At 42.0% G+C, this 144179-nt stretch overlaps 1 protein-coding gene across 1 annotated transcript; it reads left to right on the top strand.

Annotated features, from left to right (window-relative positions):
- The first annotated feature begins 54136 nt into the window (after positions 1-54136).
- Positions 54137-107467, top strand: LOC134607953 (inosine-uridine preferring nucleoside hydrolase-like). Its single transcript, XM_063450553.1, has 6 exons — positions 54137-54243; positions 64886-65076; positions 85568-85747; positions 102934-103045; positions 104900-105036; positions 106913-107467. The coding sequence occupies exons 2-6, from the start codon at positions 64888-64890 to the stop codon at positions 107258-107260; spliced, it is 966 nt and encodes a 321-aa protein (XP_063306623.1). The 5' UTR covers positions 54137-54243; positions 64886-64887; the 3' UTR covers positions 107261-107467.
- The last annotated feature ends 36712 nt before the right edge of the window (positions 107468-144179 follow it).

The following is a 144179-nucleotide window of genomic DNA, read 5'->3' as shown; positions in this document are numbered from 1 at the left end:
CTTAGCCAGTATTGTTCACTTGTGTAATAAAAAAAATAAACGTGCAGCATTGTAGCAGATTGTATTAAGCCTGTCCTGTAATATTTATATAAGACTGCATTCGTTTTATTGTATCCGTGTATATATGTGTAATTTTGTATGTGTGTTCGGTAGTCTCATAGGAATGAAACTACCGAACCATCAGACCACCCCAGTGAGAAGTGTGCGCCTCGTTAAGCGTTCACACTTCTCACAAACCGCAGCTTAATGTGTAACTGTTAATGCCTGGGTGGCCGCTGTTCGGTATACGAACCATGCGCGGCGGCCATCTTACGCATAAAAATCTCAGCGGTGTTTGGTCGTCGAGTGTCTGGAACTCAAATCGGACACTCAAACAACCGAACACCGCTGAGACCTTCAGAGTTCTGTAACTACTGAACAGATGGACCAAACTACCTCCCGTTCGGTAGAAACAGAGTACCGAACAAGGGAACTCTAATACATGTAATATTAAGTATGGATGGCAAGGATTGCTATATGTTTTTACTGCCGAACGGAGACCGACCGCAGGGCCCAAACACATGGAACCCTTATCGGATACTACCTCGTGTGCGGTCTTTCAAACTTCACCCTCCACCTAACTCCCGAACCCCTGGTCCGATCTGGGTGAATTTTGGATATATTCTTCACCCAGATCAGGGCTACCTGGCGGTACCCTAAGAATTATGCTATCTACTGGTTTTGGGGTACATCCAGGTTTTGGGGAATTGTATGGTACAAGTAATAGGATTATGAGTCACATTGAGGGGAGGAGATGTGTGGGAGTTAACTATTACTGTATTGGTTGATGTCCTAATGTTTGTAAATCCCTCCCTTGCATGGGAGAAACTCTTAAAAGGAGACTGTGGGAATAAAAGTTCAGTTCTGCTCCTGATGCTGTGTGTCGTCCAGTTATTGGGAGTGCTGTTGGGATATTGTTGGATTATTTTGCCTGCTGGAATTACTACTCTATGGATCTATAATACTTGTTCCTGAGCCTCACTGGGATTTTAAGTGGAGAATAGCTGTGGAATATCAGCTCTCCGCTACAAGCATTTCTTCTAAGACATGGTAGGAAAAGCTTTATGGTTACTATTATTTTTGTTTACTCTGTATACTGTGTTTCAATAAGCATAAACTTTACCAATGCACATCAAAATAAAGAATTACAAAAATAAATAAAATAAACCAGATGCTGGTTCTGTGATTATTGTTTCATTGTATTGCCATCCATCCTGTGAAATTACCTGCTGAATGTAAAACCTGCTTTGATGTTCAACAGAAATAAACCCATAATCTGAATGGAAGAAGCAAGCCTGGTCTATTATTTCCATAAAATTAGGCTGAAATACTCTCCCCATGACAACAAATGAGTGTAGGCACCTAATTACCCTATTATTACCTATTTTGTACAATCCCTGTTCTGTCAGAAGTCCTTTGTTTGGTAGTACATTTTAAAATCAGGCAGTGCTAAGCAACCCTTCAACTTTGGAAACAAAAGCACTGCTCTGCTTTCCTCCAGATATAATAGATCACAGCGATCTGAGCAAGCTGAAAAAACATTTGGGTGGTTAAATGGGTACAATAAACATGGTAGCAAGTTAATTTTGATGACTATCCTACCCAGCCATGAGATATGTGGCAGATCTCATACCTCCACATTCTGGCAAAATCTAGAAAGTGTAGGCTGTAAAGTCTTGTGAAACAGGAGGACCATGTCAGCGGTCAGTCAGATACCCAAATACTTACTAGAGGAAATAGACAAATTCAAACAGGAAGGATTGGTGGATCGTATTTGCAACAGCAGATCAGCAGGTGGTATGGAAACATACAGAAGATTGGATTTAGAACCATTTATATGCTATTTAGAGGGGGTGCCATAAAGTAAAAATTATTTCATAATATGGGGAAGGGAATAAGCAGGGTCAGTAAGGAATAATAGTAAATCATCTGCCAATACAGATAGGTTATGATGTCATCGTCCCCCACCTCCAGCCTCTTAATATAAGAGTGAGCCCGCACTGCGTTTAATACCAGCTTGATGGCAAGGACAAAAAGCAAAGTTGAAAGAGGGCACTTTCTTGCATGTTGATTATTGACATAGACACGGGCAGACAGGGAGGTATAAAGTGCCTGATTCCACTGTGTCAGGATCGAGCACAATCCTACATGGCTAAGCGTTGCAACAGTAAAAAAATCACAACTGACTCTGTCTCCTCCGTCAGTAGACAGTAGGTACACACCTGATAAACCATAGTAAGTGACCTAATAATGGTGTCTCTCACTCTCCAGTGGGGAATAAAGCCCATTTGGCACTCCAGCTGTTGTGGACTACATCTCCCCTAATGATGTTGCCTACTCGTGATCTACACTGACCAGAGTTGGGAGATGTGGTTCAGCCTGGTGGCAAGAATTTTAGCAAACAATTTAAGGGGGAAAGTGGGTGACAATTCACACAGCACTCCACACCCTTGTTTTCTTTAGGGAGCAAGATGATATGAGCAGACAATGTCTGCTACAGAATAACTAAGTCATCATGCATGGTGTTGGATGCTGTAATTAAGCATGGGTATAGTGTATTGGGAACAGCGTATAGTATCTCAAGGGTAGACCATCAGGTAGTGTTTATTTGGTTTTGTGAACTTTACAGCTGGGGCCAGTTCTTCTTCCACGATAGGGTCTTCAACGATTTGAGCATCTCTTGGAGGCAGAGACGTAAAATAAATAAATAAGCTCTACTACACATAAAATAAATAAATTCACTACTAAAAACAGTTCCTGTCCAAGACGTTGCGACTGTTGGCTTGGTCTAGGTATACATGTAAAAAACAGTCCATATACATTGGGGTGCTCCATCTCACTTTTGCTTAACAGGTGGCGAGTACTGTCAGTTGGCTATGAAATGGCAATGAGATTAGTTTTGCATGAAAACATTAAAACAAGTAGTATATATGTAAAATATATTAATGAAAATGATCTAAAACAAACAGTCCCTAGTGTCAGGGCTCCGCTAACATCTCTCTTTTTATATTCTGACCCAACGAATAGTATTTGGACTTTTACTGTTTTACTACTCCCAGGACTTAGAGTATTTAGTAATCATTTGCTTTGCATCATACTTCCTAACATTTGAAATGGACAAGGGGTGTGCATGGTGGAATGCCCTGAGAAAGTTTAGGTGACTTGCTAAAAAAGAATTATGCAACTAAACTACTATAATCTTTAAAAAAATCATTCTGAAACTATACCCATATTAAAATAATTTATTGTTGAATATTGTACTTGATCAGTATGTAGTTTTCTTTGGTTTGTTCACTTTTCTTTAATTATACTTATTTATGATTTAAATAAAGTGAACTTTATTATTGCCATATATAAGTGAATGTAACACTAGTGGGAATTTCTTTAAAACCTATGCCTTATATAGGTCTTGCCTTTATAAGTGCTCATTCAAGTTTCCAATAGGATGTTTCCCTTGAATTGCAGTTTCAACCAAATCCAGGCATAGGAGCAAAGTTTTTCTTTCATCTGATGCTTTTATTTGCAAATCGCTAATTTTTAGGTTTCAGTACCCAGGTTGAACATCAGAGTGTTTAGGCAATATAGCAGGCTTCCTATCAAGAAAACCAGACATCAGTGTGGTGCAAGGATGCCGAGAATGTTTTCTCAGGTGAACAACTAAACCCTCTCTAAACCCTACCGCATATCACTCATTCCTTCAATAATCTCAATAAGCTCTATAGACAGGAGATCAGGATCAGCTGGAACGTGTCTTCCCTGCAAATTTATATGAAGAGAGATATGGTGCCAAGAGGCCTTAGGGTTTGAAATATCCCTTCCTCATATAGAGAGAATAGTGAGTTTGTAAAGGAGAGCGGGAGTCTGTGCCTGGTTCTTGTTCAAAACAGTTTATGGAAATGATCTGTAAATTTGAAAATGGAAAATGATTGAGTGTCAGCTCAACGCTAGATGAAGAGATCGATAAAGTAAATACATTTCAATCTGATCTTTCCTTAAGCCAGCTTGAGTTAAAACTCAAACAAAATCTGGATAAGTACTCACAGCCAATTAAATACAGAAAACATAAAAAAAAAGTCTATGCAATTTAAATGATTACAAGACAGCTAGTTTCTATAGAAACTTTACATGTAGAGTTAAAACTTAATTTGACAATAGGTTAGGATTTATTTGATAGTAATGGAGAGAACCTTGGAGCCTAGCCCCAGCCCTAGCCCCAGTCCCAGCCCCAGACTCCTATTCCATCTGCTCAGAACAGCAATCCTATGAGCATTCTGAAGAAGGGGGCAATTTTTTTAACTTTAGGCCTCCAGGAGTAGAACCCAGGCCACAGAAAAAAATATCCAGCACGCAAGATGAGAAGGGGAGGAGAAAGAGAGCATAGATAATAGGGCATGCCATAGGCATTGCACAGTTGAGAGTGGTGAACCTGTAAAAGAGTAATCTTGACAAACATCAATTGAAAGTTCTGGAAAAAGGTATTTCGTTTGTACCGGATCCAGCCTTTAAAGGGACACTATAGTCACCCAGACCACTTCAGCTCAATGAAGTGGTCTGGGTGCCAGGTCCCCCAGGTTTTAACCCTGCAGCTGTAAACATAGCAGTTTCAGGGAAACTGCTATGTTTACATTACAGGGTTAATCCAGCCTCTAGTGGCTGTCTTCCTTACAGCCACTAGAGGCACTTCCCCAACGCTCAATGCGAAAATCGCATTGAGCACGCAGAACGTCCATAGGAAAGCATTGAGAAATGCTTTCCTATGAGCGTTTTTAATGTGCGCGCAGCTCTGGACGCACATGCGCATTCGGCTCTACTCGGGAGCTGACGTCAGAGGGGGAGGAGAGGTCACCAGTGCAGAGGGAGCCCGGCGCTGGATAAAGGTACGTGGCTGAAGGGGTTTTAACCCCTTCAGCCCAGCGGGATGGGGGCTCTGAGGGAGAAGGGGACCTATGAATTATATAGTGTCAGGAAAATGAGTTTGTTTTCCTGACACTATAGTGATCCCTTAATAAATTCATGTGATTTTCCTCGCAGAGTCGCACTACACACATTTTTATCAACTTCAGACTGAGAGGAAGGCCAGGGCCTTAGAAATCTCACATAAGGATTATGAGTGCCTAAAGACTTTTAGATCCAGGAGCCGCTTTACCACCAATAGCAGCATTTATCGCAATAATGAACTATTCCCAGAAGCTGTAAAAAGTGAAATTGAAAAAGTTAATATCAAAGATTTGGATGTTCGACTCAACAATAATTTGTCTAAGAAATAACAACTGACATTATTGCTACTTTAGAAGGATGACAGAATAGTCGTGAAGCCTGCTGATAAACGGGGAAATGTAGTCATTATGGTGAAAAGAGTATTTGAGGACAAGGAGGCGTAGAGGGTTTAGAAATCTGACCCCATGAACGAGTTTCTTTCGCGATATAAGTAAATTCTGGATCAAAACCGCTATGAGAGGTTGCTATGGGGGGATGCGTATGAATTCATTCTTACTCGTCACCCCAGAGTAGAAATGTTTTCTGCCAAAAATCCACAAAAACCTGACTAATCTATTGGGTCATCCCATTGTGTCTGTAGTGGACAACTTTACAAAAGCCAAAACCCCATAGAGAGATAAAATTATATATTAACCTAAGCCAGGTGCAAACCATATGAACACTCCCTTAAGTGTTTAAATATCAAAATCCATATATAATATAGAATTTACACAATAAAAGCTTCAATCATTAAGTAAAATAAGACTTTAATCAATAGAAAAAAAATCACAATAACGAACAAAAAATAAATAAAGTAACAGAAATAGAGGCAAACAGTAATACAATAGTACTATACCAAAAAAAATTTTTAAAGCCCCAAGGCAGAAGCACAAGTCACCAACTCCCCCAATGTTTCGGCACCAACTGGTTGCTTTTATCAAGGTTGGTGGGAAGAGAAAATTGTAGAAACATACCTGATGGCTCTTATGACATGGACATATCGATGATGTTATAGTTCTGTGGCAGGCTACTGATGGAACAAAATTTTACCAGGATTTAAACCTGACAGTTACACATAGGGAGTTTACCATGATGAACAAGAACAATCAAAACAAGGCTTAATTCAGACAACCTTTTCAGAAAACCATCAGCCTCCAATAGCACATTAGGACCCCTAAAAGCAGAATTGAGACTCCCATCTCCAGGCACTTGAGGGAACACTAGGCAAGTCGTTGAAAAGGACTATATTTTTGTGGGCTGGAGCTGGTCAAGTGGGACAAGAAAAAGCAAGTTTATAGAGAGCGCAAATTGCCTATAGTATAGTGGATTTTCTCAGCCAGTGCTCCAAATATAATTTATCCACAAGAAAAAATAATACATAAAGCTGCTTAATACTTTAAAAACCTTCCCAAATTTTAAAACATCATATATGACACAAATAAAATAAAAAACAGTATCAGCGCTTAGTTAATATACCCCTATATTGCATATAGGGATCAACTGTAAAGATATGTAAAACAGAAGAGTTCCAATTCCAGTCTTAATGTTGGAGTTTTCAAATGTCCGTAGGGATTTGATAGTTGTAACAGTAAACTTTGTCTTTATATGTATCCAACCTTCAATAAAGAAGATACTAACAGAGCGTAATATAGTTACAATATTTTATTTCCCATACGAAAAAAAACCCCATAAGAAGAACTCTTACAGTGTAAAGTGGTGAAACGTATTTCTAAGGTTCACAATAAAGCTTAGATGATACAGAGTATTAGTTGGTGAATAGATGGTTACCGCTCCGTTGATGTTCAATTCTGGACCGGTCCTGTGCACACGGATCAGTCCTCACGGAAACGCTCAGGTGTGCAGCTCTATTCTCCCCTGTGATCAGTACTGTAGAGCTGTTCCTCCCCCTTTTTTTTTTTTTGGCATGAATGACTGTAACAAAATCAATTCTTTTTTAGTTAAAATTCCCATATAGCTTCCCTTTTCTAATAACTTGAGCAGGGATTTTCTAAATTCCATAGTTGGATCTCTGTTAAGTTTTTTATAAGTGCTCTGATCATTCAAGATCCTAGTACATTCAATGTCATAGTCCTTAGTATTGATTACTACTATCCCTCCTCCTTTATCAGCTGGTTTTATTGCAATTGTATTATTCTCTTCTATTATTTCAGGAATAGATTCGCTAACAGCAAACCTCTCACAATATATAGATGTGTTGTTACAACCAGTTGTCAAACTTTCGAAATCCTATCTTAAAGATAGTAGTGATCTCTTGAGAATAGTTCAAGAGATCACTTGGAAAAAAGGCTTGTGGCTAGTTACTTGCGATGTAACCTCATTATATACCATAATCCAACACGATTTAAGAATACAAGCTATGAGACACACTCTATATGAAAATCAAAGTTTCAATATGGAACAAGTAGAATTTTTATTAGAATGTATGGACTTTATACTGAAACACAATTTCTTTTGGTATAAGGAAGATATTTTCCTACAGATAAATGGAATTACGATGGGGACTAGGTTTGCACCCAGCTATGCCAATATCTTTATGTCATATTGGGAAGAGCTCTTTATTTGGAAAGGGCATCGCTGGGTAGCAAACCTAGTCCTATATAAGCGATACATAGATGACTGCTTTTTTTTTGGGATGGTACAGAAGTGGAGTTATTTTTAGCGTATTTGAACCACAATAATTTTAATTTATCTTTTACATACTCTTATAGTGAAGAATACGTGGAATTTTTAGACTTAGTTTTATACGTGGAACAGGAGATTTTAAAATCCAAAACTTTTTTTAAACCTGTAGATGTAAACAGTTTCATCTGGACATCTAGCTTCCACTTCCCTTCTTGGCTACAAAGTGTTCCTTACAGCCAATTTTTAAGAATTACAAAGAACTTCACAGAGGAAGAAGTGTGCAGAGAACAAATAAAGAAAGTGAAAAGTCAGTTTTTAGAAAAAGAGTATGATCTGGATTTACTTGATAGGGCATCAGAGAAAGTCTCCAAAGTGACTAGAATGGAGATTATGGCTCAAAAAGAAAAAAAGATGGACGAAAATAAAGAAAAGTTTTTTTGCCCTTTAATTTTTAATTTTAATGCACAGACTAATTATATCAAAAAGGCAGTATTTAAAAATTGGGATTTGTTAAAACAAGACCAAGTACTGGCATCGATATTACCACCAAAATCCAAAATTATATTTAGGGGTGCACCAACTCTAAAAGACACATTAGTGCATAGCCACATTAGACCGTCTCCTGAGAAACATTTTTTGAATTCGCATACAGGATTTTTCAAATGTGGGTCATGCAGAATATGTAAGTTGGTAGGTCCACCTTTTGGGACCATTTCAGAATTTTCATCAACAATTACCAAGAAGAAATACAAAATTAAGGAATGCATGACGTGTAATTCCAAACAGATCATTTATTTATTAGGTTGCACTTGTGGTCTACAGTATGTGGGACAAACGAAACGCATGCTTAAGACCAGATTGGGAGAACATATCTATAATATTAATAGAAAATTTGAAAAACATTCACTGTCAGCACATTTTAATATATGCCATAATAGTAATCCAGCATCATTATCTTATTGTGGAATCCAAAGTATTAAAGTACCTTGGAAGGGGGAGATTTAGTTAAAAGTTTGATCCATAGAGAAACTTATTGGATTCATACACTAAACCTTGGCTCCATTTGGACTTAATGCTGAAGTGGAAATAGCACACATTTTATAATTTAATACAAGAAATAGAGATAAGGTTTTTTTAATAGGATTCACAGCTTGTTTTTTTCAATAAGAATCAAAATCTATATTTCTAATAGGATTCATAACTTATTTATAAAGAATTATTTTTATTGATCTTTATTGTTTTATGTACATTTTTCTAATATGTGAGACACCCCTGTTTGGAGATTTAGGACTAATAGGTAGATCCAATTATACAGAATTAAGGTATGTACCTTTAAGCATTAATATAAGGATGTCTGCACATATTTTTAGTTAGAAATTTACATAGATAAAAGGAGTTTTTTGGTATTAATGTTTTATTTAACCTGTTATTTTGGTTCCCAATAACATATAGAAATAAAGATAATGATACTAAATAATGACGAGAAAACAGAGAAATACAAACAGTATATTTTCCCACTGCACGTAAGATCAGGACTTGACTGTATCGTCAGGTACATGAGACTGTGTTGATCTAAACTATATGTCATCATGAACCTTTTATCATGTCTAGAAACAAATTTATAACTTATCAATTCAAGATTCAGATTGATTATTCTGTAACTGTGGATAACTAAATGAATGTAGACTGTTTATTATACTACACTTTTATTTTCTATATTTTAATTAATTTTTATTGTATAAAAAATTGGAATCTAATTGATCCGTTTGTCATTGATTGAAACTATTTGCTAAAACTATTTGCTATAATCTATTACCGATTGTATGAAGGAATTGATATATGTTGTACCGATTAATGTTTTAATTGTGTAATTTTAACCGGTTAATTACAAGCTGCTACAAACTTCATTAACAATTGCAGAGCATGGAGAGGTATAGAAGATTCATATGTATTAGACAAACCTCTTGACTTTTAATTGAATGATTTTTAATTGAATGACATTTATAAGAAACCACAATCCCCCAGAACACTGTATCTTGAGAAAGCTCGTTGGAACGAGTGAAACGCGTAGATCGTGTTTCTGGCGGGATTTTTGAATTTGGAGTGCTTACAGCAGTACCGGTTGTTTAGCGTTTCCGTGAGGACTGATCCGTGTGCACAGGACCGGTCCAGAATTAAACATCAACGGAGCGGTAACCATCTATTCACCAACTAATACTCTGTATCACCTAAGCTTTATTGTGAACCTTAGAAATAAGTCTCACCACTTTACACTGTAAGAGTTCTTCTTATGGGGGTTTGTTTCGTATGGGAAATAAAATAACTATATTACGCTCTGTTAGTATCTTCTTTATTGAAGGTTGGATACATATAAAGACAAAGTTTACTGTTACAACTATCAAATCCCTACGGACATTTGAAAACTCCAACATTAAGACTGGAATTGGAACTCTCCTGTTTTACATATCTTTACAGTTGATCTCTATATGCAATATAGGGGTATATTAACTAAGCGCTGATACTGTTTTTTATTTCAAGTGGGACAAGAGATAAGGAGACTTCGACAGGTTGTTGAGACAACGAGAGTGCTTATGGATAAACAGTTTTAAAACTTTGCATTCAAAAGGTTTAAAGGAGAGTTTTTTGAGTCAAGGGGGAGGTATATGTCTGAAATGTGGCATTTTCTCATGGGAAATCAGATACAATCTGTTTTAAAGGGTATAAGAGGGGCCGAACCGCCTTGTTGGAACATTGGGGTGGATGCAAAGCTTTGAAGTTGCAAAAGTGGTCGAAAGTGGTGAGGGTGGCTTGGTCTGGAAGATCGGGGAAGGTTAAAAGTTTCCCGTTCGGGAATAGGTGTCCCAGTCGTGTGATGTCCCTATCTTCGTAGTGTGCGAAGTGTTTTGGGGTGAAGCCGGGGGGGGGGGGGGGGGGGGGACATCCTATTGCGCTTGATGGGAGTGAGTGGGGAGAGAAAGGAGGATAGGTCATATTTTAAGGTCACTTATTTTTGATTAATGTAATTTTATCTTATTTCTACTCCCAAGATGATATTTGGGCTGTTAAATAGCATTATTTTAGATTTTGTCAAACCTAGTCAAGTGCAATTTATGAATAACTTGCTATCATGGATTAGTATTATTAGTTAGCTGATGAGTGTTGATATTTCTACCTGACACACAGAAGAATTAAAATATATATATGTATATTAACATCACAGCAAGCCACCAAACAAGAAAAAAAAATCTACAATAAGAAGTGATTGCTCTACAAATCCTTTACAGTTTTGTCTGAGAGTCCATTTAATTCACTTACAGTGGATTTAAAAATGCTAATAACCCTGTTGATGAAGATTTACCCTCTTTTTCACCTCCCTTGTAAATACATAATACGAACATATTTATCTTCTCTACTGCAAAACAACTCTATGGCTCATTCTCTACATATGTAAGGGTTAATTTAAAACATATTAAAATAGTTTTAAGAAACAGACAACTGTAAACGTTGCCTGCTGGCAATTTTATGGTTGATGGGATGCAGATATGTGCAGCAAAGTGAAAATTAAAGGGACACTATAGTCACCTGAACAACGTTAGCTTAATGAAGCAGTTTTGGTGTATAGAACATGCCCCTGCAGCCTCACTGCTCAATCCTCTGCCATTTAGGAGTTAAATCCCTTTGTCTATGAACCCTAGTCACACCTCCCTGCATGTGACTTGCACAGCCTTCCATAAACACTTCCTGTAAAGAGAGCCCTATTTAGGCTTTCTTTTTTGCAAGTTCTGTTTAATTAAGATTTTCTTATCCCCTGCTAGGTTAATAGCTTGCTAGACCATGCAAGAGCCTCCTGTATGTGATTAAAGTTCAAGTTAGAGATTGAGATACAATTATTTAAGGTAAATTACATCTGTTTGAAAGTGAAACCAGTTTTTTTTTCATGCAGGCTCTGTCACTCATAGCCAGGGGAGGTGTGGCTAGGGCTGCATAGACAGAAACAAAGTGATTTAACTCCTAAATTACAGTGAATTGAGCAGTGAAATTGCATTGGAATGATCTATACACTAAAACTGCTCTATTTAGCTAAAGTAATTTAGGTGACTATAGTGTTCCTTTAAATATAAACTGATGTTAATTTGAGTGACAGAAGGAGTGGCTATGAGCCCAGTTATTACATAGGGTTCAGAGCCATAAAACAAGTGTGAGTTAGATAGGAACAGCATTAAAATATAATTTATTGGCTAGACCAGTAAACAGCTGGCAATATTTTTATTTATTTTTTATCTTTTACATATTTCTATTTTATAGTATATCTATTAAAAGTTATGTTTTAACGTTCATTTCAACTGGGACAATATTGATCATGATGTTGAGACACCTACTGGTAGTTTTTTTTCTTTACATCAGTTAGCAATTTAGGGGTTATCCCCCATTTTTTCCTACTACTACTTTGTCTCATATCCTTATCTAGGCTCTGTTTTTTCTTTTTGAGTTACTTATTAGCTGGCAATATTGAGACAAGGTAAAGTTATAGTATATAAAAATCAGAAAAATGGATCCAACACAGGATATAGGTTTTATTTCTAAGCTAAGATAAGAATTGTACTTCATACACAGGACATACCAAAGATATTGAGTTGTCTGGGTGCCATGACAAAGTGCTGCCACTTCCCAAAACCCCCCTCAGAACGTCACGACTACACAAAACAATACCCATATGTTAACAATTAAATCAAACCTTCCTTTGTGCCTAAATCACACATTTTAGTTTCTCTGGTTCCCCATAGTTGAAATGCCCATGTAAGTCCTTCCCCAGTTAATTTCAATGTCCACATGGCCACTTGGCCCGTGGTTTTGGTTGACCCACTCGATCCAGGGTGTTGAAGCCTTTTGCCATTCTATCAATATGGACAATTTCCCTTCGGTAGAGTGGCACAATTTGGCAAAATATATTTAAAATATATTTTACCATGGAGGATACAATTTCTCTCGTTCAGGGGTGGGCTTGGACAGGGAGCAGGGAGGCAACTGCCCCCCAGGCCGCCTAAATAATTTTTAAAATGGCCGCAGGCAACTCTCTAATTAAGCAGTTTAGGTGGCTGCCTAAACCGCCTTCAGGTAGACTGTATCGGGTAATTCAAGGAAGGGGTCCAGGAAGTGGTCCAGCGGCTTGCTCAGTATGCCGCCGGGTGCAAGGCCCCTCCAGGCTGCCCAGCCTGGCCGGAGAGTGCCTGTGGTCGCTGGTCTACAGCTCCGCAGTGTGCAGAGCTGCAGGCCATGTGTCTTGCGAAATCTGGCCAATCAAAGCGCTCTGACCAGGTCTCGCAATATATAGTCTGCAGCTCTGCACACTGTGGAGCTGAAGACCAGATATATCTCCACTGGACCACCAGGGAGCCCACACTGGACCACCAGGGAATGACAAAAAATATCTAGTCCACCATCCCCCACACCACCTCCCACAAATTATTACCCCCCCCCCCTCCCTCTCACCAACAATCCCCTCTTTCACACCATCACACCAACAACAGAAAAAAATTACAAGGATCTTCATTACATGTTCTGGTAAGATATATGCACTATTGGTTAAAAATGTGAACGTACGCACACTTCTCTGATGTTGATAATATTAGCATAGTTATTTACCATTAATTAGAAAAAAGCAAAAAACAAAAACTATATTAAAAATAAACTGTATATCAATGTATACAGAGAGTTGCCCGTACATCAAAACTCCCTAAAGGAAGCATACAATATCAATATCAGCGTTAAGACCTCCTGGTTCTAAAGTACCCAATTGATGAATCCAGAATGTCTCACATTGTGCTAATCTCTCCTCTCTATTCCCACCCCTCCAATGGGGTTTAATGTGTTCAACTCCAAAAAAAATAACTTTGTTTAACCCCTTAAGGACACATGACATGTGTGACATGTCATGATTCCCTTTTATTCCAGAAGTTTGGTCCTTAAGGGGTTAAATTAAAATATGGACAGGAGTTGCAATGGACAGGAACTGTATGTTTTTTTAACATCTTTTTAATATTATTTAGATGTTCTAAAATTCTGACCTTTAACTTTCTCTTTGTTCTACCATTATATTGTTTGCCACACGGGCACTGCAATAGATATACTACATGGTCCGTGTGACAATCTATAGTACTTTTAATATCATATTTGAGGACTAATTGTAAAGCCGAAATGCGTAGGACCTCGCATATATTTTAAGTTTATTTTTCATTGGCATTATAAAGCTTAGCATTTTTTACCTATAACCTGAGTTCAATCATCTATTCTGTGGTGATGATAATACCAGAGGAGAAGGATCCTTGGATATACCCCCCATACATCCAAGGGGAGGCACCCTGAGTCGACATTATACTCCTAAATCTCATGAGTGCATTCTTATCTGGTGCACATTAATATGTGCTATAACTGTATTACACTATTGTATTACCGTATATACTCGAGTATAAGCCGAGTTTTTCAGCACATTTTTTGTGCTGAAAAACCCCAACTTGGCTTATACTCGAGCCAATAGTCTGTATTATGGCAATTTGCATTGCCATAATACAGACAGGGGCTGTGGGGGCTGTCAGAGAGTTTACTTACCTCTCCTGCAGCTCCTGTCAGCTTCCTCCTCCTCCGCGCCGTCCGTTCAGCATCTCGATCAGCTCCCACTGTAAGTCTCGCGAGAGCCGCGGCTCTCGCGAGACTTACAGTGTGAGCTGATAGAGGAGCTGACCGGACCGGCACAGAGGAGGAGAGAGCTGACAGGAGCTGCAGGAGAGGTAAGTAAACTCTCTGACAGCCCTCCTCTCCCCCCCACTGAACTGCCAATGCCACTAGACCACCAGGGAAGGAGCCCCCTCCCTGCTATGTATAAAGCAGGGAGGGGGGAGGAAAAAAAAAATATTACAAATAAAATAAAAAATAAATATTAAAATAAAAAAATAATAATGAAATAAAATAATACAAATTAATCATAAAAAAATATTAAAATAATTTTAAAAAAATGCCCACTCCCCACCAAGGCTCTGCAACACACACACACACTGCACACATACTCATACACACATACATACCCACACTGCACTCATACATACACACACACACTGCACTCATACACACACTGCACTCATACACACACTGCACTCATACACACATGCTGCATTCATACACACACTGCATTCATACACACACGCTGCATTCATACACACACGCTGCACTCATACACACGCTGCACTCATACACACGCTGCACTCATACACACACGCTGCACTCATACATACACGCTGCACTCATACACACACGCTGCACTCATACACACACGGTAAATAAATATTCAATTAATATAATTTTTTTAGGATCTAATTTTATTTAGAAATTTACCAGTAGCTGCTGCATTTCCCACCCTAGTCTTATACTCGAGTCAATAAGTTTTCCCAGTTTTTTGGGGTAAAATTAGGGGCCTCGGCTTATATTCGGGTCGGCTTATACTCGAGTATATACGGTACTTTGTTTTTAATCTGTAGGTAGTCAGTCAGCTACATCCTCTGTATCTCTGTTTGCCCAAATTGTATGTGCACGATACAGTCTGGAAAATCCTGATTGAAAGCAGTCCTATATTTATTAACGATAAGTGAATTTTATCTATACACCACTTTCTATTGGTGTTGATCTATTCTGTTTTTACCATAGAATTGTCATTGTATGTGTCTGTATGTATTTGCCTTTTAGTGTTATTATTTCAAATGGTGGCAAATATGCTCTCCAACACTATGCTCTCCAACACTATACCAACAGCATGTCCTCTGATGCATGAGTGGGGTTGCTTACACACTACATTTCCTCCCTACCTAATGAGTCAATTCTCAAAATCATGTGAGACAGGGGAAATAAAAAAAATCCATAACAATGTTTATGGAAACAGGAAACAGAATTGCCTTGGAGAATTTGTCAAATTTGGCTAGTAAATTCAACTCTTACTTTAGTGAATAACAACTGAATGAGTTTTATAAACAAAATACGTTATTTATATAGATTACATCTCCATGACAAAATAATACACAAAAAGCTATTTGCAGAGTTTGCATCACCATGACAAAATAACAGATCAAAAGGTAAATTACAGTGCTTGCATCTCTGTGATGAAATAAGGTGAGGCAGCAGGTAGAATCAGTGACTTACAAAGATTATGTCTCATTAAGATTAGTACAACAAAGGCAATACCTATGGATCTGTGAAGAGATATGAGCGGCTAGAATTGTGCAATGCTTTATAGGTATGGGTTAGCACTATGAATTGACTCCTACAGCATACAGGAAGCCAATGTAAGGACTGACAGAGGGGTGAGGTGTGAGAGAACCGACTAGAGAGTAAAATCAGTCTGGCGGCAGAATCCATTACAGACTGTAGCGGGGCAATACGGCTTTTGGGAAGACCAATTAGGAGAGGGTTACAATAATCCATGCTGGAAATTACTAGAGCGTGGACAAGCTCCTTGTCAGCATCTTGCGTAAGAAAGGGGCGGATGCGGGCTATTTTTTTAAGATGGAATCTACAGGACTTGGTAACATACTGGATATGAGGCTCAAAGGTGAGGCCAGAATCAAGTATGACGCCAAGACAGCGTGCTTCCAAGGATGGACTTATGTGGATACTACTAATTTGAAGGGAGAGCGAAAGAGGAGGATCAGTATTAGGAGGAGGAAAGACAAGGAGCTCAGTTTTAGAGAGATTGAGTTTCAGAAAGCAGGAAGTCATCCAGTCAGAGATGGAAGAAAGGCAAGCAGTGACACGTTGCAGGACGGCAGAGAGATCCGGGGAGGAGAGATATATCTGGGTGTGATCAGCGTACAGGTGGTAGTGGAATCCAAAGGAGGTAATACGTTTGCCAAGAGAGGCAGTATAAAGAGAAAATAGAAGGGGACCAAGGACGGAGCCTTGGGGTATATGTTTAACATGTTTGTCAGAAGTTGTTGATGACTTGTGGCTAAGATGACACACAACAAATGCCCTTTTATTTTAAAATGTTTATTTTGTCTATTTCAATTAATCATCAGTGCTTATGATCCCACTACAGTGGACACCAGGGAACGGTCTCTATAAAGCACAGCAGAACCGCAACATTTGACACTTTAGTGCTGTGTGGATTGTAAGCCCATTTAGACAGGGCCCTCTTCACGTACTGTCCCTGTATGTCAAATGTGTTTTGTTAGCATGACATGTGTTCACATACATTGGGCCATGCCAGTGACGCAATTTGTATTAATAGGCCTTGTGGCGAAAGTAACCTCGCCACTTGTACTTGGAGAGGCCTGCTTGCCAGCCTCCTGCCCACAGACGATAGGCCCTGCAAGGAAACCTGTAAAAGACTACCAAACTTGACTGACTGTTAGCACTGATTTCCCTGGAACTGTTTTGGGTATATGTGCACAGTCGGTCAAAACTATGACTTCCAGGAAATTCCTGAACCCCTGAACCAATCTGGGTGATTTTTGGATTTGTTGTTCACCCAGATTGGGGCTATCAAGGGATGTAACTTTTATGGGGTTTTATGTTTTTTAAGGTACTTTTTGGGGTTTCATAAAATGTTATGTTTTTCTGAGCTTGGAGATAATTGAGTTAGATTAGTACAGTTCCTGATTCAATTATCTCCCAAGCACAGAGGAGGGATTATATTGTTTGTGTATGGGAGTGTCTCACTGTATGACTCTGTTTTTATTGGTTTACTCACTTTGTGTCCCTGTGCCCAACAAGGTCCACTTGGGTGTCACCCTTGTTGGAAAACTTGCATAAAAGGCCAGTGTGTCTTCATTGAAATTCTGTTCCTGCTTACCCTCAACATAGAGTCTCATCTCATGTGTGGGGGAAATGGCTGTTTCTATCCTGGGGATTGCTATATCACTATACTCCCCAGGAATTATAATCACTAGCTCTTATAAGAGCTGTTCCTGCTACGCTCTTTGGGAGTAGGATAGGTCTGCCCACTGGAAGCTGGATCCTGGTCTTGGGTCCAGGGTGGGTGAAGGATGGCGAGACCCCGGCGCAGCTGCATTGCTGGAAGTGGGGTCTGCAGTGCTTATGGTGTCTGGTGGAGTGCTGGAATTCCTTGGTGAGCACTAGGAGCATCAATTGGCGGAGGCACTCGGTATGAGTGCCAGGAGTTCTGTCACATGCTTTCTTTAGATCCACTCTGATTTACATACCTTTCTACGTTGAAATGCATGCAACTGCAAGCTTATTATTAGAAGCATTGAAAACTATACCAAAATACATCTTTACTATGTGTCCTATGAAGACTACAGTGTAATCTTTAAAATGACATGGCTGGCTGTGTCATTAGAACGGTAGTCCCCAACAACTGTAGTGCAAAGCTTATCTGCCACAGATAAATATTATGTTAAATCAATTCAGTTCATCCAAATGTGTTACATAATTTTGATACACATAATATATTTTAAGTCCTTCATCTATTCCTGACAGATAAGTTGTTAAAAATAAAATACCTAGGTTACATGGCACCTGGGGCACAAATGTATTTCGCCCCTTAAAGAATTGTAAAAACTATTTTTAGGGGTCTGTCTCTGCACCATGCCGAACCCACTTTTGTCAAAGAAATTACACCAACATACACTAAATCCTCTCCCAAGGTTAAAACCACCAGGTCCTTCAAAAAATGTAATCTTGAATCCTTTCTAAATGACATCAAGAACCTCCCATGGCTCAGATTAAACCTAAGTCCAGATCTAGACTGTGCAGTTGAATTCTTTCAGTCGGAACTCCTACAAGTGGGACACATATGAATTGGATCACAGCTGACCTCATTCAAATGTACCAGTTTCGGGATCCTTTGTGGTCAAAGTTCAAGCGTACTGGCTCTATGAACGATCACTGTGCATATAGACAATGGCGAAATATATGCATAAAACAAACAAAATTGCCCAAGGCCCAATATTTATGTGGAAATCTGAACAATAACATTTCAAACCCTAGAAACTTTTGGAAAGTCATAAAAAACTTACAAACTCTCCCAATCCACTTCCAAACCTTCACTGTCAAAGTGGACAACTAAACCCTGCAACTTCCCTTAGATGTAGCAAATGCCTTTAATAATTATTTTGTCGGATGCTCCACAACCCTGATTGCCAAGCTAATAAATTAAACCAATCCTGAAACGAAAAATGTGGATCAAGCCCCACTAAATTTGCAAAGACCCAATATTGACAAGTTCAGTTTTAGACTTGTACATATTAGTGTCATTAAGAAACACCTTAATAATCTAAAAAATGAAAAACCAGTCTGGACCTGATCAAATCCCAGCAATGCTGTTGAAGCTCAGTGCGCTGGCAATTGCTAAACCTGTCACAACCCTAATTAACGAATCCTTGGGGTCTGGATACATACCCAAACTTTGGAGGACTGCGAGAGTAGGGCCTATCCAAACAAGTGGTGGCACTGCTTTGGTTTCTTTTTTTTTATTTATTTTTTATTAATTTTTTTTAATTTTTTTTATTTTTCAAAAAAATGTATCACAATAGACAATACAGGACAGTACAGGACTTAATAAAAAAAAAATAAAAAAAAAAAAAATATAGACAATAAAACAATAAATACGTTTCGACAGTACTAGCCCTCTAGGATACTGAATCTTTTAGTTTATTACCCTTACTTATCCTCTTAATTATAAGTTGGACGACATACCAAATTTAGTATCTTTACTTCAACTTGAGAGAACCTTAAATAACTATTTACTGTCTATGATAAATGATAAACCATGTAAGCATAAAAACAAAACGAACATAAAGTCACACTGTGCCGATATCTATATATGTCCTGATAAATAATACCTTACTATAGGGCTTGATATTTTCCCCTTTACTTTTTCCCTTTCTTCTACTTTCTCTTTTTTTTTTCTTTTAAAAAAAAAAAAAAATGTACATTATTAATAGCCAAGAAAACGGCTTTATATAGAGATGCAAAATATATAAACATTAGAGCCCCAAGACGTATCAACAATGTTAGCTCTGTAAGATGAGAAATTATTAAAAAAAAAAAAAAAAATTCTGATCTGTCTATATTCATAAGTCACAGAAAGTTTATCATCTTTTATTCTTCTCAAAAAATTTCTTTTTTTTTTCTCTTTTTTTTTTTTTTTTTTTTTATTGTTCGCTACGTAGTTTTTTAACAGTAGTGTCCAATACTCATACTGTACTAAAATCAAATAATGGATACCACTATTTTCCTTATGTAGGGCTTAACTTTTTTACCCATTCCTCCCATTGTTCTATTCTAGGATTAGTATAGTTATCTTGTCTCAGGATTCCAATCTCCATTTTGCAATGGTTCAGGACCTGAAATTTTATCATTTCCCAAATGGGGGAATCAGATAATTTCCAATATCTCGCCAATGTTGCTTTGGTTTCCGTTAGAATGTGGATCACTATATCTTTTTTGCTTCTTGAAATTCTAGGCCAGCCTAGATGTAATACAAAGGACTTACAGGTAAAGTCAAGATCTACTTTTATCACCTCTTGACAAAATGTTGCTACTTTGTTCCATAGTTGCCTTAGGTTTGGGCATGACCACCAGATGTGGACATAGTCTGCTCTAGATGAGCCACATCTCCAACACTTATATTGAGAGGATGGGTACATTTTTGCCAGTTTAGTGGGGACATAATGCCATCTATTAATGATCTTATAATGACTTTCAGATGAATTTAAACAATGAATAGCCTTAGTTACGGCATTATTTGCATTTATCCACTCATTTCTTGTAATAGTAACCTGTAGGTCTTTTTCCCAAGATACAAGGGCTGGAAATGTTGGGCTCGATTTATATAATTTATATAGTTTAGCACAATGTGATACTAAATTTTTATTACTTTTAGAGTTAATTAAATTCATGAATGTATGTAATCCTTCAGATGACTCTATGGCCCTATGTTTATGTAGAAAATGTTTTATCCTTAAATATGTAAATTTCTCTCTATAGGGAAGGGGAAATAACTGCCTAATGTCCTCAAAGGACATAATTTGATTCTGTTGTATTATTTGATCTATATTATTAATACCATTAGCCGTCCAGTTTTTTATATTTAAATCTTCTATATTGACTGTCAAAATACTGAAGGGTATATCCGTGATAATTTTATCCAATATCTTAAGTCTCTTTTTCCAGTTTTTCCACTGCCATAATAAATTATCCGTAATTAGGCCTATGTTTGTATTATTTCTCTTTTGTAGACTCCAAAATATAGCTAATAAGTCTGGAGATCCCAGTCTTGTGGCTTCTATTTTTGCCCAAGCTTCCTCTGCGGAGCTCTCTTTTAGTGATATAATTAAATGAGCCAACGCGCATGTCTCATATATCTCTAAAATATCTGGGACCCCCAACCCACCTTTTTTGGAACTCATATTTAGTATTTTTTTATTCACCCTCGGTTTTTTTTTCAGCCATATAAACTTCTCAAAAGCTGTCTGTATCATTGTAAGCCATGGTTTTGGGATTTTAAGAGGTATCATGCGGAATATATAGCTCCATTTGGGCATTAAATATGATTTTACAACATTTATTCTCCCAATCCATGATATCTCTGCAGTTCTTAAGTCTTTAAGTTGTTTATTTATTTGTTTCATCATAGGGAGAATATTGTTCTCTATGATTTTACTTGGGTTACTTGTAATTTTGATACCTAAATATTGCAAATGTTTCTTAGCCCAAGCGAAGTCATATTTATCCCCAATCTTCCCTCTATCTTCCTTACTTAGATTTTTTGCTAATATAGTTGTTTTATCTACATTCAGCTTGAGATTGGAATAATTTCCAAATTCAGTTATAACTTTCATCAGTTCATCCAATGATGATACAGGATCTGTAATGGAGATTAGGACATCGTCCGCATATAGTGATAATTTATAATCTTCCTGACCGATTCTAACACCTTTAATCTTTAAGTTTTCCCTAATTTCACAGGCTAGAGGTTCGATATATAACAAGTAGAGCAGCGGCGAGAGAGGGCACCCCTGTCTCGTCCCGTTGCTTATTTTAAACCAGTCGGATGTTATACCTCTCCCTATAGTTCTAGCCTTTGGGAAAGAATATAAAGCCCTTACAGCGTCCATTAGCCATCCACCAAAACCAAAAGCCCTCATAGCTGCTATCAGGAAGTCCCACCTGACCCTATCAAAGGCCTTCTCTGCATCCAATGATAGGGCCAGAAATGGGACTCCCGAATCATTAGTGCTATCTAGGATATCAATTATTTTTCTCACACTATTACTGGATAGTCTACCTTTTATGAAACCGACCTGATCTTTATGAATCATAAAAGGTAAGACGGTTTGCAACCTGTTCGCTAGAATGCTAGCATATATCTTTATATCCGAATTTAGCAGGGAAATAGGCCTATAGCTTCTTACTTGATCTGGTGGTTTTTCTGGCTTATGTATAGGGATAATGTTTGCGTATAACATTTCCTCCGGGATGACCTTTTCCTCCACAATTTTATTAAATACATTTTTCAAATGGAGCGCCAATTCTTCCTTAAATTGCTTATAAAATATGTTAGGGTAGCCATCCGGGCCTGGAGTTTTATTCTTTTTTAACGTATCTATTGCCTCCTTAATCTCTAATTCAGTGAAAGGTTTATTGATACTATTAACCTGTTCTGCTGATAGCTGTTTCATCTTTTTATTTTTGAAATATGTTTCTGGATTGTTGGGTTGGTTAGGCAAGTTATATAGCTCTTGATAAAAAGAGTTAAATGCTTTACCAACTTTTTCAGGGGTTAGTTGTGGCCCTTCCTCAGTTGTAATTTTCTGTATCCTCGTGGCCATTCTAAATCCTTTAACTTTATTTGTAAGCATTTTATTTGCCCGGTTGCCTCTGTAATACCATTTTATTCTTAAGCGTTCCAATTTTTTGGCGGTTTGCTGCCATAGAATTTCATTAATATTTTCTTTAATTTTATCTATATTCTCACTCATTTGTTTGGAGGGGTTATCTTTATTAAGCCTTGTTAGAGCATTTAGCGAAATATATAGGTCTGTCAAGGAGGAACTTCTACTCTTATTTCTTATTGAACCCATTTTAATAAAGTGCCCTCTCAGGACTGCCTTATAGGTGCACCAAACTACTACATCTGATGTACCTTTGTTTTGGTTATCTTCAAAGAAACATTTAGTTAATTCTTTCACTTTCTCTATTTCTTGAGAATTTTTTAATAAAAGATCATTTAGTCTCCAACTGTTCCTTATTTTATTATCTGGGCTTATATTAAGGTCTAATATAACCGGGTTATGGTCTGACCAAGTAACTTCCTGAATTATGACCTTCTTTATCTTAAGTGATGTCTCTACTGTACCCAAGAATAGATCTAACCTTGAATATGTATAATGAACTATTGAGAAACACGTAAAGTCCCTTTCTTGGGGGTGGTAGATTCTCCATATATCTAACAAACCATGTCTACCTACTGAAAGTTTAAGCTGGTTTGATGTTTTTTTGTTTTGGATAACCCCTTTAAGTGAGTTTCTATCTAGCGTTTCATCCATAATGCAATTAAAGTCTCCCCCTATAAGGACTTTTCCCTTTTTAATATTATCTATTTTATTTAGTACCGTTTGTATAAAGCCAATAGGTTTAACATTAGGTGCATATAAATTCGCTATTGTATATATTTCATTTTGTATTTTACATATTACTATAGTGTATCTTCCGTTTTTATCTATTTCCTGGTACATAATCTGTATATCTATGTCACTGGTTACAAGGAAGGCAACCCCACATTTTCTTTTATCCTCTAGTGAAGAACATATTTTGATATTAAAAGTATTAGGAATAAATCTTTTTGTATCTTTCCTTAACCAATGAGTTTCTTGCAACAAAACTATTTTTGCACCTTCTTTTTTAATATATTCAAATACCATGGATCTTTTATGCGGATTATTTAGACCCTGTACATTAAGTGTCAGAATTTTAACCATTCGGAGAAAGTAGAAGAATAGGACATAGTCTCGGCACAGTCAACACAACAACAAAAGAGAAAAGAAAAAAAAAAAGAACAACAACAGATAAAACATGGTAAAAACCATGGTCCCTCATGTAAAAAATACATGACGCATCCCGTCTCCAACCCCCTTTGTTGGGGACAGGAATCCACACCCTATTCCCTATGGTGTGGCATCCAAACTCCATCTAATATTGGAGTAATATGGGGATTAAGCCTCGCCTCAGACTAGCGAGATGCAGTGTATCAGAGTTCAAAAGAGGGTATCACAATGTAACGAATAGGGATACTAAAGGGGATATGGAGAGGGTAGGGGAAAAATAAGTTCTTTATACGTTATATATTATTCGGCTTTATTGACTTATCTATTTATATGCTATGGATCTTTTCCTAACTTCAGAGTGAACTATTTTATGATACTTGCTGTGTATTATCATTAACGATAACTTTTATTGTGACTATTTTCTTCTCCCTTTACACTACCTCTAATTCCCTTTTATATCTAATTCCTTAATTTGGTGTCAAACAATTTATTATTTCAAAAGTTAAGCACGCATATTTGAATGGAAAAAGAAAAAAAAATATTATGAATAAAAATATTCACCCCTTTCACAATCTTCCTTAGTAGGTAAGTGTTGTGCAAGTTTATTAAACGTATTATAGTGTCTAAGTGTTAATTATTGTTTCCTTTATTTCAAAGGATATTATTATATTAAAAGTGTTATATCTTTTCTTTTGTACATTTATATAGTGTTAAATTTCCTCCCCTTTCTCCCCCATTTCTCAAATTTTTACAAATGTTCTCTTATGTTCTTATTCTACTAAGATAGTTAAACCACCAATTTGTGATATTTTAAACTAGAATAGGAAAAAAAAAAAAAAAAAAAAGGGGTAAGTAGAAAAATAAATAAATAAAGAGACAGCGTCCAAATCACCTCAAAAAATAAGCTCTGTAAGTCTATTAGAATCAAATAATTTAAACTAAAAATAAATAAATAGATAGATAAATATATATATATAAAAAAAATTCCTAAATCATCTAAGTGCCTTTAATCTATTTATTCCTTCTGTATCTCTTTCTGTATCTATTAACTATTTCATTCTCTATTGATTATCAAAACCAAGCATATAATGTTCTCATCAATTTTCCCTCTGTTCTCTTTACTTTTCCCCCTTTAAAGGTTTGACATTTCTAATTGGTAGATTATTCCATTATCTATCATCAATCATCCATTTAGACTCTCTCTCCCTTTACCTTAACTTTTTACCCCTATACCAGCATTATCAGTATTATAATCGAGTGAATCATCTGCACACGTACTCCTTTGTGTAATTCTTATAAAAATATTAGTCAATGTACATTCCCTCACTCTCTTAGTTAATATATATTACATTTTCCTCTAATCTCATTTCAAAGCCCTCTCTTGCAGCCAGATATTAGCGGAGGTCACATTATCAAAAAATACAGATTTTGCTTCATGTACCACTATAAGTCTCGATGGGAAACCCCAGTAATATTTGACATTATTTTTCCTTAGAGACTCAGTCACTGGCGCATAGGAACGTCTTTTTTTCCTTGTTTCATATGATAGGTCTGGGAACACCTTGATATCTTTAAATTCTTCTTTCTTACTGTTTTGCCTTGATGCTTTTCTAATTTCCTCCTTAAAAATATAGGAGTTACAACACACCATTACATCTCTTGGGATTTCTTTTGGTAGATTACTTGGTTTCTGGATTCTGTGATGTCTTTCCAGGAATTTGTATTTCTCATCCATCTGGATTCCTAATTCCACAAAGTAAGATTTTAGGAAATCTTCCAATTTGTCTTGACTTATATCTTCTGATATGTTTCTTATCCTCAGATTCTTTCGTCTGGAGCGATCTTCCATATTTATGATCTTTATCTCTAATTCTTGAATTTTCTTTTGGAGTTTCTCCTGTATTTCTTGTTGTTCTACAATAGAACATTCTGTATGTTCCAATTTATCTTCAACCAGTCTGATCTTTTGTCCAATTTCTTTTATCTCCTTTTTTAATTCAGAGTTATTGTTCGTAATCTCTTGTTTTATATCAGATAATTGTTGCTCAAAACAGTTTTTGAGGAAGTCTGGGGTTATCTGAGAGGTATCTATCACTTTTACAGTCTCCATCTGAGTTGTATCTCTCTCTTTACTGTTAGGACTAACTTCTTTTGAGGGTGTTTCTGATATTGATTTTTCAGTTTGAGATGTGAAAAAGTTAGATAATCTTTTCTCTTTAATTTCCTTTTTCTCTCCCTTGTCCCTCTCCTTCTCTTTATCTTTACTGGAAGAGAGCTTTAGATCTTGATTTCTTCTAGTTGACATCTTTTTTCTTTCTTTTATCCTTCTCTCCTTACTTTTATCCCCCTTTTTTTTTTTTCTCTTTTTCACTCCAGGAGGTCAACACCTTTCTTTTTCTTTCTCTCCTCTCTTTATCTTCTCTTTCAGGCTTATATTTTGTTCAGGCGCCTGATACTTATTTAAAGAAAAATTTCTCTGTTTTAGTCCATAAATGTCAAGGAGTATAGTCCCTTTTTTAAAGTGAGATTAAAGATTAAATAAGACTTTGGTTGAAATGGAAGGGGCTGTTTAAAGACAATTCAAGCGGCAGCGGACCGTGCTAGGTAATAAAGATGTTTCCACTTTTTTTTTTTTTCTTTTTTCCCTTTCCTTTTCCCTTTTTTTTTTTTCCCTCCTTTTTATTATTTCTTCTTTCTTCCAGTAAATCGGTATACCCCGTTAAGGTCTCTCTTCACAGTATAGATTGAGATATTTTGTCTTCTATATCTCACCCAGATTTACTCAAATTTACTAGGATTGTTCGCAGATTTTAAATGATTGCCTATGCTGGACACTTTCTTTTTCAAAGCCTGTGTATTAATTAGGGCTTTTGGTTTTTGGTTTGTTCAAATAAGTCCTCTATAATATAACTCCAATTTTTAAATTCCAAAATATTTTTTCCTAGATAGTTGAAAAGAAAGTATTGAACTGCAAAAAAAAAAAAAAAAAAAAAAAAAGATACAAAAGAATGGTGTACTGTTTCTTTAAAGCACAAAAAAAAAAAAATGTTCATATGCAGAGTGAAACAGATATCTGGTGAATATAAGTAATTGGTAGCATTTACTAACAGCCTTTTGTGTTCCTTTTTCTTTCTTTCCTTCCCTCCTTCCCTTTCTCTTCCCTCTCAGTAGGAGAACAATATAGTTCCAAATCTACTTGGTTCCCTTCAGAGCAGACACATATTAGATTAGTATATTAGATCTCACCCAGCTTCACTGCATCTCCAGACCTCACATGTCTGTGTAGAGTTAATGCTTCTGCTGAGCTTTATCTTTCTCTTTTTTTCACTCGGCTTCTTTGACCTCTGTAATCTTTTATCTCCTCCGTCTATGTCAACGCTTTAAATTCAATCAGCATAAACAATACGACGAAGTCTCTCTCCTGCTTTCAGTCCTCAGCAGCTCCGGTTTTACCAGCAAGCATTTTCCTCTCAAATGTGATTTATGAAGGGCTCACGGCGTTTGCTGCTCTGCTGCTCTGCATTCCTCGCTGTTCATTTCGGCGGGCTTCTCCCCCATCGACAACAGGACGTAACGTACGTGACTACTGTAACGGATCGCCTGGCACCCCGACTGAGTACCTCCGTTAATGGATGCTCCTAGTGCTTCCTGAGGGCTCCAAGCACTCTGGCAGACACCATAATCACCGAATCCAAGAAACCTTTAAATTCTCCCAAGCGTATGAATGCTGTAGACCATTGAATAGGAACCATACGAATAGGCTTGTACCCCTAGCAGTCAACTGGAACAGCATACAATAAATCCTTCCCCCAATAATGAGACGACACATCACTTTGAGGTTAAAAACAGGAACTCTGGACTGGCTCATCCAGCCTGGCTTTTATTACACTAATCCACATACAGGCCACACCCAGGGGGAGGCATAAAATAACCAATCACATACATGGTTCAGCCCACACATCCCCTCCCCTCAGATAACATTAAACTCAATTATCCGGTACACTTTTTCAGCCAAGTTCTGGATGTACCCCAAAACCCGGGGGTACACCTTTAAATCCAGCATCGCTGGATAGCCCTTATTCAGGGGGACAACATATTCAAAATTCAAGTAATTCGGATGAATGGTTCGTGAGATATGGGGTTCCAAAGATTTGACCGACCGCATGGGTAAAGTATCCGAAAACAGTTCCATGCATTTTGGCCCTGCGGTCGGTCACAAACAAGGGAATGAAAACAGGCGAATTGCCTGTGTTATAGAGCCTGGAGAGGGTTTGAATGAATTCCCTTGTTTATGGGGCTCTTTCTACCGAACGGCGGGTCATTCGGTAGTTTCCATACGAATTTCTGGAAGTATGGAGGTCTCAGCGGTGTTTGCCTAGTCAAGTGTCCGATTTTAGTTCCAGACACTCGACGGCAAAACACCGCTGTTCGGTAGTTTAAGATGGCCGCCGCCACGTGTTTGTTTCCCGAATGGCGGCCACCCAGAGGACAAAGACCACACTGCACTGATTGCCAATTACCTGTTTGCAACATTGTTGCAAACGGTAATTGGAGGCACACTCATTCCTGGGTGGTCTGGTTGTTCGGTAGTTTCACTCAATATACTGAATGGAGTGATTCTACCGAACAATCAGAATGCTGCATACAAATCACCCAGGATAAACTTAACACATCTATAAATACATATATAATATTACAGGCAGTACACTTGAATATGCTTCACAATCTTAAAGAGACAGTAGTCCCAAAAGTCCCAATATGTCCATAGATGCTGTTAAAAGGGCCAGTAGCAGCAATATACAGTACAATATGCCCCAAATAACCCAGGGGCCATAGTCAGTAGGTAGGAGGCTAGCAAACAGGCTTCTCCAGGGCCCAGTGGCGAGGTTGGTTTCGCCACATTTCTCCCCTTTTCCAAACAGACTAACAGGGTACCTGACCTCTTGCCGGTCAGTGCCCTTGTTAGTCCAGCAGCCCACCCACAAAACAGGAACAGCAGTACAGCCCACCCACAATAAATGGTTACTACACCTGAGTAATGGAAAAACTTGTCCAGGTCCAGGTGCCTCACCCCGGCTGTGTGGGGGACTGGTAGGCTGTTTTGGTGGGTTGCTGAGTGGGCAGAGACCAGCGGTACTCTGCCCTGGTGCCAGCACTACTACAGGAGTAGTCTGGTTGGAGCCTGGTTGCTGGAGACCGACTGTCTCCCCTTTGGCTAAACAGCCCTGTTGTGGGGGGGCAGGACCGACCGTCCCTACCCCCTGTGCTGGAAGTGCAGAGACCACGGTCCCATCTGCACAGGTGTGGGGCTTACAGTCTCCCCCTGGTACATTAAGCTGCCGCTGGGGAGAGGTGGTAACCAGCTCCTCTCCCATTAGAACACTCTGCCCATTGATGATCTGCCGCTGGGGAGAGGTGGTAACAATCTCCTCTCCCATTAGAACACTCTGCCCATTGATGATCTGCCGCTGGGGAGAGGAGGTAACAATCTCCTCTCCCATGCCTACTTTCAGTCTTTGTGGAGGGAGACCGACTGTCTCTCCTCCCAATTCAGTGTCCTGCTGCTGGGGAATAGAGACTGGGCTCTCTATTCCCAAAAAATCACGCTGCTGCTGGGGGGTAGGACCAACTACCTCTGCCCCCTGTAACTCAGCCTTCCGCTGGGGAGGGAGGACGCTGCTCTCCTCTCCCTGCACTTCACACTGCCTTCCCGGCATATCACTCTGCTGCTGGGGGGTAGGACCAACTACCTCTGCCCCCTGTAACTCAGCCTGCCGCTGGGGAATGGAGACTGGGCTCCCAATTCCCAACAAATCACACTGCCGCTGGGGAGGGAGGACGGCCCCTTCAGCTCCCTGTAGCTTGGGCGCAGAGACCACGGTCCCATCTGCGCTGGTGTGGGGCTTACTGTCTCCCCTTGGTGTGCTAAGCTGCTGCTGGGGAGAGGGGGTAACAAACTCCTCTCCCTTACACACTTTCAGCCGCTGGGGAGCAGGGCTGACCCTCTGTACTCCCTGTAGGCAGGGCGCAGAGACCACGGTCCCATCTGCGCTGGTGAGGGGCTTACTGTCTCCCCTTGGTGAGCTGTGCTGCCGCTGGGGAGAGGGAATAACAAACTCCTCTCCCTTACACACCTTCAACCGCTGGGGAGAGGGGATAACAGGCTCCTCTCCCTGCACCGTAGACTGCCGCTGGGGAGCCAGAACGGCACCTTCAGCTCCCTGTAACGCACACTGCCGCTGGGGATCTGGGCCGACTGCCCAGCATCCCTGTAGGGCCGGTAGAGAGACCGCAGTCCCATCTCCACCTGCCATTGGTGGGTCTTCCCAGGACCAATCCGTGAGGCCCCTCAACATTTGTGAGTAAGGGCCACTTGCTTCCCCACCTGGCAACTCTGGTTGCTGCTGGGGATCTGGGCCGGCTGCCCAGCCTCCCGGTGGAGTGACCTTGGTCCCATCTCTACCTGCCTGTTGTGGTTCCTCACAGGACCAGTCTATGAGGACCCCCACTTCGGGTTCCTCCCGCCGCCTCAGGGAAAGACGGCTAACCTCCTCGGATGCAGCCTCTACCCGGCTGCTGTAACGCTCCTGCTGCTGAGCATACTTCCTCTCTTTTGCCAACCGGAATTCTCGGTCCAGCCTTGTGTTTCGCTCGGCCATGACCTGGTTCCAGATCACCCGGCGTGTCTCCATGGGTATATCATCCCCATACTCAGCCACTCGCTGCCTCACCTCGGCCAGCCAATCATCTCCAGAGCCAGAACCTTCCATACTTGTCTGCTCCCAGGGGCGCTGCACGACTGCTAGCGTTGCCCTCAATTGTAAATCCAAACGCACTGTGTCTCCGAGCTGCTTTACCTCGCACTAGGACGCCATCCCACCGCTGCCACCAATGTAACGGATCGCCTGGCACCCCGACTGAGTACCTCCGTTAATGGATGCTCCTAGTGCTTCCTGAGGGCTCCAAGCACTCTGGCAGACACCATAATCACCGAATCCAAGAAACCTTTAAATTCTCCCAAGCGTATGAATGCTGTAGACCATTGAATAGGAACCATACGAATAGGCTTGTACCCCTAGCAGTCAACTGGAACAGCATACAATAAATCCTTCCCCCAATAATGAGACGACACATCACTTTGAGGTTAAAAACAGGAACTCTGGACTGGCTCATCCAGCCTGGCTTTTATTACACTAATCCACATACAGGCCACACCCAGGGGGAGGCATAAAATAACCAATCACATACATGGTTCAGCCCACACATCCCCTCCCCTCAGATAACATTAAACTCAATTATCCGGTACACTTTTTCAGCCAAGTTCTGGATGTACCCCAAAACCCGGGGGTACACCTTTAAATCCAGCATCGCTGGATAGCCCTTATTCAGGGGGACAACATATTCAAAATTCAAGTAATTCGGATGAATGGTTCGTGAGATATGGGGTTCCAAAGATTTGACCGACCGCATGGGTAAAGTATCCGAAAACAGTTCCATGCATTTTGGCCCTGCGGTCGGTCACAAACAAGGGAATGAAAACAGGCGAATTGCCTGTGTTATAGAGCCTGGAGAGGGTTTGAATGAATTCCCTTGTTTATGGGGCTCTTTCTACCGAACGGCGGGTCATTCGGTAGTTTCCATACGAATTTCTGGAAGTATGGAGGTCTCAGCGGTGTTTGCCTAGTCAAGTGTCCGATTTTAGTTCCAGACACTCGACGGCAAAACACCGCTGTTCGGTAGTTTAAGATGGCCGCCGCCACGTGTTTGTTTCCCGAATGGCGGCCACCCAGAGGACAAAGACCACACTGCACTGATTGCCAATTACCTGTTTGCAACATTGTTGCAAACGGTAATTGGAGGCACACTCATTCCTGGGTGGTCTGGTTGTTCGGTAGTTTCACTCAATATACTGAATGGAGTGATTCTACCGAACAATCAGAATGCTGCATACAAATCACCCAGGATAAACTTAACACATCTATAAATACATATATAATATTACAGGCAGTACACTTGAATATGCTTCACAATCTTAAAGAGACAGTAGTCCCAAAAGTCCCAATATGTCCATAGATGCTGTTAAAAGGGCCAGTAGCAGCAATATACAGTACAATATGCCCCAAATAACCCAGGGGCCATAGTCAGTAGGTAGGAGGCTAGCAAACAGGCTTCTCCAGGGCCCAGTGGCGAGGTTGGTTTCGCCACAACTACGTCATCCCTCCCCCCGAGAGCCGGCACTGCTTTGGTTTCTATCGCCCAATATCATTGCTCCCAGTATTGTCAAAAATCTTAGAAAAATTAGTCCATACGCAACTATGTGAGTATTATCAACAATCTAACTATCTGACCCCTGATTAATCAGGTTTTCGCCCGAATCACTCAACTACAACTGCCCTCTTAAAAGTTTGCAATGACAACCTGGAGCTATTTTCCTTGATTTTGCAAAGGCCTTTGACACAGTAGACCACAACATTCTACTGCACAAACTGAAAAAGTAGTGGATGGTTGGTGGACGGCCACCCTGTTCACACAAGGCTGCGACGTCAGCAAGGCGGTGGTGGAGTCATGTTTTGGGCCGGAATCATGGGAAGAGAGCTGGTCGCCCCTTTAGGGTCCCCGAAGGTGTAAGGATGACCTCTGCAAAGTATGTGGAGTTTCTGACTGACCATTTTCTTCCCTGGTACAGAAGGAAGAACTATGCTTTCCGTAATAAAATCATCTTAGTGCATTGTCATGCATGATCTCATGCTGCAAAGAATACCTCTGCATCAATGGCTGCTATGGGGATAAAAAGGAGAGAAAGTCACGGTGTGGCCTCCATCCTCCCCTGACCTCAATCCTATTGAGAATCTTTGGAGCATCCTCAAGCAAAAGATCTATAAGGGTGGGAGGCAGCTTACATCCAAACAGCAGCTCTGGGAGGCTATTCTGACATCCTGCAAACAAATTCAAGCAGAAACTGTCCAAAAACTCACAAGTTTGAATGCAAGACTTGTGAAGCTGCTATCAAATAAGGGGTCCTATGTTAAAATGTAACGTGACCTGTTAAAATGTTTAAAAAGTAAAAATGTTGTTACAAGTTTGATTGAAATAGCTTTTGATTTCAGTTAATATGCTGCAAACACAACAAATGACAATTTTCAGTTCTTTACAACCTATAAAGGGTTTTGAAACTTACTGTGCATAATAATTTGGAACAGTGCATTGTAAGTTTTTTATGTTTTAAAAAAATACTGTTATCATTAGGAGGTTTGTTTAATACAAATTGAATTGTACTCTTAATAGTTGATAACATGAGAATTATGCTGACTGTTATTACATCAATTATTTAGGTAAATGTGAAAAATATAATTTGCATAATAATTTGGAACAGGGTGTAATTTGAAATTCACTTTGAATTCTCTGCAATTCTCACTTAAGTGAATGACCCTGTTAGTAATCATTTTTAGTATACTGTGAATAATCTTGAATTGGTTTTAAGTTGTTACCCAACATTCCATATAGTAATCTACAAAGCAAGTAGGGAGACCCATTGTCAGCATCACCTATTGTATCAAGGACATGACAGAGTCTAAGACTGTAAAACAAATACCAAGAAAGGGAGGTAATGGACCCCTCCCATTTTGAAACTAGTACACTCTCAAAACATTCCCCCTATAAAGGCTCTAAACATTTTTAAAATACAGGCAGATAGGAACTGTGAAAAACTGCAAGAAGAGAACTTTAAACAGAACTACTTAGATCTCAGCTGTAGAAGAAACGTCCAGCATTCTGACTGTCAAGTTAGGTCATTTTTTGTGGAAATTGCAAGACATTAAAACAAGGTAAGTGAAGAACTATTTGCATTTATTTCATGGCAGAACAAAAATATATATTTTTTTTACTTTATTTGAATGCATAATTAATATATTTCTTTGTGAGTTTTCCTTTGCACTTTTGACATTATTAAAAAGCAAAATGTAAACTGTGATTTCAAAATTTTAGAACCAGTATGAGAACCAGTTTCAAACTACTTATAATTACTGCAATGAAAGGTCACGGTAAAGGTTCATAGTGGTGGTTTTACTCCAAAACATTTCAGAGCAATTTCATTAACAGTGACCTAATACATACATTCATTTATCACATCCACCCTCTTAATTCCCTCCTTTGAGAGAATTAAAACACAAACATGTCTGTTTTAGATAAAAAAAAAAAGTGTTTTAAAATGCCACTCATTTAATACTGTAATATAAAAAAACAACATGTATTTTAAAAAGTACAGGAAATCCTAAACTAGCTCATTTTAGAGAATCTGGAGCTACTAATTATTTATTTTATTCATACAATAATAATAACTATTGAAAACAGCAAGAATCAGCCATAAAGTGCCCCATGCTACCTGCTGTGCACTTATCTTGCATCCCCTCTACACACCAAGGAATTGAGGTATCTTATCTTATCCACAAACACAGACCTCCTCAACACCCTCTCCCCCCCCCTCCCCCCTCCTGTCAGAAAATGGTGGACAGAAATAATAGTGTGAGTTTGTGAGTGTCTAAATAGGTCTGCATATGTTTAAGAATGTATATATTTGTGTTTGGCTAATTAATTTGTACCAAAATATCACTTTATCATCGATATTTTCTATGAGACACTTCTTGAGTGAAAATGAACATCATTCAAAAAAAAATTATGATTATGTTAATAAAAAAAAAAAAAAACAATTCCAATACTTTGTATCACATGTCCAGGGTAAGCAGTGAAACAAGTAAAGCCCTTAAGGGTGTAAAGTTATCATCATATGGCTGTTTTGCAAACAATTGGTGATCTGTTAATGCTAAAGCCAGCAGGCTCTTTTCAACTTATGTGACCTTTACTCACTTTGCAGTCATGGGTTAACATGGGTTAATAAGAGCAGAGCAGTTTCAGTCTACTCTCCAAGTGAGTCTATGTGTGCATGGGTTAAACACGCTTAAGCTCTAGGGCATCATACAATGAGGTGGCATAAGACTTTACAATGGCAGCCTGGCATACAAATAGAGATATTAGAATGGTTTATAAAACAAGACTGAATAATTGCATAAACATTCTCCTTCGTCTACTTGGGGACCTGGTAAAGAGAGGGAGAGGTTTTTAAAGATTATTGATTTTGATAGTTTGTATTCTATAAGCGTAGTGTGGCAAATAAAATGACATTATGCACATGGGATGACGTGGAAAATCGGGTAAAATTGTTTATGAAATTTAAGTGGCAAATAATGTCAAATTGTATGGCATTAACCACTTAAGGACCAAACTTCTGGAATAAAAGGGAATCATGACATGTCACAAATGTCATGTGTCCTTAAGGGGTTAAGCAGATAACATGGTGAAATGGCATATAGGGCAAGAAATATGGCAATTATGGTGAATGCCATAAACGGAGTGAAAATGCAAATAGGGTGAAATTAAACACAGTGATGGCATTAAAGCATATGAGATGAAATGGCAGATGTGGGATTGAATGGTAGATGCGGTAAAATGTATATTATAATAAGGTTGTTGCTAGATTCTGAAATTATCCGGGCTTGAGCCCAAAGCAAAACGTCATGTTTATCAAACATTATTCTTGACACCTTATACTACTTTATTCTCTACTCCTTAAATAAATAAATAAAACTGTCCTACATGCAATTATGTATCAAACAGTGGTTATTTCATGTTATTTAATTTTTTTATAACTACCAGTTCCAGTCTTAATATTCACAGCAGTCCGCTACCCCACTTCATATGTCCACCAGTAGTCCTACTACTATAATGGCCATTACTCTCTTCTACTTTTGCTATGCCCATTGTTCCATGACCCTCTATTCTATATAAATTACTCACTGATCTCAATTTCTGTGCCTATTCTTCTTTGCCCCATTCGTATCTAGCTCCTAGAATTACTCATTTTCCCTTTGTTTCCTCTTTTAAGGTGATCATTACCTGTACCCACATAACTGCCAATACCTAGTACCCCATCCTAAGCAACCATCCACTCTTAACCCCTTCTATGACCACATTTTACTAGTTCCCCTTTCAATCATATCAGAAATCTATATTCATATTATATACCTACTATTCCTTGTCCCTTAATAGTCAATACCATCTACTCCCCCTTGTATAATAAGAATCATTTGTCAAATTCCCCCATCTTCACCTAATTCTAGATAGACTAATTCAAGATTCACATTCCTGCTTTTATAGACTATTACCCCAAATCTCTACCATTCTCATGCAACTTTATTGAAGGGAGGGAAAGAGCAGTAAGTTTAAGGACCTAGGAGGTCCAGCCTGTAGGTTTTTTGAGGGGCCCAAACAGTCTGATGGCAGCCCTGGCAAGGGCACACCACTGCCCCTATGATCAAAAAGTTGATCTCAACTGCAGTATGTTATCTATATGCAGGGCTTAAATAACATTTTCAGTCTTAGCCAGGCCTTAGCAGATGTGAATTTCTACCCTCCATGGCTAAATTTTGAGCCCTGATCAATTGTATAGAAACAGAAATATGTTGAATCATATATCATAATTAAAGAGACTAAAATAAGAAACAAATACATTTAGTGTAAAGAGATACAACACACTGCATTTTCCTAGCATTTACTGCAATTCAATAGGGCCATTTGATCTCTGTTATCTGTTTCTAATGCTTTTATCTGTCTCCTGTGATTGCACTACTTTTTTTTCTTCCTGGGAGTAGAAGACAGATTGGGGCAGATAAAAATGTCAATGTGCACAGACTAACACACAACAGCATAAACCTGTTGTGTGTTATATTATTTATTTATTTATAAAATATTTTACCAGGAAGGATACATTGAGATTTCTTTCATTTTCAAGTATGCCATGGGTTCACAAAACATTGCATTGATACAATAGGGTACAATAAAATACAAAAACAATATTAATACACAATATATACAAAATTTAACATAGAACAGATGGAAAATATATAATCAACCATGGCAGGTGCATTCTGTTTTGAGATATGTAGAGAGGGATTTCTTAAAGGACTTTAGGCTTAGGGAAAATTTGAAAGTGTGCGGGAGGTCGTTTCCATAATTGTGTTGCTCTGCGGGAAAAGGAGGATCGAGCCGCTTTCATTTTGTATTGCGTTATGCTAAATATTGTGCTAGTACTGGATCGGATGTTTTAGGAGGTGGGAACAGCTGGGGAGAGCATTCTGCTCTGGAAGGGTGGGAGCTTCCAAGAAAAGTTCTTAAGCACAAGGCTGGAAAGATGAAGGGTGCGTCTGGCAACAGCCAATTTAGTTATTTTAGAATGTCACAATGGTGGGTCATGTAATTACATCGTAGCACAAAGCAGCAGAACTAGTTATACAATGTATTAAAGGGACACTATAGTCACCTGAACAGCTTTAGCTTAATGAAGCAGTTTTGGTGTATATAACATGCCCCTGCAGCCTCACTGCTCAATCCTCTGCCATTTAGGCGTTAAATCCCTTTGTTTATGAACCCTAGTCACACCTCCCTGCATGTGACTTGCACAGACATCCATAAACACTTCCTGTAAATAGAGCCCTATTTAGGCTTTCTTTATTGCAAGTTCTGTTTAATTAAGATTTTCTTATCCCCTGCTATGTTAATAGCTTGCTAGACCCTGCAAGAGCCTCCTGTATGTGATTAAAGTTCAATTTAGAGATTGAGATACAATTATTTAAGGTAAATTACATCTGTTTGAAAGTGAAACTAGTTATTTTTTTTCATGCAGGCTCTGTCAATCATAGCCAGGGGAGGTGTGGCTACGGCTGCATAAACAGAAACAAAGTGATTTAACTCCTAAATGACAGTGAATTGAGCAGTGAAATTGCAGGGGAATGATCTATACACTAAAACTGCTTTATTTAGCTAAAGTAATTTAGGTGACTATAGTGTTCCTTTAAGCTTTTTATTAAGTTTGCGGTGCAGGTGCATATAGTACATCCCCATAATCAATAATTGGCATAAGCATTTGCTGTACAATCTTTTCCTTTACTGTAGGGTGAAGGCAGGGTTTGTTTCTGTACAGGACACCTAGTTTTGGTCAAAGTTTAGATGCAAGTTTTTCTATGTGGAGGCCAAAAGATATATTGGGGGTCTAACAATGTACCCAAGTATTTGAAAGAGTGGACTGCGGTCAGTTTGCTATTTGATTTTGTTTTGATGCATAAATGGGAATTTTGTAATTCGTGTAATTTACGTAATGTTCCAAAGAGCATTGTGACAGTTTTGCCAGTGTTTAGGAAGAGTTTTTTTTTTGTGACCCACTTTTCTACCTCTGTGAACTGGTCTTGGAGCACAGCCTCAAGCTGCGATAGATCTGATTTGCTTGCATAGATTACTGTGTCGTCTGCGTACCCGGGTACATTTGAGGATTTGCAGACATTAGGCAGATCATTTTTAAATAAAGTGAATAGTAGGGGGCCGAGAATAGAACCATGTGACTGGGAGAGGAAGGGACTGGGAGAGGAAGGGAGTCGCTGTCAGAAATGGACACATATTGTGATCAATTCGATACATATGATCGAAACCAGGTTAGCGGACGATCACCAATACCTGATTTTTCTAGTTTGTACGGTAGAATGTCGTGGTCTACTGTATCAAATGCCTTTGCAAAATCAAGTAAAATAGCTCCAGTTAGGTATCCTTGTCCCATGCCAGTTTGGATGTCATTGCAAACTTTTAAGAGGGTAGTTGTAGTTGAGCGATTCGGGCGAAAGCCTGATTGATCAGGGGTCAGATAGTTTGATTGTTGGTAATACTGGGAGCAATGATATTGGGCGATAGTTAGAAACCAAAGCAGTGTCACCACTTTTATGGATAGGCACCAGGAAAATTCGGCCTGGGCATTTTTTTTATTACAGCGGCCCACTAAAAAGGAGGCGGTGCCAGATAGGGTGTGTTTTGTCATCACCAATAATAAGCACGGCCCATTACAAAGTGAGCACGTTGGTTCAATGCTCTTCCAGGGCAGACCATGTGCAGAGCTCTGGTGAAGAGATCTATTATGAGAAAAAGACCCTGTATTTGTTCTGCACAGCGCAAGCAAATGTAATAATATGCTTGCACTGTGTTTGCTTGAAATTTGTCTCTGGTGTCTCCATAGATGGGATACCAGGAGACAAAAATGCCAGGAAAGAGTATTGTGCAGTGTTTGTGTGTCAGGGGTGTAGTGTGTGTGAGGGTGCTGTGTGTGTGAGGGGTACAGTGTGTGTGTGCTGTGTGTGTGTGAGTGATGGGTGCTATGTGCATCTGAGGAAGCTATGAGTGAGGGTGCTGTGAGTGTCAGGGGTGCAGTGTGTGTGAGTGAGGGTGCTGTGTGTGACTGAGTGTGCTGTGAGTGTCAGGGATGCATTGTGTGTGTGTGAGTGAGGGTGCTGTGAGTATCAGGGGTGCAGTGTATGTGTGTGTGTGAGTGTGGGTGCTGTGAGTGTCAGGGGTACAGTGTATGAGTGGGGGTGCTGTGAGTGTCAGGGGTGCAGTGTGTGTGTGTGAGGGTGCTGTGAGTGTCAAGGTTGCAGTGTGTGTGTGTGAGGGTGCTGTGTGTGTTAGGGTTATGGGTGTAGTGTGTGTGAGGATGCTGTGTGTGAGGGGTGCAAAGTGTGTGCGCTGTGTGTGAGTGATAGGTGCTGTTTGAGTGAGGGTGCTATGTGCGTGTGAAGGTGCAGTGTGTATGTGTGAGTGTGCTGTGCGTGTCAGGGGTGCACTCTGTTTGTGTGTGAGTGTGCTGTGTGTGTTAGGCTGATGTGTGCGTGCAAGAGGAGTGCAGTGTGTGTTTGTGTGTGTGTGAGTGTGCTGTTGCTGTGTGTGAGGGGTGCAGTGTGTGAGTGAAGGGTGCTGTGTTTGAGTGAGGGTGTTATGTGCATGTGAGGGTGCTGTGAGTGTCAGGGGTGCAGTGTGTGTGTGTGAGTGAGTGTGCTCTGAGTGTCAGGGGTGCAGTGTGTGTGTGTGTGAGTGTGCTGTGTCAGGGGTGCAGTGTGTGTGTGTGAGTGAGGGTGCTGTGATTGTCGGGGTGCAGTGTGGTGTGAGGGTGCTGTGAGTGTCAGGGGTGCAGTGTGATTGAGGGTGCTGTGAGTGTCAGGGGCAGTGGGTGTGTGAGTGAGTGCGGGTGCAGTGAGTGTGTGTGTGAGTGAGGGTGATGTGAGTGTCAGGGGTGCAGTGTGTGTGTGTGTGTGAGGGAGGTTGTAGTGAGTGTCAGGGGTGTAGTGTGTGTGAGTGAGGGTGCTCCGAGTGTCTGGGGTGCAGTGTGTGTGTGTGAGTGAGGGTGCTGTGAGTGTCAGAGGTGCAGTGTGTGTGTGTGTGTGTGTGTGTGTGAGGGTGCTGTGAGTGTCAGGTGTGCAGCCTGTGTGTGTGTGAGTAAGGGTGCTTTGAGTGTCAGGGGTGCAGTGTGTGTGTGTGAGTAAGGGTGCTGTGAGTGTCAGGGGTGCAGGGTGTGTGTGTAAGTGAGGGTGCTGTGAGTGATGATATCCCCCCTTCCTTCTTACCGTTAGTGGAGCGATGTTTAGGTGAAAAACCCCATACCTCTTGCACAGAAAAAAATCAAACAGCAATAATACTTATACCCCCAAAGGATGGCAATCACAAAATCAGGGTTGTATATTACACGTAAAAGAAAAATGAGAAATAGCAATAATAGTGCAGATCTGTATGAAATATTTGCTGCACTTACAATAATTATGATGTGATCAAATCTAATATGCTGGCTAATAGGCTAGTGATAAAAATAACAATTTATTTAAACCCATTATATTATACGACCCTGATTTTGTGATTGCCATCCATTGGGAGTCTAAGTATTATTGCTATTTGATTTTTTTCTGTGCATGAGGTATGGGGTTTTTCACCTAAACATCACTCCACTTCTTGAAATTTTTTTAATATGTTCTGAGATTTGGTGAAGTGTGCCCATCGAAGTGTGTAGCTAAATTATTATCATAATTATTATCATAGTTTTTCATTATTATTATTCTTATAAGATAGACACCAGGCTCTTTTTCCCCCATTTAAAACCTAGTTGTCATTTAGCGCTCCAATATATCTCAATTTTGTACTATATGCACAGTGATCGTTCATAGAGCCAGTACTCTTGAACTTTGACTACAATGAATCCTGAAACTGGTACATTTGAATGAGGTCAGCTGTGATCCAATTCATATGTGCCCCTTTTACTCTCACCTTACGCAGCGGGACATGCAGATTCCAAACTTGTAGGACTTCTTCAACCTGAAAGAATTCAATTGCACAGTCTAGATCTGGGATAAGTTAAAGATACAAAAATATAATAATTGGATAGCTCCCCTAGAGAAAAGTGGGGCTCCCAATAAATCTGGTAATGATGGTAGAAAAAAACGCCAACTGATATCACAGTTATAAGCCAAAAGACTGTCAAAAGTTATAAGAAGGTAATTCCTACAGGGAAAGCATATAATGATATTATAGGCACGGTGTAACCATATATCCAAGCATAAACAGTGATACACTGCAACTTTATTAACTGAACTGTAGAGAGGATACAATGTTACAGTGTCTCTAAAATGCTTATAACCCTGAAATCCTATGTGGATCTGTCTTAGTGTCCAGATCTCTATTGAGGTATACTGGAGGCTACTACAGTGAGGTATATCACATAAAAATGATCCACAGAGGAGACAAAAAAAGAATATAGTACCTTAGTATCTTATTATGGATAGATAGGTAGGGCAATAGAGGAGACAGTATAGCATAGTTGTAAAATGAAATAGCTGTTATTGAATAGCTTTTAGATAGCTAGCTAGTATATTCAGAGCAGTCGGTGTAATAGAATATACATGGTGGTTAGGGTAATACATAGGGGAAAACCCCTGAAAATCCCCACTATTCTAATCTCCTATGATCTCCTCTTAACACCTTTGTGGGTGTTCTATAGTAGATAAGCTAACTAGCCACTGTTCCCTTGAAATACTGCCACTACCCTAGTATTGCTCCATAGAAGATAAACATTTAAGCTAACGAAAAAAGCAAAAGTGAAGGTGTCAGAAGGATTCCCTCGTGCATAGTGAAGTGCTCGAGTGAATGGAGGGAATCCCAGAAGAAAACCCGACGCGCGTTTCGGAGTACGAGACTCCTTCGTCAGGGGATGAAAATTGCCGCCCAAACCCCCTGGTATTTAAATGTGAATTGGCCAATCCAGGATGTTAAAGTAATTTTCGTCATTGATGACGTATCGCTATGCGACCACGTGGGATTGCAATCGGCGGGATATGAAACCCGCTTGGATACATGCTTGGATACATGGTTACACAGGGCCTATAATATCATGATATGCTTTCCCTGTAGGAATTACCTTCTTATAACTTTTGACAGTCTTTTGGCTTATAACTGTGATATCAGTTGGCGTTTTTTTCTACCATCATTACCAGATTTATTGGGAGCCCCACTTTTCTCTAGGGGAGCTATCCAATTATATTTTTGTATCTTTAACTTAAACATTCGGGTTCAAGCCCATATTCAGGTGGAACTGGTACCACCATCCTGACCTCCTTTCCATAGTCTCTGACTCAACAGTTGCTGATCAGGGACTAAGGGAATCAATATATATATGTCTAGATCTGGGATAAGGTTTAATCTGTGCCAATGAGGTTCTTGATGTCATTTAGAAAGGATTTAAGATAAAAAAAAATGTAACCCCTTAAGGACCAAACTTCTGGAATGAAAGGGAATCATGACATGTCACACTTGTCATGTGTCCTTAAGGGGTTGGAACTGTTTTTTTTTTTTTAACCTTGGGAGAGGATTTAGTAGCCTTTATTTTGTGCATGCAGTACACTAAGCAGTTATCACTGAAACTGTTAGGGAGAACACCGGCCTCCTGCATTCTATCAGGAGAAGTGGAGACAATCCAGTCGAGCAGGGTATGGTTATGGCTTTTAATGTTAATGTGAGTTGGGGAGTAGTGATGCACCGAACTGTTCGCTGGCGAATAGTTCCTGGCGAACATAGCGTGTTCGCGTTCAACACGGCGGGCGAACACATGCGCAGTTCGATCTGCCCCCTATGCATCATCATTGACTAAACTGACTAAATCAGCAGCAGACGCTGCCTTCCAGACCCTCCCACCTCCTGTACAGCATCCATTTTAGATTCATTCTGAAGCTGCATTCTTAGATAGAGGAGGGAAGTGTAGCTGCTGCTCATTTGATAGGGAAATGTATAGCTAGGCTAATGTATTCAGTGTCCACTACAGTCCTGAAGGACTCATCTGATCTCTGCTGTAAGGACAGCACCCCAAAAAGCCCTTTTTAGGGCTAGAACATCAGTCCGTTTTTTTTATTGTGTAATCTAATTGCAGTTGCCTGCCTGCCTGCCTGCCAGCTTCTGTGTCAGGCTCACAGTGGATACTGTGCCCACTTGCCCAGTGCACCATTCATATCTGGTGTCACAATAGCTTGCATTTAAAAACAAAACAATTTTTTTCACTGTAATAGATTAATTAGCAGTTAGTTGTCTGCAAGCGTCTGTGTGTCAGGTCAACAGCGTGTACTCTGCCAGTGTGCACAGTCGCACTCATATCTGGTGGCACAATAGCGTGCATTTAAAAAGCCACAAACATTTTTTTCACTGTAATAGATTGAATAGTAGTTAGTTGTCTGCAAGTGTCTGTGTGTCAGGCCAACAGCGTGTACTCTGCCAGTGTGCACAGTGCCACTCATATCTGGTGGCACAATAGCATGCATTTAAAAACAAAAAACTTTTTTCACTGTTATAGATTGAATAGCAGTTAGTTGTCTGCAAGCGTCTGTGTGTCAGGCTCACAATGGATACTGTGCCCACTTGCCCAGTGCCACCACTCATATCTGGTGTCACAATAGCTTGCATTTAACAACAAAAAATGTTTTTTCACTGTAATAGATTAATTAGCAGTTAGTTGTCTGCAAGCGTCTGTGTGTCAGGCCAACAGCGTGTACTCTGCCAGTGTGCACAGTGCCACTCATATCTGGTGGCACAATGGTGTGCATTTAAAAACCCACAAACTTTTTTTTCACTGTAATAGATTGAATAGCAGTTAGTTGTCTGCAAGCGTCTGTGTGTCAGGCTCACAGTGGATACTGTGCCCACTTGCCCAGTGCCACCACTCATATCTGGTGTCACAATAGCTTGCATTTAACAACAAAAACATTTTTTTCACTGTAATAGATTAATTAGCAGTTAGTTGTCTGCAAGCGTCCCGTTCGTCGTTCGCGAACTGAAAATTTTGTGTTCGCGACATCCCTAGTGCTCACTATGTACTTTAAAAATGGATGAAAGCTGCAGTTAATCACAATATTCCCCAACCTTGTGAAAACACAAAAACAAACAATAGATAACCTGCGCCTTAAAACCTTCGAACCTTTGGGTGAAATCACACACAAGGGGTATACATATATTAACAAGGTTTTGTCTGTTGTAGATATCTAAAAAAAAAGGGAGAACAAACAACAATAGTGCAATATGTTTTTTAAAAAATAACTGAATAACGTTTTCTAACTAAGGCACACTCACACGTTTGAGAGTTACTGAGATCTCTGCTGTTATTAGTGTTGATGGTACAATCCCATCTTAGGATGTATGTTCAACAGGCTATTTATTGAGCACTTTTTATCCTGGCTTCCCCACTTCCTCTCATCTAGCACTCCTTCCCTTATACTTGGGGATTTCAATACACCAATCAACAACCCCAACTGCACTGATGCCTCTCGTCTGCTCTCTGTACCCTCATCCTTTGGCCTTACACAATGTTCCAACTTAGCAACCCATACAGCAGGAAACACTCTTGATCTCGCCTTCACCAATCTCTATCCCACCAATAATATCTCCAATATTCCTTTTCCTCTATCTGACCACCATCTGCTGACTTTTTACATCGGCATACCTAAGACCCATTGACACCACCGTCTGAACATCAATCTCACAGAAACCTCCAATGTCTTGACCTAGCGCATTTCTCCACTAATCTCTAAACTCTCCTTTTACCTATCTCAAACCTCACCTGTCCTAGCTCTGCAACCTCCCTCTACAATTCCACCCTCTCCTCTCAACTAGACATCATGGCACTTCCTACTTTTAAACGCAGCAAGCGTCCCCAACAACAACCTTGGCACACCAAGCTGACTCGATATCTCCAAAAATGCTCCAGAACTGCTGAACGCTGTTGGAGAAAGTCTCACTGTGCGTCTGACTTTCTCCTCTATAAGTTTATGCTGTGCTCATACAGGTTGGCTCTTTCTTCTGCAAAAGTAAATTACTTCAATTCCCTCATAACCACAGTCTCCCGCGAACACAAACGACTATTTCACACATTTAACTCTCTTCTTCTTTCTGTTGTTCCTCCTCCACCTACTAACTTGACCGCCTCAGAATTTGCGACTCACTTCACTGACAAGATCTCTACAATCAGGGAAGAGAAAACTGAAATTCTGGTCTTTCCTCCCTCAAGTGTTGCTACTCCTGTGTCTCCCTCCCTCCCTCCCTCCAAGTCAACAGGTGCTACCATCAGCTCCACCATGCAGGCTCGCTGCCTAGGTGTTCTTTTTGACTCCGACCTCTCCTTCATGCCTCATGTTCAGTCTATCGCCAAATCCTACCGCTTCCATCTCAAAAACATTGCGCATATCCATCCCTACTTAACGCCAGATGCGACTAAGGTGCTGGTCCATTCCACTGTCCTTTCTAGCCTTGACTACTGTAATCTGCTTCTCAGTGGTCTTACGTCCTCCCAACTTGTGCTGTTACAGTCGATAATGAATGCGGCGGCGAGGCTTGGCGCTATATAAATAACATAACAGTAGTGATGGTATTTATTCAGTAGAGCATTAACCTGCTCTGGTATGATGGAATGATGATGGTATAATCCCCACCTGGGATATGCAGGACCAAAGGGTTGGAAAAACCAGGAAGCCAGAAGCTACATTTACAGGGATAAACTTTATTCCAACAACAAAATAATAAACAAACAGAAAATCTTATATAAAGCCAAAATTGGCTAAAAAACACATTTAACGTGTTTCACTGTGGGGCTCCTTCAAAATGTTAATGTTCTTAGTAGCAGCAGGTGTTGGTAAAAGGTTATCATTGGCTTCCTAGAATTCTTCCGGCTTTCGGACATAAACCGAAAGTGACATTGTTAGATTTAAAGTCTATAATTGGTACATCCAGCAATCTTATGTAAATGAGTGGATTTCAGTAAAAGGTGCCCATCCATCTACCTTGCTTGAAGATCACATGATCGGTACAGCCGTCATTCGAAAATGGTGCTTTACCTAGAGGTTCATATGCGCATGCGCGTCAACAGCAGATCACCGTGCATGTTCAAAGAGGGGACTAGAAGTTGAGCCACATGTGGATATCCACATCTCCTATGAGGAGATGCTGACTGGTGCTGCGCAGTGCAGCGTTTTGCCACACAATAGCCTCCCAATGCTTTTCTGTGGGAGATTGCATTGAATTGGCTGAGATCATAAAGAGATCATAAAGTTTGATGATCTCAGCCAAAGTGAAGAGCACACTCATAGGACTTCAAAATCAACAAGATTATGTCATTTTTTACAGCTATGCAACATCATACATTCACCATTCCAGTCCCATTACCAAACGTTTCTTAAGAAACATTTATAGTTTTAATTTATCTTTTCCATTTCCCTTTTTTATGGCTTTTGGTTCCCAGCCTGGCCCTGGTTGAGCCAATGTCTTGAATACACCACGCAGTTTTTATTATTATTTTCTGAAAGTGTCATATTTTCTGCTCCAGTCTTCAAGAAACCAAGACTACTGTTCTACTTTACATTTATTTTGACATCAGGTTATATAAACTTGCATAAAATAGTATCTTTATATAACCACATTATTACTTTACTTTTTATTATTAATTATAGTATCCTTACATGGAAGTATATACTTAGCTTGTTATGGATTGCATAACATAAAAGATCTATCTTTTTTGTCAATCTTTCTTTTATTAAAGGCATTTAAGATGGGGTACAGAAGAGAAATGAGTGGGTTACATTTCCAGAATTACGATGCCTCGTTTTTTTAAAGGGAAATAAAATAAATGTTGTCGTTAAACCTTAGTTGAAAATACAAGCTATGGATCTGAGAATCAGATTAGTAACATATTGAATTATTAACACAGCAAGAAGTAACGTGTTAGCTAGTTGCGACTAGGGGTTCATCTCGTCGTCTATTGAGCATGCAGACAAAGATACTTGCGTAATTTTACCAGCTGGTACCAGCTATTCACAAGCATGCGCTCATTGCACAGTGCACGTAAGCTATTATAATGACAGGCTAAGAACAAGCATTATACACAAAAGACAGATTCATGCTAGGCCGTGCTGTAGCCCGTTATGTATCGGGCTGTGGCATATGGAAACTAGGTCGAGTCAAGATATAAAGGCTCCACTATAATTTACGTGGTATTAGTGGCGAATGCCGATCAGTTATACATTTGTGGCCAGTATTGTGTAGACAATATACCTCCAATGCATGCCTATCTAGTAAATTCCGGTGGCTGCCACCCAGTCTGTTATGCATTTACATGGTGAGTGTATCGTATGGATAATAAGAGTGGCTTAAATATAACCGGCGTGTGAGAGTCGTAGTCAGTCACTTGCAGTTTATGGTGTGGGAATGTGTCTCTCTGTCATGTAATACGTCTATTGGAGTAAGTAAGTTAGATACAAGTACGGCGGTCTGACACTAGAAAATGCCGCATGGTCTAAATACACATCTTGAAATGACATGGCTGGCTCAGCTAATGCCTCTACAAAATACAAATATAACTGGTAAAACTTAGGTGCAGTAATTGGTAACACAAAACATGAGGTTATTCATATCTCTTAGGCAGGTTGCTTGGGTAATATTGCGCCAGGTTGTGAGTGTCCGTCAGCTTGTGGTCTGGCCTTTTATGCCTGGGGTCTTGGTTTCATTCAGCCGATCCCAGTCAGCATTATGGTTGGTGTTGAACGAAGGGATAATCGGTTGTTCAGCAGCGGAGGTGTCAGTTGGGCCAACATGGAGGTGATTTGAGTACGGCGCAAAGCTTCTCCCCAGCTCCAGGCTTGATGTTGGGCCCGCACCTTGTGTCCACAGACTCGGGTACCTCTCGGGGCCGGGTCTTTCCTGTTGTGGGCGCTGTGGAGGGCCCTGATGTTTCTCCGCCGCCGGCGGAGAGTCTCCTGTTGGGCCCCTGCCTAGAAGGGCACTCCGCCTGTCATATGGCGGTTTTGCCCGGGGTCTGCCCTCTCTGTCTTGTGGCCTCCAGCTGCTCCATCACCTCATGTCGGTTGGGGGTTCATTGTGCCTTCCGCTGCTCCAGTTTCTCCCAAAAACTTTGCAACAGAGCATCCAGGCGTTCGTGAAGGGGTTGAGGGGATGCAGGCTCGGCGTTTAGGTTTGTGGTCGCCATTTTGTGATACTCAGCTTGCTGGTTCAGAACATGCTGTGAAGAATCTGCAGTGTTTGTGGGCCGATAATACATGCTAGTGGGGACCGGGATAACCCCCACCGGTCCTTGGGGGGGGAGGGAGGTCCAATACTGCGGGTGCTTCATGGTGTGGTGAGCTGGGAGAGCGGCCGTCTCTCGCGAGCCCAGTGAGGTGTAGGCCTTGGTCCTCCGGTTCAGCAGTACAGCGGACATACAGACTTGCAAGGTGTCCCCCGGTACCTCTGCCCCCGTGTGACAAGGCAGGGTGAACTGGGGTGCAGGATTTGTGGATTTCCCGCAGATTTCTGCCGAAAAAGTGTTCAGGATCTGGAGCTCACAGTAAACACGTCTGTTCAGCTCCCCGGTCAGACTCCGCCCCATAAAAGATTGTTCTTAACATGAATAGTTCATATTGCATTCCATTAGACTTGTGTGCAGCCAAAAAAAAAAAGAAAAAAACTTAAAGGGACTCTATAGTCAACATATAAAAGCAAGAAAGACAGGTCCCCCAGCCTTCCTTCTTGCTTTTATATGAACTTTCATGGATTAAAAATTATTTTTGAGGTTTTTTTATATTAAAAACTTACCTCCGTTCCAGCGCCGAGCTCCCAGCCATGCCGCGCCCCCTTTTTCGTCAAAACGACGAAATCGCGGGGCCCAATAGGACGCTTCTCAGAGAGATGTGGTGCGCATGCGCGGCTTCGCGCTGCACCAGGACAGCCTCTGGGGAGCTGGGAATTTTTTTGCCACATTACTGAACCCTCATGCGCAATGCCTACAGCGGCTTCGCGCTGCACCTACTGTCCCCCCCCGGCCCCCACCCCTGAGCGGCGGGTGGGGGCCCTAAAATTCACACTAAGGGGGGGGACCTACTGTCCCCCCCTGGCCCCCACCCCTGAGCGGCAGGTGGGGGCCCTAAAATTCACAATAAGGGGGGGGACCTACTGTCCCCCCCCGGCCCCCACCCCTGAGTAGGTCTCCCCCCCCCCTTCAAGCACTATTGTGGCCAGATAGCATACCTGTGGGTTCGGGCTTTCAGCACACAAAGTGCGTTCACAGTGCTTTGTGTGCTGATAGCCCGTCTGATGTATTCACCCAGAATGCATCGGACGAGAGGCCTTTTTAGGGCCTCTGAACTCGGAAGTCCCTCTGGTGGCCGTCTGATTGACTGCAACAAGAGGTGTTCCAAGCTTCCAATGTAAACACTACATTTTCTCAGAAAATACAGTGCTTACAAGAAAAAGGTTCCGGGTAGCTGTAGCACTCACCTAAACAACCTCATTAAGCTGAAGTTGTTCAGGTGACTATAGTGTCCCTTTAATCTTAAATTATTTTCCATGTAAAAATGTTGTTCATTTCATAGTGCTTTGGTGCAGTAGAATTTCACACATGAAAGGACCACTATAGGCACCCAGACCACTTCACCTCAATGAAGTGGTCTGGGACTCTGGGTGCCAGGTCTCTCTAGTTTTAACCCTGCAGCTGAAAACATAGCAAAACATAGTTTGGAGAAACTGCTATGTTTCACTGAGGGTTAATCCAGCCTCTAGTGGCTGTCTTACTGACAGCCGCTAGAGGTGCTTCCGCGATTCTCACTGTGAAAATCACAGCATTGAGTAATGCTTTCCTATGGGCGGTTTGAATGCGCACGCGGCTCTTGCAGCGCATGCGCATTGGGATCTGACGTCGGCAGGGAGAAAGGTAAGTGGCTGAAGGGGTTTTAACCCCTTCAGCCTAGCGGGAAGGGGGCCCTGAGGGTAGGGGGGACCTAATGACCCTATAGTGCCAGAAAAACAAGTTTGTTTTCCTGGCACTATAGTGCTCCTTTAAATTGTTTCAGGAAAAACAATTTAGGAGAACCAAAATAATGTAAAAATTGTCCAGTCAGTGTACTGCAAAATATAAATATTTGGTTCACAGTTCAAGTGAGAAGAAGTAACCAAGAGGAGTATAAGAGGAATAGTAATAAACCAAACATGTATTGTATAGTTATTAAATACATAATATTGTTTTGTGTTTTTACTGCTTTTCCTTATTTTCCTAATATCGGTCACTTCTCACTTGATCTTTGAATAAAATCAACATTTAATGGCTGTGCCTAGATCAATCCATATTTTGTGTGCTGCAGATGGAACTCTGAATCACAAAACAAACGAAACTGTTTTGTCCATTGTCCTTTTCATGAATCGTCCATATAGCATTTCAGAGTTTGGTATTTCAGACTAATCGCTGATCGCCCAAAATTTGCATAAATTACAATTTGTTTGAAACTGAAATGCCATGTCTAATGACTATTTAATGATAGTCTAATTCACTAAATGCATGGATTAAGAACATACAAATAACCCTTTGTTTTCAATAGTGAACAATGGTGACTGAATACTATAGTCAATATAGCCGCCTATAAGAACAGGTTGGACTGGTTCAACCTACTGCTAGTCTATATTTTGTTTAACTATATCCATATTCTCTTTCAACTGTAAGCTTGAATAACCAATACATAGTTTTACTCTTTGTCACCTGAACCTGTAACTAAGTCACAAATTAGTTCTTCTGAGTTTTTTACCCATTTAAGGAAGGCGGGCGTTCTATGCCATCCTGGCTGGGGCGGTCCTAAATGACGCAGGGCAGTATAGAATGTCCCAGATGTCCTTTATACTTACTGGGTCTGGGCCGATCACATTCCGGTTGTCGTGATCCTGGGGATTGCCTGGAAGCCCAGACAGTCCCCCTCCGGCAGGTTCAGACATGGGGTCCTCGCGGTCACATGGCCTGGAATGGCTGTCTGCAGCTCTGCCTGAGCTCTCAGATTGGTTATGTTGTATTTGAGACCGTATGGTAGCCCAGAAATTAGAATTACCACCATTATGGAATACCATTTGCAAAAGTAGACAACCAAAAGGTATTACAAATGGGGTATGTCCAATCTTTTTCAGTAGCCACTTAGTTACAAACACTGCCCAAAATTAAAATTAGTTTTTTTCATTTTTCTCACACAATCAAATAAGAATGATAACTTTGGCCAGTGTTTATGACTAAGTGGCTACTAAAAAAGACTGGACATACCCCATTTGCAATACCTTTGGTCTACATTTGTCTACATAGAGAATAAACAAAAAAATAAAAAAAAATGCCATTCTACCTGTGTATGATTTACTGAGAAGATTATAGGCTTAAAAAGTAACTTTTAATAAATAAATCTAAAATAAAAATATATTAAAGAAAAATCATATGAACAACAGGAGTGGGTAGAGACTATACAGTGAGTAAAACTCTGACTACTTATACAAGCTGTAAAAGTGTATACATAACACTAATGCTGAAGCAATACTGTTTTGCTACAATATAACAGCAGTGTATTCCCAAGTAATAGAAGTGATACTATATTATATATCACTAATAGCTGTAACAAGAGGGGGGGGAGATAAGACGACTGCTAAACCAGTGCTGTCAATAGTTAAAAGATTTATGAATAAGTAAATCCTTACATGATAGTACAACTAACGACATGGGTTAGCTCCACATACAATAATTGATAATGTTCTATGGTGCTTAACCTCTGAAAGATCCAAGATAATGGTTCAGCTCAGACAGATTTCTGACAGACGGCGATTAGCCAGTTAAATATCACAAAAGCTGCCTAGATCATAGCAGCGTATTGATAATAAATTAAGGTTGCTGTCAAGCAGTAAAGTGTAAAATAAGGGGTTGCTGACCTGGCTCCGGTTTTACTCCAAGATACCTAGCAGTATATTCTAGTGTAATAACGGCTGCCTGCACTGAGTTATCTTATGCTTTACCACAGTGGAGCACAAAGTAGTAGCTCACCTGTGAAGGACTGTTGGCAGGCAACAGTTAATCGGTTAAAAGTCACACAAGTTGCCTAAGTGCTAGCTGCATCTAAATAGTAGGTCAAAGTATAAAGAGAGGGTTTGCAAACAGTTTTGAACAGGTTGCATAGGTAGTAGAAAATATACAGACAGTGACAGAGGAAGGCATATAGAATAAAGATTCCTGAGTCTTGTGCCTTCGAGGGCACCCCTTAATAAAATGCCTGGTCTTATCAATCTCCCCCCATAAACATAATAAAGGAAAGAGAAATAAAGTATGTACAGAGCACTTAAATTAGTGTTAAGAGTCTCCAATATGCACTCCTGAGATGCTGGACATGAAAGAACTTGATGTTGGTAATTTAGCAATTGATAAGCAGAGAGTTAGGTGCCGACATCAATAATGTGTCAGTATGTGTCCAGAGCCCCTAACTCAGTGCAGGCAGCCGTTGTTACACTAGAATATACTGCTAGGTATCTTGGAGTAAAAACGGAGCCAGGTCAGCAACCCCTTATTTTACACTTTACTGCTTGACAGCAACCTTAATTTATTATCAATACGCTGCTATGATCTAGGCAGCTTTTGTGATATTTAACTGGCTAATCGCCGTCTGTCAGAAATCTGTCTGAGCTGAACCATTATCTTGGATCTTTCAGAGGTTAAGCACCATAGAACATTATCAATTATTGTATGTTGAGCTTACCCATGTCGTTAGTTGTACTATCATGTAGGGATTTACTTATTCATAAATCTTTTAACTTTTGACAGCACTGGTTTAGCAGTCGTCCTATCTCCCCCCTCTTGTTACAGCTATTAGTGATATATAATATAGTATCACTTCTATTACTTGGGAATACACTGCTCTTATATTGTAGCAAAACAGTATTGCTTCAGCATTAGTGTTATGTATACACTTTTACAGCTTGTATAAGTAGTCAGAGTTTTACTCACTGTATAGTCTCTACCCACTCCTGTTGTTCATATGATTTTTCTTTAATATATTTTTATTTTAGATTTCTTTATTAAAAGTTACTTTTTAAGCCTATAATCTTCTCGGTAAATCATACACAGGTAGAATGGCATTTTTTTCTTTTTTTGTTTATTCTCTATGATATTCACTATTTAGGGGTTACCCCCCTTTTTGTGCCCTCTGCCTTGTGATATCTAAATTTTGGCCCTAGGTTAATTCTTTTCATTTTCTTCGTATAATACATTTGTCTACATTTCCAAATGGTATGCTGTCATGGGGGTAATTCTCATTCCTGGGCTACCATACGCTCTCAAGGTCAACATAACCAGTCTGGCAAATTTCAAGGTGTATAAACTAACACATATAACTATGTGAAATGTAAAAATGTGCTATATTTTTAACTTTCCGAAACACCATAAAACTTGTACATGGAGGGTACAGTTTTACTTTACTGAGACATCACTGAATACAAATGTGTTTTTTGTTTTTTTTTTAGTAAAAGCGAACAGTATTATGACATTCACAGTTAAAATGCCACGCAGAACTAAAAAAAAAATAACATTTCCTGATTTCTCATTTTTTTTTTACATTTTATTCATGTTAAATTATGTTTTATATATAAATATTTGATGCAAAATAAAAGCCCTGTTTCTCATGACCAAATTGTACATAATATGCGTGCACTTAATATGAAATAGGTGCATTATGGTTGTACAGACAGTCAAATTCCAGGTTTTGTTTACATTTTGTTTTGATCAGAACTTGTACAATTGCTTCCGTCCTTAAGGGGTTCTAAATTAATTATAGCAAATATTGATGCAATAGACTATGCATATGTTACAGCTCCCCCGAGTGAAACCACAAAACTTGTCCTGCTCCAATTTAGGCTGCCTATTATTCTACAAATTCGGATTACATTTTGTTGCTCTGTATATAGTTTATTTGATAAGAAGCTTACCTCTTGACATCCTTATGTTAACATTATCCAACAACGATTTTTGGTGTGGTGTGTATTTTTTTTCATATAATGCACATTACATGTCTCGGTTGTCAATTTATCGGGGTCAAAAAAAACAAAGCAAAGGAAAAAAAAAACACTTATCAACTGTATTGAGGATATGACACAATTTGGGACTGTATAGCAAGTGAGTCTTGTTGGTAACTCCTCCCTTTCTGAATCCTTTCCACACTCAAAACATCCCCCAACAAAGTTTTGAAATACTTTCAAATATACAGAGAAATACAGGAGAACCGAAATACACTCTGATACAAAGAGTTTTAACTAAACTAAAGTAAGTGCAAAATACAGTTAAATCTCAGCTGTGCAAAAAACATTCTTTTGCTCAAGTCCAGTCGCTATAGATACATATAAGTTGCTTTTTCTTGGGGACTTCAAATTCAGAACCATTAAACAAGGTACGTGGAAAAGAAATGTAAATGTTACTTTTAGACAGTGTGAATACACAATATATTTTCTGATGTATTTTGTAGTTTTGGTACTAAAATTTGCATAATATTCAAATGTATGTATTCATCATAGTGTAGCTCACTCACTGGTATGCTTTATTGAAACATATTTATAGTATTTTTACCATAAACAAAGAAATAATTGAGTTAAAAAAAACAGGCAAAAACTTCAGTCTCTGACTTATAATTTATCGCTCAAGCTAATTGATTAATGCTTTGTCATAAAGAAATAAATATTTCCTTTTGTGAAAATAGTTCTTAGTATTATTTTCTAAATCTATTCTTTACATTTAAAGACCCATGCCTGGGAAAGTTCATCAACCCCTCCACATTCCTTCATAGTCAAATACTGCTTACATGATGCTGATGCCTCGATGTCCCTTCTGTATTCGCATAGCAGGGTATAATTTTAATCATGGACAAAAGTCATTTTTAGGAAAAACATGAGAACCAGTAGTACTCAATCCATTTTGTTATTACAACTGGAGAAGGAATCTTTGAGATAATTACTAAAGAATAAATACCCTGAAGCATTCCAGAGCAAGTTCATTGAAAGTGACCAGATGTAAAAATATATTTATAGTATCACTCCTCTTTAAACTCTCCCATGAAAAAAATCTAAATCTGCTACTTGTGCTTTTTGATTTAAAAAAATTGTATAGCCTTGTATGCAGTAAAGGTTTTATAGCTTTGTATACAGTAACACTTAACTAAGTTAAGTAAGTACTAGCATTCAGTGCTCATTTCACTATAGCGATATACAATACCTGTGACACAACCTCCCGATTTCTTGCTTAACAAGAGAATTGAAGCCTCTGGCTGTCTGAACTTTTCACCGCCTTAAATCATTTTGTGTGTATGTGTAAGCAGTCAGTAAATCTAGAGATTGAAAGATATACCTCCACAAATGTCATCCTTGCCTAAGTCAAGGTGGCAAACAGAACTGACTTGGGCAGCATTATGTTAAATGGATACTATATTGTCAGGAATACAAAGCTGTATCCCTAACTCTACAGCTCCCTCTGCCTCCCACCTCCCTTGCAGGCCCCGGCCAAAAAAGGGTTAAAACAACTTTATTTACTTAAGCGATCCCTGCGCTGATGGCCCTTGGGGCTGGGTCCGCTTTCCGGCTTCTCTGATGTCAGCACTCCGGCATCTCTGATACGCGGGGATCGCCTCAGGCCCTCCCCATAGGAATGAATAGGGGATTCCTATGGGGATTTAACTGATGCTTGGCTGTCCTTATGATTTGAGTGCCTATAGTGTCTCTTTAGGATTCACTTTGAGAATATAAACATGAAAAAGTGGTTAATCGGGGGGCGGGGCCGGGCCGCCGAGCTGAGCGGTCGCAGGACAGCTCAGCTCCTGCAAACTGGGTCATAAATAGCCTGTAAAATAATCTTTTGGGACGAAACATCGGCAACTTACCGCGACCCTCAACGGAACCGGGCTGCCTGAGCTGAGGAGAGGCTTGCTATTGAAGTTTTAGTCCCTCGGAGGATGGGGCCCGTTGCAACAGATGGGACCTATGTTGGCGGTGAGTGCAGCGGACGGCCGCCGCAGCGCTATCCCGCCCGAAGGAGCCCGACAAGCATGAAAAGCCCGCGGACCCGGTCCCGTACCCCCCCCCCACCGGACCGGGGGGGTGATCCCGGTCCAAGCTGAGTCAAGCAAGGCCTCACAGCTCTCTAAGAAACCGCTGACATGCGACCTGAGACCCACTCACAAGATGGCGGGGACCACGCGCGCAGTACATGCAACCTTGAGTACAGGCCTACTAGCAGACATCACTAACTCCGGCACACAGGGTAACACCAAGCAGAGGCCCTCATACCCGGTGATACCCCTGGCATCTGACGCACTCCAAGCACCACACCAGTGGATACCGATGCCGAGAGACCCGCTCACTCTTCTTCTGAGCTGGGCACTCAAAGGGAGGGAATCCCCCCCCACAGCCTGCCATACACCCAGGGAGAAGCTTGGGATCCAGCGGAACCCTGGGCCCACGGACCTGATGATGGGCCCAATGGCATTAGGCGCGAGCACCTACACAGGCCTCAGGCCGAAGATAAGCAGCCCTCGGACGCAGAGGAGCCACCACTGGGAACATGATGCTGGAACACCCGCCCACAGCGACAGCCAGAGGAACCGGGGCACAACAATAATCCCAGACTCCAGCGACACATGAAACTGTGGCAAGAAACCGCAGGCCAGCATACCAGCCTAGGCCTAGGGAGGCACGCTCACCATCACCTGCAATGCGGCGAGCTACAGAGGCCCAGCAACGGACACGCACCGCACACACACCTGCGAGCTGACACCGAAATCCTGCAAGTCGGGAACCGGCATGGGCCGCAGGGGACTGGATTGTGGACATATAATACCTTCTTTCACTGCCAGGACTCTTGCCAGTTCACGCACTGGTTAGACATAATTTGCCATCCCTCATTGGTAATGAAAGAGACAATATAAAGAAGCCTGCTATCACTTACATCTCCCTATTTACTGCATGGCTAGACTAACGTGGTCACATTTATTTGCATGTCTCTAAATTGAATGTAACCCCAGCGTTTTCGTTTTCATTTTACCCTGCCTTCCGCTACCAAGCATGTACAGCTCAGACCTAGCGGCAGTACAGAGAGCATATTAGCTGCAGATCGCATCCTGTCATACAGGCTAAACGAACAAGCATGATTAGATAGGTCATAGTTGGGCTAGCATAGTTAACGTAATCAGCCCAGTAACATATTGCTAAGTCTTTAGGTGGGACAATTAGTAGCATTGTCATTTTATCACGATAATATTATATATGTCCAACCCTGAGAGCCAAGACTGACCAGAAGCCGCGAACATGGGCGCATTCAAACAGATGGTTACTGATTGTACAAATATGCCTACTATACTAGCACTGTTATCCATCCAGTATCCTCCTTGTATTAACATGACTCACTACTGTTATCACTCCTGTATTCCTATGTTACTCATATGACGCTTTAAAACAAAAAATTGGCAATCTTTCTTTGGAGCGCACTACGTGTCTTCCTGTTGTAATTACCTTATGCTACCCCACAATGCCTCCTCTTTCTATTCTGTGCCCCATAAAGCATGTGCCATAATAAAAGAAAGATTTAAAAAAAAAAAAGAAAAAGTGGTTAATCTAGTGCTAGCATACGGCATTAAAGTCGTTTTTTTTTTTTTAGGAGGAGTTTGGCTGGTTGGCTGCTGTTACATGTTTAATACAATTGTGTGCAACTCAGTTGCCTTTTTTTCTGTCTTTCTTAACACATTGTATCATAGGTGTGAACCCCTCATTCTGTCCTGGAACTAAAATGTAATTTAGAATAAGAACAATGTATCTTATTTACAGTCTGATTTCTAAATATTTTTATTGTAGTTTAAAGACATTACTGTGGAGCTCTGTTATACACGCATATACACTAACATAGAGCTCATAGAGAATAGGGACAGAGGGATTTGGGACTGTTTGAGCTATAATTTAGGCTGGCTCAGCTTATAGTCTGCACTGATGTTCCAGTACATAGTCCCAGCAACAAAACAAATAAATATATATACACTCACATCTCTTATTCATCCACTTTTTTGTCCTTTTTATATAAGCACTGTCACAGCATTTCTAAATGCTAAAACTACCAGAGCAGCTTTACGTATGCAGTCTAAACATATAATAGGGGATAGTAATTGCATGTTATCTTACCATTTCACATGTTACTCTAAAGAATATGTCAGTCTTGAAAATTGAAATTCTCTAGTGGGTGGGAAAAGAGTTAATAGCCTCAACAAAAACAATATATTGTATACACTTTACATTCACTTTCCCATTCAGTCCATACTACATTACCATGTGTATTTTTCCAGGCTAGTTAACCTTGAAAGCATTGGCAGATCCCTCAGGGCAAATGCCCCCCAAAAGCCAGGGCAAGTTATGTCTGGCAACAGAAGCTAAGTGAGGATCAACCACTCTCTGTCACCAAAGGCCTGCATCCAAATTAATAACACAAAGTTCCAGTGCCACCACTTGTTAAGCCTGCCACAAATACATGGGTAACAGAGCATTTAATTGGTCTGGTAGGAATCAGGGCATTGGTGTTGGTGTCATATTCAGAACTGGACCTGGCAGAAAAGCCCAATAAAAGGTGGTGCACAACCCCCCTTTTCTCCATAGTGGACATATCACTTAGATGCTCTTCCAGGGCAGGCCATTTGCAGGACCCTGCTGAAGGACTCTCATGTGGGATATAATGCCCTGTGTTTAATGCGGAAAAAGCAGTGATTCTAGTGCTATCATGCTGGTTTTACAGTACTTTTTCTTAGGGGATTTGTTTGACTGGTTGGCTACAAAAGAGGAATAGTGTTAAAATAGGGTATACACAAATAAGTCACAACATTAAAACCCCTGACAGGAACAGTGAATAACATTGATTATATCGTTACAATGACACCTGTTAAGGGATGGGATATATTAGGCAAAAAGCAAACAGTCAGTTCTTGATTTTCAAGTGTTGTAAGCAGGAAAACGTTGATAGTGATGGCTTGACGACTGGGGCAGAGCCTCACCAAAACAACAAATCTTGTGGGGTGTAGAGATTTTACCTTTTAGCTGAAAGCATCAAGGTGAATTGTTAGTGTAGGACTCACCCAAGAGGTTTTGCTATGATGTGGAAGGTAAGCTTACACATGATCATTAGAGTGATACAAAACAACTTCAGTTATTTAAATGTGCATAGGGATTTGGTATAGTGTGCAAGCTATTTTTCTTTGGTTTTTATGAAGTGGTTCTACCTAACAAAAGTGGAGCAAGGAAGGACACTGGCATAAGGATCATGGGCCCCCAAAGCTCATTGATGCATATGGGGACTGAAGACTAGCCTGTCTGGTACGATCACACAGAAGAGCTACTGTAACTTAAATTGCTGAAAATATAAGTGCTGGTCATGATGGAAAGATGTCAGAATACAAAGTGCATCGCTGTGTGCTGTGTATGGAGCTGCATAGCTGCACACTGGTCAGAGTGCCCAAGATGATCCTGTCCACCCCCGAGAGCCCTTTCAATGGGGAAGTTAGCATCAGAACTTAACCATAGAGCAATGGAAGAAGGTTGTCTGGTCTGAGGAATCACACTTTTTTTTATATCAGGTCGATGGCCAGGTGCATGTTTCATTTACCTGGGGAAGAGATGGCAGCAGGATCCACTATGGGAAGAAGGCAGGCAGACAGAGGCAGTGGTATGCCCCTGGCTATGTTCTGTTGGGAAACCTAGGTAGGTGGTATGTATGAAAGTAACATCCATATGAATTCCTTGGGCACCACCTACCTAGAGATTGTTGCAGACCACGTACATCCCTTCACGGCAATGGTGTCCCCTAATGGAAGTGGCCTCTTACAGCTGTATAATGCTCCCTTCCACACTGCAAAAATTGTTCAGGAATGGTTTGAAGAATATGACAAAGAGATCAAGGTGTTGCTGTGCCCTCTAAATTCAATCTGATTGAGCATTTGTGGGATGTGCTGGAACAACAAATCCGATCCATGGAGGCCTTACCTAGCAACGTGCAGGACTTAAAGGATCTGTTGCTAATGTGTTGTTGCCAGATATCACAGGACACATTTAGAGGTCTTGTGGTGTCCATGCCTCGATGCATCAGAGCTATTTTGACAGCACAAGGGGGACCTACATGATTTTAGGCTGTGGTTTTAATGTTGTGGCTGATCAGTGTAGTGTGTGTTTTAGTTTGTGTGTGTGTGTGTGTGAGAGAGAGAGACTGCATTTAGGGCTATACTGTAAGGGGAGGATACATGTGGATAGGTGTGGATGGAGGGTTGGCTCTGTTCTGCAGAATCAGTAGAGTTGTACTGTGTAAGGGAGAATGGGCTGTGCTGCATGTGAGGATAGGGGTTGAAGATTAAAATAAAGGAATTAATAAACTAATTTATAAACTCCTCCCTTTGCCTTACCTTGGGCCAGGGAAGGAGGAATCCTGATATTGGTGGTCCTGTGGTTTAGACACCTGCTCTGTACCTAGAGCAGTACAGATTGCTCTATTCTGTATGCTCTATGGAAAGTATCATATTGCTCTGATGCACTTCCAGGAGCAGTTCACCCATCTCCCTGGGTCCTCCGGTATTACAGAGGGCTGGACGGTAAAAGTGATCTCTAATTTCAACACAGGCCATGAAGCTCCCTCTGTGGGCCAGCACTCAGACACATCCTTTGATCTCTGTGTTTGGCCTGGGACCATGGCCATCATGGAACAGCAAGAATTTAGTCATAGCTGAAGTTGCATGTCAAAATGTGCTGTTTTTTTCACTATATGCATATTTATTAATTTGTGTGGATGTATGTGCCCACCTTTTAGAATCTATCACAAACTTCAGTTGTGCCCCTTCTGAGTTTGGACTCCTCTGACCTTGCTTGATAGTGACACTTTGAGAGCGACAAGACTGGTCGGTTGAAATGTATGGATACCTACCTTTACAATGTGTTTTTTTTTACAATAAGCACACATGCTGAAGGTTATGTTGAGTTGTATTAGAGCTCAGTGTTTAGGATTTCAGATTACTATCCAGACCATGTAAATGAACTGAAGATTAGTGTTGGTGAATGCAGGGGTGTGTATGATGTACTAGGCTTATATTTAGCAACACTTTTTCAAATAGCACACTCCTAGTGTTATCTCTTCCAGTTACATATCCAGAAATATTTTTTGTTGTTGTTTCTAATTTGACAGTAGTTTTCATTGGTGTTTAGATGTGGTTGTAGCACTGTAGTATATAGTGTATTTTGTGTATTAAGTTTTTCTGGTGAATGGTGTTATCTTTGTATGTCACACTTCATTCTAAAGAGTTTATCAGTGTCGAAAATGCAAAGCTGTATTTGTGCAAGTGAGGGGAGATATGACTCCAGTGGGTACAGTACATTGTGTACACTTTTCAGTAGACTTTGGAATTCAGAGTCAAATAAATACAATTTGTACCTACATTTTAGACCATTTAGTGATTTGTTTGAAATATGAATACACATGACTGTGTGCAAATGCACCATTATGACCTCCCATAAGGTTAAGATGACCCCATCATATCGGAAATACAGTGGGTCCCTGCATCGAGCCTGTGTGTTGATCTTGTAAAGCAATGCAAACATTCAGCTAAACTTGAGACAATGGACAATTATTATTTTCTACCTGAAGCCAAGCCCTTCTATCAATTGGTCATCGAATCTGTATCCTGCATCCTGCTTTCCTTTTGTTCTCGTTTACTTCTTTAACAAATCCTGGAACACTGGCTTCCGAACTTTCCACCAAATTATTATTATTATTTTATTATTTATATAGCGCCATCAGATTCTGTAACGCTGTACAAAGGGTGAAAGTTTAGTGGCACTGAACAATAAAGCCTGCCGATCGAGGAAATCAGAATTATAACCTATTAACCTTATAGATGTAATTTATACAGAATATGTGCTCACACAAAAATATAAACAACTTCCAGCACAGAGAGTCCCAGAAATGAACAGTCCAAATCTCAAAAGATAACCACTTTTTTCCAGCACTCCAGGGGTTAAGCTGTTATCTAGGGAAATACAAGGCTTAAATGGTGTGATAACATTAGGTAAGGAGCCTCCACCATATGGGCAAAATTAGTAAGTTACGTGGTTCCGATTTATATGTATCCAGCGTTCAGGGGAGAGGAGAAACAAGCGGTGGGTGGGGGCCCTAAATCAGAATAGGGGGGGGGGGGACCAAATGTCCTCCCCCCTGGCGGACACCCCCTGAGCGGTGGGTGGGGCCCTACAGTAAAAAAAGGGGGTGGGGGACCTACTGAGCGGTGGGTGGGGGCCCTAAATACTAATAGGGGGGGGGGCCTAATGTCCTCCCCCCTGGCCCCCACCCCTGAGCGGTGTAGTGGGGGCCCTACAGTAAAATAAGGGGGGGGGGGCTAATGTCCTCCCCCCTGAGCAGCGGGTGAGGACCCTAAATTGGAAAAGGGGGGGACCTAATGTCCTCCTCCCTGGCCCCCACCCCTGAGCGGCGGGTGGGGGCCCTAAATACTAATAAGGGGGGGACCTTATTATGGCTTTTAATTTGGCCTTTTTTGGGGCTGAAAAAAGAAGATTTTAGAAGAAAGAAAACATCATGTGGTAAGTTTTTTTTTTTTTTTTTTTTTTTACAGGTACTTAGTTAAAGGTCTCCCCCTCATTATTTTTAGGGTGAGGGGGGTAGGTAGGAGATATTTTTTGGGGGGGAGGGGTGACTAGGGGTTTGGGGACCCCTAGTCATCTGGGGGGGGGGAAATCTTTTTAGGGCCCCCACCCGCCGCTCAGGGGTGGGGGCCAGGGAGGAGGACACTAGGACCCCCCTTATTAGTATTTAGGGCCCCCACCCACCTCTCAGGGGTGGGGGCCAGGGGGGAGGATATTAGGTCCCCCCTTATTCCAATTTAGGGCCCCATCCGCAGCTCAGGGGTGGGGTCAATAGGTCCCCCCCCCCAATCATTTTACTTTAGGGCCCCCACCCGCCGCTCAGGGGTGGGGGCTCGGGAGGGGGGACCCTATTTTTTTTTTTTTTTTAAAACAGTGAGCAGCCGCACCTCGGGACTTCTATTGCAGCCGCTTAGTAGATAACTCCCTAATTCCCACGGTATTAGGGAGTTATCTACCAAAAGGCTGAAAGACCTAAATTGGTCTTTCAGCCTAATTTACTAATACTAAGTAAAAATTACTTAGTATTAGTACATTTTGCCCCTATTCGCTATACTGCGAGTAGGGGCATGTCTATTAAACAGTGCCACTGTTTAATAGACAGGGGCAAAATTTACTAATACTAAGTAATTTTTACTTAGTATTAGTAAATTAGGCTGAAAGACCAATTTAGGTCTTTCAGCCTTTTGGTAGATAACTCCCTAATACCGTGGGAATTAGGGAGTTATCTACTAAGCGGCTGCAATAGAAGTCCCGAGGTGCCGAAGTCCCGAAATGCCGAAGTTGCCGAATTTCCGAAATGCCGAAGTTGCCGAAGTGTCGAAGTTGCCGAAGTGTCGAAGTTGCCGAAGTGTCGAAGTTGCCGAAGTCCCAAATTGGAAAAATCCCGAATTTAAAATGTTCCCCATGCATATGCCTAGTTATCACACCATTTAAGCCTTGTTTTTCCCTAGATAACAGCTTATCCCCTGGAGTGCTGGAAAAGAAAAAAAGTGGTTATCTTTTGAGATTTGGACTGCTCATTTCTGGGACTCTCTGTGCTTGAAGTTTATATTTAATGAAAAAGTATTTTTGAGTGAGCACACATTCTGTATAAATTACATCTATAAGGTTAATAGGTTAAAATTATGTCTTATTTTTCTGTACTAGAGGAGGAGTTAACCCTGCAAGGTAAATATTGCAGTTTATGAAAAATGCAATATTTACAGTTGCAGGGTTAAGGGTAGTGGGAGTTGGCACCCAGACAGCCACTAGAGGGCACTTCCGGGATTCTTGCACAGGTTTTCTATGCCATAGAGTCGCTGGACGTCCTCATGCTATGTGAGGACCTCCAGCGTCGCTAAAATCCCCATAGAAAAGCATTGAAAGCATTGACGTCGGCGGGGGAGGAGCGTGGGCGGACCCTGAACCAGCGCCGAGCGACAGGGGGGTGGGAGGGAGAGGGGACCTGCAGTGCCAGGAAAACGGATTGTTTTCCTGGCACTGGAGAGTCCCTTTAAGAGAGTGGAAGCATGTTACAAATGCTATTGTATAACTACCGCAACAGCTGTTATTTATTACAAAGCAGCACTATTTTTTTTTCTTTTGGTCTGCACAATTGCTGTTATTATAGTTTCTGAGAGTAAAGATACATGTGTACACTATCAGTTGGGGAAAGAGACACATTTATGCAACTCTCCATTTGATACACAATATAAAGTAGCACCGTTTTAAAAATAACCACCCATTTAACTGATTCTAACTGAATGTGTATATACTTTTATTTTTAGTAATAAAGCTCACGTTTTAAAGATATTCATATATGTGAATATCTTCCAATTTTAATTAATATACATTTTTTACAATTACTTACATTGGATGCCTATATTTTCAACTCATACTTTGATTACATCTCCCTTGTTTGCTTGCTTTATTTAGACTTAGTACATGACTTGAGACATTTTGTCATCCTTTTTTGATACATTACAGACCACATTTGTTCCTAAAGATAGGTTTTATGCTGACATTTCCAACTATTATGAAGCTAGAATGCAATGACTCATTATTTAAATATAATAGCTTATCATTTAAATTTGTAACACCTAAACTATATGATAACATGTCAAGTGGAATTTCCTGATTTTGTCTGAGCAAAGTATCCGTGTCATTACTAAAACATGTTCTGTGTATGGTAATGTATTCTAGGTACCGTGAATAGGAAATTGTACTTCTTGGTGTAGCTCTTATAATAAAGAATTTGTTTTCTATTTTAGCAATGTCATCCCCAAAGAAGTTGCTTCTTATAGATGTGGATTGTGGCACAGATGATGCTCAGGCAATTATGATGGCAATTGCTTCACCCAATGTGAAGATACTTGGGATTACCTGTGTGGGAGGCAACACTGTGCTAGATAACGTCTGCAAAAATGTCCTCCGTGTTCTCAAATTGTGCAACCGTTGTGACGTAAGTAGTATATTTAAATTTGTATGAGAAAACAGAAATGTTTATTTTTTTTCGTAATATGGTGGCAGTACGTATGGGTTGTGCTTCCTAATTGGAACAAGCATCTGCAAGATAGGTGATTAAGAAAAGACCCTCCCCTTTACCCTATAAAGGGCTTCCCCGGCAAACCCACCTCAGTCGTAGCAAGAATACACATCTAAGCCAAAAGCAAAATAATTGTAATTTAGAGGAAGGGAGATTTGTACTGCCACCATATTAAGGAAAAAAGAATTTACAGTGAGTAAAAGTTTCTGTTTTTTCTGACATATGGTGGCAGTACGTATGGGATATAGCAAGATTCCCAATCGGGTGGGCCTTATGCCTAAACAGCTTGAAGTACCTACACCCTAACGCAATTTTAGAGGGTGGGAGTACATCTAGCCTGAAAATGGCTGACGTTTTGTAAGGTGCTAAAAGCTGACCAAGAAGCAGCCATACTGATTTCTTCGGGTGAAGCAAGAGCTTTTCTCTGCCCACGAAGTGGCCATTGCCTTTGTGGAATGTGCTGTGAAAGATGCTGGTGAATCAAAACTATTGGAAGCATAGGCCATATGATTGACGAAACAACGAGAAATAGAATTACAAGAGGTTTAATTCCCCTTAAACCTTTCCTAGAAGTTGACAACAGGTGATCTGATCTTCTGAATTCGGCCGATATTGATAGGTACATTTGAACTGCCCCTTTTTAACTCTAGAATATGCCATCTAGTTCCAGCGGGGAGGTGGTAGCATAATTAAAGAAAGAATGAGCTTATTAACGGCTCTAAAAGAGAACTCTGGAAGATTTTAAGTTTTAGGATGAAACACAACTTTCACTCTGATGGAATATAAGAAATTCCACTGAAGAAGATATATCCTGAAGCTCGCTTACTCCCTTTGCATAGGTAATGGCTACTAAAAATGCTAGTTAAGCTTTAGCATATTAAAAGGAACCCATCTAAAGTAATAGGGGACCTGAAAGACTGAAGAAAGATCACAGGAGGGAAACAGAACTTCCTGGGTGGCCTAAGAAGCCTATTGCTTTAAATAAACGTCTAACCAGTATATACGAAAACCAATCCCTTCTCAGAAAGAACTTAGGGAATACAATTTGGACTTAACGTGCAAACGCCCAACCTGTGGAAATCTCCTGCAGGAAGTGTAAATTTGAACCAACCGGACAAATGAACTAGAAGACAATGACATTCCTTACAACAATGTAGACACTCTACCTAAATCCTCATGTAAAGGTTAGAGGCGGAATGACTAGAAGATTATACGCAACAAGTGGACTCTGACTAATGAAGACTCAGGAGATGATGGATCCACCATGCAGTGCCCTACCGTCAATAAGAACCTATTCAACACTTCCAGTAGGATATCCTGTCTTCCAAAAGTGTTTGAGATCGGAAGATCCACAAACTTGAAAGTCATCTCCACCAAGGCCAAAAACTGGCTCGTGGTTGGACCAGTACGGAAAGATTGGCAGAACCACTGCTCTGTCCGTTACCTCTTTGAAGAAGTCTTGAGAACAGTCTATAGGAAAAAAAATGTAAGCCCGGAGAAATATCCTTAGATAGATAGACCAACTATTCAAGGTAAGCTATCTGTCCTGTACAGAGAGGCAAACCTGAGAAATGTTCTTCCTCTTTGCCATAAGGTCTATCCGGGCACTCCAAATCTCTCTGTAGACCGTGAACATAATCAGATCTATAGACTCTTACTCCAGATCTCAATTTCTTGTGCTGAGGTTGTAGGTGATGACATTGTCGACACATAATGAGTGGAATGGAGAGAGGACCTTCCAGAGATCCTGAGCCCAGTACTGCGTTTTGGTAGATAGCTGAAACAGACCTTGCTTCTGGCGCCACCCTGTCTGTTGTCGTGAGGGAAACAGTGTCATGGTCTGACCACATTGTAATAGGTCCCTCAATCAACCAAGATCTGAATTGGTGAGGGAAGTGAATAACTGCCTTAAGAGCTCTGAAATGAGTGGACTATTTTTCTTAGGACCAAGACTGCTGGCACATTAGAGAATTTAGACAAGCGATCCAGTCTGTGTTAGATGCATTCTGTGGTGAAAATTACTCCTTCTAAAGGCAGAAAGGACAGATTCCGCTCTTTTCAAAGAGAGTCTAGGAGACAGAAATCCAAGATTTCCACACTTTGACCCAGAGGAGAAAATTTTCCACTGTAGCGGCCAAATCCAGATTTTGTCTAGTAGACCGCACGAATTAAAGATGTTTGACATCCCAGCATTCTCATTTGTCCTGTCCTTATGGAGGAATTTTCGCTTTATTAGTAATTGGACCCTTCCTTTATGAGTGCAGTAAATGCAGAGGTAACATTTTAAAGTTAACACAAACCTCAAAAAACCCTATGTTTCCTGAAGAAAAAGAAAATGGTTTATAGTCTCCGTATCGCTGTAGCGCTCTGCTAGCTACCCAAACATACTTAAAGGGCAAACGTCCTGATTAGCAATAAGTAGCCAAACTCCCATGTAGGGAATGCCTCGTTACCTAAAATATGCTGTTATGGGAGCATTTTAAAGACCAATGAAATCTCTACAATCCACGTATTATGGTGTATTTCCAGAAAACCTCTTCAGGGGCCGCAATAGGGATATGTGGGAATATATCTATGTGATCTATATACACCATGAAATTCCTTTCTACAAAATCAGAGTTACAGAAGTTTCAATTCTGAACCTCAGGAGAGGAACCATTTCATTTAAATTCATAACAATTTTAAAGGTATGATCCGAGTTTAATAACCAGGAGATTCCTGAGGAACTTTGTGGTTCACAGAGCCATATGTCAAACTCCTTGAATCCAACAGGAACACTGTTTCTGTAAATAGAGTATCAGATGTTTGGAAGATTATGGATTGGGCAGATTTGAAAAGAGCAAGATGTGCCCTCTTTAACTAGATCAAGCAACCAGTGATTGAAAGTAGGTTCCACTTAAAAGCCAGGCAAGAGACATTAAGGTTCTCAAATGTATAGAAATGCAGGAGAATACCCCCAAGCTTCTTGGTGCCCGAAATGCCTACCCATGTCAGACCTAGTTCTACTTGTCTTAAGGCAGAGCTTTTTTTCCTTTTTTGACATAGGTTATAAAAGAAACCCTTTTCCCTAATGGGAGCTAACAGGGGACCGAAAAGGACGCTGATCTGCCGTCCAAGCTTAAGCCACCAGAATATAAGGGAAACAGCAGATCAACCCATGATCTTCGTAGTCATTGTCAAATGTTATTAGTCAAATCCATATAAAATATGTGATAATCACAAATAAAACAGGAAACTGACGAGCTGCTTATCAGAAGACTTAAATAACCTCCATTAACGATTGTAAACAAAGTTATACCATTTGGACACTGCTGCACCTGCCAGCAAAGACCCATACCGAAACCCAGCAGTCTGGAAAGATTGTCTGTAAGAAATCTCAGCCGTCTTGACTACAGGGTTTTTAAAGCAGCTACTTCTGCAGAATTCTATTGATTCCAAGTGTACCCGGGGGTGTAACATTTACCCATTTTATGGTAAACATATTAAACGTCGGGCAAGAAAAGCTCGTTACACAGTGTTCCCATTTCTGCATATAAGAAAGACATGGGGTTTGAGGAACAGATAACCCTCGTTAAAGTTTAGCAGATTTATCCTGCCCCATGACGATTCATTCCTAATGAACCTTCTCAGTAGATCAGGTGGGAACCAACTCCACACAGTATGATGAACCAGACATGTCTTAAGAAGAGGTAGATAACTCCACGCCCTGGACGAATACTTTAACCCCTTAAGGACCAAACTTCTGGAATAAAAGGGAATCATGACGTGTCACACACGTCATGTGTCCTTAAGGGGTTAAGGTCTCAGGCTACTGCCTCAACCTAGACAAAACGGAGGCCCTACTGGTCCAGATCCCAGCTGACGAGTTGTCCCACTTACAGACCAGCTACCCTTTCCACTTCAACCCATCACATATACACTACCTAGGCGACCGCTTTATACGGGCGAACAAACGCGCCAGAGTTAGACGAGACATCTGTACCTCCCAACCAGGGCAGGGGGACTGGGTCTGCCTCATTTCCTACACTACTTCCACGCAGCCCAACTAACCCAGATCCAGGCCTCACACGCCTACATAGGACTGAAACGGTGGGTGGATCTGGAACATGACCTAGTCGGTAGGGATTTCCCCTCACTATACATATGGCTGCCACGACAAGCACGTCCACAGGTCCCGCAGACCACCCCAGCACTGACCACTTCCATAGCCATATGGAACAAACTCTCCCTAAAATATGCATTCATATCGGACACATCACCCCTGGCACCAGTACTGAGGAATGAACAATTTGTACTGGGCATGACCCCGCGAGGCTTCGCTCATTATGAAAACAACAACCTACACAGAGTATACCGGTTCTTTTGGAACCAACAATTAATCCCTTTTGCGGAACTGCCCCAAACTGTGCCACTTACCACACGCGACTACTTCCGATATATCCAGATGAGAAACTTCCTAGGGACAACCGCATACGAACAAGCAGGACGAACCCCCCTCACTCCCTTTGAAAAATCCTGCATTCACACCCCTATACAGAAAAGCCAAATTTCCACAACATATTCATGGCTACTCACGGCGACACAAAATCAGCCACTCAACTACGTCACGGCATAGGAGCGGGACATGGGCCCCCCCACCGATCCCTCAGAATGGGCGGCCATCTGGAAGGCCACGGCAACAACAACAATATGCATCACGCATAAAGAACGGGCCTATAAGACCCTCATGCGATGGTACATCACACCACTGAGACTCTAACAGATGGGACTATCCACCTCAGACAGATGCTGGAAGGGCTGGGGCCAAAAGGGGACCTCTGGTGGGAATGCCCACTCATAACACAAATTTGGACAGACACAGCGACACTCGCATCAAAAGTTCTACACAACTCCATCCCCACAGACCCCTGGCTGTGGCTGTTATCCAAACCTCTGCCTGACACACCCCGAGCCCATAATAAACTCCTGGCCAAACTAGCCCTAGCAACCAGAAGAGCCATAGCTACCCTCTGGGGAGCAGCCACGACCCCAACACTAACTGACGTCAAACGCAAAATGACACCATGGCACATTGCGACAAAATATGGGACCCATGGCTCGCGGAACCCTCAACCCATATCTAACACACACGGACTGCAGGGACAAAGGCTGTGCGACATCCCCTTTCCCATAATCCAACACCCCACCCGTACCTCCCTTTTCCCATATTCTCAACCACCACCAAAACATCCCCAACACTGCAGATAGTGAACATAAGAGCGCTTCTAGTCCGACCATGTGTCCAACACTGCCACGTCTTAGGAGTAAAGATAGACCCACATAACTACCACACCCAGACCAGACCCAAGTACTAACCCAACCCTTACCCACAATATCACTGGGAACAGGGCAACCATACAGGAACGGTCCCCTAGTGCACAAGATGAACAGATCGCCACCCAAATTAATCAAAATGAGGCATCCGGGTGGCGGCCAAGAGCACGGGCCAGAATAACCCCCACTGACAAACTCAGTGGCTTCCCACTATATAACACTACCAACAAGGGTGAGGGGTAAATGCAAAATAAGACACTCATTACCCTACCACACATTTCAAACGGATAGAAGAACTGATACGTTCCCGTATGGGACCAACACCAAACCTAAACCACAGAGGCACACCCCACACCAAAACCGCACACTTATATTGCCCCCTCTAATCAGCCTAAGCAGATAGCCCCCAAAACTAACACTACTACCACAAACAAACAAGTGGTATCTTCCACATGCAACAACAACTTGGGTAGGACACCAAACAGCACCTTCAAAAGGTGAAACCCTATACTCCCCTCCCCTCAAAAGACTTCCCTAGCGGAAATAACAAAAACCCTACCAAGCCCCCGCAGGGGTCACAGTTAGCCCAAAAGTCGCTGGTCTGTGAGATGATACTTGAGCGGGACGAAACGCTGTTCAGCAGTTAGGCAAATAGGGTTTGATTAACAATATTACAAAATGAAAAAACGAAGCAGATAATTCTAGGACTAACACCCTCCCCCCACCCCTCATCTTCCTTTCTGTAACCCCACCCTAATAAAATGAAGGCATAACTATCAACAATTTGCAAAGATACCTCCACAACACAAGGGCACAAACGCAACGATAAAATATACCCATAACACAACTGGGATAGGCCAACAGCCATGAAATAGGCATGGTAACAAAGCCCCCCCCCCCACCTACCGAAGCCTAAAATACACCAAGTTAAGACTAAGGGAACAACCGAAGCCTAAAATACACCAAGTTAAGACTAAGGGAACAAGGTGACTTCCACTAAAATAAATATAATCCAGATGACAACACAAAGCCTAACAGGTCATGTATCCAAGTTCTAGAGTTACCCTTTACTTTTTCAGGAACACACCCAATACGGTGTCTTCCGACTTAGAATTTCATGTTTATATAAAAATGAAAAAAAAAAAAAAAAACAGACTGCAGCCCTAAGAAAAATAACAAAGAAAGAAACGACAGGCCTTTCGAATATCAACTGTACCTCTAACCAAATCATTGTCTTCTTTCTGTACCATTGCAGTTCTATTGTACCTCATGAAACTCGGCTTTTGCACAAGCCCAGGTACTATTTACAAGCTGTATTGTCTGTCAACGCAAAAATAAAGAATTATAAAAAAAAAAAAAAAAAAAAAGGGGCAGATAAACATTCGCCATACATTAGAAGTAATCGAAGGTAGCTTCTCTTTGGTACCTGCGCAACATCTTAGGCAGAGCAGCTGATACACTATTTGATTCTCTATAAGAATTCAAAGATAGGAATGATTGCATATTCTCTGCTTAATTTTATACAAGACATTGCAGCACCTTGGTCATATTTATAAACCCCAGAACCATATTAAGGGGAGTAGCACAGATACAATAAGCAAAAGCCAAGTATAGCAGAGGTATTCCACAGTGTACAAACAGTCCATCTTGCACATACAGTCCACTTTCTGCAAAACCATTCCATCCATAACTTGCAATTTTAGTCAGAACAGATTTTCAAGGCAAAGATCAGCTAATCTTACCTTGAAAACCTGTGCCGTGTGGGGGGTTGGTGACACGGGGGACCCTTCTGACAAGCTTCCTGCTGCAAGAGGGAACAGCACAGCGATCCACACTCGGCGGTTTCTCAGAAGTTCCAATTCACGCATGCGCAATAGTGCACCCGTAACTTTCTCCCCCAGACAGCAGCATGTGTGCCTCACCTCCAACAGACGCTTGATCCGTCCCAAGCTGGGACAAAGAAGAACTGGAGGTGGGTTTGCCAGGGAAGCCCCTTGTAGGGTAAAGGGGAGGGACTTTTCTTAATCACCTATCTTGCAGATGCTGGTCCCAATTAGGAAGCACAACCCATACATACTGCCACCATATGTCAGAAAAAAAGTTGTTTTTGTTTTTTTGGGTGTTATGGAATAATAGAATACATCTATACATTTTAGGTATTTAGTAATACTTATTTGAACAAAGACACCTTAGCTTTATTTTTTCTTTAATTTTTCACGTTTGTTTTTTCAATTTAATTTCACATACAGGAAGTGGTAATTGTCTGTTGCAGAAAAATGATAACATTTTAAAATATGACAAACACTATATTTCTATATTTCTATAACTATTTATTTTACAAATAGCTCTTTTGATAGCTAATAGAAAATGTGAAGCATTAAAGGTTAATTACTAAAATTATTTTTTTCCCTTTAGCATTTTTTTTTTTAAAGGAACATTCCGAAGCCCAAATCTTTTTTAATCACTGTTTAGTAGATATACCCTTAGTGAAAACAAGTATGTGTTTAATTGCTCATTGGAGGTATATAAAAAAAAAAAGAAAAGAAAAAAACTGCTTGGAAATGCAGCAGATCTCTTGTCTGCAATCGTTGCAAGCCCTCCATCCCAGACCTTCTCTGTCTGTCTAATCGCAGAATTCCCAGTACAGTTCAAATAGTCTTTGCAAGGCAGCTGCTCTGGACAATTGCATGCCTCATAAGTTTAGCTCCGCTAAGCTAAACAACCAGGAAGTAACATCACAAGCTGTCTGACTACAAGGTGTGTAACAAGTTAATTTATAAAAGTGCAGGTTTTAATTGAAATCTGCATTTTCTTTGTATTAAAATAAAAAAGACACACTTTTCACACAACCTAAAAGTGATTTACTGCTCTTGAGTGTCTCTTTAACTTATACTGGGCCATACTAAGTATACTTACCTCCTATCTTTAGCTTAAAAATAAAGAAGCAGCAAAAATACCAGTAATCCATCACCAAGTGATGCTCCCCTCCTTGGATTCCACACCTCATCTGGCCACTTATTGCAAAATGTTATTTTGAACACCAGTTATTGCCCTTTCTAAATAGCTAAGGATTTTACTTATACAAATAATTAGAAAACAAAACCATGCATATTAAAGCAGTCAGATACAGCAATAAGCATTGTATAAAACAAAATAATACATAACACATTATTCTGTTGACCATATGTGCTTACATGATTACTACAATCTTCCAATCCTATAAAATTATAATGAGTTGGCTGCCTTCCAGTGTCTTTTTTTGTGGTGTTGCTTTGGTTTATCATGATTTCTGATCATATGCCTCCTTTGCAATTTTACATGTTGAATTACTTTTAATGGGCAGTTATGAAATAATTCTATCAATCTGTTTATTCCAAACCAATGTGAACAAAACAGTTGATTGTTACAAAAAATATTTAAAGGTAACGTTTACATTTAAATATATATTTATTTGAAAAATATTTAAAGATACGGATCACATGTCCATCATTTTCTATTATTTCTTAAAGTATTTCAGTGGAAATAAATAGGTATATAATCTAAAGGCTAGCAAAGCATAATGGGAGTTATATATATGAATACAAATCCTATTAACCTGCTTTTTTTTAGCTCGCAGAGTGAGGCAACTTTCTCATTCAAATAAATGTGGTGCATGAACACACATTGCTTCTAACACAAGTTAAAAACTATGAATTAAGAAACTATAGTTGAAACTATGAATTAAGAAAGGTGATTAGGGGTATGTCTGCTCTATTCATTATAAATGTTTTCAAAAGTTAGGCATGCTACTGAAGAGGCAAAATAGTAAAAACACCCTATTATTTACCCATGATGGACACATTTAGCTTTTGGTAGTTTTCAAGTACAGAAGAAAATGGCCACTGGAGGTAACACTGGCACTCTATGGTTGAGATGCTCGCAACATTAAAATAACACAAACCAACTTGCAATGGATACTCATTTAAAAAAAAAAATGTGTATGTGTATATATATATATATATATAATAGCTCTATATCTCCTCAAACCTAGTGAGCGTCTCAATGAAAACCCCTCTTCCTCCACCCTGTGGTGTAATGTATGGTAAATGATGTGCTTACCAGTGAAGCAAAATTCCCTTCATGTTTCATACGTCTAATCTGCCATGTGTGCTAGATTATTTTTTTTAAAGTATATTTACAGAGCACACGGAGTGTAGCGTGCAAAAGTTAATCGCTTACATCCTTTAGAAATATCCTCCAGACAATCAGCCAAGCACATGTCATGATTCTGGTTCTCAGCAATATTAGAATGTCTTCCAAACCTGGTTCGTTTGGATGTCAAGATATTTTAGATTCAAATCATCTGCTTGCAGCAACTGCCATGTGTGTCAGTGTGACTTCAATTCATTTAGTAAAACTCAAATGAATTGCGGTCAATTTCTTTTTTTGCATGAAACGTTTGCTCTCAATATTTCCTTTTAGCTCTACTTTCCTTTGTCCTCATGCAGAAATATAATTTTTTACATGTTCTACCTATATATTCACTAACATACACATACGTATAGAATAAATAAACTATATTTAGAATAAATGTACAAACAAATATTTAAAAGTAAACTATTCACCTTCCTCCTAAAACAGCGTATATCGATGTCTTTTAAGTGAAGTATTATTTGATTTAAAGATTTTACAGGTATTGTATTTACTTGCAGCCAGACCAACAGAAAGGCTGTCTGTTGCTTTTCTTTTTTTTTTGTATGATTCACAATAACTTTTTCCTTTTGGTAATAAAAATACCATACCAAATTTGCATCCATTGCTCAAATGGAAATCCTGATATGTGCAAAAGATATTTAAAGGACCACTATAGGCACCCAGACCACTTCAGCTCAATGAAGTGGTCTGGGTGCCAGGTCCAGCTAGGGTTAACACTTTTTTATATAAACATAGCAGTTTCAGAGAAACTGCTATGTTTATAAATGGGTTAATCCAGCCTCTAGTGGCTGTCTCATTGACAGCCGCTAGAGGCGCTTGCGTGCTTCTCACTGTGAAAATCACGTTTCCAATTTCCATCTCTAGTTTTTTAGAAAAAGGATCTCAATTTTTATTTAGTTTTTTTATTATTTTGAAGCAAAGCCAGTTTATCCTTCTCTATTCATTACAGATACTCATTCCATACCACCCAATATTTCATATAGATAGACACTTTAATTTTAGGAGTGTGGCCAGCAACAAACAAATACATTTTCCTTTTTTTTTTTTTTTTTCTTATACAGTAAAACTGTCAAGTTTACTGAACTGTGATTCATGAAACCTATGTATGTAACTTGATTTTCCAGTACTTTGGAAAATTGCTACTTTAGTTTTTTTTTTTTTTTTTTTTACCACTGGTTGCAAGTTTGAATAGTTATTATCATAGTGTCTGCTTTTACAAGTGGAGGAATCTAAACAAACTGTTCTCAAGTGCACTCATGTCTAACCAGAAACCCCAACAACCATCTGTGGAAACTAGACTTGTACATTCTGTTTCAGATGATTCATTATTCGTCTGAATTATCAATTAATCCAAAATTCCAAACCCTGAAATGGTCAATAAAGTTATCCCAAAATAGGTGTGATGGCCTTTCGGGGTCAATATGACCACTCCATATTAATTATTATTATTATTATTATTATTATTATTATTAAGGACTCAATTGGATTATATTTTTGTTTCTCTTTTTTTTCTGCCTGCCAGGGCTGGATTGGGACAAGTTCAAGGCATGTTGTGTCATTACCAATGACATGCAACTTCACAAATGACGTGTAGAGATGTGCTTCCAGGGCATAAGGAAAAAAAGGCTGTGTTTCTTGTTTCTTTAGCAGAGTGTGAGTGCATTTAGCCCGGAGGAGCTGTGGTGTGGGGAAGATTAGGGCAATATTAAAAAAAAAACATAAAAAGACTTGAAGATTATTTCCCCCTCCCTGAGTCTTACTTTTGTTCTGTTGTGAGATGCTGCTTGTTTGCACCCCCAGCTTATACAAACAGCTCCCTCTAGCACCTGTAAAAGTATCAGAACATTGCAAGTGCTGTCTAATCATCACATGATCAACACTTTTGCTGCACAGGGATTTTGGTTCATCTGAACAATTTTGTCCAAAGCAATCGTAAGAGATGAGCCAAAACTCAACATGGACAAAATTCTGCACAATTTTTTTTATCCAGTGATTCGATTTTTCTCTGTGCACAAGGTAAAAATAATCTCAGTGTCCAGTCAGCTTACTGTATAGTGCTTTGCTATGTTGTGTTTTCACTAAGAACCTGTAATGGGAAAACCTATTGGGGGTATTCCTATTATGATAGATCAGCACACATTAAACCAGGAATTGTGGATAATTGCAAATCTACAATACAACAGAGCTGGGTAGATTCTGATTAATATTTTAAGCCCAGCAAGTAAACTCTACTGATTCTCAGCAACTACAGTTGAGGTCTGACATCACTAAGCAATTAGCCACAGCCTGTTACTAGACCTGTGCACAAATGTGTTTGAGGCAGTACAAATTTATCTAATTTCTTTTAATCTGTGCCCAAAAATTCCACAGGCTATCTTGGACAGATCGATTTGTTTAGGCATATATTAAATGGATTTTATTTCATTTATACCACCTGAAATGCATTTGTGCACAAGTCTACCTGTTACTCATATTTCTGTATACTCCTGTTATGCATTGCCTATTTTCACCACAAGGTGGCACAATCAATTAAAAAACAAAACTTTGTTATGATTTGTGAAAAAAATGTAATGTACTGTGCTAAATTATTTTTCTGTGGGAATTATTGACAGCTGGTTAGGACATGTAATCAATAATGAAATTATTCAAAAAATAATTTCTAACCAATCTAACTGATCACACACAGGGTTATTTACTAAAGTGAGAATAATTCAATGAAGATTTTGAAATAAATTTTGTTCGGAATTACTATTCAGCTGATTTTGGGATGATCAGGGTCATTGCCTAAAAATTCTTATTTTCGAACCGCTATGTGCCAGAATCATTGAGCAAATGATCAAGTGACAACTAAACAATAGAAAGATAAAAGTGACACTAATTATGAAATTGGCACTTATATGTAAAAAAAAAGAACAATTTGTGTGTAAAGTTTGTTCTGTGCTTTATGTACCCTAGATTGTTCATATTCATGCCCTAAACACGTTATATATTTATGTTTACAAACGGAACTTTAGAATAAAAGTGATCATTTATGTATATTAAGTGTTTAAATTTTGATCTTTTGATCAGAGTTTTTTCTTGAAGCACTACACTACATTTTAAATAATAGCAAATAATGTTAGTATGTGCAAAAACAGTAGAAATTGTTGTTTAATTAATTGAATCTAGAATAACAAGCAGACTTGTGCATTCAGCGATTGTCTGAATTTTATAACGTGACAGGAGGCGAATATTTGCTTAAGTCTCTCTTTACTAGAACTCCACAGCAGCACATTAACATAAAGAGAAACAACCATTCAGAAAAAAGTAAAGTACAATAAAAGTCCCCTCCCAACCAACTACTTCCTCTTTCTTTGCTGCTCCACATCAAGCACAGGTCAGAGTACCACTGCCTCCTATTTTTAGTGGGTGGCTGTGGGATTTATTTGATATTTATTTGATATATATAGATTGTGTATATCTGCTCTGCTATTTTGTCTGTATTGCTTTGGCTCTGGCTCACTATTATGTATCATCAGTTTGCCTGCTCGCCCTTCACAGGCGTTGTTTCCCTATGTATCTTATTTGTTCTCCCCCTTCTGTATTTCTCCTTTCGCAGACATCGTGGGAGACTGCCTTTAGCCGCTTCCCTCGATCTCCCGACTACCGGGGCCATGGAGTACGTCTCTGGCGGCCCCACGTGTGGAGTCCCGCGGCTTGTTGGCCTCGCGCCACTGTGCGGGACCCATCGTGTCGGGCCCTCTCTCTCGCTCATTGCCGCCTAAGCCTCCCATCACTGGGCTGCGAAAAACTCCGGAATCACAGCCCACATGCGGCGGGGGTGGGGAGAAGAGTGCGGGCCTGCCACATTGGATGGCAGCTTCTGGTCTTCAGGTGACCTCCCCCCAGGACCTTTCTCGGCCGGAGGCTTTCGCAAATTTCAGGTACTGGGTGGTTTTAGTGGGCCTACAATCTCTGCTCCTGTTTTTCTGGCTACTGCACAAAGGGGAATATAACTGTGTTCTGTGACACCAAGTGGATTGTATCCTGTAGTCCTGACGCTAAGGCCTTATCTTTGCCTGCCAACCTGTCATTTTGATTACCCCAATTGTATCTATTGGTGCACCAATTTACACCTCAGTGCTGTCCATCTCATGGGTTTGGCCTGCCCTTAACTGTGCCTCGTGATTGGCCTGCTTAGTCTGTGCCCCCCTTGATTGGCCTGCTTTGTCTGTGCCTCTTTGATTGGCCTGCGCTGTCTGTGTCATTGCCACTGGGTGACCCCCGGTTTGGCTATTCCCATATATACACTGGTAATTTGCATACACTATCCATCTTGCCTCTGCCGCAGTATTGGGGTGCTGCCCTGGTTATTCTGCTTGTGACACTTGTCCTGTGTTTTGCCCTAGGTGTCACACTGCAAGCAGTCTCTTCCTGCTATGAAGCCCTTGACCCAAGAACAAAGCTTGCAGGCCATGATTATTGCGGTGGTGTCACGCAAGCCCTGCAGGATTGGGGCTCTAAATGGAACCCCCACATGGCAGAAGACTCGGCTGAGTCGGATTTTCCCAGAAGAGATCCGGCAAGGGCGCACAAGCGTTATTGGAAGGGTGAAGGCCCTGAGCCACGCTCCCAGAAGGGCAAGGCTCCAGCGAAGCAACAGGGACCGGTGGTCTCAGACTAGCCTACCCTATGTAGGTGGCTCTCCGATGAGGGGGGGAGGACTCCTTATCCCCCCTGCCCATGGCCATCTTAGACGAATGGCGGGCAGACCAGTCACCCTCGGATGAAGAAGACAGGTGGGGCGAGTACGATGCGGACGACCCCATGTGGCCTCGTGACTCCGTAGGATCTACTACGCAAAGGGCACCTGCCTCTCTACTGGATGAAGATGTTTTCCTGGATGCTACGGGCGAACCCCTGTTCGACCCACATCCATCAGACACCCCAGATCCTCTGGGTGGTCGCTGCACGGTCACCTAACACAGTTCATGCACTACTGGGTCTGCAGACCTCTGGACTGGGAGGTTCGGAGGGGTTGGTGGGCAGAATGCCCCAGGCCCATGTTACCAGATAAGCTTGCCCTGACCCCGGAATTTGACGCCATGGTCTCAACCTACATGACCCGTACCGGGCGTGACCTTAAGAAAGGGGTCGAGCACAGCCTCAGACTGGCTCAGGATAAACTGTTGGACATGCTGGGCCCCCTGGCCAGGATACTCATGCTCGCTGACAAGGCTTTTTCACAGGGTGCTGCCCTGGACCCAGCTTCCATACGGGACTGGGCTTTGCGCTCTATTTTCCTGCTGGGTAATACCAACATAGCGCTCTACACAGAGTGTAGGAAAGCAGTCCTCTTACGCATGGACACCAAGCTGTCTGACTTGGGGTCTAAAAACCTGGGCCCCCTAGCCAAGGGTCTGCTGTTCGGAGAACCCTTCAACAAGGAACTTCACAAGCACGTGAACCTCTTCACTACCTTGAGCAAAGCCCAGTCCTCAATGAAAAGGGTATTCCGTCCATAAAGCACCCGTGTTTTTGGCAGGGCTGGACGACAGCTGGGTAGTGTCGCCAGCCGATTCTGGCCGTCTGGCCACCGAGGATCCAAAGCACCCTCCTTCTTCCCATCCTACCACTCGCGGACCTTCAACCCTCAAAGGTCGGACCAAGGTAGAGTGAGCCAGGCTCGCGGACAAGCAAGGATGCCCACAGGTGAAACCCGTTTCTGCCAGTTCTCCCACTCTGTTGAATGTGCGGAGGTTGTTTCACTGCAGGAACATGTGGTGGGAGGTTTCCTCAGATGTGTGGGTGCTTCAGTTGGTTTGGGGTTATGTTATAGATTTTATTTCCCTGCCGACATAGGTTCACCTCCCCCCAGTTCCCATGTCTTTGAGGGAACAGCAGTCCCTGATAGATGCAGAGATTCAAGCCCTTTTCGAAAAGGGTGCCATCCAGTGGACACCGGATGATGGGGGTTTCTTCAGCTCCATATTTCTGGTGAGGCAGAAATCCGGGTACTTCCGCCCAGTTATCTACCTGAAAAACCTGAATGCCTTTGTGGTTTACCATCATTTCAAGATGGAGGGCATCCATCTCCTATGGGACCTCCTCCCCCCAGGGTATTGGTTCACAAGACTAGACCTGAAGGACGCCTATCTATCGGTGCCGGTGGACCCCAAGTGCCTCAGTCTCAGCTCAGCGCCATGGTGTTTCACCAAACTGTTTAAACTGGTGATGGCACGTCTTCGGTCCAAGGGTGTTCGTATTTGCGAGGAGCCCTCCAGACTGAATTATCACAGGCTCTATGCGGTCGCTTTATTTGAGTCGCTGGGTATCATGGTCATCCGGAAAAATCGTCCCTCTCACCGACCCAGGTTGTCGAATTCTTGGGCTTCGAAATAAACACAAGGAGTGCCTCCTATGCCTCCCTCAGCCCAAGATCTCGACCATTCGAAAGGAAATCTGGAGGATCCTGTGTCAGGACCGGATCCTGCAAAGGATGCTGGCTCGCGTAGTGGGCCTCCTCTCCGCGTCGATCCAGGCGATCTACCCAGGTCCCCTTCACTACAGGGCCATGCAACGCCCTCCTACAACCAAGTGATTCCTCTCACTCTGGATTTCAAGACCGAACTGCGCTGATGGCTGCTTCACATATCAGCCTGGAACGGGAAGGCAATTTTCGGGCCGACCTCAGATTTTGTCCTCGAGTCGGATGCAAGTCTCTAGGGTTGGGGAGCCACTTGTGTGACCAGCTATATGGGTGGCCCCTGATCGGAGATGGAGTACCATATAAACTGCCTGGAACTGATTGCTGGCTCATTCACAATCCGGAGTTTGGCATGTGACCTATCGAATTATTGCGTTCTTCTCAGGATGGACAACATCTCAGCGGTACAATACATCAACCGCCTGGGAGGGGCCCACTCCCGTATGCTTTCGGAGGTGACAAAGGAAATCTACAGTTTCTGTTTCCAACGCAACACCACTCTCCAGCCGAAGTATCTCCCGGGGGTGTCGAACCTGACGGCGGACTGGTTTTCCAGACATTGGAGGGATGCCAGCGATTAGTGGCTCCATCGTTCTATTTTCCTCGATCGCGGACCGGAGAGGCCCATTCACAGTGGATCTTTTCGCCTCCAGGACAAACTACCACGTCCCAACCTACTTCAGTTAGCTTCCGGACCCGGCTTGCAAGGCGGTGGATGCTTTTCTTCAGTTGTGACGAGCTTATGCATTTCCTCCGTTTATGATGATCTCCAGAGTCCTGCTACACGTGCAACATTAATGTGTATCTTTGGTGTTGCTGACCCCCCTATGGCAGAGTCAGGATTGGTTTCTGAAACTTCTGGACCTGTCACATAAGGACCCGCTCCTTCTGCCGTCCCTACAGACGCTCCTATCGGACCCTCAAGACAATCCTCACCCCCTTGTGGTGGATGGCCATCTCAGCTTAGTGGCCTGGGCTCTTTCAGGGGAACCTGGAATGTCGATGCACTATCGCAGTCTGCTAAAACCTCCTCTGGGACTCCTGGGCACTTGGCACTAGGAGATGCTACTTGTCAGCATGGAAGTCTTGGTGTCGTTGGTACATGGAACGAGATACCAATCTCTTTACAGCCCCTGTATCCAGTGTTATAAACCTCCTATCGCACCTATTTGATCTGGGGTGCTCGTATCGTTCGGTTAACGTAACCAGATCAGCGATCTCGGCGGCTCACGTACCGCTCCGAGGTTTCCCCATTGGTCAGGACCCGTTGGTTTGCAGACTTCTCAGGGGCATGAGGCTATCACGGCCTCCGATGCCTCTTGTCGTTCCTCCAGGACTGGCCTGATAATCAGGACCTTTCCCTCCAACAGCTTTCAGGCTAAATTCGCTCTCCTACTATGCCTCATTTCCTTTCCGACATCCGGGCTTTCGATGTCGACACACCTTACTTTTCTCCAGATGGGGTGACCTTCTCTGTGTCTAGATGGACTTAATCGGACTCTACGGCTATCGTCTACCCGTAGTTCCGCGACTCACCTAAACTTTGCGTAGTGGCGGCTCTGTCTCTGTATGTGGCAGTTACTTCTCTGCTTTGCCTTTGCCGTTCCGGACAATTATTGGTCTCCTATGTAAGACCTCATAAGCCGGTCTCTTCTCCTACCCTGGTACTATGGATTTGATGGTTGTTGTGGATTCGTCCTTCGGAGCGCATTCAGTTAGGGGCGCGCTGGCATCTGGTCCCGGGAAGACACCTTCTGACTATTTTATTTCAGGCCAGCGGATCATGCTTCATTTTCCTTGTTGACTGAGTGGTAAAACAGCAAATATGAAGCCTCCTGTCATGTTATTAAATTGTACATTACACTAGTTTTAGTGTAACTATAATCTTAATTTTATTAATGACAGGAGGTGAATATTTCCCTCCCAGGTTCACCCTACCCTTTTTCTATGTTGTGAATGGATTTGACTGCCTCTGGTTGATAGTTTGTTCTACAGGATTCCGCTTAGGTATGTCACATGTTTGTTTTCCTTTCTGCTGGAAAGTTTGGGTGAGGTTTCTATTGATTTTTGTACTGTCTGAATTATTATGGGGGCTAAATGTTTTCAAAATACATTTCATTAGTTAACCTAATCTTTCGATTCTGCTTATCTTGTTTCAGTTTAATGTTTCATCTACGGATCCACGTTCAAGTTCTTCTTCTGGATGAATGTCGTTGGTTGGACTCATGTTGTTTCTACTACTACAGTTATATTTATGTGATTGTTCTGTTCTTTGTTTAGTCGCAGCTTGAAAGAGGAAGTAGTTGGTTGGGAGGGGACTTTTATTGTACTTTACTTTTTTCTGATCGGTTGTTTCTCTCTCTGGTAATGTGCTGCTGTGGAGTTCTAGTAAAGAGAGACGTAAGCAAATATTCGCCTCCTGTCATTAATAAAATTAAGATTATAGATACACTAAAGCTGGTATAATCTACAATTCAACAACTCCGAATCGCCATATGGACTTACATAGAAACATAGATTGTGATGGCAGATAAGAACAATTCGTCCCATCTAGTCTGCCCAATTTTCTAAATACTCTCATTAGTCCCTGGCCTTATCTTATAGCTGAGATAGCCTTATGCCTATCCCACGCATGCTTAAACTCATTCACTGTGTAAACCTCTACCACTTCAGCTGGAAGGCTATTCCATGCATCCACTACCCTCTCAGTAAAGTAATACTTCCTGTAGTTATTTTTAAACCTTTTCCCCTCTAATTTAAGACTATGTCATCTTGTTGTGGTAGTTTTTCTTCTTTTAAATATAGTCTCCTCCTTTACTGTGTTGATTCCCTTTATGTATTTAAATGTTTCTATCATATCTCGTCTTTCCTCTAAGCTATACTTCACTAAACAAACAAAACGTGCAATGGACAAGCTATTTAATTTTTTTTTTGTCCATTAGGAAAACCTGTGCAGGTAATTCTATTCTATGTGCTAATACATGTGACCCAAAATATATTATGAAGGGAACCCCGAAAGGAAATTACCGTATATACTCGAGTATAAGCTGACCCGAATATAAGCCGAGGCCCCTAATTTTACCCCCAAAAACTGGGAAAACTTATTCACTCGAGTATAAGACTAGGGTGAGAAATGCAGCAGCTACTGGTAAATTTCTAAATAAAATTAGATCCTAAAAAAAATATATTAATTGAATATTTATTTACAGTGTGTGTATAATGAATGCAGTGTGAGTGTATGAGTGCAGCGTGTGTGTATGAGTGCAGCGTGTGTGTGTGTGTTGCAGAGCCTTGGTGGGTGGTGGGCAATTTTTTTTAATTTTTTTTTATTATTTTAATTTTTTTTATTATTATTTATTATTATTTTTATTTATTTAATTTAATTATTATTTTTGTATTATTTAATTAATTTTTTTATTATTACTAATTCTTTTTTTTTCGTCCCCCCTCCCTGCTTGATACATGGAGGGGGGCTCTCCTTCCCTGGTGGTCCAGTGGCATTGGCAGTTCAGTGGGGGGGAAGGGGGGGCTGGCAGAGCTGTAACTTACCTGTCCTGCAGCTCCTGTCAGCTCTCTCCTCCTCCGCGCCGTCCATGCAGCTCCCTCTGTCAGCTCACACTGTAAGTCTCGCGAGAGCCGACTCGAGTATAAGTGTGCTATAAATGTGCTAAAAAACTCGGCTTATACTCGAGTATATACGGTACCTTAGATTGCAGTAAATTGTTTTGAGAGAAGTCAATTTGTTGGGGGAAGTAACAGATTTGGGGGAACGGTTCCAAGAGACATGCTATGATTATGATGTTCTTTAGGATTCTATGGATTCTGAATTTCTTCTTTTTATTACAGCCTATAGCTATATATTAAAACATGCACAAAAAATTTATAAAAATTATTTTCCCATGCTTTTAAATGATGTAACTTTAGAACATAAATGTGGGAGGACTCGTTGCATATCATACTCTTATGTTGATGTATGTAAAGATTTTTTTTCACTGGAAGGAGTTATTCTATTAATGCATACATATTATTTGAATCATGTGGTATCTTATGAATTATACATTTATCCGGAGGAACTGGATACACTGAGAGCCCGCAACTGAGATACGCACCTGACAACCTCACTTATATGTTATTATCATACCTATTCCAAGGAAATGTTATATCTGCCCAAACTATCCTGGCTTACAGTCTTTGAAAACGTTCCAGTTCAGGGAACAACATGTGCTCGGTCGACTTTCTAGGAATATTTGTGCACTTTCTTCCACCACTCTAAAGGGATCCAGTCTGAAAAAGTTTTTATTTGATTTTTATTTTATTTTTTGGGGGGGGGGGGGATTTTGTTTCTGCCAACATTTTGCACCACACTGACGACATCCATAAAACTACAGACTTCTGTATTTAATTTGAATTTTTTTTTTTTTTTTTTTTAAATAGATTCCTGTCTATAGAGGAGCTAATAAAGCGATTCTTGGAGATAGCATTCATGCATCATACTTTCATGGTGTGGATGGTTTGGGGGATGTTCCAGATCCAAATTCCCCAGGACTTGAAGGTATACAAAAAGAGCATGCTGTAGATGCCATGAGACGGCTGATATCAAAGCATCCTGGAGAGGTAAGAACATGTTAATAATATAAGAAAGTATGGTATAGAAGTTATTCTATGATAACTTTGTGTATCAGTGTCTGTATGAGCCAGGTCTGAGTATTTATGATCCCCAGAATATCAAAGCAAAATTTAGATTTTATTATTTTTTATTACTAACGAAACTTAACTAACCTTAAAAGAACACTATAGGTTTAGGAAAGCAAACATCTATTTCTAATTATTCATGTTAAGAGCTTTGTGTATTAGTGCTAGCATCTTCAATTGGGTGTCCTATTACAATATTAAAAGTGCTTTGATTCACATTAAAAAGTAGAACACATAATGTCGCCTTTATAAATCTTGAACATATCAATTGTTGCTTGCGTCAAAAATTTGCATTGCTCAATTTATTTAGAGTGTTACGTATTGTTGACATTTAAATTTTTCCATAAACCTATTCTTTAGTGTTGTAACACACTGCCACTTGCTTTTTACTACAAAAAAACTCTGCATCACAGAAACTCTATATATGTGTCTCTTTTGTGAGTCATTCTCACGTCCCAGTGCTTTAATATTTTCTAACTTCTCATCTATCTATCTATCTATCTATCTATCTATCTATCTATCTATCTATCAATCATTATTGGCATTTATATAGTGCCAACATATTCCATAGCGCTTTACAATATTATAAGAGGGGGAGATTTAACAATCTAGAGCAGGAGGGGTGTAAAACACTGGAAGGAGATCTCAATCAAACAAAGTGCGAGTGAAGCAGAGCTGGAGGAGAGAGTAGAGTTCTGCCCTTTAGGAAAGAGCAAAGGACAGGTATTTGAGGTAGAGGTTACTCTAGGAGGCCATAAGTGTTCCTAAAGAGAAGGGTTTTAAGGCACTTCTTAAATGATTGAAGACTAGGGGAGTGTCTGATGGTGGTAGGCAGGCTATTCCAAAGGAAAGAAGTTGCCTATGAGAAGTCAGCTGCCAGGAGAAAGTCATGGGCAGAGCTGAGAGACTGAGAAGGGGCATACCTACGGATCTTTGAGGAGATATGAGGGACTAGAAGTGTTCAGTGCTTTATAGGTATGGATTAGTACTGACTTTTTGAATTGACTCCTATAGGATACAGGAAGTCACAGAGTGGCTGACAGAGGGGTAAGGGTGTGAGACGAGCGACTGGAGATGAAAATCAGTCTGATGGCAGCATTCATTAGAGACTGTAGCGGGGCAGTAGGCTTCTCGGAAGACCAATTAGGAGAGAGTTACAATAATCAATGCGAGAGATTACTAAAGCATGAACAAGCTTCTTAGTAGTGCCTTGTGTAAGAGAGGGGCGGACGCGGGCAATGCTTTTTAAGGTGGAATCAACAGGATTTGGTAACAGACTGGACGTGAGGCTCAAAGGTGAGGCCAGAATCCAATATAACTCCAAGATAGTGTGCTTGCAAGTTTGAGAAAGTCCCAAGAGGCGGGACGAAACGCGTCACATGACCTGGTATCAGGATACAAGGAAGTGAACTGAATACACACACCAGCCAGCAGGACCAACCCCAGAAGGAGAGAGATTACACTGAACTGTTATCAAACTCCCAATGGTGTGGTGAGCTGCAGCTGGACTATGCTTTTTATTATTTGACTATCAGTTGTTTTTATTTTTAATAAATGTTTTTTGCCTGACACTGGAGTCACAGGAGCATTTATCAGATCCCACGTACCCAAGGGGCTGATCCTCCCTGGGCGAGATAGCTTAGAGTGGGGCTCATACCACTCTACATTTGTGAGTTGCATTCTTAAAGAGACAGTTTATTTTAGTTTAAATTTTAATAATTGTATTGCACTAGGAGTGCTTTCTCTGTTCCATCCCCCCTACTTTTGTCTCCATAAACTACAGATATCAACTGTACAGTGTAACAGGCTATAAGTACATACACATATACACCTGGGCTGGTAGACACCCTATAAGGGATCACACTTGCTTGCACTGTATCATCTGTTTGTAAATACTTCTCAACACTTGAGGGGTTCTGTACATATGTATGCGCACCAGCACTTTTCTGTTTTGTTGAGTGTGCTTGCAAGGATGGACTGATGTGGGTACCACCAACGTGAAAGGGAGAGATTGAATTTCAGGCGGAAGGACATCCAATCACAAATGGAAGAAAGGCAAACAGTGACACGTTGCAGGATGGGGAGGAGAATAGTGAAATATATGGGTGTCACCGGCGTACAGGTGGTAGTGGAACCCAAATGAGGTAATACGTTTGCCAAGACAGGGAAAAAGAACAGAGCCTTTGAGGACTCCAACCGAGACAGGATGAAGAGAGGAGGTATTATTAGAAAAGGAGACACTGAATGAGCATTTGTCGAGATAGGAATTAAACCATGAGAGGACAGTGTCACAAAGACAGAGTGATTCAAGAGTTTTGAGAAGGAGAACATGATCAACCGTGTCAAAGGAAGCAAAGAGGTCAAGAAGAATTAGTTTGGAGTAGTGGCCTTTTGGATTTAGCTGCGATTAGGTAATTGGTAACTTTAATAAGCACAATGTCAGTAGATTGGAGGGGGCGGAAGCCAGACAGAAGTGGGTCAAGGAGAAAGTTGGAATTGAGGAAGCAAGCCAGTCGAGTAAAGACCAGACTTTCCAGAAGCTTTAAGCAAAAAGGGAGCAGGGATATGGGACAATAGTTAGAACAGGAGGACGGGTCGATAGATGGTTTATTTAAAATAATTTTAAGATGGGTACAGTAGCATGTTTAAGGGCAGCAGGGGCAGTTGAAGATGTGTGTTAAGGAAGGCACAAGACATGGGGAGAGAGATCTGATAAGGTGAGAGGAGACAGGATCAAGCGGGCAAGTGGTGGGGCGAGAGGAAAGGAGAACTCCTTCCATCCCATTATGGACTTACATAGAAACATAGAATGTGACTGCAGATAAGAACCATTTGCCAAGTAGCCTGGGAGAAAGGGTAGGAAAGCCATGATCTAGGTGTGGTTGAGAAAGAGAGAGGCAAGGTGGGAAGAATTCTTTCTTTAGCTTTTTAAGCTTGCAAAACTATCGATTATAAGGTTAGTTTGGGCAAAGAAGAGAGTTGAAGGTATCAAAGAGACGTTTGGGATTGCAGGAGCGTGAACTAATGAGAGAGGGAAAGTATGACTGTTTGGCAAGGGCAAGGTCTACACTGTATAATGGAGAATGTCTGACCCAAGCTCCCTTGCTTCTCCTCTCCCCCCAAGGCCCTTGCTATTCCTCTCCCCCCAAGCTCCCCTGCTTCTCCTCTGCCTCAGGCTCCATTGCTTTTCTTCCTCAGGCTCCCCTCTTCTGCCTCAGGCTCCCTTGCTTCTCCTCTCCCTTCCCAGGCTCTCTTGTGTCTCCGCTTCCCCTCTGCCACAGGCTCCCCCTGCTATTCCTCTCCAAAAAGGCTCCATCGGACGAGGCTCTCCCTGATGATTCTCCTCTCCTCTGCACAAGGCTTTCCCTGATGATTCTCCGCTCCTCTGCATGAGGCTCTCCCTGATGATTCTCCTCTCCCTTTACCACAGGCTCTCCCTGCCCCAGGGGAGGTGGACTGTGTGTGTGTGTGGGGGGGGGGGGGGGGGGGGGAGGGAGTGACAGTGTGTTGGGAGGATGGCAGTGTGTGGGGAAGTTGGCAGTGTGTGGGAGGGTGATTGTATGGTGGAAGGATGACAGTGTGTGGTGGCAATGCGGGAAGAGGGTTATAGTGTGGGGAGAGCAGTGTTTGGGATGTTGACAGTGTGTGTGGAAGTGAGAGGGATGGGGCAGTGTGAGAGGACAGTGAGTGGGATGATGACAGCGTGGTGTGACAGTGTGTGGGGAGGGAGGCAGAGTGACACAGTGTGGGGGGCAGTGTGGAAGAGCTGTGTGACAATGTGGAGTTTCAATCTTTTGAGGATGGTAACAGTGTGGGGGGGCAGTGTGACTGCGGTGGGCAGTATGTGGTGAGGGGGCAGTGTGACAGGAGAGTGACAGTGTGGAGGGGCAGTGTGACTTTGTGGGCTAGTGTGTCGGGAGGAGGCCAGTGCAGAGGGGCAGTGTGACTGTGTGGGGCAATGTGTGAGCTTTGAGCTTTATGTTTGGCCCAGATATTGTGAGTGCAATTAAATTGTGAGTGTTCGTATTTTAGCTCCTTAAGGACAGCTTACGTAACCGGTACGTCTGACAAAAACAGTCCTTAAGGATATGAGATATATAAATAGATATACAGTGCCTTGCAAAAGTATTCACCCCCTTGAAATTTTTCGTGTTTTGTTGCCTCACAACCTGGAATTAACATGGAATGTTTGAGGATTTGCATCATTTAATTAACAGAACATGCCAACAACTTTGAAGATTTGTTATTTTTTTTTTAAATGTATTGTGAAGCAAGCAACAAATAGGACAAAATAACAGAAAAAGTCAATGTGCATAACTATTCACCCCCCTAAAGTCAATACTTTATAGAGCCACCTTTTGCGGCAATCACAGCTCCAAGTCGCTTTGAGCTTGCCACATCTTACCACTGGGATTTTTGCCCATTCCTCCTTGCAAAACTGCTCCAGCTCCTTCAAGTTGGATGGTTTGCGCTTGTGAACAGCAATCTTTAAGTCTGACCACAGATTTTCTATTGGATTGAGGTCTGGGCTTTGACTAGGCCATTCCAACACATTTACATGTTTCCCCTTAAACCACTCAAGTGTTGCTTTAGCAGTGTGTTTGGGGTCATTGTCCTGCTGGAAGGTGAACCTCCGTCCTAGCCTCAAATCACGCACAGAGTGGTACAGGTTTTGCTCAAGAATATCCCTGTATTTAGTACCATCCATCTTTCCCTCAACTCTGACCAGTTTCCCAGTCCCGGCTGCTGAAAAATATCCCCACAGCATGATGCTGCCACCACCAGTGGTGTATCCTGGTTTTGTGCTGCCCTAGGCAGGACAAAACTCAGGCGCCCCCCCCGCCACCCTACCCCCCGCCACTCTACCCCCTCCCCGCCACTCTATACGCATACACTGGGTAACAGACACACACACACACACACACACTAACAGACACACACTCACTCACTGTCACACACTCACTCACTAACAGACATACACACTAACAGACAGACACACACTCACACTAACAGACACACACACACACACACAGACCCACACTAACATACACACACACACTAACACACACTCACACTGACACACACACTAACAGACACACACACTAACAGACACACACACTAACAGACACACACACTAACAGACACACACTGACACACACACTTTTTCTTTTAAAAAAATTCAACCCCCCCCAGCCTCCTTACCTTTGGGAATGTTGGGGGGGTTCTCCTTTTCCCTGGGGTCCATTGGCTGCTGGGCAGGCTGGCGGCGCTGGCGAGGGAGCACTTTCCCCTGAGCTGTCTGCTCAGCTCCCTCGCGCACCGCAGAGTGAGGCTGGGAGCCGGAATATGATGTCATCTTCCGTCTCCCAGCATCACTCTGCGGCGCGCGAGGGAGCTGAGCAGACAGCTCAGAGGAAGTGCTCACTCGCCAGCACCGCCCGCTCGACCAGCAGCCCGCCCGGATTGGCAGTTATCCGCAAAGCTAACAGGACATTTGCCCTGGGCATTTGCCCTGGAAAATGCCGCCCAAGGCAAATGCCTTGTTTGCCTCGCGGCTAATACGTCCGTGGCCACCACCATGTTTCACTGTGGGGACGGTGTTCTTTGGGTGATGTGATGTGTTGGGTTTGCGCCAGACATAGCGTTTTCTTTGATGGCCGAAAAGTTAAATTTTAGTCTCATCAGACCAGAGCACCTTGCTCCATACATTTTGGGAGTCTCCCACGTGCCTTTTTGCAAACTCAAAACGTGCTATTTTGATTTTTGCTGAAAGTAATGGCTTTCTTCTGGCCACTCTGCCATAAAGCCCAACTCTATGGAGCATACGGCTTATTGTCGTCTTATGTACAGATACTCCAGTCTCTGCTGTGGAACTCTGCAGCTCCTCCATGGTTTCCATAGGTCTCTGTGCTGCCTCTCTGATTAATGCCCTCCTTGCCGGGTCTGTGAGTTTTGGTGGGCGGCCATCTCTTGGCAGGTTTGCTGCTGTTCCATGTTCTTTCCATTTGGTTATGATAGATTTGATGGTGCTCCTGGGAATCATCAAAGATTTGGATATTTTTTTTATAACCTTACCCTGACTTGTACTTCTCAACAACATTGTCCCTTACTTGTTTGAAGAGTTCCTTGGTCTTCATGGCAGTGTTTGGTTAGTGGTGCCTCTTGCTTAGGTGTTGCAGCCACTGGTGCCTTTCAAAAAGGTGATTGGTTGCACCAGAGCTTTTTATGGGCTTCATAAAAAAAGGGGTGAATACATACGCACATGCCAATTTTCTGTTTTCTATTTCTAAAAAATAGTTTTATGTATATATTGTTCTCATTTCACTTCACCAACTTAGACTATTGTGTTCTGATTCATCACATAGAATTCAGATTAATAAAACATTGAACTTAAGGCTGTAATGTAGCAAAATAGGTAAAAAGTCAAGGGGGGGGGGGGGGGGGGGGTGCAAGGCACTGTAGATAGCAATGAAGTTGGCTGCACTCCAGACTTTAAAACTCCAGTTCTTTATTAAATCAAATGTAAAATGATCGAAGTTTCAGTCCCACCTGGGACTTTCCTCAGGATCAAAACACACAATACATGCAAGTTAAAACCTACTGAAATATATACCTGTAAATATATTGAATAATTGACTTACCCAAGCTGCCGCGCATCACCTCCAGCATCCCACTGAGTGAACTGCACATGCAGGGACGTGCTCCACCCCCTTGCGACCGTGATGACGTAATGCCGTCAAATCTGTTACCATGCGCTGTGTCACCATTTAGTAAAGTAAACCGATATCGGCAGTGTTCAGTGTTTTGGGAAAGTGCAATACGAGTGAACAATTATGTACAGAATCATGGATCAAAGTGGTTGCTAAAAGTGTAAAGATTAAATGTGCAGTGTTTTATGTTAATCATTTAAAAGTGCTTGTTAGTGCCTATATAAACGGGCATAGTAAAGGCTCTTAAAGTGATAAGGTATCAAAGTGTGATGTGCTAACAGTTTAAAAAGTGCATAGTAATGCCTATATAATCAAACACTGTAAGGATCTTAAAGTGTCAAAGTACTAAGAATACTACTAATGCATTGCAGGATCGAAGTGCTAATAAAACTGCTCGCTCAAAATAAAGCGTGATTACAAGATGAAAATATGCATCTATGCTTTACAAAGTGCATGTAAGTGCTTCACATAACGGATTATATAAGTATTTATTTTTTAAAAATATATATTTACTTTTTTTTTTTTTAACCGGATTGCCTACACAATCTGGTTCTCATAAAGGGAATGTTATAATAAAGTTCTTGAGAATAAAATGCCTGTGAGTGTAACCTATAAAAGTCTGAAAAAGTGCTACCAATAGTAAAGTGATACTGGTGCATAGAGTATATATATTAAAAATATTTAACACTACACCTAGCTACAATTGTTATAGAACAAATTTAGCTACAAACAATAATAATAATCAAGACAAGCTGGGGGCGGGGCCGGGCCGCCGAGCCGAGCGGTCGCAGGGGAGAGCAGCTCCTGCCTAACATGCCCCATCTACGCTATAAACTGTGGCTTTCTCGGACCCAGACAACCAAGCACTGCGACCTGCAACGCAGAGGGGCCACCGGAGCCGGGGAGAGGCTTGCTCCCTGAGCTCAAGTCCCCCGGAGGAGGATTACCTGCAGCAACCAGCGGGATCCGGCCTGGCGGTGAGTGGAGCGGACGGCCGCCGCTTCACTATCCTGCCCCACGGAGTCCGTCATGCACAAGGCACAACGGCGGACCCGGCCCTGTTCTCCCCCCCGCCGGACCGGGGGGGTTATCCCGGTCCTAGCTCCAAGCCTACAATCGAAGGCATTTCTGGACCACCATGCAAACCCAGAGCCAAGATGGCGGAGGCCACGTGTGCGGGGTCCGACCTGCGGAGTTTAAAGCTGTGTACAGATTCCACCTGGTATGGAACACAAAGCGGCACATATGACGGCCCACATTGTAACGAAGGACTCAAGCCCGGAGACACTCCAGGCACAAAGCACCGGAGCCCCTGCAAGCTGCATTACTCACGAGGACAATGCCGCCCACGAGACCGCTCGCCCTTCTTCTGGGCTGGGTGCTCACACAGAGGAACCCCTCTGCAGCCTGCCATACACCCTGGGGGAAGAATGGGATCGGAACCCAGGGCCCTCGATCCTGCTGAAGGGATCAATGGCTCAAGGGCACGAGCGCCTACAAAGGCCTCAGGCTGAAGGCTGGTGGCCCACGGACGCAGCGCCGCCACAACACCGCCACAACACCGGGGAAACTTGAAGACCAGCAATATCCACCTCGAGACGCAAAAGCAGGCCCGGTTGAGTGTACAGACGGGCAGGGGAAAACTAACGGACACGCTAGCAAACACCACGCGGATTTACAAGTGCTTAACCTGGACTCGGGCCAAAATCTCTGAAACCTCTATGTAAGCCACTTTGCTCAGCATGGCTGACTAACCACACACACCATGGGACGCAGTTGGCAGCACCTATGCTCACCGGGACGTAGCGGGCATGTTACACTGGGCTACACGCAGCACCAAGCAGGACATAATTCACCTAAGTAATTATTGTGTATATTGGGACTTCTGCATAAGTATTCTAATTGCGATTAGTTCAGTGTGATTATACTTCAGCCCACGCTAAACGACGAAACCTTAACTTCGCTAAATCTGTTGTCCCTCTCACGACCCTTAGTGATAGGCAGGATTCATCAAGGGTTAGCCTGTATAATTTAAAATGTCCCTGTCTTAATGCTCCAATCCTACTACTGCCCTCTAGGTGCAGCTAGTGATGTTAACCACCTCATATCTAAGCATGCGCCCAGCAAATCATTCATAGTATAGAATGTCTGCATGCTCCCCTTGTTCTACCTTCTCTGCCTCCTGGCCACTTAATCTTTAGCCTCCGCATGGCTCAAAGTCTGGTAATGACGCAGCTAGTAATAATATTAATGTTGTGCAAACGAGATCGTATTCCACTTAATTAAACAGACCCTTATTGTTTAGCTTGATTAGCATGTTTTAGACTGTAATAATGATACTAATGGCGACGACACCACTAGCAATGATACTACTGTCCTTCCAGCGAGGTCACAGTCCAACCAGTTAACCGAACCGTCATTGTCTAGCTTGCTTATCCTGTAATAATGACATTTTTGGTAGTGTTGCTGCTAGTAATAGTGCTACTGTTCTGCCAACGAGGTCACACTCAATTTCGTTCAGCACACCTTCATTGTTTTATTTGCTTAGTTTGTTTAACCTGTAAGGACAACTCTACTGTTAAACTTTCAAAAAAAAAAAAAGAGGCTGTTACTCTTGGGAATACATGCAACTATTGTGTACACTTATGCAAACTGTATGTTTTACATGCATTAACCCATCACTTTATTTTCTGTACTGAACCATCATATGCCTCAATAAAAACAAAGATTGACAAAAAAAAAAAATAATCAAGACAAGCTGGACTAACTTAAAGGAATGAGGGGTAAGAGAGGGTTCGTTAAGTCCCCTAGGGGCTGCCGTATCCAGTTCATGTATCCAGAATGCCTCTCTATTAAGCAACATTTTACCCCTATCCCCGCCTCTTCTTGGTTGGGGGACGTGATCGATGCCCAAAATTTTTAAAGATGCCAGAGGATGATGGAGCTCGAGGAAATGTTTTGCAACAGGTTTGTCCGAGAATGAGTCGCTATAAACCAATCTGATACTTGAGCGGTGTCCCCTGCCGCGCTTGCACAGTGGTGTCTCCGCTTTGCCTATGTAAAATAAACCACACGGGCATACCAATTTATAAATCACAAAAGGTGTTTTGCATGTAATGGTATATTTAATGTTTTATTTTCTATTGGTGTGCGGGTGATTAAAAGATTTTGCTGGAGTCATATGCCCACACGTTACACATCCCAGACAGCGGACACTGCCCCGACTCTGTGGCTGTTTAGTTGATGAATAAGATTTGATGGGGTCCGTATGTATCAGTAGATCTTGGAGACTCTTGTTCCTCTTGTAACATATGAAGGGCAGTTCCTTAAAGACTTTTGGCAGTGTGTCATCCGATGATATAATTTTCCAATTGTTTCTCATGACTGATGTAAACAATGGGGTAGAACGATGAAATGTGATAGGGAAGACTAATCTTTGTGTGGGGTTCGCCTTCGTCTGTGTGCAGGCATCTTTTGCCTCCATTAAAGCTTTATCAAGTACCTGGCGTTTAGAGTTTTTTGTAGTCATTTTTTCCAATTGTACACCCTTCTTGAATTCATCTGAATTGTTTCTGATGACCCTGCTTTAGGGAGAGAGTTTTTCAAAGCTGTTGGGTGTGCACTTTGTGAATGAAGCAACGTATTTCTGTCTGTCACTTTGGTAAACAAACAATACTCCATTTAATGAGATCCCACTGTTAATTCAAGGTCTAGATATTGAACTTTCTCTGAACTAATATTGGCATTTAATCATTGTTCGATCTGCAGACTAACAGACCTTCTAGGGAGGGGAGGTCTATGGGGGCAGATGTGGCCCCCAAGTACGTTAACGCGTACATGTATATATACGAACAAAAGCATATTTTAGAACATTTTGGGCACAATGTGGCAGGGTATTTCTGCTACATTGATGACCTCTTACTGATATGGACTGGTACACGGGCAATCAACATGGTCGAACATCTGAACCAGCTTTGTACACAAATTATATTAACTGCCAATATTAGTTCAGAGAAGTGGGAGTTCTGGTAACATTTCTTTATTGGAGAGGGTGAGAATGTTAAGTCAGGTCAGGGTTTTGTCCCCTCCTTGGCTATTGCTGAGAAATTATTTCAGTAGGTTAAGTTTTAACTTGGATGTATTGTGTGTTTTGATCTTGAGGAAAGTCCCAGGTGGGACTGAAACGTTGATCATTTTAAATTTGATTTAATAAAGAATTGGAGTTTTGAGGGGCCGGGCCGGGCTCCCAAGATGGGCAAATGTACTTTTTTAGCTGCTCCTGCTAATTTGCCTCAAAATTGAGCATACTCTGCTTTAATCCTGGCATAAAAAGCCCAAACAGCTATTTGTAATGATAGCAATCTACTCTTCCAGAATTGGGGTGCCTGCGTGGGCTGGATACTCACCTCCTGAGCCAGACGGACTAGTAGCTGGGAAAGGCGGACGATCTCCCGACTCTGGGCTCGATCCCTAGACGCATCCGCTCATAGCCCTGTTTCCCCTCTTCCCCCTCTGGAGTGGTGCGGGATATCCCTTTCCTCGCTGAGCGTCTGCCTGCAAACAGCCCGGATAGGTGAATAGCGGTGCCAAGCGACCAATTCTACTAGCCTGTAGAGTCGCAGTCAAGATGGCTGCCATGCAGGATTTCTGGTACTCATATGAGGAACACATCGAGAGGGCCTTGGCAAACCTGTGGTCCCAGCTCTGGGCCAGGACTGCTGACCGGGCGCAGAGACAAACGGCTACAGAGGTACCACAACAGCCGACTTCGGCACTTCCAGCCAAAACTACCTTGCTTCGCAGAATCTGGGCTCCGAACGCAAAGAGGAAGCAGAGGCTGCAAATGGCACACCGACTCAGGAGACGCCGCTCTGTAGCCTGCCACCACCTACCCAGGCCAAAGTCCTTACGGGGAAAGCCTGCAAGTAGTACCAGAGACTGTGTCCGGAACGGTGACGTTGATCAGACACGTGAGGAACAAATGCAGAACTGTACTGGGACTTGGGGTCGGTGGGGTAGCTATATGGAGACGCAGCATCTTGACTTACCACTGGGAAGGCCACATAAGTTAGTGGGCATAGGTTGACCACCCCTTTTGTTATAAGGCTCTGGCTCCCTCTCATAGCAAGCCTCCGGGCCAAGTGAGTGCCACTGGTGGTAAGGAACTGTGGAGCTTATATGGCTCTAGTCCGTGTGGCTGACCGGTTGTGGAGACAGTTCAGCCTATGCCCGACGTGTAATTTCCGGATAGCCAGGGAGAGTGACTTCGTGCTGGGGAGGTGCTGGTCCGCTGTGGCATCTTCGGTCCCTGCAGCGGTATGAGGTGGTTGCCAGTTAGATGCATGACTGGCCTCTTCCCTGTGGGTCCGTTTTAGTGATAGTGGCTGTGCGGCGGGCGGGTGATGCCGGCGGCGCTTGTTGTGCCGCTTCTGTCCCAGGTAGCCGTCTGTTGGTCAGCTGGTCAAGGGTGTGCTTGGGGCTTTCGGGTGGTACGGCTTGCACCTTACCGCAGGCGTGTGAGGAAGTTTGGGTGCCCAAGTTGGGGTGGGTTGTCTCTGTCCTAGTCGCTTGTCCGTGCTTGTGTGGGCGAACGCCCGCTTGGAGTACCTGCAGTGGAGCGCCATAATAGCGTCGGCGGGTCAGCGGTCGAATCCACATGGCTACCGCCCCATGCCGCTTGGAGACTGGGCATGCCCCTGCTGCACTGTAGTTTGTAGAAGGCCAAGCAGCGCCTGTCGAGGGCCTCTAGAGAGGAGGGCTGCACATCCTCGCTCGTGGTTCCCCTCTGTGATTCATGGCGGGCGGCCATCTTGGACACGCTCCGTATGACTTCTCCTTGTTGCTCCCAGTTGTGAGTGCTCGAGGCTTGCTCTTTGCTGTTCTTACCCCTTGCGCTTAATTTAGGCTTCGGGTGCACGCTGGTGTGGACCAGGATAACCCCCTCTGGTCCTGGGGGGGGGGTTGAGAGGCCCGATGCTGCGGGTGCCACTTGTTTTGCCGGGTCGGGAGAGCGGCCGTCTCTCCCGTCCACCATGCGTTGTAGGCCCCAAGTTCCCGGCCCGGAATCTTAGCTTGTTTACCGGCTTGTAAGGTGTCATGCAGTGCCCCAGCTTGCATAGTGCCGGTTTCTGTGTTGGAGGATCCGATTCGGGTAAGGTTTCTTTAGTTTGTCGCCGAAAATCGGGCTCAGGCTCGGGAGCTCGCAGAAAGCGTGTCTGCTCAGCTCCCCGGTCAGGCCCCGCCCCCATGTACATATTTTTTTAAAGTAGATAACCCAGGGTATTCAATATGGGATATGTCCAGTCTTTTTTAATAACCACTTAGTCAGAAACACTGACCAAAGTTAGCATTTATATTTGTTTGTGTGTTAAAAATGCAAAAAACAATTATGAACGCTAACTTTGGCCAGTATTTGCGTTAGTGGCTACAAGAAAAGGCTGGACATACCCCATTTGCAATACCGGTTGTTTTATTTTGCAAATGGTATGCCATCATTGGGGTAATTCTCATTCATGGTCTACCATATGCTCTCAAAGGCAATATAACAAATAACTTAACGTATAACTTGCACACAAAAAAGCTAAGAACATGTGAACATTGGGTATTTCTAAACTCAGGACAAAATTTAGAAACTATTTAGCATGGGCGTTTTTGCAAAAAAAATCATCATTTTTTATAATTTTTTATAGTAAATTATATGATATGATAAAAATAATTGCACCTTTAGAAAGACCATTTAATGGCGAGAAAACCAGTATATAATATGTGTGGGTACAATAAATGAGTAAGAGGAAAATTACAGCTAAACACAAACACCGCAGAAATGTAAAAAACTGTCTGGTCACAAAGGGACTAAAGCAATATTTGCTATTTACACTATTATATTCACCATTTTTTCTCATATTCACTCTGTTAAAAAGAGAGGAAGACCACTGTAAAGGGTATGTAATAAATGTATACATAAATTATATCTAGCTGCAGCAATTTTCCCATCATGTACTACTAGGCAACTGTCTGGTTGCTTACCCTAAGACCAAACCTAGATGAACTGATTTGCAAAAGAAATAGTGAGATTTTGCTTATCCCCATGACACCGGGAAATAACTTTGCTTGGTTTTACCAGGCATTTCATTATATTTTTTTTTCACTAAAAGTGCCTGTTTGAATTCCAATATACACTGAACAAAATTACAAACGTAACACTTTTGTTTTTGCCCCCATTTTTCATGAGCTGCACTCAAAGATCTAAGACTTTTTCTATGTACACAAAAGGCCTATTTCTCTCAAATGTTTACAAATTGGTCTAAATCTGTGTTAGTGAGCACTTCTCCTTTGCAGAGATAATCCATCCACCTCACAGGTGTGGCATATCAAGATGCTGATTAGACAGCATGATTATTGCAAGGGTGTGCCTTAGGCTGGCAACAATAAAAGGCCACTCAAGTTTTGAGGGAGTGTGCAATTGGCATGCTGACTGCAGGAATGTCCACCAGAGCTGTTGCCTGTGAATTGAATGTTCATTTCTCTATCATAAGCCATCTCCAAGGGTGTTTCAGAGAATTTGGCAGTACATCCAACTGGCCTCACAACCGCAGACCATGTATAACCACACCAGCCCAGGAACTCCACATCCAGCATCTTCACCTCCAAGAATTTCTGCACAAACTGTCAGAAACCGTCTCAGGGAAGCTGAGCTTGCATGCTTGTCGTCCTCATCGGGGTGTCGACCTGACTGACTGACTGACCGTTGTAACCGACTTGAGTGGGCAAATGCTCACATTAGATTACGTCTGGTACTTTAGAGGGGTGTTCTCTTCATGGATGAATCACGGTTTTCACTGTACAGGGCAGATGGCAGACAGCGTGTATGGCGTCATGTGGGTGAGCGGTTTTCTGATGTTAACGTTGTGGTCCATGGTGGTGGTAGGGTAATGGTATGGGCAGGCGTATGTTATGGACAACGAACACAGGTGCATTTTATTGATGGCATGTTGAATACACAGAGATACCGTGACGAGATCCTGAGGCCCATTGTTGTGCCATTCATCCAAGACCATCACCTCATGTTGCAGCATGATAATGCACGGCCCCATGTTGCAAGGATCTGTACACAATTCCTGGAAGCTGAAAACATCCCAGTTCTTGCCATGCCAGCATACTCACTGGACATGTAACACATTGAGCAGGTTTGGGATGCTCTGGATCGGCGTATAAGACAGTGTGTTTCAGGTCCTGCCAATATCCAGCAACTTTGCACAGCCATTGAAGAGGAGTGAACCAACATTCCACAGGCCACAATCAACAACTCTATGCGAAGGAGTTGTGTTGCACTACGTGAGGCAAATGGTGACCACACCAGGTACTGACTGGTTTTCGGACCCCCACACCCCCCAGACCTCCACAATACAGTAAAACTGCACATTTTAGGGTAGCCTTTTATTGTGGCCAGCTTAAGGCAATAATCATGCTGTCTAATCAGCATCTTGATATGCCACACCTGTGAGGTGGATGGATTATCTCAGGAAAGGAGAAGTGAACAATATTTGAAAGAAATAGGCCTTTTGTGTACTCACTGACAGACGCACGCACTCACTGACCGACACATACACACTGACTGACCGACACACACATTCACTGACAGACACACTCACTCACATTCACTGACACACTTACTCACATTCACTGACACACTCAGGGATGTGTGTCTCGTGAGGCAAACAAGGCGTTTGCCTAAGCATTTGCCTCAAATTCACTGACACACACACTCACATTCACTGACACACACATTCACATTCACTGACAGATGCACACACTCACATTAACTGACACACACTCACATTAACTGACACACACACGCATTCACTGACAGATGCACACACTCACATTAACTGACACACACTTACATTAACTGACACACACTCAGGGATCTGTCTACTGCGAGGCAAACAAGGCGTTTGCCTTGGGCGGCAATTTCCAGGCAGATATCTTGTTTGCCTCGTTTTATGGAAGCCCAAGAGCTGGCTGAGTGTGTCCCCGAGTAAGTGTATGTCAATCAGTGTGTCAAATCAGTGAGTGTGTGTATGTTATTGTTTGTCAGTGTATATGAGAGTGTGTGTCTGTCAATGAGTGTATGCATCTATCAGTGAGCCTGTGCATCTGTCAGCGAGTGAGCGTCTGTCAGTCAAAGTGCGGCCATGACAGGAAGGGGTGGGGTAAATTTAAATTGGGGGGGGTGCCCGAGCACCGTCCTGCCCTGGGCAGCACAAATCCTAAATACACCACTGCACACACTCACTCACATTCAATGACGCACACACACATTTCCCCCACTCGCAATTATTATTATTATTATTATTTTTTTACTGAAATCCACCCAGCCTCTCCCTACTTTTTGGATAGCTGTGGTGGATATTTCACCTGGGGTCCAGTGGGGCTGCTGGGCAGGGAGGCAGGGAGGCGGCCGGACGTGTAGGCAGGCAGGTGGGTGGGTGGCAAGGGAGCACTTTCCCCTGAGCTCTCTGCTCAGCTCCTGCCTCCCGTCTGCACGTCCGGTTGCCTGCCCCGGGGGAGCCCAAAGGTGGCCAGCCAGCCAGCTCTTGGGCTCCCATAAAACGAGGCAAACAATGTATTTGCCTGGGCATTTGGGGGTGGCGTTTTTTGCTGCCCCCTGGAAATTGCCGCCCAAGGCAAACGCCTTGTTTGCTTCGCGGTAGATACATCCCTGGTTTTGACCAAAAGCACAGGGATCTGCTCTGACACTGAGGGCGGTGCTGTGGCGGGAGTGTCTGGAGTCTGGATCAGCAGGGAGCAGTGAGCAGGGTGAGTGCTTGCTAATATATATATGTATATATATATATATATATATATATATAACATGATGTCCTGACGAAAGCTTGAGGGGATCAAGCTGAAACGTTGACACCTTTGATGTTTTAGTGAGAAAAATAAAAGTTACATTTTATTAAGTCCCTGGAGTGCTATCTTTGAATTGTTCGTTGAATTTTGGCTGACAAGCACCGGGCATTGGACTACGGATCAGGTGGAGTGCAAGATTATTTGGTTTTTTTATATATATATATATTTTTTTTTTTTTCAATAGATGATGTGTTTTTTCTGAATTGGGGGCAGGGGTCTTGTAGAGGGGGCAGAGGTTTTTGTAGAGAGGAGGCAGGGTTTCTGTAGAGAGGAGGCAGGGTTTTTTGTTAATTTGTATTACATTTTAATCAGGGGGTGCCAAACACAGGATCCACCCAGGGTGCCAAATGCTCTAGGTACACCCCTGGTCTGACATATTACAGATCCTTATGGGCTTATGAAATATGTTAATGCTTCAAATGCTAAAATATGAATTATTCAATTATTGTATAACCTCTTCATTTTAAATCCCACTCTTTTTAGATACGTCTTGTGGCTACTGGTCCACTAACCAACTTAGCTCTGGCTGTGAAGATGGATCCAACTCTCTCTGAAAAACTGAAATGCTTGTACATAATGGGAGGAAACATGGAATGTAAGTTATGTGTATATTGTATTATTATCAAATTATTAAATATCTGGATCTACTTGTGCTTAATCATGTACATGTAGATGTATTTAAATTTTTCTATCAAATCTCCCCGTCTCGTCTTTCCTCTAATACATGTTAAGTTCCTTTAACCTTTCCTTGTACCTTTTTTTTATGGATTACAAGATAAAAGTTACAAGAAAAGGTTACAGAAACTTAACGTATAGCTTGGAGGAATGACGAGGCAGGGAGTTATGATAGAAACATTTAAATACATAAAGGGAATCAACACAGTAAAGGAGGAGACTATATTTAAAAGAAGAAAAACTACCACAAGAGGACATAGTCTTAAATTAGAGGGGCAAAGGTTTAAAAATAATATCAGGAAGTATTACTTTACTGAGAGGGTAGTGGATGTGTGGAATAGCCTTCCAGCTGAAGTGGTAGAGGTTAACACAGTAAAGGAGTTTAAGCATGCGTGGGATAGGCATAAGGCTATCCTAACTATAAGATAAGGCCAGGGGGACTAATAAAAGTATTTAGAAAATTGGGTAGACTAGATGGGCCGAATGGTTCTTATCTGCCGTCACAGTCTATGTTTCTATGAAAATCCTTATTACAGTCATTGCAAATCTGAGGAAGAAAGGGATTTAAATCTTCCACAACTTGGACGATATCCTAGTTGTGGCACAGAACTACCATACAGTACTTCAACAGACAGAAGAAGTCATCTGTACCCTACAGAGTTTTATGGTTAGATGATAAACAAAGACAAGAGCAACCTAAATCCTTCCAGGAATATAGTGTTTTGAGGAGCAAGAAAAAATACAGAGATATCTACAATATTCCTATCTTGAGACCGCATTGTTCGTAGAAATATAAAGATGTCAGAGCTTCTTCTAAGAACAAGAGTTCAAGCACAACTATACATGAGTGCATTAGGATCTCTCACGTCAATAGGCTTGGTCAGAATGGCACGTTGGATGGTAAGACCTGCAATTACGATGGCAGTTTAAGGAGTCAAATTTGAAGAATGGATTTTCCTTTAAAAAAATCCTATTTGGAAGTACCCTGTCTCAGTAGTGGGAATTTGAGTTCCATTTCTTCCATTTGTGAATAATCGCACCAACTGTTGTCACCTTCTCAGCAAGCTGCTTGGCGATGGTCTTGTAGCCCATTCCAGCCTTGTGTAGGTCTACAATCTTGTCCCTGATATCCTTGGTCAGCTCTTCTTCCTGGCCACGGTGGAGAGTTTGGAATCTGATTGATTGATTGCTTCTGTGGACAGGTGTCTTTTATACAGGTAACGAGCTGAGATTAGGAGCACTCCCTTTAAGAGACTGCTCCTAATCTCAGCTCATTACCTGTATAAAAGACACCTGGGAGTCAGCACTGGGAGTGCTGATTGATAGAAGATCAAATACTTATTTTACTCATTGACATGCAAATCAATTTAAAACTTTTTTGACATGTGTTTTTCTGGATTTTATTCTGTCCCTCACTGTTAAAATACACTTACCATTAAAATTATAGACTGATCATTTCTTTGTCAGTAGACACACGTTCAAAATCAGCAGGGGATCAAATACTTTTTCCTCTCACTGTACTCCCTCGAGGATGAGGCACATGAGAAAAGAATAATTAACTGTGCCGTTCATCTGATAAATATTTGTTTAATGTACTGGGTTATTGCATTGATGTGCTGAATGATGCCATGATGTATCATATCCAAATAATAAATGTTGGCATGTATGAATTTTGTCAGCAGTCTAAAACATGTAATGAAACGTAATAGTCATTCATTTTCCTGTTATTTCTGTTGTTTTTCAAGAGTAACTTGGGATTTTTTTCTTTATCTAGCAAGAGGAAATACTTCAGCTTGTGGAGAGTTTAACTTCCTAGCAGATCCTGAAGGGGCGTACATTGTTTGCAATGAATTCTTGTGTAAAACCTATATTGCTACCTGGGAGTTTGCATGTCGTCACAAGCTGTCATGGGTTTGTATCTCATTCATATATTTATAGAAATTTGTAGATATCAACATTCATAGTTTCTCTGCATGCTCTCTGAATTATAGGCTTATTATGCATTGGCTACATAAAGTTCTGATTAGTTTTTAAATTATTTATTTAAAAGTGGTCGCCAATCAGATAGACACATATATATGTATTAGTATGTCAGTAATGTATGCAACAAGAGATAATAACATAACAAAGTTACAGTTCAGAAACCTAATCAAGAGTGCATTAGGTTAACTATAAAGTCATTAAGGGTAAGCAATTAATGTACAGCATGTACATAAAGTCAAGGGTGTAAAAGGTATCAAAAACCACCTCCTCTACTGGTAGATCAATAATCCTATTCTTAAAGAAATACCCACACAGCCATAATCAATAAGGAAGGAAGGAAGACTTGGACATGTACTTTCACAGAAATGATTATTTAAATGGACACTCTAGGCACCCAGACCACTTCAGCTCATTGAAGTAGTCTGGGTGCTGTGTCCCTATTGCACTTAGTGCTGCAATGTAAAATGTTGCAGTTCCAGAGAACTGCAATGTTTACATTGCAACTCTAAGCTTGACCTCAGTGGCTGTCTCCCAAACAGCCACTAGCGGGCTTCTGGAATTGAAACTGACCTTTGGTCCGTTATCGGACGCTGGACGTCCTCACGCTCTGTATGAGGACTTCCAGTGTCAGGAAAACATTGAATAATGCTTTCCTATAGGAAAATCCTAATGTGAGCAGGTGGCCTATCCATATGGCTTTTACTTCTTAATAACAATGTAATTGCCAAGAAATAGCAATCACTTTTGCCAACTATTGTTGTTGATTCGTTTTCATAACATCTATGCATCAATGAAGATCAATGCAACCATTTAGAATTAAACAGTCTATGCACAGTCACGTTGTTACATGAAGATTTTGACAGACTGTCTGCTCCTGATTACCTTAGCTAACACTAAATATACATTATTCAAACACTTGTTTTTTTTGTTTTGTTTTTAAGATCCTATTTTTATTTTGAAATGATTTACAGTTACTGAGCAATACCAGCAAGATTTATAAGAATAATATTTTTTTCAACTATGTAGTTTTAATTTTCAGTAAAATTATTGAAAAGGTAAAATAATGGTTATGCATATACTAGAAATAGAGGTAAGGCTCATCTGGCTTTGCTAAACTCTAATACATCATGGAAAGTAAACATGCAGGTCCAGCACACCTCTATTTATATTCTCATCAGATTTATAGATGACAAAGTGACAACATTCCAAACTCCCATGTGTCTTTCTCTGTCCTAACACTATAGTGCTGGAGTACCTGTTTAGGTTCCCAGCCCCCCTCAGATTGGAGGTAAAAGGTGTTTTAACTTAACTCTTCTCCATTGTGCATCTGACTCACAGCGGCTTCACCCAGCCTCCATGGCTGAGATCATCAATCTTCCCATAGGAAGACATTGGGATGCTATTGATAAAAATGCCAAATCAGCATCTCCTCATGTGGGCTCTATGGGAGTGTTAAGCGTCTCCATGCAGAGCGTGGAGACCCTCAACGTAGGTGCTGCACATTCTACCTGCTTGTACAAATGTAACTGCTTTGAAACCCAAAACAAACTCTTTCCTTAGTACCAAATGTAACCACTCAAAGCCTAAACCTGAAACAAAACCGTTTACCTTACTCTATGAAGCATTTACATTGCTGAGGCTGCAGGGACACTACATTAAGCTGTAGTGGTTCTGGTAATAACAGTGTCCATTTAATTTTAAATCTTTCTATTCCCATCGATCATTTAACTTTAGATATGGTCATCCATGATAATAGACGTATTTGTAAAAGTTAATTGACTCCATTTTCTTTTTTCTCACACAGGAGTGGTATGATAATTGGGTCAACAAAGGAACAAAGAAGGCTGACTTCATAAAAAAAATATATGCCCACAGTTTGCAGTACTCTAGATGTGAGAAGGAAGTGAAGGGGATGGTGTCTGGCCCTGGATTTGTGTCCTGTGATTCCTATGCAATGGCTGCTGCTATAGATGAATCCATTGTCACAGATGTAATTGAATGCCCAGTTACTGTGGAAACAAGTGGAAGATTCACACGAGGGATGATGGTCCTTGATATGATTGAAGTACTTGGGAAGAAAAAGAAGACCTTAGTTATGAATAAAGTTGACATAGAAAAGTTCAAGGTTCTAATGGAGGCTTCAGTTGCATAGAATATCACGTTCTGCCACTTAAAATTGTTTTGCTATTAAAAGGAAAAAACAAATTGTGTAAGAGATATATAGTTCAGCTTTGAAACCAAACATCATTTTCTGTTGACTATACATATAGATTTTAAAAATGCAGAATAATGCAATAATGTGCTCTGAGAAAATATTTACAATAAATATGAAAATATAATAAAATCTTAAATATTCTGGCATTTCCTTTTTATGTAAATCTTTATTTGTTAAAAAACTGTAAAAAGACAAACAATAGGGTAGATGAGATACGTTTAGGAAGAAAACATAATTAACAATGCACAGCACATTATCAACAAAAATAGAGAAATTACATTTCAAAACCTACTTGAAAGTATACGTTTGTGCTTATTGTGGTAGGTGCAGTAAGTGAAGGTCCGAGGCGGTTCCAGCACAGTACCATTTGGCATATAAAAATAACAAACTTGTACCCAGGTGTCTATTACTGTTACCAAAAACCGCCAGACAGATTTAACAGGGCTATAAAACACCAGTTGCAATATCTATAAAATAAATGTTAAACAATCGTAGTTACATCATAGTCATACTCATGACCCCGTTGTCTATGAATGAGGATTGAAAAGGAAAAAGGTAAAGAGTGACAACCAATCTGCACCATGCCTGGAGCCCCCACATGTCCCCTCCAACCTCCCAGAGAACACTGTGTCAATATTCTCAGCTCCTCTTGTCTTGAGAAGCAAAGCTGCTCATACCCTCTTACTCCCTGCCCCTTTCCCCCCCCATCCCCCACACACAGTGGCGTCTCCAGGATTCATACTTAGGGGGGCACATAAGGGGCCAGAGACAAAATAAGGAGGGCACATACATACACACACAGAGGGCTCTTCAATTCCAGGCGCCAGGTCGCCATGACGACTAGACATTTCACCCAGGCACCTTTCATTTGTCAGCCCTTTGCTAAGCCGCGCAGGAAACATTAGAGACGGACGCCGCAGGGAGCATGGAGATGATGCGTGAGGTAGCAGTAACCTTCCTGAAGTTCCTCTCTGCTCCCTTGTGAGCGCGCAGAGGAGCAGAGAGAAACTGCAGGAAGACTGGGAGTAGACACACTGGATGCCAGGGAAAGATCCACTCAGCTCTCCCAAAGGCTGGGTGGATTTAAATTGAAACAAAAATATTAAATTGTGATTGTGTGAGAAAATATGTGTGTGTGTGTGCTGGAAGGGCCTGTAAAGTGTGTGCGTGTGTGCATTATATGTGTATTGGGGTTGCACTGTGTGCTTATTAAGGAGTTTTTGTAGTTGTTGTTATATATATATATATATATATATATATATATATATTTAAAGGACCACTATAGTGACAGGAACACAAACTCGTTTTCCTGGCACTATAGGGTCTTTAGGTCCCCCCCACCCTCAGGGTTCCACTCCCGCTGGGCTGAAGGGGTTAGAAACACTTACCTTTCTCCAGCGCCGGACTCCCTCGGCACTGGGAACTCTCCTCCTTCTGCCCATGTCAGCGCCAAATGCGCATGCGGGGCAAGACCCGCGTGCACATTCAAACCGCCCATACGAAAGCATTTCTCAATGCTTTCCTATGGACGTCAGCGTCTTCTCACTGTGATTTTCACAGTGAGAAGCGCGGAAGCGCCTCTAGCGACTTTCTGTAAGACAGCCACTAGAGGCTGGATTAATCCTAGTGTAAACATAGCAGTTTCTCTGAAACTGCTATGTTTACAGCTGCAGGGTTAACACTAGAGTGGCCTGGCACCCAGACCACTTCATTGAGATGAAGTGGGGAAGTTGTCTAGGTGCCTATAGTGGTCCTTTAATATATATATATATATGAGATATGGTGTGTAATGGGGTAAAGCATGTATGTATGTATGCATGTGTTTGTGGGGGTAAAGGTATGTAGGTGAAGAGATGATGTGTGAGGTGTGCACTGTGTGTGAATGCAAAGGTGTACTCTGTGTTGGTGGGAGTGTACTGTATGTGGGGGGTTTCACTGTATGTGAGGGTGTACTGTGTTCAGGGGGTGTAGAGAGTGGGACAGTGAACAGCTTTACAATTTTTACTTTAATAGTTGTTTACAAAAAAAAAAAGAATACTGTATTCCCCTTTCCCTCATCTTACCTTGCAGGGAGGGGTGTCACAATCAGATCCATGGTGGTTGAGAAGGCTGCCTATCCATCGGGTACAGAGGGGGTCACGAGATGAGAGTTCTGTCTCTTGGAGCTCAAGCACTTACAGAGACAGACCCATACACAGACATACCCATACACAGACATACCCATACACACACACTCTGCCCCCCACACACAGACTGTTCCCTTACACAGACAAACCCATACATACACAGACTGACCCCCCCCCCCACACCCATACACTCACTGGCTGACCCATACACTCACAGACTGGCCCCCCCTCACACAGACTGACCCCCCCTACACACAGACGGACCCATACATACACAGACTTACCCCCCCACACACATACACTAACTGACTGACCCATACACTCACAGGATGACTCCCCTACACACAGACTGACCCCCCTACACACAGACTGACCCATACCTACACCGACTGATCCATACACACACTGACCCATACATACACAGACTGATCCATACACACACAGACTGACCCCCCTACACACAGACTGATCCATACACACTGACTGATCCATACATACACAGACTGACCCCCTACACACAGACTGACCTATACACACACAGACTGACCCCCCTACACACAGACTGACCCATACACACACAGACTGACACCATACATACACAAACTGATCCATACATACACAGACTGATCCATACACACACAGACTGACCCATACATACACAAACTGATCCATACATACACAGACTGATCCATACACACACAGACTGATCCATACACACACAGACTGATCATCCATACACACACACACAGACTGATCATCCATACACACACAGACTGATCCATGCAAACACAGACTGATCATCCATACACACACAGACTGATTATCCATACACACACAGACTGATCCATACACACACACAGACTGACCCCCCTACACACAGACTGATCCATACACACACAGACTGATCATCCATACACACACAGACTGATCATCCATACACACACAGACTGATCATCCATACACACACAGACTGATCATCCATACACACACAGACTGACCCATACATACACAGACTGATCCATACACACACTGACCCATACATACACAGACTGATCCATACACACACAGACTGCCCCCCCTACACACAGACTGATCCATACACACTGACTGACCCATGCATACACAAACTGATCCATACATACACAGACTGATCCATACACACACAGACTTACCCATGCATACACAAACTGATCCATACATACACAGACTGATCCATACACACACAGACTGATCCATACACACACAGACTGATCCATACACACACAGACTGATCATCCATACACACACAGACTGATTCATACACAGACTGATCATCCATACACACACAGACTGATCATCCATACACACACAGTCTGATCCATACACACACAGACTGATCATCCATACACACACAGACAGACTGATCCATACACACACAGACTGACCCCCCTACACACAGACTGACCTATACACACACAGACTGATCCATACACACACAGACTGATCATCCATACACACACAGACTGACCCCCCTACACACAGACTGACCCATACACTCACAGGATAACTCCCCTACACACAGACTGACCCATACATACACAGACTGATCCATACACACACTGACCCATACATACACAAACTGATCCATACACACACAGACTGACCCCCCTACACACAGACTGATCCATACACACTGACTGATCCATACATACACAGAGTGACCCCCCTACACACAGACTGACCTATACACACACAGACTGACCCCCCCTATACACAGACTGACCCATACACACACAGACTGACCCATGCATACACAAACTGATCCATACATACACAGACTGATCCATACACACACAGACTGACCCATACATACACAAACTGATCCATACATACACAGACTGATCCATACACACACAGACTGATCCATACACACACAGACTGATCCATACACACACAGACTGATCCATACACACACAGACTGATTCATACACACACAGACTGATCATCAATACACACACAGACTGATCATCCATACACACACAGTCGGATCCATACACACACAGACTGATCATCCATACACACACAGACTGATCATCCATACACACACAGATTGATCCATACACACACGGACTGATCATCCATACACACATTGACTGATCCATACATACACAGACTGACCCCCCTACACACAGACTGACCTATACAGACACAGACTGACCCCCCCTACCCACAGACTGACCCATACATACACAGACTGATCATCCATACACACACAGACTGATCCATACACACACAGACTGACCCCCCTACACACAGACTGATCCATACACACACAGACTGATCCATACACACAAAGACTGATCATCCATACACACACAGACTGATCATCCATGCACACACTGACTGATCCATAAATACACAGACTGACCCCCCTATACACAGACTGACCTATACACACACAGACTGACCCCCCCTACACACAGACTGACCCATACATACACAGACTGATCCATACACACACAGACTGACCCATACATACACAAACAGATCCATACATACGCAGACTGATCCATACACACACAGACTGACCCATGCATACACAAACTGATCCATACATACACAGACTGATCCATACATACACAGACTGATCCATACATACACAGACTGATCCATACACACACAGACTGATCCATACACACACAGACTGATCCAAACACACAGTGACTGATAATCCATACACACACAGACTGATCCATACACACACAGACTGATCATCCATACACACACAGACTGATCATCCATACACACACAGACTGATCCATACACACACAGACTGATCCATACACACACAGACTGATCATCCATACACACACAGACTGATTCATACACACACAGACTGATCATCCATACACACACAGACTGATCATCCATACACACACAGTCTGATCCATACACACACAGACTGATCATCCATACACACACAGACTGATCACACACAGACTGATCCATACACACACAGACTGACCCCCCTACACACAGACTGATCCATACACACACAGACTGATCCATAAATACACAGACTGACCCCCCTACACACAGACTGACCTATACACACACAGACTGACCCCCCCCTACACACAGACTGATCCATACATACACAGACTGATCCATACACACACAGACTGACCCATACATACACAAACAGATCCATACATACGCAGACTGATCCATACACACACAGACTGACCCATGCATACACAAACTGATCCATACATACACAGACTGATCCATACATACACAGACTGATCCAAACACACACAGACTGATAATCCATACACACACAGACTGATCCATACACACACAGACTGATCCATACACACACAGACTGATCATCCATACACACACAGACTGATCCATACACACACAGACTGATCCATACACACACAGACTGATCATCCATACACACACAGACTGATCCATACACACAGACTGATCCATACACACACAGACTGATCCATACACACAGAGACTGATCCATACACACACAGACTGATCCATACACACAGAGACTGATCCATACATACACAGACTGATCCATACACACACATACTGATCATCCATACACACACACAGACTGATCCATACATACACAGACTGACCCATACATACACAGACTGATCCATACACACACAGACTGATCCATACACACACAGACTGATCCATACACACACAGACTGATCATCCCAACACACACAGACTGATTAATACACACAGACTGATCCATACACACATAGACTGATCCATACACACAGACTGATCCATACAGACACAGACTGATCCATACACACACAGACTGATCCATACACACACAGACTGATCATCCATACACACAGAGACTGATCCATACATACACAGACTGACCCATATACACACAGACTGATCCATACACACACAGACTGATCATCCATACACACACAGACGATCCATACATAGACAGACTGATCCATACATACACAGACTGATCCATACATACACAGACTGATCCATACACACACAGACTGATCATCCATACACACAGAGACTGATCCATACATACACAGACTGATCCATACACACATAGACTGATCCATACACACACAGACTGACCCATACACACACAGAGTGATCCATACACACAGACTGATCCATACACACATAGACTGATCCATACACACACAGACTGATCCATACACACAGACTGATCATCCATACACACACAGACTGATCCATACACACACAGACTGATCCATACACACACAGACTGACCCACTCCCCACCCCACAGTCTGAGTAACACCAGCAGCTGCCTGGATGCCTCTGTGCAGAGCTGATCTTCCTCTCCCTGTCTCTCCCCTGCGCTGCTCTCTGTGATCCTGGAGGAAGTCCTCCCAGCACACAGCGCCCCCTCTCGCCGCAGGCAGGAAAAGTCCACCAGTTACAGTGCTGCTGCAGCGTGAGAAGGGAGACGCAGAGCTCCTGACTTTAATTTAAATTGGGGGGGGGCACAAGGGGGGGCACTGCATAATGTAGGGGGGGGCATGGCCCCCTCTGCCCCCCCCCTAGTGACGCCACTGTGGCCAGTGGGGGAGGGTGGCAAAGATGCATTAGGGACATGGTGAGGGTGGCAGAGACACATTTAGAATAATAGGGAGCATATGTTAAACCATGTAATTTTGTATAGGTAAAATGTTACACTGGGAAGGCTATTATTAGAAGGGAGTATAGATCTGTGTAAGCTGCCAGACTTTACAGTTTAATATTTATAAATATACAATTTCTCACAAAAAACAAACAAAAAATGATTCAATAAGTGTCTTTCCAATTATATTTGTGCATATAGTTCAAATATAATTGTTCTAAAAGCTATGTGGACTAAAAGATAACCAACTCCATTGTTTATTCTTGATTTTTTTAAACAGTAAAACATCTCACTAGATTTTCTGGGGCAATATGCGCCCTGTAAACTAAAGAAGTAAAGTTTAGAGGGGCTCCATAGCAAACTAACTAAAAGTTGACCTCTCCAAGCCAAACAGCGGCACCACCTGCGACAGACCTAGGCTTCTGTTTTCAAGCATTCCAACAAGTGGTTGTAGGGGGCAGAGCGATCGTGCACTGGAGAGGAGACTTTGGGGTTAAACCCATTTGTGAACTCTTTAACCTCTAAAGGAAAGCCAGAGTCATAGACCTCCTGGCACCAAACAAAACTTCATTTAGAAAACTGTTGTTATGGTGCCCAGAGTGTTCCTAACAAATCTGCAAAATAAAATTGCTGATTAAAGGGGAGCTCTCTTTTTTTTTAATTCTTTTTTTTGTGCAAATTATTGCTGAGATACAGCATGGCATGAGAGCCATACAGGAACGGGCATGATACAATGGCAAAGACATTAAGATCTCATAGCATAAATCCACTCATTTTAAGTGTTTGTGGCTAGTCTTCCCTCCCTTGTCAATGCCCGATTAAGTGGTCTATATCTAAAAGGTTGCTGGTATGGGTCTGCAAGTGCAGACTTCAGGAGGGTAAAGTGGTTGTCTCACGCCCACCCCGTCTGAGTACAAATGGAGTAATTCCTGCAACAGTCCAGGATGGGCGAGCCGTCTGTAGAGTCTTCTCTGCCGGTATGCCTAGGGACTGGAGAAAAACTAGTGCTTCAGAAAGGTGTGACATGAGATGTGTCTTGTCTGCCTTATCAGCCAGGATTTGGCGTTGGCCCCATTTGTAGGGTAACTTGCTTGAGGGATCTTTGCCATACCAGGGTATGTCTTGAAAAATACCAGCTGTGCCCCCTCAAATGACACAGTGGGAGAGCCTCTCGCGGCCCCCATGATTACCCCATGGTCGGAGTCCTGAGTTAATTTCAGCAGAACATCCCTGGGTACATCTTGGGCTATGTTGGAAGCCTTGGTAATTAGGAAACAGAAGTCTACCACTAGTTGTTTTTCCTGCTTGGGCATTAGCAGTGTGGCAATAAGCCTCCGACAGTAGTGGGGGAGTTCCGTTCCTGCAATCGTTTCTGATACTCCCCAGAATCTCAAATTTTGGTCTGTGGCCCTGTCCTCCACGGTGGCTATCTGCGCCTGTTGGTCTGTGCATTGCTTCTGTAGCGCTCCTATAGTAGCATCAGTGGCTGATTGTACTAGTTTGGTGCCCTCCATGCCTTCCTCCACTTTGTCAGCTAGCTTAGATACTGCCTCGCGGATCGGTGCCATATCCGCTTTGAACATGATCTTGATTTCTGTCATTAGTGCCCTGATATCTGCTTTAGAAGATGGATTAGAGTCCTCCAACTTTGAAGTTGTCTGTGGTGCTGAGCGTGGTCGAGATGGAGGGAAGATGTCATCGTCAGACGACATTGAGGTGTAGGCCTCGGCAGGTGCCATCTTGGCTGATTAAGGCCGCGGGGTCGTGCGTAGGAAGACCCCTATATCTTGGGATCCTGAGCCCGGGTTCACTCATTGCTTCTTGTTCTTTTTCCCTATATCGCTGGGCATCTGGCTGGTGCACTCTGAGCGATATAGCGGTGCCGATGACAGTTATTAGTCTGGAATATTGGGGTAAGCTCGCAGAGATGTCCATAATTACTTATTTACTTTTTTTTTTTTTTTCAGAAAAGTTCCCTGTATATCATTGCTATAAATTTAAAAAAAAGTTTAACACAAGTTATAAGTGATTTCTAATGGTGCAATTTCCAGAGCAGTTATCATTTAAGAAAATGATTTGTGGTTAAAATGTTATGCAAGAGCTCTCTTAGTGGGCATCATATTAAATACACAGTGTATGTATTTACTATATACTATTTTGACATGAAATCAGCTGAAAAAGTCTTGTGAATTAGATGGGCTGTCAGAGAAAATTGTAAAAGGACTGATTCATAATAAATGTGTAATTTTACGCTATGGAAGTCCCACAGCAGGCAGACATTATGAACTATGAATGATTATCTTTGGTTTATATTTGGATAGTTACAGCTATTTGTCTTTGAATACTTATGGCAGTGTTCCTATTCCGAAAAAAAAACATTTAAAACAATTAGGGTATAACTAACTGATCATTCTGAAATAAAAAATAAAATGAAAATATAAAAAACAAATAGAATAATTTTCTGTGTAAGATTTTACATGTTTACGTACAAACTGTATTGATATATATCCATTAAAGGATAAAATCCCAGGCCATTTACTGTAAGGTTACAGTGATGTCATCATGCATCTTACATCATAAACAGCTGAGGGCAGGTAACAAAGGCTTGCACCTTCTGAAGCCAGTCAGTGTTTAGCTAGGACTACATCGTAAAGAGGTACTCATCAAATCTTATATCTATTATCAGAACAAACTGAACATTTCAGGATAATATGGACAATGCTAATATTTCAATGTCTTTGATTTCCTAGCATTAAGTCTGTCAAGCAATATTACTGCTGCATGGACCTAAACAGGATCTGGACGAGGATGGTAATGTATAAAAGGATGGAGTGATGATAAAGTAGTTAAATAATAGATCAATTTAATACAGATCCAGGGACAGATTTGCAGCCGATCGCCTTATTATGGGGTCAGGAAGGAATTTTTTGCTTGGACATATTTAATATTACTAATGGTATGTCCAAGTTTTTTCGCCTTCCTCTGGATCACTTATTCACTAAACTTTGAATTGTAGCAAATTAAAATCTGACCGGGTTGTTCACTAAACATCACATTTTATCTGGAAGTATTTTGTATTCTTGAAACTCCTCACAGTATAATGTTTATAAAATGTAAAAATGTTTAAAATGTATGTAAGCTAAATACAAATTTATTAAAGATAAATTCACTAAATAAAATTAGAAAACTTTATTAGTTACTTTTATATTACTATGGTTTACAATAATAAAAAGACAAAGGACCTCTTACAAATATAAATCCTTAAAAATACATTTAAAACAATAATAATAATTTGCGATTTTTGTACCGCTTTTCTCCCTGAAAGCCCTTTACAAATATATAAAGCACACATAAAAGTTAAGCGTTTCTGACAGTCAGAAGAGCTGACTGAATGCCTATCAAAAGGCCAATGTTAAAATATGTTTGCCATTTAATTGGAAGCCAATGCAGGGAGTGGAGAACAGGTGTTATGTGACATGATCGAGTTTGGTTGGTTAGTAGTCTGGCTGCTGCATTTTGTACTGTCTGTAGGCAAGGCATTAAAAACTCCTTCTGTCACTTACCTAATTCCAGCGCCGATGCCCCTCCGCTTCTCCCCCACCAAAATAAGCCGACATTAGGACCTATTGCACATGAGCGGAAATCTCGGTGCTTGCATTGGGACTTCCCCCATACAAAAGTGTTGCATAATACGTTCCTATGAGGTCTTGGGTGGCACTGGATGTCCTCATGCATAGTGTTAGGATATCCAGTGCCAGTTAGGCAACCAAAAGTCGCCTAACGACCGGAAGTTCCTCTAGTGGTTGTCTGGTAGACCGCTACTGGAGGTGGGTTTAACCCTGGAAGGTACGTATTGCAGTTTTTGCAGGGTTAAGGGATCTCAGACACCGTACCCAGACCACTTAAATGAACTGAAGTGGTATGGGTACCTATAGTGTCCCTTTAAGGTAGTTGTTCCGGTGAGTATAGTCAGTGCCTACTGGCTTTTTGTGTAAACACTGTCTTTTTAGAGAAAATGCAGTGTTTACATTACATCTCTAGTGGCCACTCCTCAGAGGTTCAGTTTCTCCATGCTCTGCACTGTACTCGAAAGTTCACATAGAAAGTTCAATCCTTAACTTCATATGTGCCTAATGTTTCTCCACTGCTGTGGCAGATAGTGTGCAGAACTGTGTTGGAGTGGCAGGTGGACTGCAATTCTCCGCTGTTGCGGTTGATGAAGTGCAGATCTCCATCGTCTTGGCTGATGGAACATACTGATGCAGCAGTGGAGTGCCGCTCTCGGCCATCGTGGCAGATGGAGAAGGGTCAAGCTCCTGTTGTTCTGCATCTTGGGTAAGTGTGTGAGTAGAGAAGCAGGATCCTGTTGGTGCATGTCACCACGAAGTAGTCTGCCACATATTTGATATAGTCCTCGTTGGATTTGCTTTTGAGGCAGCATCGAGGCAGTCACCAAGTGCCTCTCCAATGGGGCCCAAAAGTCCTGAAATATTGCCAGTGAGGCTGTGTGCATCAACAAAGGTCTGTGTCAGGACCTGTGCCGTCGGTGAAGACTTTTCCGCCATCTTGGGAAGCTTAGGCGTTCACAAGTTAGTGGCAACAGCTGTCTGCTATGGAATGGGTAGCAGTGTAGGTCAGTCCAGCAGGACCCAGAATAACTCCCACCAGTCCAAAGAGGGGGATAGAAGTCAAGGTGGTCCACACAGCAAGCTTGAGAGCGTGGAACTCTTCTGCCTTTCCCCAGCACAGCAGCCTGTAGGCCACGGCAAGTCTGAACAGGATCCCGAGTTAGGTATCGGTGGGTTAATCACAGCTACCCCACTTCAGTTTGCGTGGAATCGCCCATATTTTATTGCAGTGGCTAAAAATATCCCCCAAAATTCAGTAAGCACGTATCTCAGCACGTATCTCAGGCTCCGCTCACCCTTGTTATTTTAACACTGTAGGATCAGGAATACACATTTGTGTTTCTGACCCTATATTGTTCCTTTAATAAAAGGCCACATATAATTGACACTAAAATATATACTCCTTATTCCCCTGTAAGTATGTATTCATAAATATAATGCCAAGACCCAATTGCAGGGCAATTGAAAAAAAATAATAATAATAATAATATGGAAAAGATATCTGAATGAAAAAAAAAAGAAAAAAAAGGAAAAGTAAAGAATGAAAGAAAAACAAAAATTAACAAAAAAATTAAAATATGAGACTAACAAAAAAAATGAAAAAAGTTAATGAAAAAAATCTAAACATTCAACAACAAAATATATATATATATATATATATATATATATATATATATACTGATATGGAAAAGATAGCTGAATGAAAAAAAGAAAAAAGAAAGAAAAGAATAATAGAAAGAAAACTTTAAAAAGAGCAAGAATAAAGATATGAGAAAAAAAATCAAAAAAATCATTGAATAAAACTGAAAATATAAATAAAAAATAAAAAAATGTATAAAACAAATATGAGAATAAAAAAAAGTAGAAATTGAAAATGATTTATTTAATATCTAAAAGAGCAATAATTTATTGAAAAATATATTAATGAATACATCTCAGAGGAATAATTGTTGATTAAAAAAAAAAAAAAGCCTGAAGTCAATGTCTATATTTAATTCCGTGGCTGAAGGTTTTTTTTTTGTTTGTTTGTTTTGTTTTTTTAAAGGAACACTAAAACATTTGGATACAAACCTGTATTCCTAAATTGTTAGTGTTCCTGACCTTAGTTAAATAGGTCAGGTCGGGTTTTTGCTCTTCTGGCACCGATTACCTCTCTTCCTCCACAATTTTATAGCCTCCTCTGGCGTAGTCCAATCCAATGCTCCTCGTAGGGGAACACTGGGATCCTGATGCACTTGCACAGCGAACATCATACGCGTATCCAAGCTTCCCCATTTCCTATGGGGGCTTCCATATCACATGACCGATCAGCGCAGTGGAGACTCCTCCAGTGGCTGTTTAACCCTTTCAGGTAAACATTGCTATTTCTGCAAAATGGCAGTGTTTTACCTTGTAGGGTTAAATTGACAGAACCACTGCACCCAGGCCACTTCATTGAGATTAAGGTTAAATACCTAATAATGTGAGATATATATACACATATATATTTTATTTATTTACTTTATTTGCAAAAGGTTACAATGTAAATTAACTACATGTTTCTAATTTATTTAATTTATGCTCAAATTACCTTGTTTTTTTTTTTAAATTCTTTATTTTTGTAGTGCACATAAAGGGTTACAGGCAGGCATGAGGTGCCCCGAAAGCAGTCCTCAAGCATTTACTCCGCTTAACATGCGGGACATTTGATTATCAGGCACTTTTTATAGAAAATTAGTTGCACATATATTCAATTGGTGAAAGTAGATTCTGTCACCATAGCTAGGGTAAGCATTTTTGACATAGCTTGACAATAGTTAGGCATTAGTGGATACTACACAGTTATATATATAATAACATTGCTTATCTAGGAGTTGTTCTAAGTTGCTGCATGTAGAAGGTAGATTACAAGATTAAACATTGCAGAGTATTATATGTCTAGTGCTGTAGAGTAAGGCGTTCCAATTGCAGATTATGCTAGTGAAAGGTGTACTGGTATCTACGTATGGGTGTCTGCATGTTTATCATTAGGCTATTTCTAGTGGTAATTTAAGGTATGTTGCTTGCTAGTTAGATGGCTAGCTCAGGTGCTGGCATCATTGAAATGTACACTTCTTGGTGAGCCTAGTGTGTAGCGTTTTCATTAGATGATGCCAAGTCCAGGTTGGGTGGTTTAACCGATCCCCATCAGCTTAAGGCATGGTGCCCAAAGTAGTGGTCGGTGGGGAGCCTCCCAGGCGATGTTTTTCCTTTTCCCCGCTGGGATGTGGTCCGAGGGCAGGGGCGGACTGAGAACCCTCAGGGCCCCCGGGCAAAATAAATCAAGGGCCCCCTTACAGGCCCCACCCATGCTCCGCAGCAAGCCCTGCCCTTCTCCCGCCTCCAGAAACACCCTACACAATCTTTAGACACAAGGAACAAAAGTGCAATAAGTTCTAAACAGGTGCAATATAATTAACAAATGCAAAAAATAAACTGCAAAATAAATAACAATAATCCCCTCAAGACCCCAGTAGAGACTACAATTGAGGGCTAATGGGCCATGGAGGGGGTCTTTCTAGCAGAGGCTATCTCAGTGTCCTTTAGAGAGTGTGTTAGAAAGAATCTCCTCCAGGCCCCATTAGAGACTACAATGGAGTCTAATGGGGCCTGGAGGGGGTCTCTCCAACACTCTGGTTACTTTTTTACAATATAGCAACACAACATAGCTCGCTGATACCTAGGCCAAGTTGGCGCCTCTTACCTTAATTACTGTTGCTGGCTGGCATTCTGTGGGCTTTCTGGCTGGCTGTGGCTTGCTGGCTATGGCTGGCAGGCTGTGGGCTTGCTGTATGTAAGCCTGTGGCTTGCTGTAGGCCTGTGGACTGGCTATTAGCCTGTGGCTGGCTGCTGGCATGTGGCTGGCTGCTGGCCTGGCTGGCCTGTGGGCTGGCTGGCCTGTGGGCTGTCTGGCCTGTGGGTTGGCTGGCCTGTGGGTTGGTTGGCTGGCTGGCTGGCTACTGGCCTGGCTGGCCTGTGGGCTGGCTGGCTACTGGCCTGGCTGGCTGGTGGCCTGTGGGCTGGCTGGCCAGTGGGCTGGCTGACTGGCTTATTGGCTGGCCTGTGGGCTGGCCTCTAAAGATGGCCAACAAATGTGTGGCCGAGACCAGTTTTTAGGGCTTTGTAAGGCAGTGAGCGGAATCCTTGGCCTCCGGGGGCCTGCCCACATGGCCCACCCCCAAGTCAGCCCACATGACCCATCTTGAGTCCACCCACAAGGATGAAGTGTGTGTGTGTGTGTGTGTACTGAATTTGATTGTGTGTGTATGGCTGTAGAATGTGTGTAGTGGATGCAAAGTGCATGAGTAAAGTAGATACAGTGTTTATAGTGGACTCAGATTGAATGTTTGTGTAGCGGATAGAGAGTGTGTGTAGAGTGGATGAATCGTGTGTATAGTGAATGCAGAGTGTGTGTTTGTGTAATGGATGTAGTGTGTAGTGAATTATGTATATTTGTGTAGTGAGTACTGTGTGTGTGTTTGTGTAGTGGATGCTGTGTGTGTGTTTGTGTAGTGGATACTGTGTGTGTGTTTGTGTAGTGGATGGTGTGTGTGTGTGTTTGTGTAGTGGATGGTGTGTGTGTTTGTGTAGTGAATGATGCGTGTGTTTGTGTAGTGAATGCTGCGTGTGTGTTTGTGTAGTGGATGCAGTGTGTGTGTGTGTATTTTTTAGCTGTTGAAATTTTAACTTTTTAACAAAAATCTTTCTCCCTCCCTGCCTCTTACTTGTAGCCAGGGAGGGGGGGCACTGAGTGTGTGGTTGTGTAGTAGATGCAGTTTGTGTGTTTATGTGGTGAATGATATATGTGGTTGTGTAGTGGATGATGTGTATTTGTGTAGTGGATGACGTGTGTGGTTGTTTATTTGTGTAGTGGATGATGTGTGTGGTTGTGTAGTGGATGCAGTTTGTGTGATGATGTATGTGGCTGTGTAGTGGATGATGTGTGTGGTTGTGTAGTGGATGATGTGTATATGTGTAGTGGATGATGTGTGTGGTTGTGTAGTGGATGCATTTTGTCTGTTTGATGATGTATGTGTGTGGTGGATGTGTGACAGATGCTGCTGGGGGGTATTTTTTAGTGGTTGGATTTTTATAAAAAAAATGTTTAAATGTACTTCCCCCTCCCTGCCTCTTACCTGTAGCCAGGGAGGGGGACAGTGGATTCCCTGGTGGTCCAGTGGCACAGCTTGTTGGGCCAGCATAGTGGGGCCCAGCAGACTCCATTTTCCCCCTCCTGCAGCCAGTGATCTATCTCAGTGATTCCCAACCTTTTTTCACTTGGGAACCCCATGGCAGTCAATTTCCATAAATTGTACCCCTTAGATTAGTGAAATGTTTGTAATTAATATAGTTGCTGTTATTTCAAATGTATACATTTTTCTCTGCCGTAGGCTCTCCTTCTCTGCCGCAGGCTCTCCCTGCTCCGTCTCTGCCCCAGGCTCTCCCTGCTCCGTCTCTGCCCCAGGCTCTCCCTGCTCCTTCTCTGTCCCAGGCTCTCCCTGCTCCTTCTCTGCCCCAGGCTCTCCCTGCTCCTTCTCTGTCCCAGGCTCTCCCTGCTCCTTCTCTGTCCCAGGCTCTCCCTGCTCCTTCTCTGCCCCAGGCTCTCCCTGCTCCTTCTCTGCCCCAGGCTCTCCCTGCTCCTTCTCTGTCCCAGGCTCTCCCTGCTCCTTCTCTGTCCCAGGCTCTCCCTGCTCCTTCTCTGTCCCAGGCTCTCCCTTCTCCTTCTCTGTCCCAGGCTCTCCCTGCTCCTTCTCTGTCCCAGGCTCTCCCTGCTCCTTCTCTGTCCCAGGCTCTCCCTGCTCCTTCTCTGTCCCAGGCTCTCCCTGCTCCTTCTCTGTCCCAGGCTCTCCCTGCTCCTTCTCTGTCCCAGGCTCTCCCTGCTCCTTCTCTGTCCCAGGCTCTCCCTGCTCCTTCTCTGTCCCAGGCTCTCCCTGCTCCTTCTCTGTCCCAGGCTCTCCCTGCTCCTTCTCTGTCCCAGGCTCTCCCTGCTCCTTCTCTGTCCCAGGCTCTCCCTGCTCCTTCTCTGTCCCAGGCTCTCCCTGCTCCTTCTCTGTCCCAGGCTCTCCCTGCTCCTTCTCTGTCCCAGGCTCTCCCTGCTCCTTCTCTGTCCCAGGCTCTCCCTGATCCTTCTCTGTCCCAGGCTCTCCCTGCTCCTTCTCTGTCCCAGGCTCTCCCTGCTCCTTCTCTGTCCCAGGCTCTCCCTGCTCCTTCTCTGTCCCAGGCTCTCCCTGCTCCTTCTCTGTCCCAGGCTCTCCCTGCTCCTTCTCTGTCCCAGGCTCTCCCTGCTCCTTCTCTGTCCCAGGCTCTCCCTGCTCCTTCTCTGTCCCAGGCTCTCCCTGCTCCTTCTCTGTCCCAGGCTCTCCCTGCTCCTTCTCTGTCCCAGGCTCTCCCTGCTCCTTCTCTGTCCCAGGCTCTCCCTGCTCCTTCTCTGTCCCAGGCTCTCCCTGCTCCTTCTCTGTCCCAGGCTCTCCCTGCTCCTTCTCTGTCCCAGGCTCTCCCTGCTCCTTCTCTGTCCCAGGCTCTCCCTGATCCTTCTCTGTCCCAGGCTCTCCCTGCTCCTTCTCTGTCCCAGGCTCTCCCTGCTCCTTCTCTGTCCCAGGCTCTCCCTGCTCCTTCTCTGTCCCAGGCTCTCCCTGCTCCTTCTCTGTCCCAGGCTCTCCCTGCTCCTTCTCTGTCCCAGGCTCTCCCTGCTCCTTCTCTGTCCCAGGCTCTCCCTGCTCCTTCTCTGTCCCAGGCTCTCCCTGCTCCTTCTCTGTCCCAGGCTCTCCCTGCTCCTTCTCTGTCCCAGGCTCTCCCTTCTCCTTCTCTGTCCCAGGCTCTCCCTGCTCCTTCTCTGTCCCAGGCTCTCCCTGCTCCTTCTCTGTCCCAGGCTCTCCCTGCTCCTTCTCTGTCCCAGGCTCTCCCTGCTCCTTCTCTGTCCCAGGCGCTCCCTGCTCCTTCTCTGTCCCAGGCGCTCCCTGCTCCTTCTCTGCCCCAGGCTCTCCCTGCTCCTTCTCTGTCCCAGGCTCTCCCTGCTCCTTCTCTGTCCCAGGCTCTCCCTGCTCCTTCTCTGTCCCAGGCTCTCCCTGCTCCTTCTCTGTCCCAGGCTCTCCCTGCTCCTTCTCTGTCCCAGGCTCTCCCTGCTCCTTCTCTGTCCCAGGCTCTTCCTTATACCCCATGCTCCCCCTATTCTTTTTCTGACCCCAAAGGAAGGTGCCACTGTGTGTGTGGGGGAGTGACAATGTGGGGGAGGGGCAGTGTGAAAGTGTAGTGGCAGTGACAGTGGGGGAGGGGGCAGTGTGACAGTGTAGGGGCAGTGACAGTGGGGGAGGGGGCAGTGTGACAGTGTAGGGGCAGTGACAGTGGGGGAAGGGGCAGTGTGACAATGTAGGGGCAGTGACAGTGGGGGAGGGGGCAGTGTGACAGTGTAGGGGCAGTGACAGTGGGGGAGGGGGCAGTGTGACAGTGTAGGGGCAGTGACAGTGGGGGAGGGGGCAGTGTGACAGTGTATGGGCAGTGACAGTGGGGGAGGGGGCAGTGTGACAATGTAGGGGCAGTGACAGTGGTGGAGGGGGCAGTGTGACAGTGTAGGGGCAGTGACAGTGGGGGAAGGGGCAGTGTGACAATGTAGGAGCAGTGACAGTGGGGGAGGGGGCAGTGTGACAGTGTAGGGGCAGTGACAGTGGGGAGGGGGCAGTGTGACAGTGTAGGGGCAGTGACAGTGGGGGATGGGGCAGTGTGACAATGTAGAGGCAGTGACAGTGGGGGAGGGGGCAGTGTGACAGTGTAGGGGCAGTGACAGTGGTGGATGGGCTGTGTGACAGTGGGGGAGGGGCAGTGTAACAGTGTAGGGGCAGTGACAGATGTGGATGGGCAGTGTGACAGTGGGGGAGGGGGCAGTGTGACAGTGTAGGGGCAGTGACAGTGGGGGAGGGGGCAGTGTGACAGTGTAGGGGCAGTGACAGTGGGGAGGGGGCAGTGTGACAGTGTAGGGGCAGTGACAGTGGGGGAGGGGGAGGGGGCAGTGTGACAGTGTAGGGGCAGTGACAGTGGGGGAGGGGGCAGTGTGACAATGTAGGGGCAATGACAGTGGGGAGGGGGCAGTGTGACAGTGTAGGGGCAGTGACAGTGGGGGAGGGGGCAGTGTGACAGTGTAGGGGCAGTGACAGTGGGGGAGGGGGCAGTGTGACAATGTAGGGGCAATGACAGTGGGGGAGGGGGCAGTGTGACAGTGTAGGGGCAGTGACAGTGGTGGATGGGCAGTGTGACAGTGGGGGAGGGGGCAGTGTGAAAATGTAGGGGGCAGTGACCTATCTCTCCATGCACAATAAGGAGATCTCTTACCTTTCTGAGATCCCATGTGTAGCAGTGTGTGTAGGGTTGCATGGGGCCCAAGCTCCTCTGTCCCAGCTTGCCTGTCTGCCTGACTGCCTCCCATGCGGTCTGCTCTGCAATCACTCCGGGAAGGGGGCGGAGCCAAACCGGGAAGGGGCGGGGCAACATGCATGTAGCCGGAAAGCCACAAGTGCTTAATCAGACCGTCGGGCAAATGCTCTGAATAGGTCCTGCGGAAGGCAATTATATGCACTGCACTTTGAAGGACCGGGAGCCCGGGCACGCATTGGATTACCTGTGCAGTCCGGGCCCCCTGGTGGCGGGCCCCCCTCCTGGCCGGGCCCTCGGACCATGTCCGAAGTGCCCGACCGGTCAGTCCGCCCCTGTCCGAGGGTGAGGTGGCAAACGTCCCCTGATCTGTGGTGAGCCTGCTTTGGGTTTGTTGCCTCTGGCTGGGGTTGTGAAGCTGGCGGTGGCTGGAGTCTGCGGTCGGGGCGACTTGGTAAGGTCCCCCCTTGTTACCCCTCTCTATCAAGCAGAGGTGTTGGGTTAAGTCGTGTCTGGGGGTCTGGGGGTGTCTTCGCCCAGGAGGGTTGATGGTCCCCATGAGGGAGATGGGGGTTCGTGCGTGCGGTACCGGAGCTCGCTGCCTGTCAGGTGGGCGACTCACCGCTGGTAGTCTGTTGCTGACCCGCCATGGCTTGTGTCGAGTCTCCCGCCTTCTCCTCCCGGCCTTCCATGCTGTAGTTGCGCCCTCTCCAGGAGCCGCGGGTCGTGGCCCGATGGTTCGTGAGGTTGTAGGAGGTGGTGCCACTGTTGTGGTACTCCCGTGGCCCGAGAGCTTTGCCCAAAAGTCGCCCAGCAGACGGTCTAGCCGCTCCGAGAGTGGCGGCAATGCGGCTCTGTGTTCTGGCTGGCACGTGGCGTCCGCCATGTTAGGTAACGCTGGACCTGCTGAGTAAGTAGCCTGGAGTGTTGCCGTGCACCCGAGGCGTGAGCTGTGTGCCGGGATATCTCTCTACGGGGGGGGGGGGGGGGAGAGAGAGTGTGTCGGGGAGACCTCCAAGTAGTTTGGCAACGGTTAGCAGAGGGATCGGCCGCCTCCCCCTTGCCATCCGTGTAGGCCACTTATGGGCCTCAGGTCAATCTCCAGTATGTCACTTGGCCGCTGGGCTCGTTGGAGCGCTTCCTCACCGGTAAGCCCTCTTCCTGTGGGCTGAAGGGTAGGCTATTTGAGGGTTTAATTCAGATGATTTTTGTGAGGAGCTCCTCCGATGTGCGGCCGTTCGGCTCGGCTGCTAGGCTCCGCCCCACCTTGTTTTTTTAATCTCCAACATGTAGGTTCCAATGCATTGTTTGCCCAAGGGCTAACAAGGTCACATCCTGTAAATTATTGGGAGAGTCTTTCACCCTCAGGAAGTGGATATTGTCCAACTCACAAAGAGGGTGCCATCCCCCAATAACCCAAGATATCTAGGGGTACCAAGCCTATTAAATAGATATTAGATATATATAACCATCAGTGAGGGCTAGTAAATAAATCAGGGGTGGTTAACGGGTCATGGGCTTTGGGTGGGGTGTGTTAACTAAATAAAGAGCTGTAAACATGACATTGTTCACCCCCACAAATGAGAGTACAATGCCCTGCATTAACCCCAGGTGTCTTATTGTCCACACGCCCCTTGCAATGCCCTCAGTTATGAAATTTCTATCTGCCTCTTCACCCTAATAACAGTGAGGGTAGGCACAGTATATCTAATACCTGTAAATACTTACCTCATTTAGGACAATGGACAATGGTGTGTCCACTCCATACTTCATGTATAAATACCCTGGTCATAGCCATGTGTAGGGGGTGATAAATGGCATGCCCATTTATTTATTTATTTATTTATTTGAACACTATGCCCAAAGGCATCTAGTGCTGCCAGCGGGCAAATAGTTGTATAGTGAATATAACCAGTCCCTGTTGGATTTTTGCTGTAAACGCGGTCTTTTCAGAGAAAAGGCAGTGTTTACATTACAGCCTAGGAACACTTCTAGTGGCCACTCCTCAGACTGCCACTAGAGGTGCTTCCTGTGTCAGTGCTGCACAATGTGCAGCACTAACGTTCAGCTTCTCTACGCTCTGCATTGAGACACTGAAATCTCCGCACAGAGATGCATTGATTCAATGAATTTCTATGAGGAGATGCTAGATGGCCAGGGCGGTGTTTGGCTCTGCTCCCACCCCTTCTCCTTGGATGAGATCACTAAAATTGACAATCTTAGCCAATCCAATGCTTTACTATGGGAAAGCATTGTGATCGTCTGAGATAATCAATTCTGATGATGTCAGCCAAGGAGATTCAGGGTTGGAACGAGTGCCGTCGGATCTACCCGGCACTGGCATAAAGTGGCATTTTTCAATGTTTAAGGGAGTCAAGGGGGGGGGGGGGGGGTGGAGCAGGGGACCTAAATAGTTATTTTAACGCTATAGTATCAGGTATACACGTTTGTGTTACTGACCCTCTAGTGTTCCTTTAATAAACTGCAGTATATAAAATTGACACTAAAATATATACTCCTCATTCCCCTGTAAGTATGTATTCATAAATATAATGCCAAGACCCAATTGCAGAGCAATTTCTAAATAAAAAAAATAAAACAAAACAAAAAATAATATGGAAAAGATATCTGAATGAAAAAAAAAAGGAAAAACAAAAGAATGAAATAAAAACAAAAATGAACAAAAAAATTTAAATATGAGGATAACAAAAAAATGAAAAAAATTTATGAAAAAATATGAAAATACAAGAAAATAAAAATATATATATACTGATATGGAAAAGACAGCTGGATGAAAAAAAGAAAAAAGAAAGAAAACATAAAAAAGAGCAAAAATAAAAAAGTGAGAACAAAATATTTGAAAAAATAAATTAAAAAAATCATTGAATAAAACTGAAAATATAAATAAAAAAAGAAATAAAAAATATAAAACAAATATGAGAATAACAAAAATAGAAATTGAAAATGATTTATTGAATATCTAAAAGAGCAATAAATTATTGAAAAATATATTAATGGATACATCTCAGAGGAATGATTGTTGATTTAAAAAAAAAAAAAAATCCTGAAGTCAATGTCTATATTTAATTCCATGACTGAAGGGTTTTTGTTGTTGTTTTTTTAAAGGAACACTAAAACAATTGGATACAAACCTGTATCCATAAATTGTTAGTGTTTCTGACCTTAATTATGTAGGTAAGTTTGGGTTTTTGCTCTTCTGGCAACGATTACTTTGAGATTAAGTGGCCTGGGTGACACTATTGATCCTTTCATTTATTAATCCAAAAGGTTTCCATTTGATCTAGTTTTTTATTATTATTATTATTAGTAGTAGTAGTAATATAATTATTATTATTATTTCCTCCTCTTTATTGTGCTTGAACTTGTTAAATACCTAATAATGTGAGATATATATACACATATATATCTTCTTATTTATTTACTTTATTTGCAAAAGGTTACAATGTAAATTAACTACATGTTTCTAATTTATTTAATTTATGCTCAAATTACCTTGTTTTTTTAATCTCCAACATGTAGGTTCCAATGCATTGTTTGCCCAAGGGCTAACAAGGTCACATCCTGTAAATTATTGGGAGAGTCTTTCACCCTCAGGAAGTGGATATTGTCCAACTCCCAAAGAGGGTGACATCCCCCAATAACCCAAGATATCTAGGGGTGCCAAGCCTATTAAATAGATATTATATATATATATATATATACATATATAACCGTCAGTGAGGGCTAGTAAATAAATCAGGGGTGGTTGACAGGTCATGGGCTTTGGGTGGCGTGTGTTAACTAAATAAAGAGATGTAAACATGACATTATTCACCCCCACAAATGAGAGTGCAATGCCCTGCATTAACCCCACGTGTTTTACTGTCCACCCGCCCCTAGCCATCCCCTCAGTTATGAAATCCCTACCTGCCTCCTAATAACAGTAAGGGTAGGCACAATAAATCTAATACCTGTAAATACTTACCTCATTTAGGAGAATGGACAATGGTGTGTCCACTCCATACTTTATGTATAAATACCCTGGTAAAAGCCATGTGTAGGGGTGGAAAATGCAATGTCGAATTTTTGTTTTTTTAAATGTATTTATTTATGTTTTATGTCTGCCTAGGGGGGAAATAGTTCACAGATTTAAAATATTAGCCTGGATTTTAAAGGAGCGCTATAGGGTTAGGAATGCAAATGTGTATTCCTGACCCTATAGTGTTAAAATCATCATTTAGGTCACCAGCCCTCACTTGCCCCCTTAAATAAGGGGATTTCTTTTATGTTTTAATTTAAAATTAAAGAAATAAATACATTTACCTTTACTCCAGTACTACAAAGGGTCTGCTGGCATTGGCTCCGTCCCCAATATGCCTCCCTGGCTGAGATCATCAGAACTGACAATCTCAGCCAATCCAATGCTTTCCTACAGGTGGGGTGAAGCCAAACGCCGTGCTTGCAAATCAGCATCTCCTCATAGAGATGCATTGAATCAAGATATCTATATGAGGAAAGTTCAGTGACTTCCTGCAGAGCATTGTGCAGCACTAATCCAGGAAACACCTCTAGTGACTGCCACTGGAGGTGTTCCCAGGCAACTGGAGGTGTTCTGAAAAGGCAGTTTTTACAGCAAAAAGCCTGAAGGTACGGACTATACTTACTAGAACAGCTACATTAAGCTGTAGTTCTTCTGGTGAATATAGTGTCCTTTTACGTGTCCGATGCCCACATTTTATGCATTTTAGCTTTCTGGCTGAAATCCAGGCAAACTTCGGACTTCTTATGAAGAAAGTCTTTATTTTGCAGTCAGAATATACACAGAATATACACAGTCATATGGTTTTGTAAGGGGCTAATGAGACTTTAATGAATAACCCTGTCAATAGTCAAATTCAGCCAAAAACAGCCAAGTTATGACTATGGCATCGAATGACTATAATTACTTGTGCCTACATTTTGCCATCAGATTTTAATTTGCTATGATTTAGAGTTTAGCGAATAAACTGTTCATGAAGATTTTTTCCTTTTTGTATAAAAGGTTTTTTTTCTTCATTATATATAAATAAATAAAAACATTTAAAAACATTTTCTTCTGTCATGCTCTTTTATTGCAACACAACTCCAGGGCTGATTTACTAAATATTTAAAGGAAGACCTCAAAACATCAGCATTCTGTAGAAGCTTTGGTGCCAGGAGTGCCATGGCTTCAACCTAACCTAAGAACGGTTTTAGAACGGGTTGACTTCCCATATGGGGTCCTCTGGTCACTGCCCCTCGCCAATAGTACAGCTGACAGAGAGGCTGTAAGTTCTCTGTCTGTTCTAATCCTGGCAGTGCAGAGCTCAGCTGATTGGCTGACAGTGATCAGCTTACTCTCTCAGCCAATAAGCTAGCCATGCAGCAGAAGTTCTGGCTCTCTGTTGAATGTAGTAATTGAATGCAGCATGCAGTAGTGGTTATGGTTGAACATATGTGTTTTAAACTTAGCTATTAAATAGGGGGCAATTATACAAACCATGTCAGTTACACAGGACCCTTGCTAATCACAGATTTGTTATTATTATAGCTTGGCTATATGAGAACAGTATACAACTGGGAGTATTGATGGAATTGTCTAATGTAAAGATGTTGAGAGGTGACAGAGTTAATTAAAGGGTTACTGAAAACATCATAACCACTTTATCCCAATGTAGTGGTTATGATGTATGGAGTTCCGTGGTCCACATACAGACTCCAGGCTCCATGGTGCTTTAAGTCCGTTGCTGGTAGTCATAAATGGACGGTCCTTCATTTAAAGGTAGAATGTGGAGGCCACAAAGTGTGCTTTATGTTTTTTAAAGTAATGTGCAGAATATGAGGCACAGGATAGGACCAGCACAGGAAGCAAATAGCAACACAGACTTGTTGGTAGAGATACAAAGAGGCAAATAAAAAGTAAAAAATGCCAAAGTCTAATTCCTCCCTCAATTCCCATTTCTTTTTTCCAGTAGTAACACTTCTCTTCTCACTAATAACTTCAGTGATTAATATCCCACCTGATGACCAGCTATACCTTACTGGATATTCCATTGACTAACAGGAATATAACGCACTCACACTCACACACAAACACAAACACACACAAGTCTTATATTTGTGTATTATCCTATACATAGCTCGGGTGCCCAGTCCATTATCTGCAACCCATTTATGTAAATTACTTGGACAGTGCATCCTGCAAGCTTTCTACATCAATAAAGGGAAATACTAAATATATAAGGGTGACTAAATATATAAGGGCAACTCATGCAGGAACCCACAAAACTGAGCGTCTTGTATATGAAAATCAAAATATCACTGTGTGTGCGCTCCAAATATTCTCAAACTCAGCTAGAGTTAAATAATAAAAAGCTTTATACAAATAAACACAGTAAAGGTAACTGTACACGGTCTCCAGTATAAAACTAATAAAGCAGTGAATTGATTGAAAACATGTAGAAAAACATAATAATGTATCAATGCATGGAAAAATCTACTTACAAAATAAAAAAAAGTATCAAATCCAATAAATCAGCAAATAGCAACTCAAACTGAAGTGTTATCAGAAGAATGAATGCGCAGTAGGAATCTAATTTGAATGTAGGTGGTATTCAAGTGGTGAATGTAAATATCTCTTCCAGTTTGAGACCCCCATTTACATACTATCCGCAGGCAGATAAAGGTAATTTTATACAGATCTTTTGTGATCTGGTGTTGAAAGATTTGAAAATAAGAATAAGGAATTTGTATGTAACAGCTTGGACAAAAAGGGAATTAAATGCCATAAAAGGTTTTAAGAATAATATACATATCATCATTAATGGGGGCTAATATGGGAGGTGGTATCATACTTGATAGGCTTGAATATCTGAAAGTAGCCAATACAATCTTGGGAAATAGGGAATATTACCAGGTGCTGAGGTTTAACCCTACTACTAAGTTTGTGAAAGAGCTATGTGAATTGGTAGACTATGTTTATTTTAGAAATACATTAAGAAAATGGTTGTTTTTTTGTCAGCTCCTGGTGATATCCCTATATTCTATTATCTAGCCAAAATCCACAAGTCACTTCAAAACCCTCCTGGGCGTCCTACAGTTTTCTCAGTTGGGTCCCTTATGGCTCCAATGTTAAGAGGGTGTATTCCCATTTACAGTGATATGTCATTCATTTACCTTCCTTTATTAGGGATACCGGACATGTGTTATATTTGATTAATGAGATTGCATGGTTAGAGAATTATAGTTTGGTGTCAATTTATGTGGCTGTCCTATATTCTAATACTGACTATCGGTTGGGATTACAGGCTCTTGAACACTACCTCTCCTCTGATCCTATATTGCCAGAAAAACAAGCTTATTCCATGTCCCCTGCATGGAGACGCTGAACTTTCCTCATATAGATGCGCTGATTCAATACATCTCTATGAGGAGATGCTGATTGGCCAGCACGGCATTTGGATCCACCCCATGTCCCCTCTAATGTTGTTCATTCTAGATATCTTGAGGATACTTTACAGCTTTTGGTCTCGTCATGAGAAGTGAATAAGAGAAAGACTTCCAAATACTATATTAGCGCACTCTTCTCTACAGTATTCAGTCCAGCTTTTGACAAGATTATTAGTGTATTTTATAAGCATTGGCCGATCTTTAAGTTGGACCCATGTCTGTAATTTTGTATTTCAGATAACCCTAGGGTTACATTTAGGAAGAATCAAAATCTGAATGCATTAGTTCCTTCCAAACTTAAGTCATTAAATCATCCTTCTAATATTGAAGAACTGACGGTAGGACATTTTTGCTGTGGTCATGTTAGGTGCACTACCTGTGGATACATGTGCCATAGATCAGCCTATTTTGGATCGAACATAGGTGGGGAGAACATCGTCTGACCATCTTGCACAAAGTAAGGAGGTCTTTGGTGGTACGGCATATTGAATCTGCGCATAGTGACCCTTCTTTTATTTCAGTAATTGGGATTGAATTAATACCCGCTAGGGGTGATACAGAAAACGAAATGAACTCTCATTGTGACCCAATCCAAATGGATATTTAAACGTAACATTCTAAGACCTAACAGTGTTAATAAAGAGTTAAATCAGACCCAAGTTTGAGTTCGCGTAGGATTATGTATGTAGGTGTATTCTTTCTTTCCCTTCACTCAAAAGGTTTACATTGGAGGAGAGTTATAGATTATGCCCACATATCGATCTATATATATTGCTAATTCTTCAGGTTAGTAATCGAATGTTGGATTAGGTCAGGTCTTAACCATTAAGTACATATTTCTTTCATCCTTATTAGTTTTTTTTCCTTTTTATTTTAAGTGGTTATTGATTTATGTATTAAACTTTTTTTTAAAAGCACTTCTGCGTGTTAAAGCAAATAGATATATTTGATTACCTTATATTAACTTCATTTAATTTTAATTTATGAATTAAATGTCGGTTCAGGTCAGGTTTTATTTGTTTACTTTTTATTGTTTCTTTTCCTCATGGGGTTTGGTTTTGGATACATCAGGTGTAATTTCTTTTTAAGATGAATTAATCAAGTATAAGTTTATGATTTGTGTGTTTTATGTGTGAATCCATGTCGGGAATTACTAGAGCCCAAATGTGCCCGAGGAACTGGGTATGAATAACCTTTGGGAGGGCTCTTTAAACATATAGATGTTTGGATTCTCCAATATCAGGATTTGGTCAGTGTGTACTGTCCTCTTAATGGAAAACAAATACAAATATAAATGTAGGTTAGATGGTAGGATAGCGGGGGATTAGACTGATATTCTGGAGGTTCTGCTCCCACTTTTGCTTACAATAATATTGTTAGGAGATTTCTAAATTTAGAATCTTCGCCAACATTACTTGACAACCAATATAACAATAGGTAATATTCTATTTATTGATCTGTTTTAATCATTTTAAAATTCTTTATTTTTGAGTGCAGGTTAAAATACAGTTGGATACATTGACTTGTTCAATACTACATATCAAGTTATACATTTGGCACAGGTAGTCATGTTTTAATCATTTTAATGGTTCCTTCACAATTATGCGCAGAGATCAGAGTGGATAGGATTTAGTAGATCTGTTATTTTATCAATAAGAATTTTTTTTCATGGAATAGAGGGGGATGAGAAGGCCTTTTGTTGCAGATGTCACATAAAGCCAGGTAGGAGCAGGGAAAGACATGTGGGAATAGACAATGTGAAGTATGATGGGGGAGGAATGATGTGACACATGACATGGGAGAGATGGCAGAGACAGGCAATGTACATAGGAGAGATGGCAGAAAGTTATGGGAGATTTGGAGAGGATGGCAGACATATATTGAGGACATAGGATGGCAGAGAGTGATAGGAGATAAGGGGAGGATGGCAGGCATGGTAAATCACTCACTAAAGTGAGAATTCAAAGTGAATTTCTAGTTTAAAGGGACAGCTTAATGTAGTTGTTCTGGTGAGAATAGTCTGTCCCTGCTGGCTTTTTCCTGTATACACTGCCTTTTCAGGGAAAGGCAGTGTTTACATTGCCTCCTAGGGACATCTCCAGTGGCAGTCACTCAGACGGCCACTAGAGGGGCTTCCTGTGTCAGTGCTACACAATGTGCAGCACTGCCGTTCAGCGCATGGAGACACTGAACATTCCCCAGAGAGATGCATTGATTCAATTCATCTCTATGAGGAGGTGCTGATTGACCAGGGTAATGTTTGGCTCCACCCCCATCCTGCCTCTTTGGCTAATATCATCAGAATTGATTATCTTAGCCAATCCAATGATTCCCATAGATGGACCCATGCAATGTTGGAATAAAGGTAAGTTTTTACTTATTTATGGTTACTTATTTATGTTTTTAAAACTTTAGGGTCAGGAAAATAAATTTTTATTCCTGTCCCTGAAGTATTCATATAATGTCAAAATAGCCATACTGGCTAAGTAAGCTATGCTTTGAGTTTGGTTACTCTGGCATTTGAAATGCACGTTGAATTCTCACTTTTCTAAATAACCCTGTGTGAATGATGTTGTTTTTTAGGAGAATGGCAGAGACACGTGGGGAACATGCGAAAGATGGCAGAGATTGATGGGGAGTATGGGGAGGAAGGCTTAAACTTATGGGTGGTGTGAGGAGGATATAAGAAAGTTATGGGGAGGATGGCATTGACTCATGGGGAAAATGGGAAGGATGGCAGAGACACACAAGGAAAATGAGGAATGTCACAGATATACGCAGGTGGTATGCCCCCAATGACTTTGCTGGAGGTGGAGTTACACCTGTGGAAGCAAAGTGGACTCAACAGACAAAAAAACACCACATCCAGTGTTAAAACATTTAAAATTAATTTAACACTGAACAGCACCACGGGATTCCATGCATCATAACCTCTTCAATTAAGTGGCTATGGTACATGAAGTAGCTCTTTAAACACAGTTTTAAGTTGATAATAATTTACAACTTTGCTGGAATAATTGACAGAATATATAATTATTGGATTGTAATGGTGTTTAAACTCCCTTCCCTCCCACCCAAAAAACAAGCCAAAATGTCATGAACTGTTATCAAATAAGAACAAGTACAGGATAGTGATCAATGTCTGTCTTGTTAAGAGTAATCCCTTTTTTGTTTTTGTTCTATGTGTTTCAGCACAAGCTTTTGTCTAATAATTCTCTATGTTCTTTATATTCTAAGCTTGTTTCAGTAGAGCCCAACTTGTAGAAGTTACTAATGTGCCTGATCCACTCATTGTACAGTGCTACATACTTTTAAATTAAAATTGTATTTCTTGTGCTTTTTTACTCTTTAACAAGTTCACAATAGGTTTTACAAAAGCCAATTCAACTCTCAATCCATCAACTTCTAGTTTTCTTTGTAACCTCTGAGGCAACTTCTCTCTTTAAGTATCTTGCAAAGCTTAAAGTATAAAAGTGCTGTATATTCTGTGTCTGTATGAGGGCTGCTGCTCCTGGTTCTTTTAGGAGATTCTAATCCTAAGAGCATTTCTTTGGTACAGAGGTTTAGAACATCTGTAAAACAAACGGAGGTGAAAACCAATGTGTAATTAAGATGCTGCCTGAACATTATATACAGCTCCCTCGCCACTCCCTCCCCTGCCATCTGGATAAGTAGATGCCTACTCTTCCTTACTGTACAGTCGGCCACCTCCTAGTGGGCTCTTGGGCCCCCCTGACACACAGAACAAAGAGGGCCTTGTAACACTTGCGACTTCAGCAACCTGTGTGTAGCTTCACCATTGGTGGCCAGCTAGAGATGATGGCAGAGACACACGAGGGACATGTTGAAGGTGGTAGGGACACATTCAGACCAATAGGGAGCATATGTTAAACCATGTACGTATAGATATATACACACACACACAAAAAAATCAGTTATTCAATAAGGGTATTTCCAATTATATTTTTACATATATGAAAGAAACAAAGTATAAGTGGAGCTCTGAAATACCTGAACAGATGAATATGTTGATGAGAATGCTATTACAATGATCTGCAAATAATAAACAATCAAATCATAGTGCAGATGGTTATTACAACCAAAAATGAATAAAGTAATGCAAATTGACAACTCACAAGTGTAGAGCCAAAAGATCACCTGGCTTTAGTGTAAAGCGCCTTGGGATCTTTCAAGGGAGATCCACTGCCCTCTTTCTGTCTCCTTCTGGTCTCCTCCACATCCAATTGGGCATATAGAGATGAACAGGATAACTCCAAAGGTGAATGAGACGAAATTTATTAAATAAAATTAAACAAGAATTCAATATAAAAATTCAATAAAAAATCAATTGATCAAAATAGAATAAAAAAAAGTCCTAAAATAAGTCTAAAACGCGTTTCGCCATTGATTGGCTTCCTCAGTTGGTGTGTTTTTCATGCTGCGTCCTTTTCCTCTTTTATATGGCCTTAATGTTCAAATTGCCGGCATCTGTGGAACCGGAAGTTGGTTCCGTGGAACGCACGCAAATCCAGTTGGAACGCACGTTCGCGCGTCGATCATGTGACTCGGCTTCTCACTTCCTTTTTCTTCGTGGAACGCAACGTATGCGTTCCACCTCCATAGTTCATTCTAATGCACTCTATTGAGCATCCAGTCCTTAACCCTAATAGTTCATTTATCCTCATAACAAACGAGGAAATAGAAATAATTGAAAACATTATTAGACGGATGTAGACAGTAAGGGTATCTTTAACCTTTCAGATAAGGTATTGGATAAAGATGAGCTTGGGATTTTAAAAAGAGGATTGGAGTTCACCCCAACTTCAGACTTCAAACCCTTTGAATTCTTTATAGATCTCAACCGTTTCACTAGACAGTTATATTTGAAAAAGTTCTTTTATAATAAAAATTCTGTGGAAATAGATACCACTTCCCCGTATGTACATAGCAATCTTAAAGATAAATCAAATTTTTTTCCCCAGAAATATGATCTCGAGTGAGATTCAAACCTTCAAAACCATGGTAATGAAGGAGGTTAGTAAAATAAAGAATACAAACAAGTATCAAAAAAATCTTTCACGAGTAGAAACGAAGGCCTGAAGAAGCCTACTGAAAAATGAGAATTTGATTATAAAACCTGCAGACAAAGGAGGAGGAGTGGTAGTTTATTGCTTAAAACAGCATTAACACCCAGTACTCCCAAGCAACCAAGTCCTGCTGTATCTTCAGAGCAGAGACTGGGCCCCTTAAAACAGCATTAACACCCACTACTCCCAAGCAACCAAGTCCTGCTGTATCTTCAGAGCAGAGACTGGGCCCCTTAAAACAGCATTAACACCCAGTACTCCCAAGCAACCAAGTCCTGCTGTATCTTCAGAGCAGAGGTATCATATCTGGAAGATCTACTCAAGAATACCTGTATTACTGTTTCTTTTAAACTCTTATTTTAAAATTGTGTTCTATTCCATCTCCCTCCCTATACTATCACTACTTAATTGATAGCTATATCTCCCATCCTGATCTTCTGTTTTTGTTTTTCTTAAAGCTGGTATGATCATGTCATTTTATGTTCATTTTCTAAGACTCTTTGTTAATTGGTTGTTTAGCTAGTGTTACTACTCTCACTGATCTAGTAAATTTATGTTCATGGTTTATGACTTTCACCTATCTGATCCTTCCTATCTTTTTATCCCAAATGTTCTCTCCTTTTAGTTTTTCATCTCTAATTAATTACCTCAATAGCCCCATGTCTCCCCACCCATAATAGTGTGTTTTATTTATTTATTTATTTCTAACCTCACACCTTATATTTCAGACTGGGCCCCTTAAAACAGCATTAACACCCAGTACTCCCAAGCAACCAAGTCCTGCTGTATCTTCAGAGCAGAGGTATCATATCTGGAAGACAAACAAGCACCTCAAGGAGGACCCGCCCCCAACCATGGCATACTAAATCAACGCGCTACCTGCAAAGATGCACCCGTTGTGCTGAACGCTCCTGGAGGAAGTCTCGTACCCAATCAGACTTTCTCCATTGTAGATTCATATTTTGTTCATACAGTGCAGCCCTTGCCCTTGCCAAACAGTCCTAGTTTTCCTCTCTCATTAGTTCATGTTCCCGCAACCCCAGGCGTCTCTTTGACACCTTTAATTCTCTTCTTCGCCCTGCTGTGGCCACCCCCAAAACTAACCTTACTGCTGATAACTTTGCATGTTACTTCACTGACAAGATTGAACAGCTAAGGAAAGAATTCTCCCCTCCTTGCCTTTCTGTTTCTCAATCACACATAGATCATGCCTCTCCTACCCTTCAGACATTCTCCCCAGCTACTGACCAAGAGGTGGCTGCTCTTCTTTGCTCCTCTCGCCCCACCACATGCCCACTCGATCCTGTCTCGTGCCTTCTCTAACACACATCTTCAACTGCTCACTCTCTTCTGGCATCATCCCTGCTGACCTTAAACATGCCACTGTAGTACCTATACTAAAAAAAACATCCCTCGACCCATCCACCCTCTCTAACTACCGTCCCATATCCCTGCTCCCTTTTTCCTCAAAGCTCCTGGAAAGATTTGTTTTTACCCGTGTGTCTCATTTCCTCAATTCCAACTCTCTCCTTGACCCCCTTCAATCTGGCTTCCACCCTCTCCACTCTACTGAGACTGCCCTTATCAAAGTTACTAACGACCTAATCGCAGCTAAATCCAAAGGCCACTACTCCATACTAATTCTTCTCGACCTCTCAGCGGCCTTTGACACCGTTGATCATGCTCTCCTTCTTCAAACTCTTCAATCGCTTGGTCTCTGTGACTCTGTCCTCTCGTGGTTTTCCTCTTATCTCTCCCAACGCTCATTCAGTGTCTCCTTTTCTAATGATACCTCCTCCCCTCGCCCTGTCTCAGTTGGAGTCCCCCAAGACTCCGTCCTTGGTCCCCTTCTATTTTCTCTTTATACTGCCTCTCTTGGCAAACTTATTACCTCTTTTGGATTCCACTACCACCTGTATGCTGATGACACCCAGCTATATCTCTCCTCCCCAGACCTCTACCCTGCCGTCCTGCAACGCGTCACTGCTTGCCTTTCTTCCATCTCTGACTGGATGTCCTCCCGCTGTCTGAAACTCAATCTCTCAAAAACTGAGCTCCTTGTCTTTCCTCCTCCTAATACTGATCCTCCTCTTTCACTCTCCCTTCAAGTTTGTGGTACCAACATCAGTCCATCCTTGCAAGCGCACTGTCTTGGCATCATACTTGACTCTGGTCTCACCTTTGAGCCTCACATCCAGCATGTTGCCAAATCCTGTAGATTCCATCTTAAAAAAATAGCCCGCATTCGCCCCTTTCTTGCACCAGATACTACCAAGGAGCTTGTCCATGCTCTAGTAATTTCCCGCATGGATTATTGTAACCCTCTCCTGATTGGTCTTCCCAATAGCCGTACTGCACCCCTACAGTCCGTAATGAATGCTGCTGCTAGATTGATTTTCCTCTCTAGTTGTTTCTCTCACACCTCACCCCTCTGCCAGTCCTTACATTGGCTTCCTGTATGCTTTAGGAGTCAATTCAAAGTACTAACTCACACCTATAAAGCACTGAACAACTCTAGCCCCTGTTATATCTCCTAACAGATCCATAGGTATGTCCCTTCTCGGTCTCTCCGCTCTGCCCGTGACCACCTCCTGTCCGTTGTCCGCACTCGTACGGCCAACTCGCGCTTGCAGGACTTCTCGCGGGCGGCTCCCTTCCTATGGAATAGCCTGCCTACCGCCATCAGACTCTCCCCTAGTCTTGCATCTTTTAGGAAGTGCCTTAAAATCTCTTTAGGAAAGCTTATGGCCTCCAAGACTAACCCCTACCTCACATACCTGTCTCTTGCCCTCTCCTAAAGGGCAGCCCACCTTATTTGATTGCAAATTCCTGTCCTAATGTGTTTTACACCCCACCTCCTATAGAGTGTAAGCTCGATTGAGCAGGGTCCTCTTCAACCTATTGTTCCTGTAAGTTTATTGGTAATTGTCCTATTTATAGTTAAATCCCCTCTCATAATATTGTAAAGCGCTACGGAATCTGTTGGCGCTATATAAATGGCAATAATAGTAATAATAATAATAGTTTTGTCTAAGGAGAAATATGTAGGCAAAGCTGAGAGACTTTTATTAGATGTATAAACATATAAAAAATTAGTATCTAACCCTAGTCGAGAAATAGGAAATAAGTTTGAGGGATACATTAATGAGGGATTGGACAAAAATATTTTAACAGACACAGAGGCCAAGTACTTAAACATTTTAAATCCTCAAATCCCAGTTTTTTATTGCCTGCCGAAAATGCACAAACATTTAACAAACCCACCAGGTAGACCCATAATTTCTGGAGTGGAAAGTATCTCATCAAGGGTCTCAGAATAGATCGATGTACTACTCCAACCAGTAGTAATAAAAAATGTATCATATTTAAAGGACACAATACATATCCTACAGATCTTAGGAGAAATTAAAGGGGAAGAAAATTACATATTGGTCACTTGTGATGTGAGTTCCCTTTATAGTATTATCCCACACAATAAGGGAATAGAGGCGGTGCAATATTTTTTAGAGAAATCGAATTTTAAACAAGAACAGATAGATTTTATCAAAGAAGGTAGATTTTATCAAAGAAGGTATATTTTTAATTTTAACCAATATTTTTTTTGGGTTTAAAGATAGCTTTTATCTGCAAATCAATGGGACGGCGATGGGGACCAAATTCGCATCCAGTTACGCCAATCTATTCATGGCGTACTGGGAAGAGAAGTTTATTTTGCACAGTCACTTTTATGCGGACTTGGTCACCTATCGCCGTTACATTGATGATATATTTTTTATTTGGAAAGGAGACGAATTGAGTCTTACAGACTTTTTAAGCTTTCTTAATTGTAATTGTACCTCACCTCCACTCAGAGTAAAATAGAAATACATTTTTTAGATTTGACTATTTTTATAGAAAATGGTAAGATTCACACTAAAAATTATTTCAAAGAGGTAGATTGTAATGGATATATAGATCTAACCAGCTGCCATCATACTCCGTGGCTTACAAACGCACCTAAGAGCCAATTTATGAGGTTAAAAAGAAACTGCACACAAGAAAAGATTTTATAAGACAAACACAGATAATCAAAGAACAGTTTTTAGAAAAAGGGTATGTAACGGACCGTTTCAGCAGACAAGGGGTTAAAATCCGTTTAGGCGATAATCCCCTTTTCACAGACAGGCACAGCTACTGTAGAATCACCAAAGCTCACGAATTGGATATAAGTGAATGCACCAAACTCCCGAACTGCATACAAGGGAATAAGGTAGCACTCTAAACTCCCGAACTGGAACCTCACGAATAGCTGCTAGCAGACGAACAGGAAAAGCTCCCAAGCGGCTTACACTCCTGGCAGTCAGTCCTTATCAGCATACAGTGAATTTCCCCAAGAACGAGACAAGGCTCCGTGTTGAGGGTCAAGCAGTGGTCTGTTTATTGAGGGCTACCTTCCCCTGTATTTATGCAGGTCTCCCACCTGGTGGACACTCCCCTAGGGGACCAAATGGAAGACTGTAACACAGACAGACATGTATCACATTACAGACTCACAGAAGCAAAACATCCCCACAATGCATCCTGGTTTCCTCCCTTCTGCCCTGGAGATAATTGGAGAAGTAATTCAATTATATCCCAGGACAAAGGCAAAACTCCATTACACATGTGGGGACCTAAATACAGTAATATGCTTTAAAATACATGAAGTTACTTTTTATACATGAAACATAGACATGTCACATATCCCCAGATAGCTCAGGTCTGAGTTCACATTATTCGGTGAATGGCACTCAGACCACACAAATACAGTTTAATTGCCATGGAGCCAAAGTCTTTAATCACACAAATAGGCTCCATGGCATAGCTATCTGGGTTACTACAGATTCACATAAAACAAAATACCGAATGAACGGCTGTTCGGCTACATCCCCACGAATAGGAACCAGGAGATGGAGGGCTCAGTGGTGTTCGTGCAAATAAGTGTCCGTTTATAGTTCCATAGTTTAAGTGCCGAACACCGCTGGCCGTACAGGACTTGTAAAATGGCCACCGAACAAAGACCACCCTGCCTTCGTCAATTAAGCTGCGGTTAACCGCAGCTTCAGGGTGGTCAATTGGCGGCACACTCCAGCTCCCAGGTGGTCGCACAATCATTAGTTTGTTCGGTAGATAAAATCTAGATAAAATCTAGATAAAATCTACCGAACACCCCAGCAGAAAAGGCACGAATAAGCCTTTCTGCAGGGAAAATAAGTCTTTTACAATCTGGTCCATAGTCCAAAGGCAGCAGGCGGGCAACCAGGCTCCTCCAATGCAATGTGGCGAGACTGGTCATGTCACAGGGTATAAGGAGAAGGATCTCCAAAAAAGCATGGAAGAAATTAAAGGACTTGAAAGAAAGAATCTACTTACTTATAAAAAGAAAAAACAAAGTACAGAAGACCATAGATTCAATATTCCTTTTATTTGTAATTTCTCTGCTAAAAATAATAAAGTACGGTATGCCATTAACATATATTGGCATTTGTTGCAA

Source organism: Pelobates fuscus, chromosome 4, assembly GCF_036172605.1.
Source record: "Pelobates fuscus isolate aPelFus1 chromosome 4, aPelFus1.pri, whole genome shotgun sequence".
NCBI classification, from domain to species: domain Eukaryota; kingdom Metazoa; phylum Chordata; class Amphibia; order Anura; family Pelobatidae; genus Pelobates; species Pelobates fuscus.
This window is presented reverse-complemented; position numbering and strand designations above follow the sequence as displayed.

Excerpts from the sequence above, each read along its gene's own strand:
- LOC134607953 (XM_063450553.1), top strand. The coding sequence starts at position 64,888 with ATGTCATCCCCAAAGAAGTTGCTTCTTATAGATGTGGATTGTGGCACA. Across the intron at positions 85,748-102,933 it reads TATCAAAGCATCCTGGAGAG|ATACGTCTTGTGGCTACTGG; the intron begins GTAAGAACATGT and ends CACTCTTTTTAG. Across the intron at positions 105,037-106,912 it reads GTCGTCACAAGCTGTCATGG|GAGTGGTATGATAATTGGGT; the intron begins GTTTGTATCTCA and ends TTTCTCACACAG.